This window comes from Physella acuta, unplaced genomic scaffold (genome assembly GCF_028476545.2).
Source record: "Physella acuta isolate Inbredline_101_S28 unplaced genomic scaffold, ASM2847654v3 ptg000115l, whole genome shotgun sequence".
NCBI classification, from domain to species: domain Eukaryota; kingdom Metazoa; phylum Mollusca; class Gastropoda; family Physidae; genus Physella; species Physella acuta.
Window position 1 is genome coordinate 1 of NW_026731635.1, and position 135000 is coordinate 135000.

Consider the following 135000-nt stretch of genomic DNA (forward strand, 5'->3'; position numbering starts at 1 on the left):
CCCCCACCCCATACAATGATTAACATAGGTTATTAAGATTCCCAACCAACCCGTTTTCCTCAGGCCAGAGGTGTAGCGACCCTTCCCGGCGCCCGGGGACAAACTTCCCCCCCCCTCAAACTTTCGATTTGCAACCCCCCCCCACCTCAAACTTTCAATTTGGCGCCCCCCCCCCCTAGGGTCGGCGCCCGGGGACATATGTCCCCCCACCCCCCCCTCGCTACGCCTCTGCCTCAGGCATTTATATTGCAATGTTGCATTGATGTAACCCCCCCCCCCCCCCCCCGTCACCCCCATGATGATTGCTTTAAACTGTACTCAGATAATACTAACGATTCGAATCTATATTCGGTTATAAATTCAGCTGGATGTTGCATGTTTTCTTTATCGTTAGCAGGTTTACATCACGTGTCACCCCCCCCCCCCCACCCCCCCCCCCTCCACCCGTGTCGGGATTTGTTCACTTTGCTCTTAAAAAACTATTTAATTCACTCCAATTAATCATTTAATTAAGTGAAATTATCACTTTTCTGTATATATTTTGCTATTTTTTGCCTTGGTGTCACCCGGTGCGCCCCCCCCCCTCGCTATGCCCCTGATCAGTTGAACGTCTGATGAAAATGTGGCTCGAAAACAGTGAATAAATCTGGCAGCTTGGATTTTAAATAAATCTAGGCAGGCCGTGCATGATTAAATATATTTTGCTATTTTTTGCCTTGGTGTCACCCGGTGCGGTCCCCCGCCCCCCCCCCCCCCTTCGCTATGCCCCTGATCTAGATCCAGGTCTGTTCAAAATAAAACAGTTTTAGGACTAATATAGTAAAACGTATCTAGAAGCATGAAGGATTGTGCTATATCTATAGTCACATAGTGACTACATTCAGGTCGAAGACACTCACCAATGTGTGTGTGGAGGGGGGGGGGGGGAATATCACATGACGTAATTTAAAAAGTAACGTCAGCTGACATTCTATGGCATGGCATCGATTAATGAATATTGATTGATTGCGGGGGAGGGGGGATCAACCATATCGAGTGACGTCAGAATTGGAAAACCTACGACTTGACAGAAAACAACAGCAAATGAACAAATTATCAATTTTTAAACATAATTGCTGTCATCGATCATTCTGATGTGCGTTTTGTTGTTATAAAACCGTAACAATGCTACTGTACTCTCCAATGCTCTTGTTATAAAACCGTAACAATGCTACTGTACTCTCCAATGCTCTTGTTATAAAACCGTAACAATGCTACTGTACTCTCCAAAGCTCTTGTTTGAATCTAAAGCTGGGAGTCCTGCTGACATTGCTCAAAATAAAAAAATATTTTCTTTATTACTTTCTCGTATATACGTAGTATAGAGAAAGTATTGTAATCGTGCAAAAAAAAAATCGAGATTTTTACAAATCTCGACGTTTTACACCTCACTGATACGGAAAAACATAATTTTGCAATCTTGTCCGTATGTCTGTGTGTGTGTGTGTCTGTCCGTGTGTGTGTCTGTGTGTAAACACGATAACTTGAGTACCGTTACAGCTAGGTTGATGAAATTTCATATATAAGTATTTTATCAAAATCGTAGATCCGTATCAACTTTTGAGCGATTTCCGATAACCGGAAGTGGTACTTTTCCTACTTTGAATTTTTCAAAAGCCTATAACTTGAGTACTATTTCAGATAGATAAATGAAATTTCACATGTAAGTAAAAGATCTAATTCTCTACCGTCTGTTAAATTTTGAGTAATTTCCGTTGACTGGAAGTAGTAATTTACGCTACTTCCGATTTCTCAAAAAACTAATGTAAATTTTTAAAGTACTAATAATATTGCGCACTATTATACGCGTTTTTATTCGGCGTTTGCTTGGTGCGCAATGTTTTTTTTATGAGATTCTATTCTATTTTTAAAAGTTTAAGTATTTAAAATGGATTAAAAATCATAACTATATCCCCAGTTACCATCCCCTGTTGTTTTATATAAGAATATTCGAGAAAGTTTAGGGGAGATCACTACCGGTTTATTTTTCATAACATAGTTTTACGCACTTTGACTTGTTTTCTTTACCCCTACCTGTGGGCTGCTATGTATCGCGTCACTCCTAGGGAAAGGGGGTTCGCACTGTTAGGCCGGTGTGCATGTATGTATGTATATATATATATATATATATATATATATATATATATATATATATATATATATATATATATATATATATATATATATACTGTTATTTAAAAAAAAATGAATTGTTGCAGTTATTTTTTATTAGACTTGTAATAAACTTGATCAATATACCTAACTTGTAACCCAGCTCTATCAACATTTTCGAAAGAAAAAAAATGATTGGGCTGTTTAGAAGGGATGGGATGTGGCTGAAGTATGACGTCATTTTAGGTTGGGGGGGGGGATCCCTGTGCCGATCTCAAAGACCCGTGCAGGAATAGATTAAGAGAAAGGTCTGGTCTTTATAACCTCAGCCGAAAATATTTTGTTTGTTGTAACTTTACTTTAGAAAGTAAAAAGCAAACAGAAAAACGTTGGTAGAAATGGTAATGATATCTTTTACTTAAGCAGTAAAAACTATTTCCTCTAAATATGCCTTTATTTAATAAAGCACCATTACAGGCCTATAAATATAAAGAAAGCATACGTCACCCCTCCCAGCCCCCCTCCCCCCGAAGTAAGTCTAACGAACGAAATGAAATGTATATAGAAAACATAATTTTACCAGTGTCCGCCCTGCCCCCCATGGTCACTGCTTAAATACATACAATACCCCCCCCCCCCCCCCAATTCAGCACAGAACAGTGGACAAAATGTATTTGAATAATGTTTTCAAATAATTATTTTAAGTGTTATTAATCAGAAAACGCTTAAAATATAAAACAGGCACACTTTTGAAATTGTTTGGAGTTTTTCTCAACAAATATAATATATATTTAATCGCCATTACCCGACCCATCCAAAATCATTGAAAATGCAATGGACCAATGGACCCCCCCCCCAACACACACACACACACTATATTGTCGGTAGCAGGAAGTTAAACATTTAAATGGTACAAGGGAAACTACTAGCAAATTCCCTTCGTGTAGCAACAGAACTGAGTATTATTTGTTTTTGTGTCTGTTCATAAATCATTTTCAGTAGATCTCTAGAATCTAGATCTAGATCTAACTCAACATTCTAGAAAATATTGGTAAGTTTTTGCCATTTTTTAAATTCTTGTTTCGTTTTGTTAGTATTCACTTTAAACTTTAAATCAAATAGAATCTAGATCTAGATCTAGATCTAGATTTCTAGTCTTTTGTTTTTGACAGCAGTAACTTGACTTGAGTTTGAGTAACAGTAACACTAACAGTCCTGGAGTCCATGGTACACTTAACACTTCACTAGTGTACAGGCCACACAATTATACCTAATGGCTAATACCTAATATATGTAGGCCTAGGCCTAATATTGCTTAATTAATATTAATATTACTTTATTAGGCCTATAGGCCTAGGCCTAGCCTATAGAATAATTGATAATTGTGTTGACAGTCAAATAAAAAAATCTATAAATTATAAATAAGGCTAACTTACTTAACTAAATCATGTAATTGACTAGATCTAGATCTATAATTATTAATTTAATACAATTTATTCTACTATCTACTTAGCCTATGGCCTCTACTCTAATCTAATAGGCTATAGGCTTAATTAATTATTATTTATTTAATAATCGAGTAGGCCTACTAATTCTAAATAGTAATAATAATAGGGTTGCCAGATACCTTTTCCGAAAATACTGGACACCTTTCCATCCTTCCCTTCTCAGGTATGCCGCAAAGCAGAAGAAGGGGGGTAACAGAGTATTATTCATATACTTGTCCAGTATTTATATTTATTTTATCCTGGACAGTCTGCTCAAATACTGGACTGTCCAGTTCAAAACTGGACACCTGGCAACCCTAAATAGTAATAGGCATAGGCCTAATTAAATAATTATTAGTCATTTAGTAATATTTAGGTAGGCATATAGGCTTATGTCTTATATGTTATAGTCAGTATAGTCTACACCAGGGGTTCCCAACCCCGTGCCCGCGCGCGCCATGGCGCCCGCCGAAGGATTTGTATGTGCCCGCCTCTCACTATTCGACAGAGACAGAATTTATTTCATAAACATTTTTGAAAGGTTGAAGGGGTTGGAAATTGAAAGTTTGAGGGGGGGGGGCTGCAAATCGAAAGAAAATTTGAGATTTGAGGGGGGGTGCAAATCGAAAGTTTGAGGGGGGGGGGGTGCAAATAGAAAGTTTTGTCCCCGGGTGACGGGAAAGGTCGCTACGCCTATGGAAGGAGTTTGTCGATTCAAAACAGGATGTGCCCGCCACCCTACCAATATTTTAGAATGTGCTCTAGAGTAAAAAAAAGGTTGGGAACCCCTGGTCTACACAGTAAATTTTATAATAATAATTATTTAGGCCTAGGCCTAAATAATATAATATAATTATAATATTTATTATTTAGGCTATATTCGACTATAGCTATGATAATGACTAGGCCTGTTGCCAAGTAATTGATCTTGGTAAATGTAATGTTTTGATCGAGAAAAACTGTGACATGTGATGGGTACGCTAGTTGTCAATTTTAAAAATAATATACTAGCAGTATCCAAAATATGTGACAGTTAAACATCCCCACCCTTAAACCTACAGTCCCAACATAAAACTGCTAGGCCTAGAGGTCCTGGGAGGGTATAATAATAAAGGACTGTTCCGCCAGAGGAAGATACTTTATACTTTTCTTCTTGGGGTTAGGTCTTAATATCCGAGTTTTGGTTAGTTCAGGATTTAAATCAGGGGCTATGGTGACATGTCAAATTTATATACCATTACCATTACTGCTACTTAAATGTATTTTTTTGACTAGTAGGCTCACTGAGACGAAATAAATGTGTTAATTATATTTAAAAACTAAAGGCCTTGAGCATTTACTAGAACTTTAACATTACTGGAAAACTGACCAAATCTTGTTTTGTTGTTGTAATCAGTATTGTTAAAGTAAAGTAAAAAGTAGATACCCAATCAATAAGGCAGATGAAGTTTGCCTGTTTTGGTGATCACAGCATTTCATCAGTTCCCTGACATTTTTACTTTCGCTAATAGGTGTCAGGCACCCATCAGAGCTGTGTGGACTATGTCCTATAACATTGAGCCCAGGATCTTAATAACAATACTAGCAGGGACAATTGTCTCAGGTTAAACAGTTTTAAGATGAAGGACTGAAGCTTAATTCTGCCAAGTGGGGTGTGGCTAACTGAAATCAAAATTAAACCTTTTGTGGTTACTTTAAACAAAATCATAGCTGCAGCATAAGCCAATTGTATGGTTAATTTGAACTAAATAAAAATGCAGCTTTGCTTTAATAGACTTGGGTTTTCACTGTAGAACAGGTTGGCCTGCTGTGGTTGGTCCACTATAGAATAGGTTGGCCTGCTGTAGTTGGTCTACTATAGAACAGGTTGGCCTGCTGTAGTTGGTCCACTATAGAACAGGTTGGCCTGCTGTGGTTGGTCCACTATAGAACAGGTTGGCCTGCTGTAGTTGGTCTACTATAGAACAGGTTGGCCTGCTGTAGAACAGGTTGGTCCACTATAGAACAGGTTGGCCTGCTGTAGAACAGGTTGGCCCGCTGTAGAACAGGTTGGCCTGCTGTGGTTGGTCTACTATAGAACAGGTTGGCCAGCTGTGGTTGGTCCACTATAGAACAGGTTGGCCTGTTGTAGTTGGTCCACTATAGAACAGGTTGGTCCACTATAGAACAGGTTGGCCTGCTGTAGTTGGCCCACTATAGAACAGGTTGGCCTGCTGTAGCTGATCCACTATATGAGCTGGCCAAGTTGATTGTATAACAGGTTGGCCTGCTTTAGGGGTTGGCCCATTACATCGACCTTTGACCTTTCCCTGTGATCACGAACCATCCTGTTCTGATAGCCCTGGGATATTTCCTTTCATTAGACTGAAAGGGTAGGAGCTGGGATCTTGAGATGCCAGCAGCCAGTGGCTGATTGAAACGTAAACATTGGCCCTACCCTGGGAGATCTCTGGTCGCTGCTCTCTCTCTCTCTCTCTCTCTCTCTCTCTCTCTCTCTCTCTCTCTCTCTCTCTCTCTCTCGCTGGCGTCCTGACAGGTTCACGGTATCCTTCTGAGGTATGTCGTATGTATTTGGTGTCAGTAAATCGTTCTGATGTATGTCATTGTTAGATAGCTCAATGGTCACATGGTGATGTATGTCGTCGGTTTTTAAAAGATTTCAATCAAGAAGAGTTTCTCACTTTTATTGTCCTAGTAGGATGTTACAAAGGCTTCTGTCGTAATTTGTGGCTGTATTAGACCGTACAATCGCATGTCACCGTATGATGTCATGGTAATAATAATGTCATGCCGCCTTCAAGGCTTAGTGTTGTCATGGGATACTCAATTTTCTCGTTGTTTTATGTAGGCCTATGCAGGAACTTTTGTGTCGTGTTACAATCCGTCTGAGACAAATTTGTCAACGTTTTGAAAATTGATATCGCAATAAGTTTTCCCGGAAATTACCAGGAACTGACGTGTAACTTACACGAAGAAACTAGTGCGTAACTAGATACAAATATTTCTTCTACAGCTGTGTTTGTGTGCTTGATCAGCGACCTTCTCACACTAGTGTTCTACATCTCGACTTGCATTCAGTGGCCCAGGTCTATGTCATGTCATTAGCTGAACAAGTCTAAACCACAGTCCAATGTTGTGCATGGGTTATCATTCTCGTGTGAAAAACAAATGATCGAAAAGAGCCCTACGCGCGGTGCACACAATTTGTTGCATAAAGAAGGAAGGTAAATTATTCGGTAGGGCTGGACGACGCAATGTTCAAACATTTATTGTGTGAAATAGGAAGGTAATTCGGTCGGAATAAATCTCTCGGGGTGTAAATGCCAATCATGATGTCAATTGGTGTCACGGTAAAACCGCTCAAGCAGGATGTCACTGTTCAAATCTGCCTCTCTCCAATTCCACTGAGGGTGTCTCCCCTTATTCGGTCGCTTATTTCCCCTTTCAGTGAGTTTATTAAAATGTCTGAGCGATTGTTGATTTAAATCCCAGAAGTTTGACGGTGCCAAGGTTGGGTTTGACCCGATATTTGCAGACCTGGCACCAAAGTTTAAACCAATCTCTCGCTCTAACAAGATACCGCTGGCCAAACCTGTAATCTATAAACTCAATTCCACTCTATCGATCGGGTACAAATCGATCATGTATTGGTTATTTTGACGGGTCATTGAACTCTTATCGAGCAAGTCTTTGATTTATTTACTTTGATTTATCTCTTATTAGTTTTTTGTGTGTATGTTAACTTTTTTTCTCTCTCTCTCTCTCATACCCCAGCGTTAGTTAAATAAACATGAGCTAAGTTGGATGTAAGGTCCGCTGTATATGGCCACTAAAATGTATCGGGCCTGCAAGTAGTCAGTGAGCATTTATTGAGTCGGGCAGTATCCGTCCAATTGCCACACACACCTACTGTATTTGTATTCGCAGTATTGCTGAAACGATATTTTAACAACTTAACCGTAGTCCTATTTTGGATCCTAGTCCTAACTGAAAGCACACCCCAGAGTTAAACTATCGATTTCTGTCTTACAACATCGTGGGTAAGGCTACTGGGTAAGTCTTGATGACTCAAGCACTGAATGTATGTAGGTGATGTTATTGAACCCTCCCCATCACTGTCTGTCTGACCTGGCATGCGTATTGTGTTCACGTATCAATGATGCATGCACGTGAAATATCATAAGCATAATTAGCACCTTTGTCCAGTGCTACAACACGTGCCTACTTAGTTAATTAGTTGTGTTACGTTCATCTATAGTGAATGGGAGATAGCTATCGATGAGCTTCTCAACAAGAATAATCTCTTTAGTCCAAGTCTTTAAATATAACTTTTCAAACAGATGATGTTATTGTGCAAAACATTCAAAACGTTTTTTCCCTTTCGCTGCTGCAAGTTTGGTTAGCTATAGCAACAGGCTGTAGACACGATAGACGGTCTGTTGACCCCCATCACGATAGACTAAGTGTAGACTCATCATCATAGATCGTCTCACTGTTGACTCATCAAGCTAAGTGTTGATACATGCCAGTAGACTGTATCAACCTCTCCATCTGTTGATACATGCCTGTAGACTGTAGACTATATCAACCTCTCAATCTGTTGATACATGCCTGTAGACTGTATCAACCTCTCCATCTGTTGATACATGCCTGTAGACTGTATCAACCTCTCCATCTGTTGATACATGCCTGTAGACTGTAGACTATATCAACCTCTCAATCTGTTGATACATGCCTGTAGACTGTATCAACCTCTCCATCTGTTGATACATGCCTGTAGACTATATCAACCTCTCCATCTGTTGATACATGCCTGTAGACTATATCAACCTCTCCATCTGTTGATACATGCCAGTAGACTTATCAACCTGTCCATCTGTTGATACATGCCTGTAGACTATATCAACCTGTCCATCTGTTGATACATGCCAGTAGACTATATCAACCTCTCCATATGTTGATACATGCCAGTAGACTATATCAACCTCTCCATCTGTTGATACATGCCAGTAGACTATATCAACCTGTCCATCTGTTGATACATGCCAGTAGACTATATCAACCTGTCCATCTGTTGATACATGCCAGTAGACTTATCAACCTGTCCATCTGTTGATACATGCCAGTAGACTATATCAACCTGTCCATCTGTTGATACATGCCAGTAGACTATATCAACCTGTCCATCTGTTGATACATGCCAGTAGACTATATCAACCTGTCCATCTGTTGATACATGCCAGTAGACTATATCAACCTGTCCATCTGTTGATACATGCCAGTAGACTTATCAACCTGTCCATCTGTTGATACATGCCTGTAGACTATATCAACCTCTCCATCTGTTGATACATGCCAGTAGACTTATCAACCTGTCCATCTGTTGATACATGCCAGTAGACTATATCAACCTGTCCATCTGTTGATACATGCCAGTAGACTTATCAACCTGTCCATCTGTTGATACATGCCCGTAGACTATATCAACCTGTCCATCCGTTGATACATGCCCGTAGACTGCATGAACTTTCTCTATCTGTTGCCACTGACCGCGCCCTAATGAAGATAGCCGTGCACTGACCCCGTGTCCCGACAGACCATCTGTGTTTGGGTGCGCGTGCTAGAGCGGCCATGACAAACACAACCTGTTGAGCAGTGGCAGGAGAAGAATGGAGCGCCTGATTGGATCAGGAACTGTTTGCGTTATGAACATTTGATCAGGCTCTGGACAGTTCAAGCCATGTCGGCTTTGAGGGCCAGCTAATGCGATCGTCGCCATTCATCTTTCAACACAGGCCAACAATAACACAATTAAGTTTTGTTCTTTTGTTTCATGCTGGAGGCCGAGGGTAATTTGTTTACATATGGTGTCGGGAGGAAGGGTGGGATGGGGGTGGGGAGGAAATTATTTTTCTTTTTTGTTTTAATAGAACAATCAGGTGGCTTTAATCTGTTTATCTTGAAGTGGATCCCCTTAGCCTAATGGCCGTTCTATTCAGTGTTTATCATCATTACTGCGCGGGATAAATAAAAGCTCTTCTCATTGGCAAGGCTGTAAGAACAAAAGAGTAGATTATTATGCCGCTTGAAGTGAGGCGGTCTCTAGACTATGTGTCAGGTAAACCATTATTAGGTGAAGTTGAATGTGAGGCTAAATCCGATTGTTCAAGGCCATCTATACAGCAGTTATACCAGCTGGAATTTAAGGCCAACTAAACATCATCTAAACCAGGTGAAGTTGAATGCGAGGCCAGCTATACATCAGCTAAACCAGATCAAGTTTGGACCCCCATCTATACATGAGTTATACCAGCTACATCAGCTAAACCAGGTGAAGTTGAATGCGAGGCCAGCTATACATCAGCTAAACCAGATCAAGTTTGGTGCCATCTATACATGAGTTATACCAGCTACATCAGCTAAACCAGGTGAAGTTGAGTGCGAGGCCAGCTATACATCAGCTAAACCAGATCAAGTTTGGTGCCATCTATACATGAGTTATACCAGCTACATCAGCTAAACCAGGTGAAGTTGAATGCGAGGCCAGCTATACATCAGCTAAACCAGATCAAGTTTGGTGCCATCTATACATGAGTTATACCAGCTACATCAGCTAAACCAGGTGAAGTTGAATGCGAGGCCAGCTATACATCAGCTAAACCAGATCAAGTTTGGTGCCATCTATACATCAGTTATACCAGCTACATCAGCTAAACCAGGTGAAGTTGAATGCGAGGCCAGCTATACATCAGCTAAACCAGATCAAGTTTGGTGCCATCTATACATCAGTTATACCAGCTACATCAGCTAAACCAGGTGAAGTTGAATGCGAGGCCAGCTATACATCAGCTAAACCAGATCAAGTTTGGTGCCATCTATACATCAGTTATACCAGCTACATCAGCTAAACCAGGTGAAGTTGAATGCGAGGCCAGCTATACATCAGCTAAACCAGATCAAGTTTGGTGCCATCTATACATCAGTTATACCAGCTACATCAGCTAAACCAGGTGAAGTTGAATGCGAGGCCAGCTATACATCAGCTAAACCAGATCAAGTTTGGTGCCATCTATACATCAGTTATACCAGCTACATCAGCTAAACCAGGTGAAGTTGAATGCGAGGCCAGCTATACATCAGCTAAACCAGATCAAGTTTGGTGCCATCTATACATCAGTTATACCAGCTACATCAGCTAAACCAGGTGAAGTTGAATGCGAGGCCAGCTATACATCAGCTAAACCAGATCAAGTTTGGGACTATCTATATATCACTTATACAAGGTGTAGTTTAAGACCAACTATACACCAGTTACTCTAAAGAAGATTCTTTACTTGAAACATGAACTCTACTTCATCTGCACAATGGATCTCTAGGTCTAAAGATGATTATTTATACATGACTTATACCTGGCCGTCTAAATAGCAGCTATAACCAGTTAAGTGTGAATGGAGTAAAGCGGCGTAATCAAATGTAAACAAAGGGAAGTAATAAACCCTATTCGTGACCACCACAGTGGCGATGACCTTATCCAGTAGTAGTGAAACATGTCACCTGCGGCACGTGCTTTATAAACCCTGTAAGTCGGCCTCTGTACATAGTCACACGTTGTTACATTTTTTACAACATGCCTCCACGCTATCCTCTCCCTCCCTCCCTCCCCTATGTAATAGTCACACGTAGTTACATTTTTACAACATGCCTCCACGCTATTTTCTCTCTCCCCCTCCCTCCCCTATGTCATAGTCACACGTTGTTACATTTTTTACAACATACCTCCACGCTATTCTCTCCCTCCCTCCCTCCCCTATGTAATAGTCACACGTAGTTACATTTTTACAACATGCCTCCACGCTATTTTCTCCCCCCCCCCCCCCCCATGTCAGTCATGGTTTGATTTCGATTACACACTTTAACAACACAATACCATTGCATTTGTCCTGATGGTATAGCCTATAAAATCAGCACCCCCCCCCCCTTCAACCCCTGCTCCCTGGTTACAAGTTAGCTGGTGGGATCTGAGAGTTGTTTAGCTGGCTATAAACAGGTTTGGTTATTGTAGGTCGTAACTGGTCGGCTGTTTAAAGATGCTAACCCTGATTGTATAGGCTATGTAAACACTACCGGCATATATCGGTCGTAACTGGTCGGCTGTTTATACATCTAGGTCTACTAGCCAATGTCGAGTCTCCCGTAGTGGTAAGTTATGGTTGTGTACGGTGACCACGCCTAGGCCGTAGGTCACCCAAACCATCGCTTAACTTGGAATTTGTGGAATTGTGTTTATGTATATATTTTTAAAGGGATTGGGGTGGGGTATGATAGTGTTTAGAAGTTTGAACTTGACATGTTGACTTTATGTCTCGGCACTATGGTCAGGGTGTCACTAGTACCATGAGTGGATGTGTGAACTAGTTGATCTACAAATGTGTTTTCTTCACATCTTTGACTGTCTCACATTATGGTGCCCAGTGTCTCACTAGAACCAGGAGTGGATGTGTGTACTAGTTGATCTACAAACGTGTTTTCTTCACATCTTTGTCTCTAATTATGATGTCCAGTGTCTCACTAGACAGGAGTTGATGTGTGAACTAGTTGATCTACACATGTATTTTCTTCACATCTTTGACTGTCTCACATTATGGTGCCCAGTGTCTCACTAGAACCAGGAGTGGATGTGTGTACTAGTTGATCTACAAATGTGATTTCTTCACATCTTTGACTGTCTCACATTATGATGCCCAGTGTCTCACTAGACAGGAGTGGATGTGTGTACTAGTTGATCTACCCATGTGTTTTCTTCACATCTTTGACTGTCTCACATTAGTGTGTCACTAGATATCTAACCCCTAGTCAGCCTTGACTGGTTGATGTGCCGGTGTGTTTTGTTCTAGTGTCACTCACTAGATATCTAGCCACTAGTCAGCCTTGACTGGTTGATGTGCCGGTGTGTTTTGTTCTAGTGTCACTCACTAGATATCTAGCCACTAGTCAGCCTTGACTAGTTGATGTGCCGGTGTGTTTTGTTCTAGTGTCACTCACTAGATATCTAACCACTAGTCAGCCTTGACTGGTTGATGTGCCGGTGTGTTTTGTTCTAGTGTCACTCACTAGATATCTAACCACTAGTCAGCCTTGACTAGTTGATGTGCCGGTGTGTTTTGTTCTAGTGTCACTCACTAGATATCTAGCCACTAGTCAGCCTTGACTAGTTGATGTGCCGGTGTGTTTTGTTCTAGTGTCACTCACTAGATATCTAACCCCTAGTCAGCCTTGACTAGTTGATGTGCCGGTGTGTTTTGTTCTAGTGTCACTCACTAGATATCTAACCCCTAGTCAGCCTTGACTAGTTGATGTGCCGGTGTGTTTTGTTCTAGTGTCACTCACTAGATATCTAACCCCTAGTCAGCCTTGACTAGTTGATGTGCCGGTGTGTTTTGTTCTAGTGTCACTCACTAGATATCTAACCCCTAGTCAGCCTTGACTGGTTGATGTGCCGGTGTGTTTTGTTCTAGTGTCACTCGATACATTTTTCCTCGTGCCTACACGCCTATTGACTCCACCCCTCCCCACTTTCCTACTACAATCTCAAGTCGTGGTGATAAGCCCTCTGACGTCACCTAAGGTATTCATGTCCCGAGCCCCATCTGTTGTATAAAAAATACCTCTACTGGTGTACATTCCTCCACTACCAGTGTGCATTCCTGCACCAGCAGTACACCAGCATTCATTCATTCAACGCATGTGTACTATTGTATAGACGGATGCGTAGATTTTGACGGGGCGTGTCTTGTCTGGGGACTCAGATAAAAAAAAAATAATTATATAGAAAATACAGACTTTATAAACTTCGACCAGTGTTCATCCCCCCCTCCAACTCCCTCTTCCCCCCCCCCCCCCCCGGTGCAAAATGTCTGGCAGAAACCCCTGACTGAGGTAACACCTTTGGTATATAACCCCCAGATTAATTTATATATGAATTATAATTATACTATTAGTTTTAATGTCTAATGCCATAAAATATAATTAACACCCCTATCTCTTTCTCTCTCTCTCACACACACTCCCTATAAAAGTGTGAGGAATGAAAAGAAATAGTCTTCCATGCTCAGTCTTCCATAGAGTGACTGTCGTAAGTCCGAGCCACTGGGAGCAAGGGCAGGCAATCTAAATGTTTATTTGAATCGATTGTTCGCCTTGGGTTCCCGGCGCTGTAGGGTGACAGTTCTCCCCCTTTGCCGACACACGACAGGTGAAGTGGCGGCGTTGTCCTGGTTTGTCTTACAACCAGCCAGAGTATAAACCAGCCCAGCTTCATTCCTCATTCACTCGCTCACATCCACCTAGTACCTCTGTCTATAGGAGCTCCATTTAGGACACAAACTAGATCTACTACAGTGTATTTTGTTTTCTGTCAAGGGATATTTAGCTGTGGTGTTGTCGAGTTGAGCAGCTTGTGGTTTTTAAAGGTAATGTTTGTTTTGTTTACCATGTGATAGTGTTCACGGTTCGTGTGTAGCAGTAAGTGTTACGCTCTAGTTGGTACACTACCAACACCGGGGTACACCTACCACAGTTAGATTAACGTTAATCACTCTGTGTGTGCTTAAAAAACTGATCGCATATTTTGCATTAGCTAGTAGATCTAGTGAAGTGAATGATTGGTTATTTATTCGATTATCTCTCCACATGCTACTATTTCTTGTGTCTAGGTGTTGTAAAGGGGGAGGAGGGGGGGGGGGGGGCTAAACTGAACTAATTACTAGCTTAACCCACCACCACGATAGCCTGGTCTACCCACATGACTTACGTCTCGTAAGTCCACCTTCCATCACCCAATTTGTGTCGTGGATTACTGTCCTAGTGTGAGGCAAGGAACTGAGCTGACATAGCACGAACTGACAAGTGGCTTGGGAATATTTCCGCTATTTATGGTCTTGGTTGATGTTTGTGGATTATCTCCCATCCTATGGCCCAGATAGCGCTATAAAAACCTACCATAAACACGTTGTTCGAATGTTCGTAAATGATCTTTGGGATGATCTTTGTAATGAGGAGGATGCCCATAAAAGACGAGACGATTTTTGACAAATTGCCCCTCCTCTCCGTCAGACATCGACACATTAAGCCAGAGCCCGTCCCTAATTTGACGTGACACCTCAGCGAACACTTTAAAAAAAATGTCAATAGAGTAACGTTCCAGTTTCTTCCCCCTTACGTAACTCATCGTTACACAAATCTTTAGTCCTGCAAGTGTTACATCATTCTTCACATTATATCCCACCCTTGTCCTGTGTTGCTAGTATAGACAATATACTAGGCCTACATATAGTCACGTGTCTCCACATCAACTAGTCACATTGTTGTTAGTGTTGCAATAATAGCACCGTCTCAACCAACATTCATCTAGGCCTATGGTCTATGCTGTTGGCATGTGATCATCACTCACAGAAAACTTCGGGGATCATTATTAAAGTAAAATGTAGTACCTAGGACAGGCTGAATGCCCTCATTAACTAGAATATGTACTCCACTAATGGGGCTGATCCGTGGTAGTTACCAGTGGCGGATTAAAGAGGGAGACACCGTCAGAAGCAGCCCCCCCCTTCCCCAAGACTGCCTTATAGCTAAAACAAGACTTATCCCTGTGACACCAGTGAGAACTACGGATAAAAACCCAACCAGGAGCCTAATACAAGTTAACCCGCCCCTAGTAGCTCTAGTTCATGTCCCTGACAACTCCCATTTATCCATTATAAAGACATCCATCACTGGCTACTAGTCCCGTTTTACCTGCTGAGGTCTATTATAGCCTATGACACTGGTCTACAGTTTGATGCCTCACGATTACAGAACACACTTGGTGCTTTCAAATGTGTCTGCAAGGTGTCCTATTACCTTTATCATCGTTAACTCCAGTAAAGCCAGAGTTGTTAAGCTCACACTTGACCTCCTGGCCGTGTTTTGTCGTTACATCCGTTGTCTAACCTGTGTTAACCCAACTTTAGTGCTGCGGGTTAACTCATCGCTAACCCAAGACTTTACTGACACAACTGAATTTGCTGACACAGCCCAACAATTTACTGACACTGACACAAACCAACAATTTACTGACACTGACACAACCCAACTATTTACTGACTCAACCCAACTATTTACTGACACAACCCAACAATTTACTGACACAACCCAACAATTTACTAACACTACTGAATTTGCTGATACAGCTCAACTATTTATTGACACAAATGAATTTACTGACACAACCCAACACTTTACTGACACAACCCAACTATTTACTGACACAACCCAACTATTTACTGACACAACCCAACAATTTACTGACACAACCCAACAATTTACTGAAACAACCCAACAATTTACTAGCACATTTCGCCCAAATGTAGTGCTACATAAATAGCAAAATTTATTTTAAGTCATCTTACAGCTGCTTAATTAGCTTATCTGTTGTCGTTGTCATTAGCAATTAACTGGTTCTAAAGACTTAAAACATCTTATCTACTCTAAGTGGAGCAGTGTCTAACATTAATATGATTGGTAGAATAGGGCGTGTAACGTGTGGGGTGTGTAGACTGTAGCACGTGGGGTGTGTTGTTTGCGTGTATTGTGTGGGTTGTGTTGTGTGTAACGTGTGGGGTGTGTTGTTTCTGTGTAACGTATGGGGTGTGTAGACTGTAGCACATGGGGTGTGTTGTTTGCGTGTAACGTGTGGGGTGTGTTGTTTCTGTGTAACGTGTGGGGTGTGTAGACTGTAGCACATGGGGTGTGTTGTTTGCCCGTGTTGACCCTTGTCCCTCACTGAAGTGGTGCTTTGAGTTGTCGCTGAGAGCATTTGACCACTTGACGGGATATAACAGCCGTGGCGCCCTCTAGCTGGACACGTGACCATATCAGCTGGTGTATCACATGGTATCTCACCCAAACCTCCACAGAGAAACTATTTTCTGCCAAGTATTCAAGGGACGTGACCGGTGTACTTGGTTAGACAGCCATTAAATGTGATCATTGTCTGGTTTCTGTTTTCTTGAATAATGAATGTACCCTGACATGCTAACCTAGATACAGTGAGTCGTCAGTGCCGGCTTGAGCTGAGCTTGCTCACCTAGTTGGGTGCAGGGAGTGGCCAATCTCATGGGCACTCAACCGTGCACCATTGATTACCGATAACATTGTTCGATAATTGGTGCTATAGATTTTTTAACCTCTGATTGTCGAGGTGAGATTTATAGATCTTAGAGCTGGGGTTTAGCCAGTGAAGGTTTAACCAGAAGGGGTTTAGCCAGTGGAGGTTTAACCAGAAGGGGTTTAGCCAGTGAAGGTTTAACCATAAAGGGTTTAGCCAGTGGAGGTTTAGCCAGTTTATCAACTGTTGAGGCTATGTAATCATGTACCTTGGTGTAGATCTCAATGATCTCACCTTGGATACTTTCCTGTTTCCATGCTTGCATATAGCTTGATAGACATACAGTTATGTCAGATATCTGGCAAATTCTGACAACATAGAGTTATGCCAGTTGTCTAGTACATCGTGACAGAAGAGGTTACGTTTGCGCATGTTTTGTATGACAAAGTATCGGCCGTGGCCCTGTAAACAGAGCTGCATCACCTTGGCCAGGTCAGGTTGGCCTAGCATACATTTGTTTAACGATCTAACTCCGTACTCGTTTGCTCACCGTCAACATAGTTTTAATTAGGTGTAGAACTGGAAGTCACGAGATAAAGGGGGGTGGAGAACATAATGTGGCTGGTGCTGTCGTCGTCAGTGGTGGTGCTGGTGGATGGTAGCTTTTTAGTTGAGGGGTGGTGCTGAGGGAGGGGGTACAACTACAAAGTCTAGACAGTTTAGCAGTCCAGGTTTGAATGACCTCACTGACTTCTCCTGTTGATGTGGAGGTTGTGAAGTTGATAATGGAGCGTACTCTCTGCAGGCTAGTCACAGTCCAATTATTTATTTAACTGTGAATCACAGGTGTACCCCAGACAGTCATGTGACTGTGGCCGACCTAGACGGGACGGATGGCAATATGATACATAATGTCCTGGTTGAATATCATACATTGTCTGCTGGTGGGAATATGATACATGGGCTTCTGATCGCAATATGATACATAATGTCCTGGTTGAATATCATACATTGTCTGCTGGTGGGAATATGATACATGGGCTTCTGATCGGAATATGATACATAATGTCCTGGTTGAATATCATACATTGTCTGCTGGTGGGAATATGATACATGGGCTTCTGATCGGAATATGATACATAATGTCCTGGTTGAATATCATACATTGTCTGCTGGTGGGAATATGATACATGGGCTTCTGATCGGAATATGATACATAATGTCCTGGTTGAATATGATACATTGTCTGCTGGTGGGAATATGATACATAATGTCCTGGTTGAATATGATACATAATGTCCTGGTTGAATATGATACATAATGTCCTGGTGGGAATATGATACATAATGTCCTGGTGGGAATATGATACATGTCCTGGTGGGAATATGATACATTGTGTCCTGCCTCTGTTTAAAGATAAGAAACACTACGTAAGTCAGGTGCCACCAACTTGCCGAGACCGTGCACGCGTGGATCAGCTTATAGATTAGAACACTTCCTTATGCGTTCTAGAACATAACACTCAGAACATTGACCCCATAGCCAGACGAGCTGCCTTGTTGTAGAGTCTGTAGAATCAATGTAAAGTGTGAAGAGATTGTTTGTGAAACTATGGCTGTTTTTATGCTAACAATCATGTTTGATTGTTGTATGTTCAGTTTGTTTTTCCACAGCATGCTTGACAGTAACGACATTGATTCAATAATAAAAACAAGCATAAAAATGCTTCCAAATGCAACATAACAGAAATAACGACATTTATGATTTTTACTGTTACACTCACAAGTAGGCCTATATTGAGACGAATTTTAGAGCGACAACGCTTTTATGTTATGGCTAGGGAAAATGGTTCTTATTTGTTTAGTTTTTATTTGTTTGTTTTTTCTATTAGTAAAAATTAAATATAAGTAAAATAGTAAATCGATATTTAAGCCAAAAGAACTAGATAATTGGTACTAAACTAGAGCTGTGTAAGTCAACCGTGTAACGTACATGACTAAACCAATTTGTATTGAACCCGTTGGGTATCCTTGTTTGCTATGTATGGTGTCGCCAATATTCCCTGTATTCACATGTGTATAGCTGATTAAATACCTATTTAAAATAAAAAAAAAAGATTCTATTATCCCATATATTAATATGTGAAATAAATAATTCAATATCTATTTATAATAAAAAGTAAGTTATTCTATTATTCCACTGAATTAATATGTGTAATGACTAATTTAGTATCTAATTAGAAAAAACATTGAGATATTCTTCTATTCTCATTGAAGACGTAGACTTACTAATCTTTTTGTGTGTATCTAAAAACAAGTCCTCAAACTATTTAAAGCATTACAGCCTCCATCAGCGTTTAGTTTGACAGAATTCATTAGTTCAGTTATGATTTACAGAAAATAACGCGCCGAGTTTTATTTTTTTCAACCACTGCTCTAAAATTACATTACAGGGAACAAACTCTCCCAGGCTATTAAAAGATCCAATTAATTTATGTTTTAAACAACAGAGACCAAGGTTCTCCCTCCCTCACCCTCTCTCTCTAAATATTTAAATAAAACTTTGTTCTTTGATGATCGATGAACGCCTTTTGATAGTAAATTACAGTACACGTTCGCTCATTTTCAAGGCGATTAGATTTGACTGTAGCCGCAAATATAGCTTAGGCTGTAATGTTTCAGACACGGCTGTAGCTGTGATGTTACTGACACGGCTGTAGCTGTAATATGACAGACACGGCTGTAGCTGTGATGTGACAGACACGGCTGTAGCTGTAATGTGACAGACACGGCTGTAGCTGTAATGTTACAGACACGACTGTAGCTGTAATGTGACAGACACGGCTGTAGCTGTGATGTTACAGACACGGCTGTAGCTGTAATGTGACAGGCACGGCTGTAGCTGTGATGTGACAGGCACGGCTGTAGCTGTAATGTGACAGGCACGGCTGTAGCTGTGATGTGACAGACACGGCTGTAGCTGTAATGTGACAGGCACGGCTGTAGCTGTGATGTGACAGGCACGGCTGTAGCTGTGATGTGACAGACACGGCTGTAGCCAGACACGGCTGTAGCTGTAATGTTACCGACACACACATAGCCCGACAATGTCAATTGTAGATCCGATGCATATCATACTGGAACAGATAGAGAAATCGTGACGCCGCCGCTTCCTCTAATTGTTTTTGTCTACCGTTCTGTTCGATCTGTGTAATGGCCACAAACATTTTTTTTTTTCTGTTCGTGATTTCCTGGAACTTCGTGTACAAACTGAAAGCGAATCGATGGTGAAACAAAAACCTTCAAGCACGAGCGTCAATATGAAGCAGCTGTTTACACCTAGTGTTTGTACCTACACACAACCACAGTACTCAGCCATGTAAACATCGCCACCAATCACAATAATCATCTAATTCGTCACGACAAATGTTCAATACTTTGAGTATCGATTCCGTGACAACATATAAAAAAACTTCAGTGCCTAAAATACAGTTACAAAATATCGATACGTTGATGACAAATACAAGTTTCAATACCTTGAGTGTATCAACACTAGACTACACATGAAATATTCACTAGCTAAAGTCCCACCAATCTAGGCTGAGGCCCGGCTGGCCCCGACATTCAGACCTGTGTTCATCAATAAGTGAACTAAATCTTGTCCACACGGGGCTTTACAGGCACACAACTTTGGAATGTTTGCCATCTAAATATAGTGGATGTCAAAAAGTTTTGATATCAATGGGCAACTTCTCCGTCGTCACGAATAACCCGATCTATGTGTCTACCCTGATTCATGTCGGATATGTGACGTCACGTTACATTGTGTAGACCCACTCCCATTCACGTCTGAAACGTGACTTGACTTGAGATCGTGAAGATCTGCCGTGATCCAGGGTCACGTCACTCAACACCCCAGCAATACGAGAATGCAACAAAGAACATACCGGCCTTTCTCTCGTCGGGGCGGGCCACATTTACTTGCTCCTGGGCTATGTAAGGAACAGAAGATTAGGGTCAAGATTAAAGGGATCTTACAGAACGCCGACACGACAATGCAGTAATCACATAGAAGCTTTATCGTGTCTCCGTTAGTCAATGTTAAAGTTTGTATTGGAGGTATGGTGCCGATACAAGCTAAAAATAGCCTCGAATACGACCTGCCGACGTTTTAATTAGTACCCTAAAACGTGTCACTATGGTGTAAGAACGTGTGTAATCTACAGATCAGAGAATGTCGCCCCAAGCGCACGCCTCTACTCACGTAACTAACTTGGGTTTGTTTCCTTTGTCTGCCCTCCCTTTCCTGTGTTATCTAGACCACTCGAGCACATCAGCTAAACAAAGTAGAGCTCACGTGTTTGTTTTGAACAAGCTCTATTTCGGTTCTTTCTGATGGCTGTTTTTGTACTTGGTTTTTACTCTTTATGATGTTTTATACTACTTTTTTTGTCTTTCTCATTTTTCTCGTATACAAAGTTTAGAGGAAGTATTGTAATCGTGCAAAAAAAAAAAAATCGAAATCGAGATTTTCATAAATCTTGACGTTTTACACCTCCTTGAGTCGGAAATTTGCAATTTTGTCTGTGTGTCAGTGTGTTTGTCTGTGTGTCTTATCTGTGAACACGATAACTTGAGTACCCTTACAGCTAGGTTGACGAAATTCCATATATGTATTCTATCAAATTTGTAGTTCTGTATCAACTTTTCAGCGATTTCCGGTTACCGGAAGTGGAACTAATTATATCTGCGGTTTTTCAAAAGCCTATAATTTACACTGTTACAGTTATATAGACAAAATTTCGCAAATATGTAGAAATTTTTAATAATTTCATGTCCCGATTAGTGATCTAAGAATAATCGAGAAAGTTTAGGGGAGTTCACTCCTGTTTTATTGCTCTTTGTGATGCATATCTTTAATACTAATTACCTGGTTCCATGTTAGAGTTTTAACCTTGTATTCTGTCCTTTGTGATGTAGATCCCTGTTTATTCCCTAACTGCCTGTTACATGCCACAATGTTTTCTGTCCTTTGTGATATAGATCCCTGTTTATTCCCTAACTGCCTGTTACATGCCCCCATGTTTGCTAACTGTTCCATGTTTGTTGTACCGATGTATCAGCTGGACACTCACCCTTTGCGCACTCGGAACACATGAGTGTTTTGTGAGCGTCAGTTTTGTGTTCGTAACTTTTGTGTGCGTCAATTTTGTGAGGGTCGGATTTTGTGTGGGTCGGATTTTGTGTGGGTCGGATTTTGCGCGTCACTGCTTTTCTCTGCATGTTCTCCCGACATATTTTTTTGGTGCTCAAATGCTACGAATTCATTAGAACGGTACAAAACCTAGCACGAATTACGCACCTCTGTACAAAACCTAGCACGAACTACGCACCTCTGTACAAATCCTAGTACAATCTACGCACCTCTGTACAAAACCTAGTACAATCTACGCACCTCTGTACAAAATCGAGTACAACCTACGCACCTCTGTACAAAACCTAGTACAATCTACGCACCTCTGTACAAAACCTAGTACAATCTACGCACCTCTGTACAAAACCTAGCACGAACTACGCACCTCTGTACAAAACCTAGCACGAACTACGCACCTCTGTACAAAACCTAGCACGAACTACGCACCCCAGTACAGTAAAACTGCTGGTGCGAACACTATCGTAATCCCTAAATCCCGCGCAGCTTGCACTAAAGCCCCCCACACTTCACCGACACAGTAAGCCCCATTGTGTCTACAGATTAAATCATTAGGCTAATACCTATTGATTTTGTATACTATTTCGCTTTATAGATTTCTAAGCAAAATTTCCGCTAAAAATAGTTTCTAATTTAATTTTTAACCTTATTTAATTTTGAAACTAATCTATTAAAACGTGATGTATATATGCTATTTTAAGTATAATCATCACGATTTATTTAACGCATTGAAGCTCACTTTGTTTTGGTCAGATGTTAGCACAAAATTAGTTAAAAATTAATGCTTCCATAAATATGTCAACACGTTATGTCAACACATACATCCATATTTTCACGTGGCTTTAGATTGTCACGTTGTAACATCACCTGATTTCAACACATACATTCATACACATGGACATATACACATACATATACACTTACACACGTACGTACACATACATACACACGTACATATAAATTCATATACATATACATATCCACTGAATGTGCGTGTGTCGCGTGTTTCCCTTGTTATCACACACATCAGCTGTCGCTCATAGAGTTGGTCCGAATATAGAAGCACTTCACTCACGTGAACATATATAGACATGGAACTACATCACCCCCCCCCCCCCCCCTCACAGTACGAGTAGAATCCGGATCTTTAATTCCCCGGTAACTCGGTGCACCAGGACCTGACGTAGCGGTGCTCATGGATTGCTGTGCTACCAATCGTCTACCGGTCTTCTACGGTGCTAACCACCAACTTGTTTACCAGTCTCCTACGGTGCTTACCACCAACTTGTTTACCAGTCTCCTACGGTGCTAACCACCAATTTGTTTACCGTCTACCAGTCTCCTACGGTGCTAACCACCAACTTGTTTACTCTACAGACCTCCAGTGTCGGACCTGGTACAAGCTAGTCCAGACCATCATGTAGGGGGCCCTTGTGGGTGTACGCCAGAAATAGAAACGGGATTATCCGAACAGTAGTAACCATGCAACGTGGGACAGTAATTCAAGGTATAAAGTCTCAAGGTAAGAAAAGTTACACATTTGTACATTGATGTTGTACCTGGTTTTTGTACATTGATGTTGTGCCTCCTTTAGTTCCTCTTGTTATTTAGTTGATTGTGCTAAGTATCCCGCCACCTCCCCTCCCTGCAAACATTTGTCTTGTTTTTGCCTTCTTTACTTGGCCCACCATATAAACATTTTTTTAAAATTTCTTGTGTTATGCATGCCTAATGTTCCTTTCGTTAACCTCAAATAGTAATACCATAGAGGCTGTTGCATGATAGCTTCTACTTAAAGAATTGACTTGGCTTCCCATGTAGCCTATGTATCGCATCAGTATGAACAAAAAAGTCGAGACTGTAGCTTACACATCCTTGACTGATGATAATCTCTGGGCTACGACTTGAATATGATAATTTTGTAGCCCGGAGTCACACAAATCACACAGCAGCTACAGATGGTGCATTTTGACACGGTTGTCATATTTCAGGGATACTCCCTTCCCCCCCCCCCCCTCCCAACATATGGTGCTACTGTTTGTATCCCCAGATATCTAGTGGCTACTTTAATCGTGTCTGACCCCCAGATATCTAGTGGCTAGTCGTGTCTGACCCCAGATATCTAGTGGCTACTTTAATCGTGTCTGACCCCAGATATCTAGTGGCTAGTCGTGTCTGACCCCAGATATCTAGTGGCTACTTTAATCGTGTCTGACCCCAGATATCTAGTGGCTACTTTTATCGTGTCTGACCCCAGATATCTAGTGGCTACTTTAATCGTGTCTGACCCCAGATATCTAGTGGCAAGTCGTGTCTGACCCCAGATATCTAGTGGCTACTTTAATCGTGTCTGACCCCAGATATCTAGTGGCTAGTCGTGTCTGACCCCAGATATCTAGTGGCTACTTTAATCGTGTCTGACCCCAGATATCTAGTGGCAAGTCGTGTCTGACCCCCAGATATCTAGTGGCAAGTCGTGTCTGACCCCCAGATATCTAGTGGCTACTTTAATCGTGTCTGAACCCCAGATATCTAGTGGCTAGTCGTGTCTGACCCCCAGATATCAAGTGGCTAGTCGTGTCTGACCCCCAGATATCTAGTGGCTACACGTAGTGCGTTAAACGACATTCCAATGAGCTGGAGTAGACAGGCATACATTGTGATTAGATTTAAATCTCTTCCTTGTTTTAACAGGGGCCACCATTACCTCTGTTTGCCAACAGATTGAATTAGACCGCAATCTTTAAATCACAGAGGCCCATGCTTTATATTTGCTTTGTATGTTTGGTATTGTCTTGCCTCTAAAGGGGATTTCCTTACATTTTATGGTTGGTGGTTTTTAAGGGGGATCGCCATAGGTTTGGTAGTGTGTTGGTTTAAGTGTTTGGTGGTGTGTCAGTTTTATTGTATGGTGGTGTGTCAGTTTTATTGTTTGGTTGTGTGTTGGTTTTAGTATAATTTGGTGTGTTGTTTTTAATGTTGGTGTGTTGCTATTCACGATTTGTTGTCTATTACTGCCAGAGGTTGTTTTTTCTTTGTGTGGTTTATTATTTCCGAGAAAAAAAAAATGAAATTCAATCTCTTTTGTGCCGATCTGTTGTTTGTGCATGGTTTCAGTATGGTCTTTATATTTTCTTTATGCGCCATTTTGAATTAGCGTTTTTTTTTTCGTTGTGCAATTTTTAATGTGCTCTGCTTTATTTTCTGTGTGCTATGTTCACCGTTGTCCTGAGTTTGACCACTGTTGTCCTGCTGAGTTTGACTACTGTTGTCCTGCTGAGTTTGACTACTGTTGTCCTGCTGAGTTTGACCACTGTTGTCCTGCTGAGTTTGACCACTGTTGTCCTGCTGAGTTTGACCAATGTTGTCCTGCTGAGTTTGACCACTGTTGTCCTGCTGAGTTTGACCACTGTTGTCCTGCTGAGTTTGACCACTGTTGTCCTGCTGAGTTTGACCATTGATGTCCTGCTGAGTTTGACCACTGTTGTCCTGTGTTTGACCACTGTTGTCCTGCTGAGTTTGACCACTGATGTCCTGCTGAGTTTGACCATTGATGTCCTGAGTTTGACCACTGTTGTCCTGCTGAGTTTGACCACTGTTGTCCTGCTGAGTTTGACCACTATTGTCCTGCTGAGTTTGACCACTGTTGTCCTGAGTTTGACCACTGTTGTCCTGAGTTTGACCACTGATGTCCTGCTGAGTTTGACCACTGATGTCCTGCTGAGTTTGACCACTGTTGTCCTGCTGAGTTTGACCACTGATGTCCTGCTGAGTTTGACCACGGTTGTCCTGCTGAGTTTGACCACTGTTGTTATGAGTTTGACCACTGATGTCCTGCTGAGTTTGACTACTGTTGTCCTGCTGAGTTTGACCACCGTTGACCTGAGTTTGACCACTGTTGTCCTGCTGATTTTGACCACTGATGTCCTGCTGAGTTTCTGCTGAGTTTGACCACCGTTGTCCTGAGTTTGACCACTGTTGTCCTGCTGAGTTTGACCACTGATGTCCTGCTGAGTTTGACCATTGATGTCCTGAGTTTGACCACTGTTGTCCTGCTGAGTTTGACCACTGTTGTTCTGCTGAGTTTGACCACTATTGTCCTGAGTTTGACCACTGTTGTCCTGCTGAGTTTGACCACTGTTGTCCTGAGTTTGACCACTGTTGTCCTGAGTTTGACCACTGATGTCCTGCTGAGTTTGACCACTGATGTCCTGCTGAGTTTGACCACTGTTGTCCTGCTGAGTTTGACCACTGATGTCCTGCTGAGTTTGACCACGGTTGTCCTGCTGAGTTTGACCACTGTTGTTATGAGTTTGACCACTGTTGTCCTGCTGAGTTTGACCACTGTTGTCCTGCTGAGTTTGACCGCCGTTGTCCTGCTGAGTTTGACCGCCGTGCGATATTTGATCTGTTAGTTGCGCACCGCGGGCATTGATTGTTGAACCAGCAAACAACACGAGTACCTGTATGCTTGTGTTTTCATTTTGCCACGAAGAATGTCCGCTATTTTTGTTACTTCGGTCAACACCCCCGGGTCGCTACACCCCCTCCCCCTCTTGTCACCCCCTTCTCCCTTGTGTCACCCCCCTTGTTTCGCCACCCCCCTCCCCCTTGTGTCGCCCCCCCCTCCTCCGTGTGTCGCCACTAGAGGCAGACCCAGGCTATTCCAGTCATGCTTGCTATGTTTTCACAAATATTTTCTTCCTCTCCCAATGACGGCAAACAATTATTGAGAGTGGTGTTTGTACTTTCGTGCCCGTTTTACCAGTCTAGTATCAACACAGGTTTCACCACTGTAGTATCAACACAGGTTTCACCACTGTAGTATCAGCACAGGTATCACCACTGTAGTATCAACACAGGTTTCCCAGCGTAGTACCAACACAGGTATCACCATTCTATAACCAACACAGGTATCACCACTGTAGTACCAACACACGTATCACCAGCGTATTACCATCGCATGATGCCAGTGAAATGAATGTATAGGACACGCAGGTTTTACCAGAAAACTATTTCTTTCATCTGTGTGTACACCCCCCCCCCCCACCCACTGAAAGATATCTGTAAGAAAATTTGAACGTCTGTGTTTTTAGTATGTGTGTGTGTGGGGGGGGGGGGGGTAGTGCAGGTGTGGGGGTGTTTTCGTTTAATAAACTTCAATCTTGGACAACCTCGTGCCGACTATTAACAGAGTTTTTTTTTTTTATCTGGCATCCAGCCCTTACTATTGTTTGTCTTTAACTGACTGGCACGCGTCAGTTTGTAGCCAAACTCCCCTCCTGTTTTCCCATCCATTCAGTATTGGGCCGCATGTATCGAGGCCAGACATCTTTAACCTTCCGTCTGGACCAAAGTACAGGGAAGTCAGTGGCCAGAAATAGATGCCTGGCATAATTAACAGCTTTTTGACTATCGATCTTTTTGTTTGCCGGTCAGGCACTGTTTTTTTTTAACTAGACTTACTGCTGACGTCATCTGTCGTGGCCCACCAACTGAGTGTGACAGTGTTGAACCATCTCATGACGTCACCTCATGTTGATACTGTGTGTGACAGTGTTGAACCATCTGGGTGCACGCCGTGTCTACACGTGTAGACCCACTAGGTAGATCTATGTCTATGGAGTCGTGCAGTCTCGTCCTTCTGTAAACTCGTGCTCGCTAATCTACCTCGATAAATATTAGATATCTCGGCTGTTTGTCATTATTGATTAGCTAATGGGGAACAAAAGAAAATTAATATTGCTGTCAGATGTAGGAATATATATATATATATATATATATATATATATATATATATATATATATATATATATATATATATAGCCTTAGAATATATACATACAAATATGTATGTATTTATGTATATGTATATAGACGTATACAATTACAAAGACAAAACACAGATTATTTATGCATTGTAGAATATGCCATGAATTCCCTCAATATTGTTAGGAGGGAAAATAAAGATCCTAAAAATAGACACAATCTGAATTGTAGAGGTGTCTCCGCAAATCTCTGTTTGTCGTCTGCTCGTCGGAAAATCTGGAAAACTCGCAGACAAGCCGTCTGCTTCCTAACAGGCGCATGTCCGGTATTACGTCACATTTATAATTTGTCACGGACCCGGATTGACGTCATCTTATTTCCTTTAATCAGCTGTAGGCCAACTTGGAGAGTAGATGTTTGTGTCACCCGGGCAGAGGGCCTACCCGGGGCATATAAATATAGAAAGGCGGGGTGAAAAACATCTTATGTAACAAACAAAAAACCTATGTTTGTGTGTATAGATGCATAGTAGGATCATGGCCGACTTAGTGGGTGGGCGTATCTATACAGGCCCTATGTATTGTATCACTGCCTGTGTTTATTGGGGGATGTTAAATAATGTTGTTGTTCATTTGAGCTCGTCTGTTTGTTAGCTAGTCAGAAAGTTTCATGTATATTTTGTTTGTCTGTTTGTTAGGTACTCAGCTTCATGTATTTTTGTTTGTCTGTTGGTTAGGTAGTAAGCTTCAAGTATATTTCTTGTCTCTTGTCGTTGGAAAATATCATGTCTGTCTGATAATGTCATCACCCTAACAAATGTCATGTTCATGTGGCCGTTGTAACACTGACAAATGCCATGTCTCTGTGATATTGCCATCAGTCGTGTAACACTGACAAATGCCATGTCTCTGTGATATTGCCATCAGTCGTGTAACACTGACAAATGCCATGTCTCTGTGATATTGCCATCAGTCGTGTAACACTGACAAATGCCATGTCTCTGTGATATTGCCATCAGTCGTGTAACACTGACAAATGCCATGTCTCTGTGATATTGCCATCAGTCGTGTAACACTGACAAATGCCATGTCTCTGTGATATTGCCATCAGTCGTGTAACACTGACAAATGCCATGTCTCTGTGATATTGCCATCAGTCGTGTAACACTGACAAATGCCATGTCTCTGTGATATTGCCATCAGTCGTGTAACACTGACAAATGCCATGTCTCTGTGATATTGCCATCAGTCGTGTAACACTGACAAATGCCATGTCTCTGTGATATTGCCATCAGTCATGTAACACTGACAAATGCCATGTCTCTGTGATATTGCCATCAGTCGTGTAACACTGACAAATGCCATGTCTCTGTGATATTGCCATCAGTCGTGTAACACTGACAAATGCCATGTCTCTGTGATATTGCCATCAGTCGTGTAACACTGACAAATGCCATGTCTCTGTGATATTGCCATCAGTCGTGTAACACTGACAAATGCCATGTCTCTGTGATATTGCCATCAGTCGTGTTAACTCCCCCAACTTGACAACTCTCTGTTTTGCTTTATTAGTAATATTTATTTTTAATATTATTTTTATCCCAACACTATTTGGCTGTTTTAAACCCTTGCAATATAGCTAGTTTCATGCATTTTATTCTCAATGCATTGTTCTGTGAATGATCTGCTTGTTGTGTTGTTCTATGACTGTTTGCAATTCTGTCCTGTGAATGCCATGCTTACCCCATGTTGAGTAAACTAAACAGCTTGCTATGTTGCTTATGCCAGCCAAGGATGCAGATGATGAAACTGTTACCATGCGCCCTAAAAAGGAGGACGCCCCAGCCCGTGACAAATCAGTTTTTAGCACCCCACAGCCGGACTACGAGGAGGAGGAGTCTGTCAACTACAACAGACGAAGCTCTCTGAAATTTGTCAACAATTTTAAAAATGTTATAACCCACATTCGAACCATAGGTACCACCCAGCTACTGGCTTAGTGATCTAACAATCTAGCTAACGCTTTACTGCTTGATGCACTCTGCCTTACGTAGAACTGAAAACATGAATTGTTTGTTTCCATCAGGATGTAATCCATCTAGTGGGTTGCCCATACATGACATCACACCCATAGGGTGGGGATACAATTTAGCTTAAATATCATTAGCTTGATATCATTGTGGATAATTCTTAATAGATAACTCAGTCGTAGGGCTCACTAGCTCCAATTCACTCAGTCGTAGGGCTCATTAGCTCCAATTCACTCAGTCGTAGGGCTCACTAGCTCCAATTCACTCAGTCGTAGGGCTCACTAGCTCCAATTCACTCAGTTGTAGGCTCATTAGCAGCCTAATTAACTGGTTGAACAATAATCTCTTATCTATTTGACACGTTGTAATCTGATCTAAGATGGGACCTGCTTCATGTATTAAAAATGTTAGTTTAATATCAGATTTCACCCATCAGCATATAATTTCTGGTCTTGTTATAATGTTCATATCCTATCATTAGCTAATCATGTTCCTGCCTATAAGAAAAGAATTTTTCCACCCTAGTGTTTAAAATATGAAAAACTTAAATCTAGGATACCCATGCTCATTAGCTTATTGTAAACAATTTTTTTTAAATTAATAAGTTTATTTTTAAAAACTTGAAATAACACTAAAAATTTTGATCTCTACACAAAGTTGTAAAATAGTTCTGGCTCAAACATCTATTTAACATAGAGCCCACTTCAAACATTGCATCCAGGAACAATATGAATGGGCTGTTGTCTAATAAACATCAGTCCCCATTATCCTTGGGCCCATCAGTTATTAGATTGAATGATTGTTTAGCTACTTTGTGATTGGTCTGGAGTGGGGTCTATGATAACTGGGAGTCTGAAGTGCTCTGTTGTGGAGATAAATTCAACTGATAGTCAGATGCAAGGCTGCTAGTCCAAGTGTTTCAAGGTTTCAAGTCAAGATGTAATACTGTAATGTCATGTTATCTTCCAGAAAAACATATTGGTTTCAGTTTATTGTAAAGTCAATTTAAAGTCTCTTCTTTATAAGCCTATGTTATTGAATTTTAGATATGTCTTTTTTTGTAATACATCATATTTGTTTACAACTAAATACTTCAGTTTTTGCTTTATTTCTGTTTGTAGCACTTAACTATAACAACTACACATTTCTAACAGCTTTCTTGCTAACATTTGCCTCAAGTTTTCCATTTAATATATAGATTTCATTCAATGTTTCTGAAAACTTTTTGCTTAGATCTGCAGTGCAGAATTTATTTGTCTACAAAGTTTACAGCTGTTTTCTTCACTGACCAACTGACCAGGTGTGCTGTGCACTGCTAGCTTTTAGCTAACTAAACATTCAATCTTTGTTTTTGTTTTATTTTGTAAAGGTTTGACTCAAATATTGGATCTGACTAAAAAAATTGTGTTAGAACTTCAGCTACTCAGCACTGAAATAAATGTGTTTAGTCCAGTGTAGCCATTGTGGTCAGCTAGCCACTAGAAATAAATTAGTCTAGTGTAGCTAGACAGGTCAACTTCTTACTAGAACTAAAACATTTTGTTACAATCTGTAGTTTGACTTAGGTTTTTAGTTTTATTTTATAAAGGTATGGCTCAAATATGACATCTGACTAGAAAGCCATACAGCACTGAAATAAATTAGTGTAGTGTAGCTAGACAGGTCAACTTGACACTAGAGATAGAACTTGGCACATTTTGTTTTAAAAATTGCTTACATTTTATTTTCAGTTTTTTATTTTAAGTATTGGAACTTTAGTTACAAGTAATCGATAGTAAATATAATTTGAACAGTTTAAAACGAATCATTTGTAAAATCCTCAAGTTTTCTACTTAGCAATTATCATGTTAATGTTGCACTGCTATTATTTATTAACTGTTACTATTGAGTATATAGTTGTCTGTAGTATTTATAAATAATGATTACATGTGAGTTGTTTGATAACTGATTGAGTTACTAGTTATTAATTGTCTTTAATTAATGATTACATTTGAGTTTGATACCCAAGTTGCTTTAACTATTTTATGTTTCCCCCTTCCACAGAAGAGCTCTACACATGTTTCCCTGAGCCTGACCCTGACTATCTTGTTGATGAAGACGAGGAGCGGGTGTTCCACCAGCCTGACTCAGCCTCTGAGTTCCCCCCTCCCCCTCCACCCTGTACGGCAGACGAGCTGTCAGCAGCAGTAGCTGAAGCCTATGACGCTCACCTGCAGAACGGAATCTCTCCCACCTCAGATGGCCCTGCAGGTGTTGGAGGTAAACAACCCCCGCTGGTCAAACCCAAACCCCTCCACAACCCGTGTGTAGAGTCTAAAGAACGCCAGGCGCTCCACAGGGAGCTGCTAATGAACTATAAGATGTAAGTAAACCACTGGAGATTTCTTTATGAAATGTATAATGTCATCAAGTCAAAGATTTTTTAAATTATAAATGTGATTATAGTTGTCAAAATGGGATGGCGTGGCCTAGTGGTAGAGAGCTAGACTTTTAACCAGAAAGTTTGAATCTGTGTTCAAGTCAGTCGAACTCCCACCCAGCTCTGAAAGTAAAAGTGGCCAGGCATAGTGCTGACTACACTATCACTTCATATACTGAGGTCTCTGAAACATGAACTCCACTTCATTGGCACCATGTGTCTTGGGCACACGCAGGAAAAGATGATGATAGTTGTTAAAAATTCTCTAGAACTTTTATTTATTTATAGATCTAGGTATTATAGATAAAATAATAATTGACATTTTTTGTCTTTCTGTTATTTTCTAGGATTTTTAAAAAAAAGAATTTGCAAAAAACCGACAATAGATTATTTATTGAACTTGTTAAAAAAAGTGTAGTGTTAAAAGCTGCTTTGTTTTTTCTAGAGGTAAAAATGTCTTGAAAAAACCAGAGCTAGACAAAGCTTTTCGTGACCGGCGAGAGATCCAGCGCAAGAAAGAATGGGAGGAACACAAGTCCTCTAAGGGGAGGACAAGTCTGGAGATCAAGCTGGAGGAGAGGGCTAACAGGATGAAGGAGGTAAGGGCTTTCATGTCTCGTTAAGTTCAATTATAAGCTCAATTATAAGCTCAATTTTATACCACTAGTAACGGAGTGGTCTAGCGGTAGAGAGCTGGACTGCTATCCTGTAAGTCTCGAGTTCGAATCCGGGTTCTAGTCAATAGACCGTCACTGAGTCCACCCAACTCTGATGGGTACCTATCTCACGTTGGGGAAAGTAAAGGCGGCTGGGCATAGTGCTGACCATACTATCTCTTCATATGCCGAGGTCATAGAAACAAGTGAACTCTACTTCACTTGCCCCATGGACCGTCAGGTTTGAAAGGGAAACTTACTTACTTACAGGCCAATACCTTGGTCGTGTTTACTTACTCTTATAATAGTTTATAATGGCCATACGTCCACTGTATTACAGGAGGAAGAGAAGAAAATGAAAGTCATAGAGGAAGAGGCACAGGCTCCGGAACTGCTACGGATACATCGTAAGATCACCCACAAATCCACTAGTGGGGAGCAGGCGGATTGACGCTACGGATAATTTGACTTGGATTGGATGTAAGACAACCCAAACAGTAGATGTCAACAGAAATGTTAAATGTCAACTTGTAAATGTCAACATGTAGATGTCAACTAGATACCTCTGTCTACCCTAGCAAGCCTACCCTGAGATTATCTGACATTAGTACAGACAGTTGGAAATGAGAAGATCTGTTTATATAGTGACTGTAGCATTACCAAAGTTGTTTTTTATTATGTGTACATATTTAACAAGATAAAGACTTCACATACAATATTTCTCATAGATCTAACACAACATCCAACATTTCTTGTGAATTCGACATCACCTCCAACTTTTCATGTGAAGCCAAGATCACATCCAACCTTGCCCAGATCTGTGTGCTTTAGCATTGTCTAACTGTTCATTGCCATCTCATGTAACATAAATTTTATTTGAGACCATAACAAGCATATTCCAAGCTCTATCCAGGTACAACTGTCAGTTTAAAGCATTTACCTCATATTAACTTGATGTATGTATGTGTGTATGTCTGGTATGCTGAGCCTCATGTACTGGCATCACAACATACCTCAGCATAAGTTTGTTTCATGTTTGTCTGCACTACTGTGTGCCCTAGTAGACAATGCCTTATGTTAGCTGTACTGTTTTTCTCAGCTCTTTGTATAACTGTTTCATATTCAGTGGTCTAGTGAATATATTTTCAATGTGCCTCAAAAAGACTATGTTTTTAGCAATCATTCATTTAAATTATTTGTGTTAAATATAGGGATCATTCATTTAAATTGTGTTAAAAAGGGATCATTCATTTAAATCATTTGTGTTAAATAAGGGATCATTCATTTAAATTATTTGTGTTAAAAAGGGATCATTCATTTAAATAATTTGTGTTAAATAAGGGATTATTCATTTAAATTATTTGTGTTTAATATAGGGATCATTCATTTAAATTATGTGTTAAAAAGGGATCATTCATTTAAATCATTTGTGTTAAATAAGGGATCATTCATTAATGAAAAGTGCTGATGCTGTGTGGGTGCATGGAGGGGGGTGGGGCGCATTCAAATAATTATATCAACATTGCTCAGTGTTGCACTGTTTAATATAAAGACATAAGGGGAGTGGGATGCTGATGCACATTTGTAATTTGTGGCAATCCACAAAGCTAATCTTTCCCCACCTCTCCCAACATTGGGTCACAAGAGAATGGTCCTAAAGGTTGGTTGCATGTTAGTGATGCAGCTCACTTGAGCTGCATACATTACTAATTCATGCTTCTTTCAACTTACAATGATGCCAGGGGAGATAATGTGATCTGACCTTCTGTACATTAGGACCCAAACATGGTTCTTTCAACTAACAATGGTGTGATGGGAGATAATCTGAGCTGACCTTCTGTACATTGGGATCCAGACATGCAGCACTACAACCATTTTTAATAATATATGGCAGCATTTCATTCCTTCTGATCACAACTGTTGCCTGGCTTATCTAGGTGTTTCTCAACTTAAACTGTTTAGCTAGCTCATTGTTTGTATGTGTTAGTGTTATTAAAAACATAGGCCTAAATTAGGGCCTAGTTTTTTTTGTTGTTGTAGGTTTAGCTAGCTCATTGTAGAATAGTTTGTACGTGTTAGTGTGATACATTTTAAAACGTACATTACTTTTTTTGTTATAGTTTAGCTAGGCCATTCTAGAATAGATTTACGTGTTAGTGTGATAATTTTAAAACGTACATTACTTTTTGTTATAGTTTGTTTAGCTAGGTCATTGTAGCATAGTTTGTACGTGTTAGTGTTATACATTTTTAAAACATACATTAGTTGTTTTTGTTATAGTTTGTTTTTAGATGAACCATCAAGTATAGGACAGTGCTAGCTTCAAAGCATAATTTTAGTCAGCGTTTGGTTTGCCAGGTTTGTTTCAGCTTATTGCCAGCGTGGCTGTTTGTTTACTTTATGTGTCGTGTCTACTATCTTGTACAAACTTGTAAAAAGTTCAATGATAATCCAACCTTACTTACAACTAGCTTAAATCAAATGTACTGAATATAGACTTACATGAAATGTTTGTGTATAATGTACATGTTCCTTGAACTGTTTGAATCATGAATACTTGTGGTTGTTACCCTGTTAATGAAATGAAACTATTTTTGTACACCTTGTTATGAAAAAAAATGGAGGTTTCTATTTTAAGACCAATCTTATCTTACTGTCAATGTGGCAGGTTGTGATTTACCTGATTTGTGTTGTGTCATCAAGGTCACCACCAACCCTGTCCTGTCCCCTCAAGGTCACTACTAGCCCTTGGTTGTTGATCTGTTCACTATTATCCTCAATAGGTATCAAAGAAACATTTTTAAACAAAAGAATGCTTTAATTACAATAATGACTTGCTAGTCCCACAGAGGGCTATTGTTTCCTAAGCTTTGGGGCTCGTCTATCTTGAGATTTATAGCTTTGGCTTTTCAGCTGTGTATTAGTATGTGGAAGAAAATTATCTGAGCATGTAAGCCATTGCCATGCTTAAAATTGTCTTAGTATGTAAGCTATTGATTACTTATGCAGGATTAAAATGATCTTAGTATGCTTACACAGGACAAAAATGTAGATGACAAGGGGAGTGAACAAGAGGTGTAATGTAGAGTTGTCTTTTTATGTTCCAAGCTTCTCAGCCTTACTGCTAAACATTTTTTTTAAAGCAAAGAAAGATTCTGTGTATATTTGTTCCCACTGGGTTGCAACAGTGGTCAGATAAATCTAGCTGGTCACCTCCAGATCTGATCCATACAATATTTTGTGTATATCTGATCCATGTTTTGTTTGATGTTTAATTGAATTCTACAGTTAACTGTTCACTGATTACTTTTTTTTAGAAAACTGTTACTATTATTATCTAGCACATAAATTTATGATATGTGTATACTTGTAATAAAGTTACCAATGCTTATAGTGGTTTGCAAGTTTTTCTGTTTGGTCGTCTGCCCTGGTAGAGCACACAGCTACTCATATCCTTCGTTTACCCAGCTCTGATGCATACTTGACTCATGTTATAAAAAGTAAAGGTGGTTGAACATAGTGCTGACTGCTATCCCTTCATATGCCAAAGTCAAATCTGTGACATGAACAGCCAGGTTAAAACATTCTTCTCACAGGCGTGACTAGGCATCCAACTAAACTGTTGGCAGCACACGCTGGTATTTGGAATACTATGGCAGACAGCAGAGTTATATGCTGGGGGTGGTAATCTATGGTTAGGATTGGTTTAAAGCCAGGGTTAGGTTTGACTATGTTCCACAGATTTTTTTTAGCAGTTACCCTCTGTATTAGGATTCTTCAAAAAGGTAATAAAATTAGTTTTGTAACTTAAATAAAAAAAAAGAATAAGTAACCAACAAATGGTACAACAGGTTTACTAGATAAAAAATTCTCTAATAAAACACAAGGCAAGTTCTAAAGGAAAATAAATTAAAATGATAAATATTCTATCACATGAACTGGAATTGTTAGGCAACAAAATTATAATTAACACAAACACAAATAAACCAGTGACATAACTGCATATATACTCTAGTGGTTTAGGACTAGTACGCATTCAGCTAGATGTTGAGTGTGAAATACTGTAGACCCTATCTTTAATGACTTGAAAGTAAAAAACAAAATGACAATAGGCTTCAAATGTTAACACAACTGAATGTACCAATGTACTCATGCAATGATATCTCCTCTAAATACAGTTGACTCCAAGTGTTAAGTCTAGTGCTAAGGTTAGTGATTGGGTGGAAATATATAGTTTTATCTGATTTAATAAGTATATCAATATGTATGTAAAACAATTAAGTGCTTCTGATAATTGACAGCAGACATCAAGTTTGAAAATAAACCACTGACTAGCTATAATCACCCGTGCTTTAATGCAATGACACTAGATGGAGCATATTAAAGTGATTGTAACACCAGATGGACAGTGGAGACATGGTCAGCCTCTACTTAAGCCAACACAACAACAGTTAACCCACTTAAGCAAACAATACATTGCTCATCCATGCCCCAGTAACATTGGTTGTAAAGTTAGCACAGAAGGTTTACAGTGATAAATCTTTTTTAACGAGACCAGCACTTTTTCATGGACGTACATCTACATTCCAAACTATACAAGAAAAAAAACCAAATTGACAATATTTATGAGCAAATTAGGAATGAATCTTGTAAAATCAGTGCATAAATTATCCATTATAACTTCATGATTTGTTCGCAGATTAAATGAAACAGCAGAGTAATTAAGTGACCAATTCAAATATTTAATTGGTTAACTTTGTTTTCTATTACAACTAGTATACATAGTGCATATAAAAATAATTATGTTTCTACTTAGAACAGTGATGTATTAAAAACTGAACTATAATTAATCAAGTTTACATCATTTATCAACAAGCTCGTTTATTGATCAGCAGGTAAATGACAAATTATTCTTTATCAACAGCTAGTTAGCAGCCAAAATCTTGAATTGTCAGCAGCTGAAATTTAGCCTTGACAATCAATTTTGTTTTTAAAAAGCTAAAAATACTGTACGAGGAAGCACTAAATGAAGGATTGTCAGTGAAAAGTATTTTTTTAAATACTTGCCAGTGCAAGATAGAAAACAAACAAAAAACTTTTTTTCCAATATACTGAACCATGTTTCTAGAAACACCATTTTTTAACAAATGGATTAAGTCAGATATTTGAAAAAACAAACTTCTTTTATCTTGTTTAAGGTTACATAACAAATCAAGTGTTTTAGTCTTGAATGTGTAAAAGAAAAAAATAGTTACAATTTCCAATTAGTACAAAAATTCTCCAAGTGAAATGAGCTAGTTAAATAAAAATTCTCTGTGTGAAATGAGTTAGTTAAACAAAAATTCTGTGTGAAATGAACTAGTTACACAAAAATTTTCCCAGAGAAATGAGCTAGTTACAATTACCCATTAGTACAAAAATTCTCTGTGTGAGATGAGCTAGTTACACAAAAATTCTCTGTGTGAGATGAACTCGTTACACAAAAATCCCTTCCAACTTCAGGGCATGAGGAAGTCCATTGAGGCACTTAACAGATCAGCTAGCTGGGAAAATACCAGCTGAGTAGGTCAGATCATTTGTTACAGTTTACACCTAACATGGTCATAGTAAAGCTTAGTATGGTCAGATTCAACCTAATATGGTCAGATTCAACCTAATATTGTCAGATTCAACCTAACATGGTCAGATTAAACCTAATATTGTCAGATTCAACCTAACATGGTCAGATTAAACCTACATGATGCTTTATCTTGTCTTTAGATATGTGTGATATAAATTAACTTTACCCTTTTATAAGAAAACAAAAAAATAATCTAGCATTAACCAGGATAGAGTGAAAAAATTCATTTAAAATAATACACAGTCTATGGTAATAATATAAGCAATTTGATATTTTGATATCAATCATACACAGTCTATGGTAATAATATAAGCAATTTGATATTTAGATATCAATCATACATGGTCTATGGTAATAATATAAGCAATTTGATATCAATCATACACAGTCTATGGTAATAATATAAGCAGTTTAATATTCAAATATTAACTGATGCATAAGGTACATGAGTATTTTCCATGAAACTGAGTCTAGTTTAAAATGCTTCAATATTAAGTTTCAAAATGGCATAAGCAAAAATTTGTATGGTGCCACAGAAGAAAAATGTAAAAATTGTTGTTTTAATTTGATTGGTAACAGTTTTCAAATAAGATGATTTTAAAATAATCACACAAGGGAAGCAATTAAAACACAGACACAATAATGTTTAAAACTACTCATAAATGAACCCAAAAGTGTGACACAAAAACTAAGTGGCACATCCATGGTGCTGTGCTAGGTGTGCAAACACTCAAGTCTTACTGGGTCATTCAATTATGCAAATAATTTGTAATAAATAGCTACATTTATATAAAGTTATTCTCCTTTTTTAAAAAAAAAGTTAAAAAAATCACAACCTCAGTGAGATGGTAAAGGACATGTAGATAGAAAAAAATCTTTAACCCTTATTGAGCAATGGACATTTTAAATAGATGTTAGCCACGATTTTATCATATGTATTAGGGTCACTGTTGACATTTAAAACATACCCTGGTAGGAAGATAGGTGATATTTGGTATACGGCCAAATAACGGATATAAAGGATAATTTTAAAATGTAACTAGTCACCTAGGTCATTTAATAAATACCCAAGACTTTTAATGTTCATATACCCAAATCAATGTCTCATTAAAATTGAACAAAATTTTCAACAACATTACAGTGATTAAAACAACAGTGTTACAAGGCATTTCAAAATGAATAATTAAAAAACCTAAATTTGATTCATTGTACATAAAACAAACAATGTAAACATTTTCTTACAGCATTATTGCACAAAAACACAGGTTAGTTATGCAGGCAAGCAAAAACAAGACTCTAACACTGCATAAATTACTCGCAACAGAAAACAACAGTTATGTATACCGACCAATGGCAGATGAAAAGTTGGATTAACAGAAAGGGATCACCAGTATAGGAATCAAATGCAGGATAATCTACTCAAAGAAAATCTATTATTGTCCATTATAAATGCAAGTCTCTGAGAGAGAATGTATAAAAGGTGGGAAAATTATGGTCGTATAATGCAAATGGTGGTAAAAAAATTGTAATAAAATTGTAGTATAATATCCATTACTGAGTAAGCGTATTTAAAAAGTAAGCTAATGTTTTAAGAAATATTAAGCAATGTAATAGAAAAATAAATAATCTATGATTTAAAATTCTAATTAATACTGAATTTAACATTTATAGTTGTAAAATTAAATGACAGAAATGATCAACATGCTGACATTGATGGTTATACAGAAGTTAAATTCCAGGGTAAAATTCTGGAATTTTCATATTTTTAAGTCTGTGTGCAGGTAAAAAGAGAGAAAAAAGTAGAAATCAAAACTAGCTACTTGATCAAAAATTTGATATCACTATCACAAGACTAAGAGAATGTAATTGAACAGCAGAGATAAATTAAACTACAGCGACTGGCATCAGGGTCAAATGTCATCAAATATAACACTGTTGTCTTCCAGGATTCTACCAGCTATTTCCCCGTAACTTCCTTTCTCTTCTTGAATATTTACTAACAGTCTGCCCAGACGCAAGCATAGCGCCCTTTTAAACGTCATTGTGTCTGGGTAATTACGCAGAAAATTTTCTAGTAGGTGCAGCATTTCCTTTCGCAGCTGTTGAAGATAAAAAAAGTCTCTTTTAAGTTTTCATTACCAATATTATTTTAGCTAACTTCAATTACAGTTAAACACAAGTACATTTATAAATTGAGATGATGTGAGAAATGATTACTAATTTACACATAGCCATCTCTAGAATTCCAAGGTGTTAAATGCAGCGTTTTAAACCAGCAATCAAAACCTTGAAAGACAGTATGGCATAAAATTCTGGTTATATTAATTTAACTGACTGGATTGTCCTAGCTCATCAAAACATTATAAGACTAGAGGTATGGCATATAATTCTGGTTATATTAATTTAACAAAATAACCAACTGACTGGATCATCCTGGCTGAGATCTCGTAAAAACTCCTCAAAGATGCCGATGAGGGCTTCAACATCGTTGGTGTACAGGAGGTCTGATGTGTCTGGGTTGTCAAATAAATTTGTTAACAGCAGGATGACGGAGTTGACCTTGGGCTCTATGCCAGACTCCAGCAGTCTTGTGGGGTCATCTGGTGCCAGAGAAAAACATCAGGTTATTAGGCTGACCCTCCCAGAGAAAGACATCAGGTTATTAGGCTGACCCTCCCAGAGAAAGACATCAGGTTATTAGGCTGACCCTCCCAGAGAAAAACATCAGGTTATTAGGCTGACCCTCCCAGAGAAAGACATCAGGTTATTAGGCTGACCCTCCCAGAGAAAAACATCAGGTTATTAGGCTGACCCTCCCAGAGAAAGACATCAGGTTATTAGGCTGACCCTCCCAGAGAAAAACATCAGGTTATTAGGCTGACCCTCCCAGAGAAAGACATCAGGTTATTAGGCTGACCCTCCCAGAGAAAGACATCAGGTTATTAGGCTGACCCTCCCAGAGAAAGACATCAGGTTATTAGGCTGACCCTCCCAGAGAAAGACATCAGGTTATTAGGCTGACCCTCCCAGAGAAAGACATCAGGTTATTAGGCTGACCCTCCCAGAGAAAGACATCAGGTTATTAGGCTGACCCTCCCAGAGAAAGACATCAGGTTATTAGGCTGACCCTCCCAGAGAAAGACATCAGGTTATTAGGCTGACCCTCGTGTACACAGCACATTGCTTACAAAAATTACACATTACATAAAAGACATTTTTGAAGAAAAAAATTTCTTTTTAAATCACAAATTTTTTCCATACTGTTAAATAAAGGAAAAAAAATGTAGTATGAAACTTCATAAGTTTCAGATTATTAAAATGTTTAGATGTCAGTACATTTTATGAGGTAACGAAAGTACCATATTTAAACATGAGTGAAGAAAGTACCATGTAGACATGAGTGAAGAAAGTACCATGTAGACACGAGTGAAGAAAGTACCATGTTTAGACAAGAGTGAAGAAAGTACCATGTAGACATGAATGAAGAAAGTACCATGTAGACATGAGTGAAGAAAGTACCATGTTTAGACATGAACAAAGAAAGTACCATGTTTAGACATGAATGAAGAAAGTACCATGTAGACATGAATGAAGAAAGTACCATGTAGACATGAATGAAGAAAGTACCATGTAGACATGAATGAAGAAAGTACCATGTAGACATGAATGAAGAAAGTACCATGTTTAGATATGAATGAAGAAAGTACCATGTTTAGACACCAGTGAAGAAAGTACCATGTAGACATGAGTGAAGATAGTACCATGTTTAGACATGAGTGAATAGAGTACCATGTCGATATGAATGAAGAAAGTACCATGTTTAGATATGAATGAAGAAAGTACCATGTAGACATGAATGAATAGAGTACCATGTAGATATGAATGAAGAAAGTACCAGGTAGACATGAATGAAGAAAGTACCATGTAGACATGAATGAAGAAAGTACCATGTTTAGACATGAATGAAGAAAGTACCATGTAGACATGAATGAAGAAAGTACCATGTAGACATGAATGAAGAAAGTACCATGTAGACATGAGTGAAGAAAGTACCATGTAGACATGAATGAAGAAAGTACCATGTAGACATGAGTGAAGAAAGTACCATGTAGACATGAGTGAAGAAAGTACCATGTTTAGACATGAATGAAGAAAGTACCATGTAGACATGAGTGAAGAAAGTACCATGTAGACATGAATGAAGAAAGTACCATGTAGACATGAGTGAAGAAAGTACCATGTTTAGACATTAGTGGAGAAGTACCATGTAGACATGAATGAAGAAAGTACCATGTTAAGACATGAGTGAATAGAGTACCATGTAGACATGAATGAAGAAAGTACCATGTAGACATGAATGAAGAAAGTACCATGTAGACATGAATGAAGAAAGTACCATGTAGACATAAGTGAAGAAAGTACCATGTAGACATGAATGAAGAAAGTACCATGTAAACATGAATGAAGAAAGTACCATGTTTAGACATGAGTGAATAGAGTACCATGTAGACATGAATGAAGAAAGTACCAGGTAGACATGAATGAAGAAAGTACCATGTAGACATGAATGAAGAAAGTACCATGTAGACAAGAATGAAGAAAGTACCATGTAGACATGAATGAAGAAAGTACCATGTAGACATGAATGAAGAAAGTACCATGTTTAGACATGAATGAAGAAAGTACCATGTAGACATGAATGAAGAAAGTACCATGTAGACATGAATGAAGAAAGTACCATGTTTAGATATGAATGAAGAAAGTACCATGTTTAGACACCAGTGAAGAAAGTACCATGTAGACATGAGTGAAGATAGTACCATGTTTAGACATGAGTGAATAGAGTACCATGTCGATATGAATGAAGAAAGTACCATGTTTAGATATGAATGAAGAAAGTACCATGTAGACATGAATGAATAGAGTACCATGTAGATATGAATGAAGAAAGTACCAGGTAGACATGAATGAAGAAAGTACCATGTAGACATGAATGAAGAAAGTACCATGTTTAGACATGAATGAAGAAAGTACCATGTAGACATGAATGAAGAAAGTACCATGTAGACATGAATGAAGAAAGTACCATGTAGACATGAGTGGAGAAAGTACAATGTTTAGACATGAGTGGAGAAAGTACCATGTTTAGACATGAATGAAGAAAGTACCATGTAGACATGAATGAAGAAAGTACCATGTAGACATGAATGAAGAAAGTACCATGTTTAGACATGAATGAAGAAGGTACCATGTAGACATGAATGAAGAAAGTACCATGTTAAGACAGTGAAGAAAGTACCATGTAGACATGAATGAAGAAAGTACCATGTTTAGACATGAATGAAGAAAGTACCATGTAGACATGAATGAAGAAAGTACCATGTTTAGACAAGAGTGAAGAAAGTACCATGTTTAGACAAGAGTGAAGAAAGTACCATGTTTAGACAAGAGTGAAGAAAGTACCATGTAGACATGAGTGAAGAAAGTACCATGTAGACATGAGTGAAGAAAGTACCATGTTTAGACATGAATGAAGAAAGTACCATGTAGACATGAGTGAAGAAAGTACCATGTAGACATGAGTGAAGAAAGTACCATGTAGACATGAATGAAGAAAGTACCATGTAGACATGAGTGAAGAAAGTACCATGTAGACATGAGTGAAGAAAGTACCATGTTTAGACATGAATGAAGAAAGTACCATGTAGACATGAGTGAAGAAAGTACCATGTAGACATGAATGAAGAAAGTACCATGTAGACATGAGTGAAGAAAGTACCATGTTTAGACATTAGTGGAGAAGTACCATGTAGACATGAATGAAGAAAGTACCATGTTAAGACATGAGTGAATAGAGTACCATGTAGACATGAATGAAGAAAGTACCATGTAGACATGAATGAAGAAAGTACCATGTAGACATGAATGAAGAAAGTACCATGTAGACATGAGTGAAGAAAGTACCATGTAGACATGAATGAAGAAAGTACCATGTAAACATGAATGAAGAAAGTACCATGTTTAGACATGAGTGAATAGAGTACCATGTAGACATGAATGAAGAAAGTACCAGGTAGACATGAATGAAGAAAGTACCATGTAGACATGAATGAAGAAAGTACCATGTAGACAAGAATGAAGAAAGTACCATGTAGACATGAATGAAGAAAGTACCATGTAGACATGAATGAAGAAAGTACCATGTTTAGACATGAATGAAGAAAGTACCATGTAGACATGAATGAAGAAAGTACCATGTTTAGACATGAGTGAATAGAGTACCATGTAGACATGAATGAAGAAAGTACCAGGTAGACATGAGTGAAGAAAGTACCATGTTTAGACATGAATGAAGAAAGTACCATGTAGACATGAATGAAGAAAGTACCATGTAGACATGAATGAAGAAAGTACCATGTAGACATGAATGAAGAAAGTACCATGTTTAGACATGAATGAAGAAAGTACCATGTTTAGACAAGAGTGAAGAAAGTACCATGTAGACATGAATGAAGAAAGTACCATGTAGACATGAATGAAGAAAGTACCATGTAGACATGAATGAAGAAAGTACCATGTAGACATGAATGAAGAAAGTACCATGTAAACATGAATGAAGAAAGTACCATGTAGACGTGAATGAAGAAAGTACCATGTTCAGACAAGAGGAAGAAAGTACCATGTAGACATGAATGAAGAAAGTACCATGTAGACATGAATGAAGAAAGTACCATGTTTAGACAAGAGTGAAGAAAGTACCATGTAGATATGAATGAAGAAAGTACCATGTTTAGACATGAATGAAGAAAGTACCAGGTAGACATGAATGAAGAAAGTACCATGTAGACATGAATGAAGAAAGTACCAGGTAGACATGAATGAAGAAAGTACCATGGAGACATGAGTGAAGAAAGTATCATGTTTAGACATGAATGAAGAAAGTACCATGTAGACATGAATGAAGAAAGTACCATGTAGACATGAATGAAGAAAGTACCATGTAGACATGAGTGAAGAAAGTACCATGTAGACATGAATGAAGAAAGTACCATGTTTAGACAAGAAGATGAGGGATGAAGCCAGGAGTGCGTGTGCCTGGGCCAACTTGAGCGCCTCAGTGACGGGGTTCTGGGAGCAGTCCTCATGCTGCAGGTGGTAGGCACAGACCAGCGCTAGCAGAGTGTCCACGTCGTTCAGGCGATTCAGCTCAGCCATTGTCTCAGACATGCCCAGGAGCCAGATGAAGAAATGAATGTCCATAGTTGCTGAAACAAAAACAACTGACTTAGTATCAAACAATTTTTTAAACACAGTATTTTTAATTTAATCTTTACTTAAAATAAAAAAAGATCACACTTAAAGCTTCAGCATTACATTTTTGCCAGGTAAACAGTCCCATTATCGAGAAAAAGATTTTTCCCAAAATTTTATATTATACTTTAATTTTCTGCCAACATTTAAATGAAATTATGAATTAAAATATTTTACATTACCAAAATAACAAAATAAATTTTCCTATCTGTACAGTAAGAATATTTATAAAAGAGATAGTTACAAGCAAGCTTGTGAGGGGAGGTCTGTCCTTTCATAAAAATGATCCCTAGAGTTTTTGCCACTTGCAGTACTCGTGTATCACCTGTAAAAATTATTTAACTTTACTAAAAACATTTACTACCCATTACAAAATCTCTTTAAAGCACTCTAATAATTAAATTTAAATGAATCTACTAAAATGGTTAACAATATGGTTATAATATAACCTACAGTTCTGGTGTTGCTGCATCTCTGCAACCATTTCCTGCGGCAGCTCTGAGTACAGAAACTCTTGGATGGCTAGAGAATTGAGTCGGCAGATGGTCTCAATCAACTGCAGCATGCACGATCTTATGACCCACCTCGTCTCCTGCACAACAAATACACAATTGTAGCTTACAAAATTATGGTTTGAAACTGTATACAAAAGCTGTAATGTAGATTACAACATTTTTAAAAATTACACTGAATTAAACAAAACAAAACTTTTATAAAACTCTCCAGTATGTAAAGTCTTCAAAAACAATGATAGAAATATTTTTACCATTTGGTAATACTTGGCAATGACTTCCACCATGTTGTAGTTGTCCTTCTGTATAGCTGCCACACTGACACAGTGCTTGGCATTACTCTGGGAGAAAAAAGGTGAAATTATAATTTAATAGACATGACAATTCTTTTTTCATAGATCATTGAGCTAAATAAACAGATAAAACAAATATGCGATGTGCTGAAAAAACTAAATCAAAAAAAGTTAAAGAAAATCTCCAAGTGGTACAAATGTCTCATACAGACCAGTTATAAATTATTAATGTCTCAGACAGTTATAAATTACCAATGTCTCACACAGGCCAGTTATAAATTACCAATGTCTCACACAGGCCAGTTATAAATTACCAATGTCTCAGACAGTTATAAATTACCAATGTCTCAGACAGGCCAGTTATAAATTACCAATGTCTCAGACAGGCCAGTTATAAATTACCAATGTCTCAGACAGGCCAGTTATAAATTACCAATGTCTCAGACAGTTATAAATTACCAATGTCTCAGACAGGCCAGTTATAAATTACCAATGTCTCAGACAGTTATAAATTACCAATGTCTCAGACAGTTATAAATTACCAATGTCTCAGACAGGCCAGTTATAAATTACCAATGTCTCAGTTATAAATTACCAATGTCTCAGACAGGTCAGTTATAAATTACCAATGTCTCAGACAGGCCAGTTATAAATTACCAATGTCTCAGACAACCCAGTTATAAATTACCAATGTCTCAGACAGTTATAAATTACCAATGTCTCAGACAGGCCAGTTATAAATTACCAATGTCTCAGACAGTTATAAATTACCAATGTCTCAGACAGGCCAGTTATAAATTACCAATGTCTCACACAGGCCAGTTATAAATTACCAATGTCTCAGACAGGCCAGTTATAAATTACCAATGTCTCAGACAACCCAGTTATAAATTACCAATGTCTCAGACAGTTATAAATTACCAATGTCTCAGACAGTTATAAATTACCAATGTCTCAGACAACCCAGTTATAAATTACCAATGTCTAAGACAGGCCAGTTATAAATTACCAATGTCTCAGACAGTTATATATTACCAATGTCTCAGACAGGCCAGTTATAAATTACCAATGTCTCAGACAGGCCAGTTATATATTACCAATGTCTCAGACAGGCCAGTTATAAATTACCAATGTCTCAGACAGTTATAAATTACCAATGTCTCAGACAGTTATAAATTACCAATGTCTCAGACAGGTCAGTTATAAATTACCAATGTCTCAGACAGTTATAAATTACCAATGTCTCAGACAGTTATAAATTACCAATGTCTCAGACAGTTATAAATTACCAATGTCTCAGACAGTTATAAATTACCAATGTCTCAGACAGGCCAGTTATAAATTACCAATGTCTCAGACAGGCCAGTTATAAATTACCAATGTCTCAGACAGGCCAGTTATAAATTACCAATGTCTCAGACAGTTATAAATTACCAATGTCTCAGACAGTTATAAATTACCAATGTCTCAGACAGGCCAGTTATAAATTACCAATGTCTCAGACAGGCCAGTTATAAATTACCAATGTCTCAGACAGTTATAAATTACCAATGTCTCAGACAGGCCAGTTATAAATTACCAATGTCTCAGACAGTTATATATTACCAATGTCTCAGACAGGCCAGTTATAAATTACCAATGTCTCAGACAGGCCAGTTATATATTACCAATGTCTCAGACAGGCCAGTTATAAATTACCAATGTCTCAGACAGTTATAAATTACCAATGTCTCAGACAGGCCAGTTATAAATTACCAATGTCTCAGACAGGCCAGTTATAAATTACCAATGTCTCAGACAACCCAGTTATAAATTACCAATGTCTCAGACAGTTATAAATTACCAATGTCTCAGACAGTTATAAATTACCAATGTCTCAGACAACCCAGTTATAAATTACCAATGTCTAAGACAGGCCAGTTATAAATTACCAATGTCTCAGACAGTTATATATTACCAATGTCTCAGACAGGCCAGTTATAAATTACCAATGTCTCAGACAGGCCAGTTATATATTACCAATGTCTCAGACAGGCCAGTTATAAATTACCAATGTCTCAGACAGTTATAAATTACCAATGTCTCAGACAGTTATAAATTACCAATGTCTCAGACAGGTCAGTTATAAATTACCAATGTCTCAGACAGTTATAAATTACCAATGTCTCAGACAGTTATAAATTACCAATGTCTCAGACAGTTATAAATTACCAATGTCTCAGACAGTTATAAATTACCAATGTCTCAGACAGGCCAGTTATAAATTACCAATGTCTCAGACAGGCCAGTTATAAATTACCAATGTCTCAGACAGGCCAGTTATAAATTACCAATGTCTCAGACAGTTATAAATTACCAATGTCTCAGACAGTTATAAATTACCAATGTCTCAGACAGGCCAGTTATAAATTACCAATGTCTCAGACAGGCCAGTTATAAATTACCAATGTCTCAGACAGTTATAAATTACCAATGTCTCAGACAGGCCAGTTATAAATTACCAATGTCTCAGACAGTTATATATTACCAATGTCTCAGACAGGCCAGTTATAAATTACCAATGTCTCAGACAGGCCAGTTATATATTACCAATGTCTCAGACAGGCCAGTTATAAATTACCAATGTCTCAGACAGTTATAAATTACCAATGTCTCAGACAGGCCAGTTATAAATTACCAATGTCTCAGACAGGCCAGTTATAAATTACCAATGTCTCAGACAACCCAGTTATAAATTACCAATGTCTCAGACAGTTATAAATTACCAATGTCTCAGACAGTTATAAATTACCAATGTCTCAGACAACCCAGTTATAAATTACCAATGTCTAAGACAGGCCAGTTATAAATTACCAATGTCTCAGACAGTTATATATTACCAATGTCTCAGACAGGCCAGTTATAAATTACCAATGTCTCAGACAGGCCAGTTATATATTACCAATGTCTCAGACAGGCCAGTTATAAATTACCAATGTCTCAGACAGTTATAAATTACCAATGTCTCAGACAGTTATAAATTACCAATGTCTCAGACAGGTCAGTTATAAATTACCAATGTCTCAGACAGTTATAAATTACCAATGTCTCAGACAGTTATAAATTACCAATGTCTCAGACAGTTATAAATTACCAATGTCTCAGACAGTTATAAATTACCAATGTCTCAGACAGGCCAGTTATAAATTACCAATGTCTCAGACAGGCCAGTTATAAATTACCAATGTCTCAGACAGGCCAGTTATAAATTACCAATGTCTCAGACAGTTATAAATTACCAATGTCTCAGACAGTTATAAATTACCAATGTCTCAGACAGGCCAGTTATAAATTACCAATGTCTCAGACAGGCCAGTTATAAATTACCAATGTCTCAGACAGTTATAAATTACCAATGTCTCAGACAGGCCAGTTATAAATTACCAATGTCTCAGACAGTTATATATTACCAATGTCTCAGACAGGCCAGTTATAAATTACCAATGTCTCAGACAGGCCAGTTATATATTACCAATGTCTCAGACAGGCCAGTTATAAATTACCAATGTCTCAGACAGTTATAAATTACCAATGTCTCAGACAGGCCAGTTATAAATTACCAATGTCTCAGACAGGCCAGTTATAAATTACCAATGTCTCAGACAACCCAGTTATAAATTACCAATGTCTCAGACAGGTCAGTTATAAATTACCAATGTCTCAGACAGTTATAAATTACCAATGTCTCAGACAGGCCAGTTATAAATTACCAATGTCTCAGACAGGCCAGTTATAAATTACCAATGTCTCAGCCAGTTATAAATTACCAATGTCTCAGACAACCCAGTTATAAATTACCAATGTCTCAGACAGGTCAGTTATAAATTACCAATGTCTCAGACAGTTATAAATTACCAATGTCTCAGACAACCCAGTTATAAATTACCAATGTCCCAGACAGGCCAGTTATAAATTACCAATGTCTCAGACAGGCCAGTTATAAATTACCAATGTCTCAGACAGTTATAAATTACCAATGTCTCAGACAGTTATAAATTACCAATGTCTCAGACAAGCCAGTGATGATGTCTATAATGCTGTCAAGGTCATCCCTGAGGTAGTGCCCGCGCTGCTGCGAGTCATTGGTTACAGCCGCCAGCTCTGATATCAAACGTTCTAGTGTCAACATGTCCTCACACTGGTAGTCTCGGCCTGTACTCCGGCACTGAAAACATGCACGTATTCTAGCCATCAATGGCATCATAGGAATGACAAGAGGTAATTTTAAATTAAGACATGGGCATTTTTTTTTAAAATGTATTTAAAAATTAAAACAACTAGCATGATTCTTTAATGATAAATTGGAAAATGGAGATTGGTCATGGAATAGATGAGTGAGGTTTAATGATTAATTCAAATATGGAGATTGATTATGTAATTAACAGATGAGTGAAGTGTCCTAACATACCTCATGAGCCAGACCAAAGCGCATCCCTACAACCTCCAGGGAAGGTTTGATGTGGGGCACTTTAGCAGACAGCAGGTTCATGACAGTCACAATGGCCCAGTGGCTCTCTTCGTGGCTCAGGTTTGTTACTCTGCGAAACTGACGAAATTTAAAAGACTAAAATAACAAAAGTAGAAAACATACAGATATATCTAAAACTGAAAATGTATAGAAGACATTAGCCAATGAACTGTTTAATAATACTCTAAGGCAATAAAAAATTACCATAAAGCCAAAAATTTGCTTTCCCTGTCTCCTTAGGTTTCTACATTGTATAAATATATAAAATGTGAGAGCCCTAAAATTGCACGCCTGAACATACCTCACCAATCATCTCCTCACAGTCAGCATGGGTCACCTGAACACAGTGGGCCTGGGCCAGTTCCAGCAGCTCCTGTTGTTTGTGTAAGGATTCCCTGCCACTTGCAGCATCTGCATGCTTCAACACAGACCCAAACACCCGGGACGCCAGTTTGGACTCGTGCCTCTCTTTCTTTTTTACCTTGACGTTTCTTGGGGGCAACAACTCCAAGGAATTGCTAAACAATGGGGTCAGTGAAATTAGTCTTGGGAAAAAGAATTTGTTTATTTATATGGCTAAAGTTTTAAAAATAATTTCTTTTGTTATTTACATTAAAAGCATGTTAACTGCTTACAATCTAAAACTGATCAACAGATTATAGTTATTTTGTAGCATGTCCAAAAAACTGTTTAGCACTTACTGAGCGAAGAATTTTCCTTTAGGATCAAACTTTGGCTGGAAATCATCACAGCAACATTCCTCTAGAGGCTTCCTGCCACATAGTTCTAAGATGTCTGAGTTGAGGCTGACATACATGTCGTCCACCTTCAACACTTCTTCCACTGGTGACAAGTCTGTGGGGGCAGGGGGGAGTCGGTCATCTTCAAATTCATCATAATCTTCTGGAGGAGGAGGGGGCAAGTCTTCTAATGGTAGTTCTACATCATTCATGTCGCTGATAGATGCCCTGTTGTCGTAGCTTTCATCTAAATCATATTGTATAGGTGGTGGCGGCATGACGCCAGGATATGTATCATCGCAAAAATCGACATCACTGTGTGTCGACTGGACCAAGCTCTGGTCACCTTTACATTGGGTTGCCTCTTCATCTGAATCAAAGCCATTGCCCTTCTCACTAGAATGAGCTTGACCAGCGTAACCTTGTCTGTTTGTTTCCTCATTAGCAGACAGCTTGAACCTGTGGCTCACATCATCAGACCCACTCCCATCTGATGCCCTGGAGTTATCATTGATTGAGTCGGTTGTGGTCACATCGCTAGAGAAAGATGAAACTAATGAGGGGGCTTGACCAATGCTGCTGGTCACACTTTTGCTTTTTTTGACGCCATCGTCATGGATGACGTCTCTGGCACAAATTTCAGAGTGAGCGGAGGTGCGGTGACTCTCACATTTCTTACTCTTGGAGCCAGTTTGCTTGACATTCTTCTTGGAACCACTTTCACTTGATTTTGTACTCTCTATGATAGAATTAGGTCTGTGGCCTTCAACAACAAGGTCAACATCTTTCCTTGTTGCAGAGCCTTCAGAGCTTGTTTTGTCAACAGGTGGCGCTGGTGCTGGTCGTCTTCGTCCTGAAGATTTAGTTTCTGCAGATGGTGCACTTTTGATCACATCACCACGATGTTTCACTAATTTCCTAAAAATTAAACAACACATAGGAAAAAAATAAGTTAAACAGAAATTAAACTTACATGGTATCATTAAATCTGCACCAATCTGCCAGTAATATATTAATTAGATTTAATGATAAAGCCAACATTTTTCATACAATGAATAGTTAACTAAAAATATAACCCCATGTTTTTTTTTAAATATTGAGAGAAAAAAAATCACTTCATAACAAGACGTTGTTCATGTGAATACTGTCCACCATTGTTTGTGGCCTGCAAATGAATGGCTTCCATAGCTCCATCAATAAATTTTACAAGCTGATCTGTGGATGCCTTAAATGAAATAGAAAAAAAAATTTATATAAATAAATAAGTGACAATTTTCATTTTGTTCTACTTCCTGCCTGCAGCTTATATATATATATATATATATATATATATATATATATATATATATATATATATGTATATATGTATATATGTATATATATATATATATATATATGTATGTATATATATATATGTATATATATGTTACCGAGTCTATTTACTTGTAGTGCCAAATGTTACCGAATGTGTTTACTCGTGCTATCTTTGACCAGCACACAACATCGACCACAATACAGATACTCAGAAGTGCAGGTTTACATTGATCTCTTTATTACATGAATCAATAGAAATGCTCCACATAACAATGCATCAATGTTCCACAAGAATACAATGAACCAACTGACCCCCACTGTCCTCACTAGTCCTCACATATCAGAATGCACGTGTCCATCGTTCCTATTCTCACAAATCACAACACATCCACACAGTTCAGTCTTCAACTCGGTTCTGCGCTTTCTACCAGTCGCCTTCCCAATATATCCCCTCGTATTCGTAATCCTTTCCATTCGTTGCATCAGACTATGAACTACGCAGTTCTGTCGTATCGCTTCCCAAACTACGCAATGGCTTTGTGTTCGTTATCAGTCCACACCCCCTGTATCAGTTGCATCAGCCCAGTTTGGCCTTGATCGTGTCTTTAGTTGACAGACTGTATTGCGTTCTTATCGTCTTTAGTAACTACACTAGTTACATATATATATATATATATATATATATATATATATATATATATATATATATATATATATATATATATACACATATATATATATATATACACATACATACGTGTGTGTGTGTGTGGGTAAAATACTTAAGTCCAGTAGTAGCTTAACGCCAACACTACTAGATCTACTAACAGTCTTAGTCTAACATATTAAGATGACAAGAAAAACCCTGTCATGTGTATTCACTGGTTTGTAAATATATGCATGCACAGTAGTTCATTTTCTTTCCTATGCACATGCATAGTTTCTTCTGACTAGAATCAGCCTTTTTAAGTACAGAAATGACAACAGTAATCAAATTGTAATTATTATATTTTTATAATAATTACTGCAAAGTTGAGTAATAGGTACTTTTAAATACTGAAAGGGTGTATCAAAGTTATTTATTGCTAATCAATAGCCCTGATGTTATAACAGTTTGAATCAGTAATACTACTATTATTAATTACACTCCCACACTCAACCCAACCGGCTTACTGGTGGTAAAAAAAAAAATTAAAACTACATTAGTCTGTTAGCTACTGTTAATAATAATAATAATAATAAGGGTAATCTATCTTTATAGGTACATAAAATCAGCTGAAGTTAATAATGTGACAGAAAGGTGACTAATTATATTTTAGTAGGGACCTAATTATTTCTTTATTTAACAAGGATTTATACTTTTAAAAGTTACAAAAATGTTTCTTGCACCTTTTTTTGAACAATTTTATTTAAAGTATTTAGGCTAGGGCCTAGATCTAGTAAATAAAGATTAGCAATGTTTTTACCAGATGCAACCAAGCTTGTTAACTTTGCAGCCATCTTTTAAAGTTATTTTGTTTGTTGTAAATTACAGTGTGAAATTAAGAGAAAACCATTCTAATTGACAGAAGGCCACTGTTTATATAGCAAATCTGATACATTTGAACGATGTGTTTATTATTCAATCATCTATTTTATTTGATACCCATATATCATAATGTACTTGTTTAGGTAAAGGGCCAAGGCATTTTACCTAAACCGATAGATTTTAGTATTTTTAGATTACCTCGTAAAAATAAACTTGATAAAATAATAAAAATAAAAGTGTAGGCCCCTCTAAGTTAATTTTTCCCATTCCATTATGATTCCTTGTTTTATTGCAGAGTGTGATTTAAACTAACCTACACTAGATCTAGTAAAAATGACAACACTTCTCACCTGTATTTTCTTAATGTAATTAAATGGAACGAAACCTATTTCTCCTAAACCATTTTGTGCTAGAAACCACTGATCAGAAACTGAGGTGTCCACCAATGTAAATTTATCACCAGCTTCAAAAGACAAATATTTAGGCAGTTTGCTTTTATGGGCATACAAAGCGCGATACATTTTTAAAATATATCTTTTCAAGAAATTTTAAAGTAGTAATCTTGACAATTAATGCAAAAAACTTGTAAAACATTAGTTATTTTAGATAGCAATGTTTGAACAGCTAATTTAGTCTGTCGGGAAGAATATAGGTCTACCCATCACTCAAGGGACACTACTAGATCTGTTTATTGACTATACAGAAAAACATTCGCATTATATTATTAATATTTTATAATTATTTTTACAAATTAAATATAAATATGGGCATAGGCCTATATGAGCTCGCATTTAAAACTGGAAATAATCATGTTGAATTGTTTTAATGTTCACTAGAATTCTATTAAGAAAATGTAAATTTAAAACTTAGTTTATGTTCTTTATTTACATAAACATTTTCTGGATTCTGTTATTTTTCTATATGATGCAACCAGGAATCAATGAGTTTGATAGGCTCATTGTGTATTATTAAAAGTAATTCACTCGCGCTTGTATTTTTCAGGAAAATATGTTTTATTTTAATAATTATTTTTGTTTCATGTTTTAAAATACCAGTAAGCTGAATTTTTTGCAATAACATTTAGATTTTTAGAATCGGGAATACTCGCAGTTGTTTGACAATGCATTCTCAATAAGGAAGTAAAGTGGGGGCATGCGTGCTTCCACGTTAGCCCTGAGATTACTGTAGTCTTAGTTGTATACTCGTCCAGGTACAGTAAGCCGGGTACCCAATTTGCAGTATAACGGACTTGTTTACCAAGTAGGGTAGATTTATAATTTGAAAATGGTATTGGATCTTGAGCTTTTTCGTGCCGACAAAGGTGGTAATCCAGGGAAAATAAGAGAAAATCAAGCTAAAAGATTCAAAGATGTGACTTTGGTTGACAAAGTAGTGGAACACGACACCAACTGGAGAAAGTGTAAGTTTTTCTTAGATTTCTTTTATTGTCAATTTACTGACTTTACTTTATCAACTCCCCTCCCCCCCCCCTAATAATTTATTATTTATGTCTAGATCTATATCTTGATCTAGGCCTATATTTTATAAGCCTACTAGTACTATTCTGCTATCTACTACTAGAAATCTAGATCTACAAGAGCAGCTCTCTTACTTAGAATCTAGATTCTAGTACTTAGAGGAGTTTACACTTTTCGGACACACACCAAAAATTACGTAGGACCGAACACTTCGTCGGTTTTTGGCTCATAGAAACTTTAATTAGCATGTCTCACGCGAAACCACGGCGCCTGCACGTAAACTGTTCATTTATGAACACTTCCGTGTCAAGTACTTCCGTTTCCTTTCTCAAGAATTATTTTTAGAAATTTTTTAACGTTGCATGGTACGCACATTTCTATTTTTACACCAGCCGGATGAAGTGACCTAGGGTTGGACTTAGGGGCAAAACTTGAACCAATCAATGCTTAGCTAAAAGGTTACACTATAAATAGCTTCTATATATGTATGGAACATCGTAAATGTCAAGGTTAATGGGTTTTTTCGTGCTTGAACAATAAAAAAGGGGTGTTCGCTAACTTATTTGGCCTTACATGGGAGCGGACAGCAACACAAAAATATTATTAAATAAGAATTTAGAGCATAAAAGGGGCTGGTTATTGAAGGGAAAGGGTCAAAATAAGGTCAAGAAGGCAGTGGAATGCGAAAGAGGAGGGGGAATCATGTGACCTGGCTGGCTTAGCAGCGTACTGCGCGAGCCGCAATGGCTGAATGGGATGAACTTTGGGAGTGTGGGAAAAAGGTTTTATACTATTAAAATTACCTCACAAACAATCAATAACACAATATAAATGCATATAATATATGTTTTTATTCATTAAATTGACTTTAAATTATTCTAAATGAACAAAAAGTGCTATGTCCGATGACGGGTAAAGGTGTCCGAACACATGTAAAACTGTATTACATGTGTTCGAACACACGTTAAGACCCCCCAGTCACTATAACAAGAATAGCTTAAGTTCTATGCGTATGAATACAAAATGACACACACATTATTAAAGTAGAATGGTTGCGGATAGATATGATACTTTTTTTTGTTTTCTATGTTAAGCGGTTACTGAATGAGACCGCATGGAATTTTTACGTTGCGTTTTTTCGCTATGTGTGTCCGAAAAGTGTAAGCTCCTCTAGTACTTTGACTTTACTAGAACTAGAATTCTAGAATTTCTAGAGTCAAGTTCCACCTGTGGTCACACATAGCGAAAAATTCCGAACTCCCGATTTTCATCGGGCGCTATTTTATAACCGTTTCACACAGAAACAAACCAAAAGTACTTTATTACTCCACTGCCATTCTACTCTAATATGCATGAGTTATTTTGTATTCATACGCATAGTATTTGAGATATTCATGTTTTAGTGACGAACCTCCTTGTGATCTATTTTTCCCCCTTTTTTATTTGCCTGTGGTCACCTGTCCCTGCTTGTGATCACTAGCGTATTTTTACATTTTGATCCAATTTTAATAATTGAAATAAACATTTTACTCATTTAAACATGTTGATGATTGTATAATTAATTAATAGATTTGCAAAACCAAATAATAACACGTAAATTAAATTTATTAACTACAAATTACGGATGACCCAGTGATGACTCAAGGGACGCAACCATAATAATCATATCAAAGGGACGTAACAATCCCTAACAAGACAAAACGTAACATTTGCTTCGATTAGATTGTATCTAGAGACACAAACTAGATTTAGAAGAAGTAGATGATTGAAATAATTTAAAACAACAGAAAAAATTAGAAATTATACAGGTTCTAGACTTAGCTTGAAATATAGAGCATCTAGATCTAGGCTAGTTTAGCTCAAGTCGTTGGTGACCACAGCGAGGGTAAAACAGAAAAATCGTTACCCCAGCTGTGGTCACCCCCATTTCACCACTAAGATTCTTTTAATAGCCTTAACTACAGTATTTTCAGTGTCCCGCACATAAATAAAAGCTATTTATAGTTAACCTAGTTATAAAAAGCTTTGATTGGTTGGTTTTATATATCTCATCCGGGACCTAGTGCTTTTCATAGGGGGAACTAGAGTTGCCTACGACGTCATACCTCGAAACTTGAAAATTTAAAAACTTGTCTTCCAGAAGGAGGGAAACAAAAGAATTTGACCTGGATATATTTAGAAATGGACATGTTTACAGCAGATATTGGTAGTTTCGTATAAAACATCCAAACAAATATTATATGAAGCCATAAGCAGGAATGTGACCACAGCGTGGTTTTGACAACACGAGGAACTTTACTCTAGTAGTAGTAGCAGTAGTAGATTAGCCTATCTAGATTCTAGATTGAGAATTAATGAATTAAGATTGTAGGTCCCCTACTTGTTGAAGCTAATTAACTCCAAAAATAATAATTGGCCCCTAACCTAAACCTCTCTAGATCTAAAATAAAAATTACTAAGCAGCTCTGAACTCTGGTTTTGCCTTTTGCCTCTACTCTAGCAAACTCTAGCTAGGCTAACACAACAGACCAGTAAAAGCATCATCATCTCTTTTTTAGGGGTGGGGGGTCATTGGGGCACCACAGTGGACTTCATAATTCTTCGCCATCCATCTCTGTCCTCTGCCACTTTGATTAATTCAGTGATGTGTAGCCCTGTTCAAGTCCAATCCTTGCTTGATGTCATCCATCCAATGTTGTCTTCGCCTTTCCCTTCTTCTTCCTCCTGCCACAGTGCTTTACAATATTGTTTTGGATAGTGATAGTATCAGACAGGCTGTTTGATCTTCTGACAGTAGACTCTCAACTGGACCAATTGCATTAGTAATGCTTATAGGCTTAGGCATACTCTGATAGGCTGGTGTTGCCTAACCCTCCTATCAGAAGTACTAACACTACTTGAAAACAGCAATTGATAGTGATACTGGCACAAAAGAAATTTGACTCGATTGCATTATTCTGTCCATGTTTCTTAAGTAAAGAACCAAAGAATACTCCTACACCATAGTGAAGATGACTAATGTGAAACCTAAAGTCAGTTATGTTATGACACAAACATGTGGTACTTGTGTATAAAAAACATCACACATTGAAGAATATTTATTTGTTAAATGTTAATCGCGCTACTCTTATCCTTGGATCTAACCGTAACCTAAAGTGACCCTAACAATGATACTCTGACAATAAATGAAAGCTTAATGCATTACTTTATAATTCTTAATGTGTAAGCAATAAATAAAGGTCTTGAGTTAGGATCATTGGCAGGCAAAAAGAAATCACTGTCTACCCAGTTTTTGTGGGTACCTGGCTCAAAACAGGGCAAGTTAAAGACTCCTGTAAAGATTCCTTCATACTCAGAGGTTAAAGATTCATCTCTACTACTTCTGCCATATGGACCACCATTTAAAACAGCTACCAATTGTATTTAACTTTTAAAAATGCGCTCTACATTTTTGGGTCTAATACACATCTTATATAAGTTCATATAGGCCTACCTAGTATCACCTCAAACGTCTTTAAGGTACCAATTGCAGATCAGAAAGCCTATATACACCTATACATCTCATAATCATGTATAATCACAAGTAACAACTAAACCGGTCAGTGTCTTGTTCAGACTGAAGCTGAATTGACAAAATGACTAGTTAAGGATTTAAAATTGTTAGGTTCTGAGTTAAGTTTGAGACTGGGGTTAGATTTAGTTTTGGTGTTCTTCTGTGATGCTAGTTCACATGATTAAGTCACAGAGTTTACAAGAAAATCCCCTTAGCTTATCCCTGACGATAAAGTATTGTTATCTCAATATCTGTTATGATAGCTACAGAAATATGTGCACAAAGCTAACTTGCTGACACAGATCTCCCACAAACTTGTTGAAACAAATCCCCATAGTAGGGTAACAGTGTGTCCATCCTTTAGTGTGATAATTCTAAGTTGGTGAAATTAATGATTTTAGTGTTTACATTTCAGTCTGTTAATCTGTTTTCATGCAATGTAGTTTTAGTTTTTATTATGTAGTGTGTGTGTTTGTGTGTGAAAGCTTTGAAGACATGTTAAAATCAGTTTTACAAATCTTAGTGACTGACTGTCCACTAAATGTCTGTATTTTCATTTCCATTGTAATTATCCTATAGTTAAACTTTTATAATAATGTAGGATTTCACACCAGATAAAACTTAAATCATTTATTATAATCTTTTTAAAATATGTATTTATTAAACAAATCTTTAACTGTCAACTGTATCTAAATGTTCTAGTCTCTTGCAAAAAAAATATTTATGTTGATGACTGAATTTTTGAAGCATGGGATTTTAAAAATAAACCCTACAGTAGTTATGTACTTTAGTGCTATCTTAGAATAACACTTTGTAAATATCTATTTTTAGCATTGGGTATTTCCAAAACAGTTTTTTTTTGTTAAGCCTAATAAAAGTATCAACGTTATTCCCATTGTTTAACATAAGTAATATATAGGTTCCCCAAAAATCTGTTTTCCTTGAATTAGAATATTTTGTAGAAAAAAATAAAAATAATCCTTACATTTATTACATTGTTTTCATTTAGCCATGAGTAACTTCTATTAATAGCACTACTTCATATGAACATTAACTTATTTAATTATTAAAATGATTTTTAACTGTTTTAAAAAAAATTACCAAACTTTATGAAATCAAGTATTGTGTTGTTGATATCTTATATTAACAACTGTTTACAACTCAAAGTAGATCTAGTGTGATTATTACAGTAACATCAGACAAATGTTAAAAGCTTTCCACATATCCACAAATTATCCAATATTACCAGTTTTGACAATGGACAAGACATACCTTGCTGGTCCACTAGGTGGAAAATGTTGCTATTTTGTTGATTATCATAATTGTCAAATATTTTACAATTGTCTGAGGATTGGAACTGATTCTTACAGACAATCACTAAGAAGCTGTAATTATGTAATCATACTACACAGAATAATTACATCTATATCTCTTGAAAGGTTACTCTTTGCTCTTTAACTTAGTGTCAATGTTGATTAGTTTTTCTAATACTTAACATTCAAGCATTACCTAATCCAAATATTGCCTAAATTGTGTTCTGAGGTGGTACTAGACATGGATAATGTAGGACAACTATGAATTTATCCAAATTAGATTGCCTGGCAGTGTACAGGACATGGGTCCTGTAGGACATATATTTAGGGCAATTGTCAAGAGAAAATTTGTTTGAGGGTGGGCAATAGAATCATTTAAGTTAAACATGTAAACAAAAGTCAGCATAGTATGTCTAATGCTCAATAAAAGCATTGAGAATACTCAGTAACCCAGCTGTGCTTATTGCTTGTGCTTCTATTGTTATCTTTTGTTGATCTATTGAGTTGTTTACATTTCTTGTTTACTTTCAGTGCGCTACAAGGCAGATTTACTGAACAAACTCAAGAATGTTTGCAGTAAGGAGATAGGAGACAAAATGAAGGTGTGTTCTGGTTGTTGGACTAGCTTTATTATTGATCAATTATTACAGCCAGCCCTTTGATTTTGTTGTGAACATGTAATGACTTATTTGATTTTGTTGTGAACATGTAATGACTTATTTGATTTTGTTCCAACATTCAACAGAATAAGCAGCCAGTAGGGGATGATGAGACTATACCAGCTGGTATCTTAGAAGACCTTGAAAACTTAACTGTGGAAAAGCTGCAGGTTTGATTTATGTGTTGGCATACATTGTTCTTGGCTTATAAACTAAACCACACACATTTTTGTTTTGGCTTATAACCTAAACCACATACATTTTTCTTGACTTACAACCTAAACCACATACATTTTTCTTGGCTTATAACCTAAACCACACACATTTTTTTTTTGGGCCTATAACCTAAGCAACACATTTTTTTTTTGGGCTTATAACCTATAAATCACATACATTTTTCTTGGCATATAACCTAAACCACACACATTTTTCTTGGTTATAACCTAAACCACAAACATTTTTCTTGGTTATAACCTAAACCACACACATTTTCCTTGGCATATAACCTAAACCACATACATTTTTCTTAACCTATAACCTAAATCACATGTTTTTCTTGACTTATAACCTAAACCACATATATTTTTCTTGACTTATAACCTAAACCACATACATTTTTCTTGGCATATAACCTAAACCACATACATTTTTCTTAACCTGTAACCTAAATCACATGTTTTTCTTGACTTAAAACCTACACATATATTTTTCTTGACTTATAACCTAAACCACATATATTTTTCCTCCCACAGCCCCTGACTGTGACACAGATTAAAAAAGTTCGTCTAACCATTGATAGTCAGATGAAAGAAAATGACGCCCAGCTTTTGGTAGAAGAAAAAGAAAGGAACGAGTCTCTGAAAGAAATTGGCAACCTGTTGCATGACTCATGCATCATCAGCAATAATGAGGTATCTATTTGCTTCTACCTTGGTTAAAGGTTTAGATATCTATTGGCTCCTACCTTGGTTAAAGGTTTAGATATCTATTGGCTCCTACCTTGGTTAAAGGTTTAGATATCTATTGGCTCCTACCAGGGTTAAAGATTTAGTTATCTATTGACTCCTACCTTGGTTAAAAGTTTAGATATCTATTGGCTCCTTCCTCATACCTAGTTAAAGATTTAGGTATCTATGTGCTCCCACCTGGGGTAGAGATTTTTTACACACATTTTGTGATCTGGATGTTGACTCATTCTTTGTTATGTAGTTGCTATGCAGTAATTCCTCTGTGTATTGAAGTCCATATACAAATTTCTGTCTACTTAACTGTATGTAATAATATCTCAGCTTACTTCCATTCTGTGTACTGTGTAGCAATATCTCTATGTAACCTTCCTGTAGGATGACAATGGTGTGGAGAGAACATTTGGTGATATAGAGACTAAGAAGAAATACTCCCATGTAGACTTGGTGGTGATGATTGATGGTGCAGACAATGAGAGGGGGGCTGTCACGGCAGGGGGCAGAGGCTACTTTCTCAAGGTAAGTTTTTTTTTTTTACTAAATGTTGTGCTGAAGGGGGAAATCTTTTTTAGTAGCTCTTGTACTGTAAGAGTACCTTTAAGTTCTTAATTTGTATTTAAATTGGCTAATTGTAATTACTGTACAGATATTGCTCAGCTAGTGCACACAAGTATTTAGATTTTTCTGCATTGAAGATTTTTTAAAGTTTACTAAGCTATCCCAACAGGTTACAAAAGCACTATTGATTTATGTATTCAATACAGTAGTTAGTGATATTAATGTTACTATGTAAAAAATGTCTGTGGTTTTTGTCAGGGACCTTTGGTGTTTATGGAGCAAGCTTTGATCAACCTAGCCATGTCCATGCTACACACTAAAGGCTACACACCACTGTACACACCTTTCTTTATGCGTAAAGAGGTGATGCAAGAGGTGGCCCAGCTGTCACAGTTTGATGAGGAACTGTACAAGGTATGCTGGCTATTGATTAGGTTTCAATCTCTCATGTGGCTAGATGCTGCAGTTTTCTCAATGTTTGTTTACATTGTTGTAATCTATGGCCAATTCATCAGCTGCTTAAGCCTCTTTAACTCTGTGTATGTGTGTTTACAGGTTGTTGTAAAAACCTCTTTGACTCTGTGTATGTGTGTTTACAGGTAGTTGGAAAAACCTCTTTGACTCTGTGTATGTGTGTTTACAGGTAGTTGGAAAAACCTCTTTAACTCTGTGTATGTGTGTTTACAGGTAGTTGGAAAAACCTCTTTAACTCTGTGTTTGTGTGTTTACAGGTAGTTGGAAAAACCTCTTTGACTCTGTGTATGTGTGTTTACAGGTAGTTGGAAAAGCCTCTGACAAAGAGAAAGAGAGTGATTTGGATGAGAAATACTTGATCGCCACATCAGAGCAGCCCATCGCATCATTCCACCGCGACGAATGGATCCCAACAGAGTCCCTACCTATCAAGTATATGGGCTACTCCACATGTTTCAGACAGGAGGCTGGGTCCCACGGACGAGACACTAGGGGGATCTTCCGTGTCCATCAGTTTGAAAAAGTAAGTTGATACGAACACAAGTTGTTTCCTATGTAAATTATGTACTGAATTTGATCAAAGGATGTGCTTTATTCTTATACATGAGGAGACACTGGTGTGCATTTGATGAAATGGTGTGCTCTAATAAATATTTTCAAATTGTGTGCCCTAACAAATATGGTCAAATGGTATGATCATGTATAATAATTTTAGTCAGTTGATGTGCTGTACGGTCCCATTTGTTGTCTAGGTTGAACAGTTCTGCATTACCTCCCCTGAAGATAACAAGTCATGGGAGATGTTTGAGGAGATGATTGGCAATGCTGAAGAGTTCACTAAAGCATTGGGCATCCCCTACAGGGTAGTCAACATTGTCTCAGGTTAGGTCAGCTACACTGTCTCAGGTTAGGTCAGCTACACATATAGGCTCAGGTTAGGTCAGCTACACTGTCTCAGGTTAGGTCAGCTACACATATAGGCTCAGGTTAGGTCAGCTACACTGTCTCAGGTTAGGTCAGCTACACTGTCTCAGGTTAGGTCAGCTACACTCTTGGCTTTTGTCTAATGCATGAGGCTTCAAGGGCTGTTAAGCTCAAACACAGTGTCCAGCAAAAATAAAGTTAGGTCTTCATTTTCCTAGTTATTTAAAACATTTATTTAAAATTCAACTAATTGCCCAGTTTGACCAAAGTTAATTTTTTAACCCAGGAGAGTTGAACAATGCAGCAGCCAAAAAGTTTGACCTGGAGGCCTGGTTTCCTGGGTCCGCAGCTTTCAGGGAGCTGGTGTCCTGCTCAAACTGTTTGGACTACCAGTCCAGGCGCTTGAGGATCAGATATGGGCAGACCAAGAAAATGGGGCAAGAGGTGAGGAACATTTTCAGTCAGGTTTTTATGTGAATAATATAAACACTAGCAGGGATGAACTTGCTGGTTAGTGCTTACTTATTTTCACTGAATGAGGCTAGGTACATACTCATGTCTAAATGCTTTTTGTCACGCCACATCCTACTTTACAGTTTTAATAGCTAAATCACATATTCCCATGATTTTAAATAACAACTTAATAGTATGAAACCCAGAAGTTTTTCTCTAGTTTGATTGATAATTGAGATATTTTGGTTGTTGCTAAAAACTCATTTTTTCATGGACAGTAATAATTATAAAAATTTAGCTACTAAAAATTGTATCTTCATGGCCAGTTTAAAAATAATTACATACACAAATCAGGGTTGCATCCCTTTTTTTTAGGGTCAACTGAAAAGTAAAGCCTCGGGCAGAAATGAACAGTTTTTAACTTTTTATCCATGAACACAATTTTACTCATTCACCTTGTACTTATTTAGTTGTCTCATGTCAATATGTTACCATTTGTATCATTCTAGACCAGCTTTGTCCACATGCTCAACGCCACCATGTGTGCCACCACTAGGGTTCTCTGTGCTATATTAGAGAACTATCAAACAGAAGACGGAGTTATAGTTCCTGAAGCTCTCAGGAAGTTTATGCCCCCTGGTAACTATGTTTGCCTTGTTACTTGAATGTTTATTAAAAAAAACTATTTTGTTACAACTTATGAACAGTAGTCAATCATGTTACTATTTAGTAAACTATAATAATAATTCTGTATCTATTGTAGGCTACAATGAAAAGATTCCATTTGTGAAGCCTGCCCCCATTGAGGAAGAAGCAAAGAAAAAGAAAGGAAAAAAAGAAAAACAGCCCCCTGCTGAACCACTAGAACAATAAACTTACCCACCCCTTTCACTCTCAGATATTTATTTGTTGTCAATAATTTTACCAGTTACTGTATACAAGCTTGTATAATTGTTTTCTTTTTGAACAAGATATTAATTTTGTTATCTCAAGTTATTTGCTGGATATATCACTTTCATTTATGGCCTTAACCCCAAATTTACTTTGCGCGTAGTTGTAATACAATAAGACATCTGTTTTGTTTGATCAGAGCTACTACCATAGACAGTAATCCACACCCTCTTCATTTGTCCATTTTTACAAGTCACATATTTTTCATTTGTAAACCTTGAAATGAAATGTTTATTTGTATTTCTCATTTACACTACAAGTATAGATTTTGAGGTACCAGAATTGGGTGATGCTGTATTTTTGTTGCTGGTTTAAAAAGTTCCAAGGCTTGTTAGTAGAACCAGTGGTTACATTAACAAATTAAAGTAATGGTGAGGAGAGATTTTAATCTGCCCTGTGATGTAGATGTTAGGTTTAACTGGTATCACAAATTTTAACATTGTGTTAATTTTGTCCTGTTGTTTTTGTGACAATGGTAAGAGGTAATGCTCTTTTAAGGTAAAATTTTAATTAGGATTTAAGTAATAGCTCAATTACATCGCAATGCAGACAGATTTTTATTTCTGACTAGTCTGTTTTGACCATGAGAAATTTGGGCTAGTATTGTCTTGTCAATCTGTTGCAGTACTTAAATGATTACACATAAAGTGGTTATGTATAAGATTTTTGGGTTGTGTGGTGATGTGTATTAACAAAGTGACTGTTTTAAAATTAAAGATTATTCAATTGATTTTTTTTATTGATTCAATTTGAGATAGTGTGAAAGTGTGTTTGATTTTTTAATTTAAAAAAGTTAGTTGCAAAAAACTAGTTGCTGTGGTTGCAATTCCTAGAGCTGGTTTTAAAGAAATTCTAAATTGTGTGCAAATATGTAATTCCTAGATTAACTAACAAGGTACTTGACTTAATGACTAACTTATGGGGGCAGCAGGTGTATAATTAGCTACATATCTGCTCTACAGAATGTCTCTGCTTAAGTTAAGCTATCAAAATATTGAGTTGGTATGAATAATTAACGGACAGAATTTTCAGTAGTGATGGCCATGGTCATTAAATATCACCACTGGAGCCCGCTCAGCTTAATAAAAGTGTTGTGTAAAAAGAATTAAAATAACAAAACATGTTGCACCCAGGGAATACAAAACATTTCCAGTGTTAAGTTTTGTACTCTATTGTGACACATCTCTCTTAAAATCACCTTTGTCACAATAAGCACGTGGTATGTTGTTTTAGCAAATGGCAAGGTGTCCCGGTAAATGACGTGTCAAAAAAATCTCTGTTGACACAACTTTCGATCAACCGTCTGAGAAATTGGAGAATTGTCCAAAAAAGCCACAAGAAGGCCCTTCAGCCGCCGATTTAAAGCTATTGCTACAAACATAGGGGTCGTCCATAAATGACATCACATTCATGAGAAGGGGGGTCCGTAATTTTCTGACGGTGTGTGATGGGGGGGGGGGGGGTGTTCAGATCATCAGATGGTGTGACGTCACACTTTTTCATTATAAAAAAGCAATATTAGAAAACGAATTTTAGCAGTTATTTCACATTTTAGAAAACTGATTTAATAAATTTGTAATAGGAATTGTTTTAAATTCTCTATGTTGACAGAGTTCAGACAAGATTTTGGAAAAATATCGTATTTTAAGAAAAACTGCAATTTTGTAGGCTGAGGTGTGACGTCATTTTAGGGGGGGGGGTCTAGCTTTTTGTGACAATGTGTGACTGAGGGAAGGGGGAGGTAAAAATCGCCCAAAAAAGCTGGAGGTCATTTACGGATGACCTCATAACCGTTAGTAGGACCCACCATTTCCAAAAAAAAAAAAAAAAAAAAAAAAAAAAGTTTCTAAAGGGAGACTACCAAATAAAATTTTAAAAGCTCGGTTACCTTTCTAATATAAATGCTGTTGCAAGGAAATGCATAACTCATTTTGTCTAGAACAGGCAATGATTTGTAGCCAGTGTTTCTTTCAGGAATCTCTTGGGGGGTGGGGATGATTATCGCCCCCACCCGAACGAAATACAATTTATATCGAAAATATGTACTTTTACCAGCGCGTGCCCCCCCCCCCCCCTCCGGAAAATTTAGTCCGCCCTCTCCCACTACAGCTTTGAGTATCCCACCCCCTCCCTTCGAGAAAAAAGCCTTCAAGAAACATTGTTGGTAACCCATTTCAGTGGCCATCTTAATTAATTATAATAATTATAATACGACCTGCCCTTTCAGTTGTATTGTTGAGATATTATCATTTTCCCGATCTCACGTACTTACTTTGTAGGCCTATTATTTTACATGCCTATTCATTTGGATCTATGTTTTTATTTAACATTCATCAGATTTTTTATACACGACACATCTATGTTAACCAACTCTCTGTTGTGTTGGTGAAAGTGAGAGGAGGGTGGGGAGAACCAAAACATTTTATGTTTATTAGCCTCGTGTGTCACAGATCGTAACGTTGACCTAATAATTTGATTTGTTGGTCAGTTTAAAAAAACAACCAATATTACCATTGAATTCACTGAATTGTTGTGTGTAGAAATACAGACCTAGATCTAGACTAGGTGAGTTGGTGTTCACATACCGCGCACATCGTATGGTCACTTGCATGGGTGAAGGCTTACTGCGCGGTCAGTTGGTAGACACAGACTACAGAAGCAGAGACGCTAAAAAGTGCAGAAAAAAATGATTGCCAAGATAAGTTCATTTATTAACATTTAGATCTAGATCTATAGTCTATATTATATTTTATAATATATATTTATTCCTAAATTTAAAATTAGAATAATATAGTTTCAAAGTCAATCAAGGTAGGCCACACATAGATCTAGATTCTAGAAGTTTTAAAAATTCATTTAAATTTAAAATGTAAAACTGACCTATTGATGAACTCCTGTCTAATGTCTTTTGTTTAACCTTATCTCCTGTTAATTTATCTTTTGTAATATTTCTGCATTTTTCGTATATTCATTCAATTAAAGTTTCAAGGCTCGCCTGTCTATATGTATTATCATTAAGTAATATGTAGACTACCATTTTAAATTTTGTAATTCACTAGAATACAGATCTAAATCTAGATCTCTGCTGCTTCACTTTTTCATTTTTATATAGACTCTCTACTAATCAATCATTGATTAATCATCACATTACTGAAGGACCTTAACTTAAATGTTTTAAAGTTATTATTACTTGATTATAGTTATAGTTAAACACTGCAGTGTTGCATATGGGTATTTGAATAAATAGTTTAAGATAAAAATATTTAGCCTACTATTAGGCCTATAATTTTTAGATTTTATATTTATTCTAAGTTTATTATGCAGTATTTTTTTTCCATCATAACTAAACTAATGATGTATCTTTATTATTTTGTTTTGATTAATTAAACAATTAATAATTATATATAGGCCTACTGTAGTATTTAATATTTATATCTTATCTATCTTTCATCTATTTGCCTACAGGCCTTTATATTAAGGGCTAGATCTATATAATTAAATTAGGCCTATAATTTTTAGTTTTTATATTTATTCTAAGTTTATTATGCAGTATTTTTTTCCCATCATAACTAAACTAATGATGTATCTTTATTATTTTGTTTTGATTAATTAAACAATTAATAATTATATATACTGTAGTATTGAATATTTATATCTTATCTATCTTCCATCTATTTGCCTACAGGCCTTTATATTAAGGCCTAGATCTATATAATTAATATAGGCCTACACTATATACAGGATGCTAAATGTTATAACCTAATCATGGATTACTTTCTTTAATTTGTTAACTATTTATTCTTTAAATTTCTATTTAAATTAAAAACGACAATGACTATCAGACACTATTTTTCTTGTTAAAAAATGCCTGTACAAATGTAATGTCAAATTTATATACTAGTTACATGTGTACTAACCATTGTAAATTTATTTTAGCAATTTTATGAATTGAACGATCACACACAACAGCAGGAGTATTTGAATTTAGGGCTACTATCTCTATAGAATAACATTACTGTCAACTTTTAAAATATTAAACTTTTTAGAAAACTGATAATAATTATCCAATTAGTAATTTAATTGATTTACTCTACTAACCAATGTGTTTTTAGGTCTATGAATTTAAAGTTTATCACTGTTTTACATATTTTTATATATATTCCATATTCCATTCCTATACATACATGATATATAATGTTTAACTCTGGTCTATAATAAATTTGTTTGAATATTTCAGATATAAAATTGGTCTCTAGTTACTAATTACTTAATTATAAAAATAATTTAATCTATTTTCAACTATTTTTTATATTTATTTATAGTGTTGGGTATAACTTTGCTTTGTCATAAATATAACAAAACACTTGACTTTGTTTCCTACATGAATATCTGACAAGTTTAGGTTTGATTCTTGTATGAGTATCCTAGAGCATTTTACTTATGTTTCCTACATCTATATGAATATCCCATAACTTTTTTTTTCAGCTTTTGTTATATAAATACAAGCACTCTTAAAAAGCCTCTTTGTATTCTTTGTTTTCCTTCATACATTTATATCCCAGTATGATTAGATGATTTTACAGCTCTTTAAAGCTTATGGCAGTTGTATTTATGACATTTTTGTGTTTCTAATTATTTTTCAGGAAATATTAAGATTATATTTGGTATTATGTTGGCTGCTTTTCTTTTTTTTCTCCAAAAGAATGTTTATTTAATATTTCTTCTCTATTGCTTGATAACATTTATTATTTTTGATGTCAAATATTATTTAATTTCTGTTTGACAAGACTCGATTAAGTTAAGTTTTGAGTTTAATATACATTTAATTTTGTTGGACCTTTTTATATTTAAGAATAAATATCTTTTACTCTTCCAGGTTTCTTTTTGCCAGACATTTTAAAAATCAAAAAGTAAAATTTTGTAGATTCCAGGTCATGGATTTAAGATCAGTGTATCTGTCTTAAGAAAGTGATCATTACTTCTCTGCAGGTATGAGCTGCTAGTCTGAGAGATCAGGCAGTTGGATCCAGGTAAAGACAAGCCTCAAGCAGATTGGTTAATCTTTGATGTGAAAACTTACAATGTTCTAATAGTTTAACATATTGATGTACTTTAGCATTTATTGTTTGTAAACCACAGGTACAGCAAAAATGGAGACCAACAGGACTTCAATCAAAGCAAGAGGAGACCATGAGAACTTTGTTGGACCAAGGGGAGACCACATGGACTACATTGGACCAAGGGGAGATCACAAGGACTCCATTGCACCAAGGGGAGATTAAAAGGACTTCATTGCACCAAGGGGAGATTACAAGGACTTCATTGCACCAAGGGGAGACCACAAGGACTTCAGTGGACCAAGGGGAGATTACAAGGACTGCAAGGGGAGAACATTCATTTGTTTTATACATTGTGTTTACAAGTAGTGCTGAGGATAAACTCTGCACTAAAATAAAATCTACAGCTTGGATGAAAACCTACAGCAAACCATCTTGTCTGTTTACAGTTTCAAGTAAATCATCTTGCCTTTTTACATAATCAAGCAAATCACCTTGCCTGTTCACAGCTTCAAGCAAACCATCTTGCCTGTTCACAGCTTCAAGCAAACCATCTTGCCTGTTCACAGCTTCAAGCAAACCATCTTGCCTGTTCACAGCTTCAAGCAAACCATCTTGCCTGTTCACAGCTTCAAGCAAACCATCTTGCCTGTTCACAGCTTCAAGCAAACCATCTTGCCTGTTCACAGCTTCAAGCAAACCATCTTGCCTGTTTACAGCTTCAAGCAAATTATCGTGCCTGCTTACAGCTTCAAGCAAACCATCTTGTCTGCTTACAGCTTCCAGCAAAACACCTTGTCTGCTTACAGCTTCAAGCAAATCTTCTTACCAGTTTACAGTTTCAAGCAAATCTTGTATGCTTCCAGCAATCCTGTCCAGATGCTAGATGACCTCAGATCTGTACACAAATAAGCTCAGAGCAGGCTAATCATAAAATAATCTCCAAGCAAACCATCTGTTGCCTACATCAACAGCTCAGAGCATACTCACTTTACAACAGTCATGTATTGTGTCAGCTAAATTAAGTTGTCATGAATTTTTCAACTAAACTGATGTCAGGCAATATTTCAACTGATTTCATTTTCAAGCTAATCAGTTTTTGTTAAAGCCTGTGATCTACTTCATATTTAAAGTGTGTTCTAGTAGAGCTTGTGTGTGTAAAAATAGACAAAAGTTTGCTAATTCAATGTATGGAACCAAGTGGATTAACAACTTTGGAGTTGTGTCCCTTACTCAAGAAACATTTTCTATTTAGCAACATGGATTCAAGTGCAAAGCTATAACATATTTTTGTTCAATAATGTCTGATCAATGCATTTTATGTATGGTCATTTACATGAATGTTTCTTCAACTCAAGTTAAGCATGCAAATCTGTTTTCAGATATAAAACGTGCCTAATGGTTTTTCTTATCTCCTCTGTGGCTTTTACTCCAGACAGGTGTTTGTGTTTGGCTGGAATAGTTTGCTGAATCTGGCATTCAGTTGGGTCTCTGGCATTCAGTGGGTCTCTGGCATTCAGTTGGGTCACGTCATTGAGTTGGGTCACGTCATTGAGTTGGGTCACGTCATTGAGTTGGGTCACGTCATTGAGTTGGGTCACGTCATTGAGTTGGGTCACGTCATTGAGTTGGGTCACGTCATTGAGTTGGGTCACGTCATTGAGTTGGGTCAGGTCATTGAGTTGGGTCAGGTCATTGAGTTGGGTCACGTCATTGAGTTGGGTCACGTCATTGAGTTGGGTCACGTCATTGAGTTGGGTCAGGTCATTGAGTTGGGTCACGTCATTGAGTTGGGTCACGTCATTGAGTTGGGTCACGTCATTGAGTTGGGTCACGTCATTGAGTTGGGTCACGTCATTGAGTTGGGTCACGTCATTGAGTTGGGTCAGGTCATTGAGTTGGGTCACGTCATTGAGTTGGGTCACGTCATTGAGTTGGGTCACGTCATTGAGTTGGGTCACGTCATTGAGTTGGGTCAGGTCATTGAGTTGGGTCAGGTCATTGAGTTGGGTCACGTCATTGAGTTGGGTCACGTCATTGAGTTGGGTCAGGTCATTGAGTTGGGTCACGTCATTGAGTTGGGTCACGTCATTGAGTTGGGTCACGTCATTGAGTTGGGTCACGTCATTGAGTTGGGTCACGTCATTGAGTTGGGTCACGTCATTGAGTTGGGTCACGTCATTGAGTTGGGTCACGTCATTGAGTTGGGTCACGTCATTGAGTTGGGTCACGTCATTGAGTTGGGTCACGTCATTGAGTTGGGTCACGTCATTGAGTTGGGTCACGTCATTGAGTTGGGTCACGTCATTGAGTTGGGTCACGTCATTGAGTTGGGTCACGTCATTGAGTTGGGTCACGTCATTGAGTTGGGTCACGTCTTTCAGCTGAGATGTTATTTGCTGTCATGTCATTTAATTGGGTTTTTGTGTCTGCATATTTTATATCTACCATTCTCATATCACTCTCTGAACAGATTCTGCCTACAAACTGTATTGCTAAACTATAAGAAATCTGTATGCTTAACTATAGTGTAATGTTGTTCAGTTGATGACTATGTACTGCTGTAACTTCACATTTGATTCTCCAAAACTGTAGTAAAAAACTATCCTATTTGTTTCACTATGGTGACTAGGGGTGACACAAGTATCCAATCATTTAAATGTATGCTTGATTTATTGCTAGTATGTTGCCGCTATACCTGTATTGTTAACACTATACATGTATGCTAGGGTTGCTACTTTGCCTTTATGCTAGTGTTGCCACTACCTGTATGTTAGTGTTGCCACTATTCCTGTATGTTGCCACTATACCTGAATACTAGTGAGTTGCCACTTTACCCGTATGCTAGTTTTGCCACTATAATTGTATGCTAGTGTTGCCACTATACCTGTATGTTAGCATGTGTTGCCACTGTACCTGTATGCTACTGTGTTGCCACTGTACCTGTATGTTAGAGTGTGTTGCCACTATACCTGTATGCAAGTGTTGCCACTATACCTGTATGCAAGTGTTGCCACTATACCTGTATGTCAGCGTTGCCACAATACCTGTATGCTAGTGTTGCCACTATACCTGTATGCTGTGTGTTGCCACTATACCTGTATGCTAGTGTTGCCACTATACCTGTATGCTAGTGTGTTGCTACTATACTCGTATGCTACTGTTGCCACTATACCTGTATGCTAGCGTTGCCACTATACCTGTATGCTAGCGTTGCCACTATACTCGTATGCTAGCATTGCCACTATACCTGAATGCTAGTGTTGCCACTATACCTGTATGCTATAACATTGCCACTATACCTGAATGCTAGTGTGTTGCTATTATACTCGTATGCTACTGTTGCCACTATACCTGTATGCTAGCGTTGCCACTATACCTGTATGCTAGTGTTGCCACTATACCTGTATGCTAGTGTTGCCACTATACATGTATGCTAGTGTTGCCACTATACCTGTATGCTAGTGTTGCCACTATACCTGTATGCTAGTGTTGTCACTATACCTGTATGCTGTGTGTTGCCACTATACCTGTATGCTAGTGTGTTGTCACTATACCTGTATGCTGTGTGTTGCCACTATACCTGTATGCTAGTGTTGCCACTATACCTGTATGCTAGTGTTGCCACTATACCTGAATGCTATAACATTGCCACTATACCTGAATGCTAGTGTGTTGCTACTATACTCGTATGCTACTGTTGCCACTATACCTGTATGCTAGCGTTGCCACTATACCTGTATGCTAGTGTTGCCACTATACCTGTATGCTGTGTTGCCACTATACATGTATGCTAGTTTCTTTTCCTCTATACCTGTATGCTAGTGTTGCCACTATATCTGTATGCTGTGTTGCCACTATACATGTATGCTAGTTTCTTTTCCTCTATACCTGTATGCTAGTGTTACAGATATACCTGTGTGTTGCCAGTATACCTGTATGCTAGTGTGTTGCCACTATACCTGTATGCTGTGTGTTGTCACTATACCTGTATGCTGTGTGTTGCCACTATACCTGTATGCTAGTGTTGCCACTATACCTGTATGCTAGTGTGTTGTCACTATACCTGTATGCTGTGTGTTGCCACTATACCTGTATGCTACTGTGTTGCCACTATACCTGTGTGCTAGTGTGTTGCCACTATACCTGTATGCTAGTGTTGCCACTATACCTGTATGCTAGTGTTGCCACTATACCTGTATGTCAGTGTTGCCACTATACCTGTATGTCAGCGTTGCCACTATACCTGTATGTCAGTGTTGCCACTATACCTGTATGCTAGTGTGTTGCCACTATACCTGTATGTCAGTGTTGCCACTATATCTGTATGCTAGTGTGTTGCCACTATACCTGTATGCTAGTGTGTTGCCACTATACCTGTATGCTAGTGTGTTGCCACTATACCTGTATGTCAGTGTTGCCACTATATCTGTATGCTAGTGTGTTGCCACTATACATGTATGCTAGTGTTGCCACTATACCTGTATGCTAGTGTTGCCACTATACATGTATGCTAGTGTTGTCACTATACCTGTATGCTAGTGTGTTGCCACTATACCTGTATGCTAGTGTGTTGCCACTATACCTGTATGCTGTGTGTTGCCACTATACCTGTATGCTAGTGTTGCCACTATACCTGTATGCTAGTGTGTTGCCACTATACCTGTATGCTGTGTGTTGCCACTATACCTGTATGCTAGTGTTGCCACTGTACCTGTATGCTAGTGTGTTGCCACTGTACCTGTATGCTAGTGTGTTGCCACTGTACCTGTATGCTAGTGCGTTGCCACTGTACCTGTATGCTAGTGCGTTGCCACTGTACCTGTATGCTAGTGTGTTGCCACTATACCTGTATGCTAGTGTGTTGCCACTGTACCTGTATGCTAGTGCGTTGCCACTGTACCTGTATGCTAGTGTGTTGCCACTATACCTGTATGCTTGTTTATTCTTACTACAACAATTGATAACAGATGTATTCAATATTTTCTGATCTATTTATATACCTGCACATCTTACCTGCCTGGCCTTGATTGGAATATGCCTGCTTGTGTTTCAGTGAACTTGACTTTTTACCCAACCACTTTATATCCAACCACTTTTACATTCAACCATATTCATATGCACCCAAGTTCATATCCAACTATTTAAAATATTAGACGACAATGTCACACCCAACCACTTTACTATCCAACCAACCTGAATTCTTACCGGATGTCCCAACCAACCAGATAAAACCCAAACTTTCCTGTAACTCATTTATTTTCTGGCACTCAGCCACTTTGACCAATTTTTAAAAAAAAAATGTTTAAAATAAAATTATTTCATTTGTTAAATTGCTTCTCAACTTATTTGGATTAATTAGGTTAATTTAGAATGGCACCTTATTAATCTAGTCAATGAGCAATTTAATTGATTCAGCTGGCCCCACCCACTATAACATTGATGTGCAACTTGCCCCACCCACTATAACATTGATGTGCAACTTGCCCCACCCACTATAACATTGATGTGCAACTTGCCCCACCCACTATAACATTGATGTGCAACTTGCCCCACCCACTATAACATTACAACTGGGTCACACTTTACCTGTCCTCTGAGTACAGACCACGATGTTTACAAAATGACGTAGTCAAAGCGTACCATCAGCGCTCGTCACATGGCATTTAAAGCTCCCTGATGTAATGTTTACCCTGAAAATATTCAACTTTAAATCTCTGTAATGTTTATCCTGGAAATATTAAACTTTAAAACTCTGATGTAATGCTTACCCTGGTAATATTAAACTTAAAATCTTTGATGCAATGACTGCAGTGATAGTGGCACTATTATGCTGAGATAAATTAACAAATGAAATATTTTGCTTTAAACATTATAATCCATTACTTCTCTTTTTGTGCTTTTAAGAAGCCCCTTTAACAGAACAAATTGTTTTCTTTGAACTGATTGGCTGCTCTCACACTTCAACTACTCAATGGGTTTCTGTCTCGTTCTGTTGAGTGCTGTTTTTTTTTGTGATTTTATATGCTGGTTACATGGTTATTCCTGCTGGGTTACATTGTTTTTTTTTGTACTGGTTACATGGTTATTCCTGCTGGTTACATGGTTATTCCTGCTTGTTTTGTGGATACTTATGTTGTTTACATGGTTTACCTGTTGGTTTGGTGGTTCTTTAAGCTGGTTACATGGTTCTTTGAGCTGGTTACATGGTTATTCCTGTTGCTTTAATCTTTTGGCCTCCATGACCTGGCTACATTTTATATCTGGAGATGAGATTATTTTAACAAGACATTGTACAGCATACAGCACACATTTGTTATTGTTGTACATTATTCTGATTAAACAAAGAATAATCTTCTAGCATGACTTCCTTCAATTTGTTCAGTTTGGGCCTATATTGGTTTATCTCTTTCAATGTTCTTATTTTAATGTTTTTTCAATTACAAATTTGCATTTGAAGACCCAATAATGTGATATAACCAATAAATTTCATTTTTAAAATTCAAAATCTGGCTGCTTCATTCTATTTAACTAGCAAGGGTGAATGTGCCATCCAAATAGCAAATTACCATTTCTTTAAGAAAAGTTGGTTACTTACATTTATAAATCAACAGTCACAAAATCGGACACATAGACTCTGCTATAATTCAGATAATTGATCTTCAATTATTATTGATCCTATGCAAGACTTTAAAAGCCACAAGGCGTACCTGAAATGGCAGAACGTTTTTTAACCAGTGGTGTGACACATGTAACCAAGCTGGTCAAAGTCCACTGCTCCCCCACCCCCAGGTCGTTTGTCCCGGGGCTTTTTGTGTAAATAACTCAATATTTCAATAAAGGCGGCGGGGCTTAGTGCTGACTACACTATCTCTTCTTATGCCGAGGTCACAGAAACGAGTGAACTCAACTTCACTTGCCCTATAGACCGTCAGGTTTGAAAAGGGAACTTTTTACTTTTTTTTTAACTCAATATTGCTGCATTATGTTCAGAAGAAAAAAAAAACTGTTCCTTAATGATGGGTGGTTCCAGTCCAATTCATCTTCTACCTTAAACTGTGATTTATTTAGCTTGCCCCACAGAACACCATTTTGTTTCTATGTCCCATCTCGCATGAATTTGATGTCAGGTACGGGCATCTTGTACAGAAGAACCAAGGGTTAGGTGGACTGTTTTAAAAACCGCATAGGGGAAATATCCGAAAGAACTTAAGGAAAAATAACAGTCTTCCACAACTTCAAGATGGTCAATGCTTGCATAGTTTAACTAGTTTTCCGCATCTTTACAACAAAAATCTCACTATATAATACTGGGTAATGACACACTGGGAAAACATATAGTTAAAGACTTGGGGAAATTTAATTAAAACAATAGACAACTTTTTTTGGGAGGGGGGGGGGGGGAGGAGAGAGGACATACAATTTCAAAATGTGAATCCTCATAATGCAAAAAAAAAAAAAAAAAAAAATCAGTTGACGCTCTCTGAAAATTAATTTTTAAATTACAAATATTGAAAATATGTTGTAAAACAATTGTTAAGAATATAACAAGCTGCTGTCAGTGCGAACGAAATCAACAGTTTCTAAAAGTCAGATGGTTTTTTTTTGTTTTTTTTCAAAAAGCCAGATGTTAGTAGATGATACATTTGGGACTTTCCTACAAACATACACCGAAAAAATTTAAAAGAAATCACTTCTAAATTAAAATATACTTATATGAATTTACTATACATAATTTTCCATCACGGCTTTTGTGTATAGTTTATATATATTTAAAAAATACATAAACTTTAAAAAGATTAAAAAAAAATATTTTACCTAAATTGAAAATATCTATATACAATATTTTAAAACGTAAATTAAGAAAAACAATTAGTTTTAAAAAGATGCAACGAATTATTTTTACGGAACTGTATTAATAGCGTTATTTCCCCTACTTATAATCTATAAATTTAATTTTTACTTTCTCGCATGCAAAGCATACAGAAAAGGTTGTAAACGTGCAAAAAAATCGAAATCAATATTTTGACAAAAGGTGGACGATGTTTCACATATTAATATTACAATCTTCCTAATAAAATAAAGCTATCTAGATCTGAAAATATATTCAAATCTAAACTAAAACTACAATTATTTAATGACCTCTCTAACTGACTTATTGTAACATTTCTCATTCATCTATTATATTCCTTTTTAATCTAATTTTGTATTATAACTATGTAACACTATTTCTTTATTCCACATTTTTAGTTCTATGTTACTGCTATGTGTTATTGAATTGTTTTATTTGTTTATACGGCCAATGTGAAAAAGGCCTTCGAAACAGTTTTTTGAATAAATTTTGAATTTGAAATTTGTATGCGCATGTTTCTTTAAAATTTTGAACCATTTTTGGAAAACGGAAGTGGTGCTTTACTCCATTTCAGCGTGAACACTAAAACTAGTAAAACTTGGGTACTGTTTCAGTTAGGGGGGGGGGGGGTGTCGGCGAAATTTTAAATATACGTATAAGATCTTATTCTCTATGCACTTTCAAATTTCGAGTAATTTCCGATGAATGGGAGTATTACTTTACGCTCTTTCTAAATTCTGAAAAAAATATCTCCTCTACGGGACCGATTTCTTCAAACTTATTCACTTAGGTCTAGACTCGATGAAAATGCATTTACATAAAATTTTATTGAATTAGACGTTTACTTGATTTTAAAAAATGAATCAATGTTTCCTTTATAAAGCACTAATTTTAAGCTCTATTATTCAAAAATTGTTTCTGCTCATTTGGTGGGTAGTTCTTTTTACTTTCTCGTATACGAAGTATAGAGGAAATAGTGTACACCTCTCTGAGTCGGAAAACATATTTTTGTTTTTTTCCGTATGTCTGTGTGTGTGTGTGTGTGTGTGTGTGTGTGTGTATGTCTTTGAACACGATAACTTGAGTACCGTTATAGCTAAGTTGATGAAATTTCATATATATATATATATATATATATATATATATATATATATATATATATATATATATATATATATGTATATATATATATATATGTATATATATGTAATATATCAAATTTGTAGTTCTGTATCAACTTTTCAGCTATTTCCGGTAACCGGAAGTGGAACATATTCTACTTTTGGGTTTTCTGTATATATCTGAGATTGATTCGCATAAAACTTAATTTGACATTTAAAAAATACTTAACTCCCTACAAATGGTGTTGTAAAATAAAAAAATAAAATTCCAACCAAACATCGTTTGCTTATGTCTATACTCCTACTGCTGTATTGTTTCACTTAACTAACTTAACCAACTTAACCAACTTAACCAACTTAACCAACTTAACCAACTTAACCAACTCAACCAACTTATCCAACTCCATAAGAATAAAAAAAAAAAACTAGAACAGTGTATATGCACCAAAGACATTTCCTCCCCCACTCCCCCCTTATAAACTCAGGTTTCGTCGCTGACTAAAGAAGTTCAAATATCCAGCCTTCTCATTACGCATGCGCGTAAGGGTCGATACAATGCAATTACGTGCGTCAAATTTAACTTTTGTGCGTGCCGCTCATTTGACCGTCCGGCGCTGTTTGATTAAAAAATGGCCAACAGTCTTTTCAAAGGCTGGCCTATTCTTTTTAGATTTGATGGCCCAGTAACTGGCTAGGCGTGCCCGCAGAAGTGAATCGATGTAATGAAACGAGGGGGCAGCGACCATAGGAGCGGCTTTCTTCTGTATTCAATCAAATCTTGGCGGACAACGCCGCTATAGACAGTATTATAGTCCATGCCATTTCGCTTTGATGAAAAAAATAAATTAAACTAAACGTCGGCAGCCATTATATTCTATTTATAGAAACTTAAATGACTGGTTGACTAAATTCATGACCTACGTACAGCTGGTCGTCAAGAGAAGCCTACAGATATTACGTCACTCGGTGGGGGGGGGGGGGGGGGATAGGTACCGATAATAGAAATTAGTGAGAGACTGACGTAAACTGAGGTAACTATGACATGAGATAAACAGTTTGGTTTTTATGAGGGGGAGCTTATACAAATATTATGAATTCCATTTAAGGATTGCCATTATCAACAAACAGAATATGCTTGTGCACTTTTCGGATCTCGCTATTTGAAAACAAATATGCTTTTAGAATTTGCATAGCGTTAAAGTAGGTAGTCCAAACTGGCGAAAAAGTGCGTTTTAGGGTCAGTTTTTGCGGTTTTCAAAAAAAAAATTTCACTACTTTTAGTTGTCCTATAAGAATAAAAATTATATGTCAATAAAGTTTAAGTCTTTATCTGTCGTAATCTGGTATTTTTATATCTGTAACACATGTCTGAATGTGTTTTATATTTGTTTGAAAAGTATCAGTTACGTCAACAAATTTCACCGTTTTGCGTGTACCGATCGACCCCACACTGTTTTATTTGGTCGCGGCTTCGCGACGAAGCATCGTAGAAGCATAATCTTAATGTCATTTTAAAGATCGAATTCTAGGCTGTCATTTGATGTATAAATTGAAAAAATAACTTGTTTATTTCATTTAAAAAATACAGATTTTAAACTTTAAATGACGATATATACACGGAAACAAACTAATTCTGTTTCAATTTTTACACCGATGTAAAGTTCAGTTTTATAACTACTTTGTGTTGTAAATTCAAGTATTTCTGATTTACGGTCGCGAAGCCGTACCCCCAATAAACATATAACCCTCGAGTCGACTTTCAGCCCCGAGTAAGTTGCTCGCCGAACGGTTTTAAAGGTTGACGACCGATGATGCTAAACGGATTTTACCCTTGCTAGAGCCTTCAAACAAGTTGTAAGTATCATTTTTAAAGTTTCATTTCCATTTTAATAAATGAATTTTAAGTTTGAATGTCAGTTTGGTTTAATTAGTACACGTTATTAATGTAAATTTGAACGCTTCAAGTCCACGGTTTTAGCGTGTGAACTACGCTTGTACACAGGGTGTGTTTAGACGTGAAGCTATTTAATTCAGGACATTCTAGGGACTTAAAATATGGATGCACTTAACTATTAGATGCTAGTGTTTACTAATTCTTTAAAATCTATTGACTGGGATCAATGATAGGGTCGTATTACTACAGTTTATCCGGACTCTCACGTCAAAATTATGAATCGACAAATTCAAAATGGCCACCAGACTATCTTGGTTACTATGTGGACGAACTCAATTATTTACAGGGAACGAAGGTTAAATACTTATAAAATATTAATGAAACACAAAAGAAATGTATAATTATAATAACTATACATTTTTATCGATTTATTTAAAACAAAAGACACTAAATTTTAAGGACTAATGTGATTAATTTTTTTATTTTCTGTTGTGCACTCTGATTCTGATTCCCCTGCTGAATAATGTGAAATGGTCTGCGCCAGTCTCCTTAATAAAATGTACCAGATCAATTTTTAGATGGTTGTGCAATTTATTAAGATTGTACATGTTGTGACTTAGTTTTAAATGTTATATTAGTTGTAAGTGTAAGTAGTACTAGTAGTATTTCTCATTATTTTTTTATTTTATATGCATATAATAGTAACAATGAAGGACAGTTAAGTTGTCCTATAGGATGTTGAGAACCACAGTATGGCATCTTCATCATTGGATATCTCAACCATTGTGGGACAAGCAACGATTATTTCAAATTTCATTCAGTAGAATTACTCTTAAAAATATATATAAAAAATATAAATTACTTTTAACAAAAAGGTGTTTTCAGGCTTTTTCATATGTTTCCAGTTATAGTCATAGGACAAATAGTAGGCCTACACAATAGGCTAGTAGTAAATTTAATTATATTTTATTAATCACTAAATCAATTGTTCGTTCCATAGCTGGAGACATTTACGGTGGCCTATCCAGAACTTTCCTTACAAGGGAAGGGAAGAAGGCCAAGACCCCACTCCCCCCTCCCCCCTACAATTCCTAAAACATATTACTTACTCTTGATGCTCCACAAGATCAAGGTTGAGGGAAACAAGACGTACAAAGATGTTCCCCCAAAACTGTTCCCCCAAAGCAGTTATCAGGTTTGAAAAGAAACCAAAGCATGTGGCATCAACTGCTGCATCACTTGTAGGCATCACGTCTTTATTAAACTACATTACATTACATTTACTCTACTAAATTTTGATTCTGTTTCTCCTGCACTAGATAACTGTGGTATTTTTTAAAATAATATTTTAACTCATGTGATTTTTGAAAATAATTAACACATTTTTCCACGTCGATGTTACCAACACAATAATTTTAGAGTTATTCCAAAGCAAAAAAAAAAAAAATTGAATTTTTTTTTTTTTTATGAAAATAAAAGTGACCAAAACGCATTTTTGTCATTTTCAATTATTTTTTTACCTTAGAAAGACTCATTTTAGATGACTGAAAAAAATTGGGCATATATATTACAAACTTTGCAGCAACTTTACCAATTTCCACACTTCTATGTTATTTAGTTTAAAAAATATGGGTTCTCAAAAATGGCACTTTTTGAAAATCAGTTTTTTACCAAATTTTGCTTTTTTAAAAATCGCATAACTTTTTTATTTATTGAGATATTTTTATAAAATTTGTGGCATAGACCTTACAATTAAAAGTTCTTTCATGACATACTCACTCCAGAAGTCTGCAATCAATAGTTAATTTCAGTTTGGACTACCTAGTTAAAGGCATATCAATCCATAACCAGAGTTAGAGGCATGTCAATCCCTAATCAGAGTTAGAGGCATGTCAATCCCTAATCAGAGTTAGAGGCATGTCAATCCCTAATCAGAGTTAGAGGCATGTCAATCCCTAATCAGAGTTAGAGGCATGTCAATCCCTAACCAGAGTTAGAGGCATATCAATCCCTAACCAGAGTTAGAGGCATGTCAATCCCTAACCAGAGTTAGAGGCATGTCAATCCCTAACCAGAGTTATAGGCATGTCAATCCCTAATCAGAGTTAGAGGCATTTCAATCCCTAACCAGAGATAGAGGCATGTCAATCCCTAACCAGGGTTGGAGGCTTATCAATCCCTAACCAGAGTTAGAGGCATGTCAATCCCTAACCAGAGTTAGAGGCATGTCAATCCCTAACCAGAGTTAGAGGCATGTCAATCCCTAACCAGAGTTAGAGGCATATCAATCCCTAACCAGAGTTAGAGGCATATCAATCCCTAACCAGAGTTAGAGGCATATCAATCCCTAACCGAGAGGAATGTCAATCCCTAACCGAGAGGCATGTCATTTTCTAACCAGAGTTAGAGGCATATCAACCCCTAACCTAGTTAGAGACATGTCAATCCCTAACCACAGTTAGAGGCATATCAATCCCTAACCAGAGTTAGAGGCATGTCAATCCCTAACCCAACCAAATTATAAAAGAAAATATAACCTATAGTTATTTTCTGCAATGTATGTTAAACCCGTTACGAACGCGTAATGCATTGTTTGCACTTAGGGCGAATAAACATCCCTGAGAAAGTTCAGCTGTGGTTATCGGCATTTGGTTCTACAACTGTCAACCTGCGGGCCGCATCCGGTCCTACAGGAATTGAATGCATGCAGATTGTAAACACGAGACAAGCCTTATCCACATTATCTTGTTGGATACATAACACATTGCCAGAAAACATGTGATATGTAGTATTATATCAATACAGTTTTTATAAGGTTTGGGCATGTCTCGTTTTCAAGGAAGTCAGTTGCATATTTACAACACATGCCATATTTGTACCAAAGGATCAGGCCTTGAGACGAGCTTATAGTCTCAACCTGCATAGATTATACCAGCTAGGGCTCTGATTGGTTCCAGGAAAGGACCGAGGATGTTGGGTTGGCTCGTGGGACAATCTGATAACAGCTGAATAACACAGCAAACAAGGTTTTGAATTGAGGTCACGTTTATGGTCTGGTTACCATTTGACATTTTGAGCCTGGGGCCTATCCCGTGGGGTAGTGGGCGGTGGAAGGGAGGTCAAAACACCACCATAACAAAAACATATCTACGCCATTTGACTCTAGTGCCTGGGGTTCGTCTGACCTCTAGTCTCAAGCCTAGAACCTAAGTGACCAATCTTTGAATACGTGCAAGCGGTAAGTGGATAACAAGCTACATTGAACCAACGAGCCGTTAAAGTCAAGAGCAAGCAATCGGGTGGTAAAATTCAGGCAACTGTGACTTATCTCCCCTAAAATTGTTGTGAACACCTTGAAACCTTGTGTTGATGTATCAAGTCAACAAGTGTTGATAAGATCAATAGCTGTAGAGAGTGCAGCGATTAAAGTGCCGTAGCACCGTACGTTCGGGGTAATAACTTTCACGGCTTTACACCGGATCTTTTTATGTGGACAATCCTATCATCATACACTGCTCGGTGTTGACAAAAATAGACAGGGTGGAATTTTCTAAAAATTTCTGGAAGGCCTGTTGGCATAACATTGATTTGGTGGGCGGGTGGACTGAAAGCTAAACCACAGACACATATAGAGATTTCAGTTAAACCATGTTTAACAGGAGACCAACGCATTTCCAGTTAAACCAAGTTTGTCAGTAGACCAAAGAGTTTATCGTTAAACCAGCTGTAATAGGCTTACATAGATTTAAAATGTAAATCACGATTGTCTGTCACGAAGAGAGTTAGCCAAAGACATTTCGTGTACAACTGAATTAAGTAGAAATACGGACATGGATCTACATTAAGCCACGTTTAGCAGGCCAGTAACGTTCCGAAAGCGATGATCAATATATTTTAACCCACATCGGATGAAAAATCTGGCAAATCAGAGCTCCATACTGTATTATGGAAGTTACAGTTTTGTTTTTTTTTTAATTTAATTTCTACATGACATTGTAGAAGAAGTTCTCGTATTTTGACTGCCTTGTGTTGCCAGATATGTATGGCTGGAGCAGTTTAAAGTTTTGAAAATGTCATTGTGATAAAGTGGACACACAGAGGCATATTTATTCTATCTATATATTTTGCAATTTATTATGTGTCACCCTTCTAAATGGTGTCACCCGGTCCACCCCCCCCCCCCCTGCCTCCGCCTCGCGACGCCTCTGCATCTGTCAGTGAAGTGGCTCCGTTAAACAAGGGCAGCCAAGTGTCCATCAAACTTAGAGTTTGGCACCAGCCACCCAAGAGAGAACGTTACTCTAATGGTTCTTAAAACTATGAGATAAAACAGTACTGTTATGATTGTCCAGAGTTGATTTAAAAAAAATAGTTAATAAGTATTAATAGATCATTTTAGTCACTTTCAACCCCCCCCCCGACCTTCTCAACAATTGTATATATTATATATACAAGCAGGTTTTGTTTTTGTTATTTATCACATGTTTCACGAATTCCCAACTAATTGTCGCTATTTTTAAAAACCCATTTTACCAAGTATGTAAAAGAAAAAGTTCCAGAATGATCTGTCCAATACCTGTTAGTTATTGAACCTGCTGTACACCACACTAGAAATCCTCATGCCCTCATATGCCCTCATATGCCCTCATATGCCCCACTTTCAGTTGATTGGACTTGGCTGCCATGTTACGTGTACACCTGGCCATTGGCTTGATGACGTAAACCCAATGACGTCACGACAACGCCAACCAATCAAGCAGTCCCCGCTAACTCTACAATCAACAAACGCAAGAGAAAACATTATCTTAAACAGCTGTCGACAGAGACCCTAGTTGGGGTATTTAAAGTTTTCTGATTAATGCCAAGTAGTGTATAAGCCAAAACAACTTGTCTTTCCTTCATGTTTACCAATCTCCCCCCTAGGTACCATCAATTAAATAATATTTAAAAAAAATTTAAACCTCTTCAAGAAAAAAAAATGAATTAAATGATATGGATATTTAAAAAAAAAAAGTTAAACACTGAGAAAAAGTAAATTTAATGATATTTTTGAAAAAAAAATTAACACTTCTTTAAGAAAAAAAAACATTAATGATAATTAGATACATGACAAGATTAAATTGTATAAATTCCCCTGCAAGAAACAATTTAAACTCACGAGCTACCAACTTGGACCAGTGCCAAACATAGGTACACTACGTAACACCTTGACGTTATTTTTTTTTTACCTATCCCTCAAGACTTTCAAGTGCCTTCCATTGAATCAACGCACCCTTTAAAACTCTTCATAAAACCCGCTAAGACGATTGAAATCAATCAATGTATTTCAAACTAAAATCAATCGGGCTCAAGTTCGCCGTGTCGCTGCCACTGTTCCTCCTAAACCTTTTCAAGGCCCGCCCCCTCCAGTAGAGAGCGGGTTGGAGATCGGCTCCCGGGGTGAATGGTTGTGATTGATCTCTTTGAGAAGTTTAATGTACTGCGTTTTTTTTTTGTGTGCGGGTGACGATCGCGTGAGGTGTGGTAGGTGCTTGGTGTCGTGGTGAAAACGGATTTTTTAAATTGTAAGGGTATCAGTTTTAATTAAAGCCAAACGCGGCTGTATTTCATGAGATTTGATGGGATATGTTATTGGGGTTTTTAAAAAGTTGGACCACATTTAGGCTATGGATTAATAAACTTAAATTTACGACATTGATCGGTCGTTGACCGCCAGGTTTACCTAAACCCACGGTTTGTTAAAGCCATACAATTAGGGAAATCAAACAAGAAATAATTCACCCCCACCCCCACAGCCCCTCTCCCCTGAGATAAAGTACTAATCAAAGCCCTGTACTAAATTGGGAAATCAAGCAAATAGTTAATTGGGGAGTGGGGGTGACTAATAAATTCTGTTATTGACCAGTTAGCTTTGGGGAATTTTTATTTGGATTAGAATCTCATATTACAAATTGTGATATCCGAGTCTAGCGCTACCAGTCCTAGCCTAGTGTAGGGCTACCAGTGCTAGCCTAGTGTAGGGCTACCAGTGCTAGCCTAGTGTAGGGCTACCAGTGCTAGTCTAGGATATGGCTACCAGTGCTAGCCTAGTGTAGGGCTACCAGTGCTAGCCTAGTGTAGGGCTACCAGTGCTAGCCTAGTGTAGGGCTACCAGTGCTAGCCTAGTTTAGGGCTACCAGTGCTAGCCTAGTGTAGGGCTACCAGTGCTAGCCTAGTATAGGGCTACCAGTGCTAGCCTAGTGTAGGGCTACCAGTGCTAGTCTAGGATATGGCTACCAGTGCTAGCCTAGTGTAGGGCTACCAGTGCTAGCCTAGTGTAGGGCTAGCAGTGCTAGCCTAGTGTAGGGCTACCAGTACTAGCCTAGTGTAGGGCTACAAGTGCTAGCCTAGTGTAGGGCTACCAGTGCTAGCCTAGTGTAGGGCTACCAGTGCTAGCCTAGTGTAGAGTAGGCTAGCCTAGTGTAAGGCTACCAGTGCTAGCCTAGTGTAGAGTAGTGCTAGCCTAGTTTAGGGCTACCAGTGTTAGCCTAGTGTAGGGCTACCAGTGCTAGCCTAGTATAAGGCTACCAGTGCTAGCCTAGAGCTACCAGAAGTACACCAGTAACATAGCCGGGACGGTCTACTACGTTAAACTACGTCACAAAACCCAGCAACGCCAATAACTGCTGGCATAAAAACATTGACAATGACATTCACTGTTTGTTTATAGCTGTTGTTAAAATATACGCGAGTTTAGATTTGAACTCAGTTTTTGATAAGTGACGTCACACTATACAACAACCCCACACCTTGCACATCACAAACTACACAAGTCACACACAACTGACCTCACACTCTAAACAAATAACTACATGATTCATCACACAAGACACACACCTCACTCCACATTTCACCACACACTACCAGTTAAGTGAAAATTACCTAAACTTCAATGTAGCCTACTCAATAAGAGGTAACTACTACAATGTACTCAGTACGAGGTAACTACTACGCTGTAATCAATACGAGGTAACTACTACAATGTAATCAATACGTGGTAACTACTACAATGTAATCAATACGTGGTAACTACTACAATGTAATCAATACGAGGTAACTACTACAATGTAATCAATACGAGGTAACTACTACAATGTAATCAATACGAGGTAACTACTACAATGTAATCAATACGTGGTAACTACTACAATGTAATCAATACGTGGTAACTACTACAATGTAATCAATACGAGGTAACTACTACAATGTAATCAATACGTGGTAACTACTACAATGTAATCAATACGTGGTAACTACTACAATGTAATCAATACGAGGTAACTACTACAATGTAATCAATACAAGGTAACTACTACAATGTAATCAATACGAGGTAACTACTACAATGTAATCAATACGTGGTAACTACTACAATGTAATCAATACGAGGTAACTACTACAATGTAATCAATACGTGGTAACTACTACAATGTAATCAATACGTGGTAACTACTACAATGTAATCAATACGTGGTAACTACTACAATGTAATCAATACGTGGTAACTACTACAATTTAATCAATATGTGGTAACTACTACAATATAATCAATACGTGGTAACTAGAGTCATCTCAGTCCTGAGTCACTATAAATCTGTGTCACCTCAACACAGTGTCACCTTAAATCTGTGTCACCTTAAATCTGTGTCACTAGAACACCGAATCACCTTAGCGCGATGTCACATTACCCCCCCCCCCCCCCCCCTCCCCCCCATAGTTATGTGCCCCTTAAAGCTGTCTTACATTAAACCAAGGATAAAACTTATTTTTCACCTCAATACTCGACCACTTTCTTTCTACCGAGTTAAATGGTGTCATCAATACAACGGTAAATCTATCAATAGACAAGCGCGCTATTTTTAGAGCATGAGTTAGTTTACGTTGCGAATCACGCACCAGCTATTCAAGGACCATAACTCCCGTTTTCATAGAGAATGTAAGATTTAAATTGGATTCAGTAAACTGTTTTATGGTTTGCTGTCTATTCTACATTCTACTGATAACCGATTATTTACAAGTTCTTGACCTAGCTATGTTTTAAAAAAAAGTTAATACTTCAAATTTAATATAATTTTTTATATTTGTTAGACGTGTTTAATTTTAAAAAATTAAGACCTATGCCTAATGGTCCCGAAAGGTGTCTTGTTACATTGAAGTTTAAATATTTAAATATTTTCAAAATCTTGACAAAAATTCTACTACTTAAAATCAATTATCATAATTTATAAACACATAACAAGGCATTTCTTAATTGCGAAATTCTGAAATCATTTGCCAAAATCTCACCAAATGTAAAACTTTGAGTAGGGCCATAAATAACGAGACAAATCTACGTGTTACAGATCAGCAGTCCTACAAAAACATCTCCTTCTATAGAAGTGGATTATAAATAACTGGCCAAGTTTTCAATATGTCTGGCTATAGAAGGTACACAAATCCTTCTCAACAAGGTGTGGGAAAAGTTGTATATAAAAGTCTTTGGGTTGTCGCCCCTGTCTTACGTCTATCCACTTCATCTTATCTTTTGTTTACTGTTACTAAGGAGCAGGGGAAGCCACTCTGGTGATAACAACCTCGATTTTGATGGTCCCAGTTGATAGCAATTATCATTCAATGTTTGTACTGCAAGATATAAATAAAAAGCAATACAGTTACTGTGTTATGTGAATGTTATGTGAATGTTATGTCCCCTTGAAGAATATATGACGTAGCACATAGTTTTTTTCACTGAATATCTAGAATTATGGCTAGTCAAATATTTGTGCGTCTTGAATAGCGTATTCGATTCTTCTTTGTGATCTCGAATGTTTGTTTATCGGTGGCCTTTGATCTCTAGTCTACAGTCTAGTCTAGTCTAGTCCTAGTCCTAGTCCTAGTTTAGTCTAGTCTAGTCTAGTCTAGTCTAGTCTAGTCTAGTCTAGTCTAGTCTAGTCTAGTCTAGTCTAGTCTAGTCTAGTCTAGTCTAGTCTAGTCTAGTCTAGTCTAGTCTAGTCTAGTCTAGTCTAGTCTAGTCTAGTCTAGTCTAGTCTAGTCTAGTCTAGTCTAGTCTAGTCTAGTCTAGTCTAGTCTAGTCTAGTCCCAGTCTAGTCCTAGTCCAAGACATTGTCTAATCTTTGTCAAGTCCTTGTCTAGTCCCAGCCCGGCTTTTCTTTTTAGATTTGCTTCCACAGCCTTTGTCCATCCAAGAATAAACAATAAGGCAGCAGTTGTTTGACTATGGTGTTGTCTCTGCTAGAAAGGTTGCTGTCCCCAGCTATACAACCCCATCTCGGAATGTGTTGAGCTTTACCAACTCGACAACGCCGACTTTGTATTCTAATTATGGGTTGTTTCAATTAAGCAAAACTATTTAAAATGTGTTGTTAAATAATAAATAACAAAAATTATCTAAAAATGTATGCCAAGTTTTTTATACTGCTGTCTACTACACGTAGTCAGTCAGTATTGACCCACACGATTTGCATATTTTCGGATCACGTGGTCAACACCAGGGGGTCCAGCTAGAGACATAAAAAAAACTTCAAAACTTCCCACCGCTGAAGGATTACTTCAACAAAGTATGCGATTCAGGAATTCTGTATTCATACTCTGCGACTCAGGAATTCTGTATTCATAATCATACTCTGCGACTCAGGGACTAGTTTTTTTATGGTAGCAGACAAGGCATAAAGCGTCTGGAAGAATTTCTAAGCACGAATTTCACGGGACACCGGCTATGGCGTTAGGCGTGTTTGATTTCACGTGTACGCTTCTTTTCACTTTCACTGTTCGCCTAGTTAGATCCAATTTTTATAGGGAAAGTGACGAACGGGGCAAAAATAAAATGTATAAATAATAGTTTCATTGTTGGTCTGATTTTTAAAAAAAATATGCTCGAGAATTTGGACATGCTTCATGTGAGTATGTGTGTCTGATTGTGTGTGTGTGTGAGTGTATGTGTGAGTGTGTGATTGTGTGTATGAGAGTGTGTGAGTGTGTGTGTGTGCTTGAGTGTGTGCTTGTGTGCGTGCGTGTGTATGTGTGTGTGCTTGTGTTTGTGTGATGGTGAGTACGTGTGTGTGTGTAAACACACAGAGCTGTGTAGGTCTATAAAAAAACATGAAGTAAATGTAACAGATATATTAACAATTTTATTTCTTATCACATCGTGCATGTCTGGCCACTCAATTAAATACATTTTGATTGTAAAAAGTGCATTAAGATAACAAGTTGTATAACATTCACATTAATTTAACAAATTGTATAACATTCACAATAAGATAACAAGTTGTATAACATTCACAATAAGATAACAAGTTGTATAACATTCACATTAAGATAACAAGTTGTATAACAAACATACACATTAAGTTAACAAATTGTATAACAAACATACACATCAAGTTAACAAATTGTATAACAAACATACACATCAAGTTAACAAACTGTATAACAAACATACACATCAAGTTAACAAATTGTATAACAAACATACACATCAAGTTAACAAATTGTATAACAAACATACACATCAAGTTAACAAACTGTATAACAAACATACACATTAAGTTAACAAATTGTATAACAAACATACACATCAAGTTAACAAATTGTATAACAAACATACACATCAAGTTAACAAACTGTATAACAAACATACACATTAAGTTAACAAATTGTATAACAAACATACACATCAAGTTAACAAACTGTATAACAAACATACACATCAAGTTAACAAATTGTATAACAAACATACACATCAAGTTAACAAATTGTATAACAAACATACACATCAAGTTAACAAACTGTATAACAAACATACACATTAAGTTAACAAATTGTATAACAAACATACACATCAAGTTAACAAATTGTATAACAAACATACACATCAAGTTAACAAACTGTATAACAAACATACACATTAAGTTAACAAATTGTATAACAAACATACACTGACTGCCACAATGTGAGCAGGGGTTGCTCAAGGTGGACACTTGGATAACAGGAAACATGACGTAATCTAGACAGGTGATTACAGGAAACATGACGTAATCTAGACAGTTGAGTAAAGAACATATGACGTAATCTAGACAGTTGAGTAAAGAACATATGACATAATCTAGACAGGTGATTACAAGAAACATGACGTATTCTAGACAGTTAAGTAAAGAACATATGACGTAATCTAGACAGTTGAGTAAAGAACATATGACGTAATCTAGACAGGTGATTACAGGAAACATGATGTAATCTGGACAACTAATTACAAGAAACATGACATATTCTAGACAGTTGAGTAAAGAACATATGACGTAATCTAGACAGGTGATTACAAGAAACATGACGTATTCTAGACAGTTGAGTAAAGAACATATGACGTAATCTAGACAGGTGATTACAAGAAACATGACGTAATCTAGACAGGTGATTACAGGAACAGAGGCGTAGCGACCCTTCCCGGCGCCCGGGGACATACTTTCAATTTGGCGCCCCCCTCGGGAGCAAATTTTCGATTTGCACCCCCCCCCTCGAACTTTTCATTTGCACCCCCCCCCTCAAACTTTCGATTTGCACCCCCCCTCGAACTTTTCATTTGCACCCCCCCCCCCCTCAAACTTTCAATTTGGCGCCCCCCCCTAAGGTCGGCGCCCGGGGACATATGTCCCCCCCGCCCCCCCCCTCGCTACGCCTCTGTACAGGAAACATGACGTAATCTGGACAACTGATTACATAAAATGACGTTTAACAACCATTTAAGGATGTAATCATTATAATATTTTTTTAACATAGTGAGGTGCAGATATCTATATAAAAAAATATAAATATCACATTTAATTTGTATAAATATATCACACATTTAATACGTTTTAAAAAATAACATTATATCATGATTAAATATATCACATTTTGCTTAAATATTTCAATTTTCTCACTGCTCAATAGACCATATTTACATTTAAAAAACTGCCATTTGTAAATCCATTCATCTTTATAAATACAAACGTCTACATCAAGTTACGCAGGTTCACTATTATTGTAAAACCATAGATGTTTGACGGGAAAAATGTATTGATGTCAAACCGACTCACATAAGCTGCAGTTGATCCTTCGTACATGACAACATTTATCTATCAAATCCTTAAGAGGTTGGGGAAAAATAAATGGGTAGCTATGACAGGACAACAACGTGGGTAGCTATGACAGGACAGCAACGTGGGTAGCTATGACAGGACAACAACAACGTGGGTAGCTATGACAGGACAACAACAATGGGTAGCTATGACAGGACAGCAACAATGGGTAGCTATGACAGGACAACAACGTGGGTAGCTATGACAGGACAACAACGTGGGTAGCTATGACAGGACAACAACAATGGGTAGCTATAACAGGACAGCAACAATTGTAGCTATGACAGGACAGCAATGTGGGTAGCTATGACAGGACAACAACAATGGGTAGCTATAACAGGACAGCAACAATTGTAGCTATGACAGGACAGCAATGTGGGTAGCTATGACAAGACAACAACGTTGGTAGCAATGACAGGACAACAACAATGGGTAGCTATGACAGGACAGCAACAATGGGTAGCTATGACAGGACAACAACAATGGGTAGCTATGACAGGACAACAATGTGGGTAGCTATGACAGGACAGCAACAGGTGTAGCTATGACAGGACAGCAACGTTGGTAGCTATGACAGGACAGCAACGTGGGTAGCTATAACAGGACAACAACAATGGGTAGCTATAACAGGACAGCAACAATTGTAGCTATGACAGGACAGCAATGTGGGTAGCTATGACAGGACAACAACGTTGGTAGCAATGACAGGACAACAACAATGGGTAGCTATGACAGGACAGCAACAATGGGTAGCTATGACAGGACAGCAACAATGGGTAGCTATGACAGGACAGAAACAATGGGTAGCTATGACAGGACAACAACGTGGGTAGCTATGACAAGACAACAACGTTGGTAGCAATGACAGGACAACAACAATGGGTAGCTATGACAGGACAACAACGTGGGTAGCTATGACAAGACAACAACGTTGGTAGCAATGACAGGACAACAACAATGTGGGTAGCTATGACAGGACAGCAACAGGTGTAGCTATGACAGGACAGCAACGTTGGTAGCTATGACAGGACAGCAACGTGGGTAGCTATAACAGGACAACAACAATGGGTAGCTATAACAGGACAGCAACAATTGTAGCTATGACAGGACAGCAATGTGGGTAGCTATGACAGGACAACAACAATGGGTAGCTATGACAGGACAGCAACAATGGGTAGCTATGACAGGACAGCAACAGGTGTAGCTATGACAGGACAACAGTGTGGGTAGCTACACCGCTGGTGGACAGATTGAAAAAGTCATGTTATCAGATATTTTCTTGTAACAAAAACAGGCTACGACGAGGTCAACAACAGCTTGATTAAACAGTGGCTTGTTTGATGCCCATCTGTGCTGGTTATAAACAATGGCATCGATTAGTATCCCTACCGACGATTGGCTAGAAATTAGGTCAAGGTCCAGGTGAGGTTGTTGGAAACTCTGGGCAGGTGTTTGGCCACTGGTTAGTTTGTTTGTCAGAAATGGTTTTCTGACCATTGTTCAAAGTTCACATGAATAAATTAATGTCGAAAGCTGATAGCAGATTCAGGAGCTGTGTAATTAACTCAGGAAATATCTGAGCCAGAACCATTACAATAGGTTGGGGGGTGTACGCTCCCACGCACCCCTTGGTTTCGCCTTTACAGAACATTACACTAGTACAGATGTACGGCGTCACAATATTATTCTAAACCATTCATCAGTCATAAACACATGTTTTAATTAAAGAATCTCTTTATCCTAGCTGTTGATAAGCTGTTTATCTAGTTTTTGTAATGCGTGATAGGAGATGTTTGAAACAGGATTTAGTCGTAACCGTTGAGTGACCGCGGCCTGACGAAGGTCATGGACGACCGGCTGCTGCCCTGGTTCTCGATGACGTCACTGTCGTACCGGTAGTGGCCCAGCTCCGAGGTGGAGTACGGCTCCACGTCCGCCGAGCCGAAGTTGGCGTAGGTGTCTAACGGTTTGGGCTGCGTCTGGTCCAAACTCCGCTGGTTGGTGTGGTGTTGCCAGGGAGGGTGAGCGGCCCACGAGGCGCTGTAGCCCTGCTTGGTTTTATCTCTGGCCACACGGTTGGGGTCGTACAGCTTCGACCCGGGCGGGGCGCCTTTGTTTTTAGGCTGGGCGGATGTTTGGCTCGACTTCTCCGGGATGGTGACGACTTCTTCTAGATAGGGCGTGACGGGGGCGGGCGGCTGGGCGGGCCGGATCATGGTGGGTTGGTTCCCCGGGGTCTGAGTAGACTTCTCGCCCGTGTTGGACGGTAGACGGCGTCGGTGGATCTGGTTCTTCTTGAGCTTCCAGCGGTTGGAGCGGCCGAAGAAAACTTTCTCTCGGTAGGGGGGAGTCGGCTCCCCTGTCTGGGTGTATTTGGTCGTCTCGTAGAAGTCGCTTTTGATTGCCGCCACTTTTGCCGTCTTTCTGGTCGGCATGTCTGTGGGCAGAGGAGGAAATACAACAGTTAGCGCGTACGGTCACGTGGTATGATGTTGAAATAAGTTCAACAAAACAACAGAGAGGAAATACAACAGTTAGCACATACGGTCACGTGGGATGATGTTGAGATAAGTTCAACAAAACAACAGAGAGGAAATACAACAGTTAGCACATACGGTCACGTGGGATGATGTTGAGATAAGTTCAACAAAACAACAGAGAAGGAAATACAACAGTTAGCGCATACGGTCACGTGGTATGATGTTGAGATAAGTTCAACAAAACAACAGAGAGGAAATACAACAGTTAGCGCATACGGTCACGTGGTATGATGTTGAGATAAGTTCAACAAAACAACAGAGAAGGAAATACAACAGTTAGCGCATACGGTCACGTGGTATGATGTTGAAATAAGTTCAACAAAACAACAGAGAGGAAATACAACAGTTAGCACATACGGTCACGTGGGATGATGTTGAGATAAGTTCAACAAAACAACAGAGAGGAAATACAACAGTTAGCACATACGGTCACGTGGGATGATGTTGAGATAAGTTCAACAAAACAACAGAGAGGAAATACAACAGTTAGCACATACGGTCACGTGGGATGATGTTGAGATAAGTTCAACAAGACAACAGAGAGGAAATACAACAGTTAGCGCGTACGGTCACGTGGGATGATGTTGAGATAAGTTCAACAAAACAACAGAGAGGAAATACAACAGTTAGCGCATACGGTCACGTGGAATGATGTTGAAATAAGCTCAACAAACCACCTTATTGCTAGTATTGAATATCGCGATCAATAAAACAACTTGTTGCTAGTATTGAATATCATATTATAAAAAAGTTTAACTTAATATTTTTTTTGTCATTGATAATAATGTGAAGAGTTTTATTTTCTAGAGACATGTTGAATATAGGCCCACATTTTTGACGATATAAAAGTATCTTGACATTATTATTAATCAAGACACGACTTACTAAAGAGCACGACCAGCGAGCTACCTAATGACTTACTATAGAGCACGACGGTGTTGTCGTTTGTCGTCGTACTATTCTCATCCCAATCTTTCTTCTTGTTCTTCCTCTTCTTGTAGCAGTAGACAATAAGTATGATGAGCAGAATGAGGAGGAGAAGGGCTAGGGCGACCGACACTCCGATGGCCACCGCGTCAGTACTGTAGACATTAAAAAATTTCTATTTAAACCAAGAATTTAATCAAAGCGCCAGTACTGTAGACATTAAACATTTTCTATTTAAATCAATAATTTAATCAAAGTGTCAGTACTGTAGACATAAAGGATTTTCTATTTAAACCAAGAATTTAATCAAAGCGTCAGTACTGTGGACATAAAGGATTTACTCTTTAAACCAAGAATTTAATCAAAGTGTCAGTACTGTAGACAGAAGATTTACACTTTAAACCAAGAATTTAATCAAAGCGTCAGTACTGTAGACATAAAGGATTTTCTATTTAAACCAGTAATTTAATCAAAGCGCCAGTAGACATAGAAGATTTACTACAAAAAATTTAATCAGTGTCAAAAACAGAACAATTACAGCACACAAGCCTCTCCGCCCTCTCCCCAACAAGAAACGCGAGGACGTGTAAAATGAAAGGTTTACTGTATTCATTTGAACATGCAAAGACTTAACAATTACAGTTGGCACCCCCCCCCCCCCCAAAAAAAAAAAGAAATAAAAAATAAAATAAAATAAAATAAATAAACACGAAAAAACACGAGGACGTATAAAATGAAAGGTTTACTGTACTCTATTAAAAGACATAACAATTACAAAAGACACCCGCCCCGCCCCCCTCTAAAAATTGAAATAAAAAACACGATGAGATGTAAAATGGAAGGTTTACAGTACTCACTCGACCGTGCTGGTCTTACAACAGGCATTGCTGCAGCAGCCGTTCTCGCAGAAGACCGAGTAGGTTGTCGAACTTTGAGTGAAGGAACACGTCTGCCCGCACAAGATGGCGGGAACTGTGGAGAAACAAAGTCTGGTCAAGTCTTCTGATGGCTGGTTGTGTTGTACAAAATTGTTTGCCTTGTCTGGTGTTAGCCGTTATGTGATTATGTGACAGTATGTGATTGGGATATGTATGGTGGTTTAGTTTGTTTTTTGTTGGTTTTGTGTGCTCTCGTTTTCTTCTGTTTCAGTTAAATTCAAATAGACAATAAAACATTAAATACTATAATAAACAAGAGAAATATTACATTTGTGCCACCACGCCTACTTCTAGCCCCTCCGCCCTTATCTTCATATTCATAAATAAGAGAATTCTCGACTAGTTATTGTTTATTTTCCTAAAGTGTTTTACACCAGGACATTTCGGTAAAACTTTCTCAAAGCAACCACGATTTCGTTCCACAGTTTAAAGCCTTTTAAACGTCATATCACGGAGACAAAAACAAACAAACAAACAAACAAACAAACAAACAAACAAAAAACGACTGGAATTAAAAATAACAAATCATTTAAATAATACTAGATCTAAAGTACGGGACAGCGAGCTGGAATTTCAATTAACTTCAATCACTAAAGGAAATAAAAAGCTGTTGTTGTTTGAATGCACTGGTCATATGACGTAAGTTTACCCGTGATTCCCTCCCCTTATTGTTGATTCTTTCATACACGCAAAAACTGTTTGACTCAAAACGGCATAAAAACCTGACCAACGCACCCACCAGGATAATAGAACAGTCAAATTTCTCGTGACGCCAGTTAACCGCAGAAATAAACGCCGTTACCGTGTGTTTATTTATAGATTTAGCGTGCGGTTGCTACGGGCAGCGGAAATGTAAACAATCGTAATCAGGGTTTAAGAATCCTGTATCAGTTTATCATTCAGACATGCGAGTTTGTGTTTCTGTTGGGCGGAAGCTGTTTTCGGTTGCTGTAGCTCTGCTGGTTTTCCCTTTTACTGTATGTAGGTGTCAAGGTAGTAAGTGACTGGCTACCCCCCCCCCCCCTTTTTGGGGTCGCAGGGGTTATCGCATTGATCTAAGAATGTTTAGTTTTGAATGAACGATACAGACGAACGTCTTAGACGCGTATCTTTCACGTCAAAATTTTGATTTGACGTTCGCGGTCACGGTCTGACACCAGGGTGGTTCCAGAGTTATCTCGGTCACGCTGACCTTTCACTGGGTTAAATAAGACAGTCTCAAAAGAACCTCTGACAGGGTTGTGTGACCAGGATTAGCATTTAAAAGACGATTGTCCGTGAGCGTGGATATACAAAAAATGATTGACCGGAGTTCGTGACCCTTAAAATTTGTTCGATCAAGCCATTGAGTGCAAGTCTAACTGACACCGCGGACAATGCTAACTATGGCAAGCTTCATCAAACCTTGCCAGTGACGCTAACGGCTAAATTTAGCCGGCTATGGTTGTCTTTTCAAACCCATTTTAATGGCTTAATATAACCGGCTAAATTGATCGCTTCATAACTATTCAGACTGCTTAACACATCAGGCTAGATTAAGCGGGGTATGTCCGAGTTTAGACAACTAACCAATTAGATGTAGGCCTATAGCCAGGACCGAAGTCCGAAATCTCCACAAACTGGTACAACACATTTATGCCAGATTTTTCACGTGGTTTATTCCCATTGGCACGTTGATACTCTATCTAGACGTGGTTTATATATTATACTAGCGTACCCGTCCCCCGCGCGTTGCCGCGGGGATAGAATAAAGTCTGACGAAATATATTAGAAGGATATCACCAATGCATTACCAATCATATGTTCTTAGACGCATCACCTTGTTTTCTAAAACTGTGTTATTTAAATGTCAACATTGCCTGCGCTTGGATAATAATTATCGGGACACGGGTTTTCCTACACTACCGCATGAAAATCTTGAGTGTATATTAATCACTCACCGAAATAATTAGGTAGAACACACTTCAGTGACCACCCATATGTCAGGAACGTAGAGGGGCGCTCTCAGGAGCCCCCACCTCCCCACCCCCCGATTACACTACCGCGGAGGCGCAGCGTAAGGCCCCTGGCTCCTTAAAACTAACAGGCGCCATCGTGCTCATAGGATAACCCAGCGTGCCAAATAGCATCCTGTAAACAATGATGCAGATTTCGTCATTCGCTAAAGTGACACAAATGAACAGGATTTTTTTCTTTAACACATAAAAAAATTATTTGACGTGTTTTAAACATCAGTTCGACTGATGCAATATGCTAGCGTTACTAGTGGTCTATTATTAGATGCTCGGTCTCAATTTCGGCCTGGATCGTCTAATAATAGATGCTTATTGCATCATTCGCAAAGTGACGAAACTCTACAGTAGGTTCCTCATATTCAAACATTTATTTTTTCATCTTTCGCAAGGTGACGAAACTGTACAGGATTTCCTCGCGTTACAAAGTTATTTTTAGAAGCCTGTTATAGTTTTACCGCTGAATATAGTAGTACCCCTTACTCGCTATACAGGACCTCTAAAACTCTGGGCGCCAAACCGTGTATTGACGAAAGTTGTACCCTATATGGTGCCGCCCGTAAGAAACTTTAGTTTTCTTTTTCGCAGAAATATTCTCGGGAGTATTCTCATCTACTTCCTAAAGTTTCATGGTACTCGGATGAACCGCATCCGAGTTTTATTTTTTATAAACCGTATATAGAGAAAAAAAATCGCTCCCCCCCCCGGTGGTGCGCCGCCCTTGCAATATTAAACAATATTTTTTACAGAACCCTACCATTGAGTGATCTAATAATCTCCCCAAAGTTTCATGGTACACGGATGAACGGTGTGAAAACGAAAAAAACAACGAAATTTTATAAACCGTATATAGAGAAAAATCGCAGCCGCCCGTGGCGCCGCCCTTGCGAAATTAATAAAGGATTTTTTTTACAGAACCCTTCCCTGAATTGTTCTAATCAACTCCCCCAAAGTCTCATGGCTATCGGATAACGGTGTCACACCAAAATCGACTTGTTTTATAAACCAAATATAGAGAAAAATCGCACCCTCCCGTGGCGCCGCCCTTGCGAAATTAAAAATTATTGTTTACAGAACCCTTCCCTGGAGTTTTATAATGAACTCCCCAAAGTCTCATGCCTATCGGATAAACGGTGTCACTGCAATTCACTTTTATTCTTTTTATATACCGTAAATAGAGAAAAATCGGACCCTCCCGTGGCGCCGCCCTTGCGAAATAAAAAAATATTTTTTTTACAGAACCCTTCCCTAGAGTGGTATAATGAATTCCCCAAAGTCTCATGGCTATCGGATGAACAGTGGGAAATCAAAATAGACTTTTATTTTTATATACCGTATATTGAGAAAAATCGCACCCTACTGTGGCGCCGCCCTTGCGAAATTAAATATGATTTTTTTACAGAACCCTTCCCCAGAGTGTCATAATCAACACCCCCAAAGTTTCATGCCTATAGGATGAATGGTGTCACTGCAATTCACTTTTATTATTTTTATATACCGTATATAGAGAAAAATCGGACCCTCCCGTGGCGCCGCCCTTGCGAAATTAAAAATTATTTTTTTACAGAACCCTTCCCTAGAGTGGTATAATGAACTCCCCAAAGTCTCATGGCTATTGGATGAATGATGCCAAACCAAAATCGACTTTTAGTTTTATATACCGTAAATAGAAAAAAACAAATCGCGCCCTCTCGGGGCGCCACCCCTGCGAATTTAAAAAAAAAAATTCTCAGAAACCTCCCCAGGAATATTTTCAACAACTTCCTAAAGTTTCATGGCGATCGTGTGAACAGTGTCACTGCAATTCACTTTTATTATTTTTATATACGGTATATAGAGAAAAACAAATCGCGCCCTACCGGGGCGCCACCACTGAGAATTTGAAATATTTTTTTTCGCAGAAACCTCCCCAGGAATATTCTCAACAACTTCCCAAAGTTTCACGGCGATGTGATGAGAGGTGTAGTAATGCATAAAGGACACACAAACACACAGACATACATTGCTTTATATATATATAGATTGTATGGCAGAAGGAAGATTAACGATGGAGGAAGTAAGATTAACATTACAAGTAACATAAACCACAGTCAAATATTATACAATATTTTTTTTTGAAAATTAAAAACCAACGAAACAAATCCAGCTAAGAATGTAACATACTATGTAGATCTAGCCTTAACGTTAGCAAGCGCTAGGTGGTTTCTGGCTCTGCTGGTGTACAATGTTAATTAAGGGTTGGTCACTACTGTGTGGGGTGGGTGGGGGTGGGGGAGCGGAGCGGCCGTTGACGTCTAGTTTTCTACAACACCTCTCTAATTACTACTTTTATACCCTTATCTGCTGATTCACTGATAACATTTTTTTTCTTCCATAAATCGATTCCTTGTTTATAATCGACTAACAAATAACCGATTTCCGTTAATCAAATAAAGAATCGGTTCCGTTCTGTCAGTAATCGACTTAAACACGACTTCTTCAGTCTCTGAGATGTCCTACAAATGTCTTCGAGATGTCCTAAAAATGTCCTTGTTTTAGCTAAGTTGACCTAACCAGACCTCTGTAGAGTGGGTTTGAACTATGGAGAGTTGCATTGTGGGGCGTCTTGTGTTGATGGACGCTGTAGCCTAGCAACCATATAGTCGAGAGAGCACGACGGTATGCCAATAATCTGGGTACCCTCGGGCCGTTTCTTCATAAAAGATTTCCATATTTGTTCGGTGCCTGGCGGGGGTGGGTTGGGGTGAAGGTTGACAACACAAAACTTTGTGTTTGTGTAAAGGTTGGGGGCGATGTAAAAGATGGAATTGTGAGCGAGGGCTATATATATATATATATATATATATATATATATATATATATATATATATATATATATATATATATATATATATATATATATATATATACATATATATATATATATATGCTGACTATAGGCTACACATGTCTAGCATCATACAAGGGAAGTAGTTATTATTGCTAACTCCAAAGTCCTGAGTTGGAAACTCCTGGCATACGAGGCTCTTTAGACTGGTACAATAACCCCTCTAGCAGAGAAAACTCAAAAATCAAACAGCTACTGCCTTGTAGTTTGTTCTTGGGTGGGTAAAGGCTATGGATGCAAATCTAGAAAGAAAAGCGGGCAGTATGACAAGTAATGCTTGATTGTGTTGGATGATAGCTCCTTCAATAGTAAAATCGAGAACGAAGAAAAATAAGCATTTCTTACACAATGATAAATTAAAGAAATATCCAAAGGCCCACGGGAAGATAAAGACCTACCTACAAGTAAAGACCTAAGAACAGCCTATGAACAGCAGATAAGAGATAGCTAGACACATATGAGGGAACAGTTTAAACAAATGAACAGATGAAGGCTTAAAAAAACAGTGTTGGAGCTATGAATGGACTAAGATAAAATAAACGTAAAAATGTGTATGACATTCTCGGCGATAGATCGCCACTAGTAAACATAAAATGATTGATTGTTTGTATTGATGGCTTAAGAGATCATCAATGTCTATCGATCACCATATCTTGTTAGATCAATATTGACCAAATACTTTCGCGTTGGTCGTATATCATTGTTATCTGTATAGTGTATAGCATTGCTGGGCAGATAGTCATATAGACACCGGATATTATCTTAGTTACAGATAGTTGGATGGGTTACCTAATTTTGTTGCTGTCACAGATACTGACAGTGGGTACATAATATTATTGTTGCTACAGATATTGACAGTGGGTACATAATATTATTGTTGTTACAGATAGTGACAGTGGGTACATAATATTATTGTTGTTACAGATAGTGACAGTGGGTACATAATATTATTGTTGTTACCATGTTCTACGGTAACACGATATGAAGTTTTTTTCATGCCAGTATCGATGTCAGAATTTTGAGTTAGAACTTGTATCAAGGTCAGAGTTAAGATTAAGTCATGGTTTTAGCATGGGTTAAAGTTAAGAATACGCCTAGATCTTTAGTTATATAAGTAAAGCTAAAAGCGTTGGTCGTTTAGTATATCTACACAGCGACCTACGCTTTCTACCATGATAGCTAGAAAATGTACATTTAATGTCTTATTTTAGTGCGTCTTTTTTTTTTATTTTAAAGATTTTTTTAATACTTGTTTTATCAAAGATTGCATACATACTACGTGTGTGAAATCTTTCAAAGATCGATTCATTCACACACTGCATCTTTATTCTTGGAGATTATTATTTGAACAGTCCATTAACATAAGCCTTCATACAAATATCCCACTGGCTCAAGGGCTTAGTCTATTCAATTTTTTTTTTTACTCCCAATCATGAGAGCTAGACTCTGTCTATTCAATAACTTCCAATCACGAGAGTTAGACTTTCAATCTATGCAAATATTTAACAGCTACAAGCAACCACATATCCATTAACATGTATTGAGAAAACCGAAAATTTTTCTAAGGCCGTGACAAGCCTGCTGTTTCGATTCGATCGAAATAAAAACAAGAAAATTGTCGCTATTGGTGTTACAATATTGTCGCAATAAATAGAGCAAAATATATGTATATATTTTATTACTATATTTTGGGTAACTAAAGTGTATATCACAACCAACACTTACCTAATCCAAGTAGAAAAACCAGCAACAATTCCATTGCGTGTGTTATTCCCATTGTTTTTCTGATGAAATTATCTGAAAAATAAAATTTGTATATTAGTTTCTTTAATTATCATTAATTAATTTTTTAAAAATCATTACCAAGTTATTAAAAAGTTTTTAGGCTCTGTTTAAAATGGCGGTAAAGATTTTGAAGCTGATATTTTTATTTGAAGATATATATATATATATATATATATATATATATATATATATATATATATGCGCGCGTAGTTGTAGGTATTCATGTAGTAGAAGCCATCGATCTTCGATGTCAATGTACGATTTCCGATCTACGGGCCAGATTCTAGTACGAATGGGTAAACCTTTGTGCTTGTACTACAATAGAAATGTTAAATGAAATATATGGACGAAGAATAAGTTTGTAAGAATTTGTGCAATGAGATTCTGTAATGTGATTCTGTCATGAGATTCTGTCATGAGATTCTGTCATGAGATTGTAACATGATATTCTGTGATGAGATTCAGAGCTTATAGTTTCTTGACAGAGTACGAAATACGGCCTTAACTGATTTGTATACAGAAATTGACAAAATGACTGACGATAGCATAAAGAACAAAATAACTGACTGAAGAATATACCATGTTGAACATCTCTTAATGATATAAAACCATTTTCCTAAGTCCAAACTAGTAGTTTTTTTTACAAGCATGTTAGATTTGAAATCGTTGATCTTTAATTCAACCAGTTTATATTTCTATATATACACGTGTTTAATTTATTTTAAATAGACAAATGAGTTCACTATAGGTGCCACTATTAATAATATTAATAATAATAATAACAATAACAATACTACTGCTACTATCACACCCTATTACTAATTGTAATAAATTAATAAACAACTGTGATCCCGTACATACCGCTTTGATAGTACAGCCTAATTCGTGTTAGTAACTAACCAATAAAAATGTTATATTTTATCAGAGTAAAGTAAAAGCCTTTATTAAAAAACGAAGCAACAAAATTCAAGTAAAAAAGTATCTACGGAAGAGGACTATTAGAGCTATGAAAAAAACAGTGAGTGTAACAGTTATATGACCTCTCAATTAATCAATGAAAATCATTATTGACCATGAGACCTAAAACTCAATTAAAGAGTATTGACCAATAGGAAACAATAAAATATAAAATGTCAATAAAATTCGATACGAAAAAAAAGGGAAAGTAGGCCACTATATAATGATGAGTAATTTAAGAAACTATTGGATACCCTAAAGATAATGTTGCTAGTGGATGAAATTTTATTTATAAACCTACAAGACCAAATAAAACTTGGCATAATTCTTACAAAAGAACAGCGTTGATCACAAAGAAACGGTTCTAGAACTAACAAAAACATGACAAGAAATGGTTCCAGAACTAACAACATGAAAAGAAATGGTTCCAGAACTAACAACATCATGACAAGAAATGGTTCCAGAACTAACAACAACATGACAAGAAATGGTTCTAGAACTAACAACAACATGACAAGGAATGGTTCCAGAACTAACAACAACATGACAAGAAATGGTTCCAGAACTAGCAACATCATGACAAGAAATGGTTCCAGAACTTACAACAACATGACAAGAAATGGTTCCAGAACTAACAACAACATGACAAGAGTTTACATTGAGACAGCCGTGAACACCATCTTTACCACATTATCTTGGTGTGTTTCTTTTGTTCGTCATGGCTTTATCTTGGGTTTCATTGACAAAGTTTAAACTTAAATGTGTATATTACATTTGTAGCCTACTACTTCCGTTTTGTGCATTTGTGTAGCTATATAGGTTGTAGTTGTATACTTGTGTAGTTGTGTTGTTGTATGATTGTGTTGTTGTATACTTGTGGATTTATTGTGTTGCTGTATAAGTGTGAAGTTGTTGTGTTGTTGTATAATTGTGGAGTTGTGTTGTTGTATAATTGTGGAGTTGTGTTGTTGTGTAATATTATTGTGGATCTGTTTTGCAGTTGTATAATTGTGTGATTGTTGTGGTGTTTTATAATTGCGTAGTCGTGGTGTAGTTATATATAGCAGGATTTGAGTTTGAGTACTCTGTTGTGGCTCATGCAGTAATTCGTCATGTGGGAGGGGGGGGGGGAAAGGGGGGTTGGTTAAAAATTGTTCCCCGTACACACGCACACAAACACACGTACGTCACAAACACGGTTATAAACCTATATAAAGCGCTTTATGAGCTTAAAACTGTTCATTTTATGACAACCAACATTCTAAAATGGTAAAGGCGAAGCGACCCAGCGCACTTGAGATATCAGTTACGTACTGACATACGTCCAACATAATGTGTTCAGAAAATATATTGTAAAGTGTTTTTAAATTGTTCTCCCGTGTTTTATACATTTGAATTTTTTAAAATGTGTGCTGTAAATTTGTGGTTTTTAAATGTGTGTATTTTAAATTTGTGGTTAATAATGTTGTGAGCTTAATGTTGTGTCTTTTATTTTGGTCCTGTAAGTATGTGTCTTGTAGATTTGTTTTGTAATTTATTCTGTAAAATTGTATTTTTATATTTGTGACCTGTTAATTTGTGTTGTGTAAATTATTGTTGTGTAAATTACTTTTAGTGTAAATTAATGCTGTGTAAATTATTTTTGTGCAAATTAATTTTGTGTTAATTAATGGTGTGTAAATTAGTGTTGTGTAAATGAGTTTTGAGTAACTCTTAGTTTTGTAAAGTTGTGTATTGGAAACTTGCATCTTCTAAAGTTTTCTGTAAATTTCCATCATGTAAATATGTGTCAAATTTTACGTTTTGTAAATGTGTCTTCTAAGTGTGTCCTCTATCTTTAATTTTACCGTACAATTTAAATAAAAAATTTAAAAATATTATGGTATTTCATCGACAATTTAAACTGTCGTTTTTTTTTTTAAAACAAAAACAGAATTTTTTTCGAACTTACAACTAAAAAATAATATTTCCATTATTTTTAAGATCCCGAAAGAAAAGAACTGAACATCGTTGAAGTTAAATAATATTGTCTAATTATTTACTCAATCGTTGAACTTAAATATTGTCTATTTATTTACTCAATAGTTTAACTATTTCTTTACTCATTTAATAAGATTTGACTTCAGCATGTCCGCATGCAGGTTACTGAGTTGAAGTTAAAAAAAAATATTATTTCAAAATTTAATTACCAGAATCTGACCAGAGAGTATGAACTGGATGTGAATTTCAGTTGAAAACTACAACTTCACATTTACAACATTTACAACATTTACAACTTCACATGGCAACCAGCAACAACCCGGTCCGTTTCACACCCCCCCCCCCCCCCCCCCCTCAACCACGTATAACCGGCGAAATAAAATTAGTTAGATAAAGAACAGAAAACTAACAACAGCAACCACCACAGCTAATAGAACAACAGCAACCACCACAGCTGATAGAACAACAGCAACCACCACAGCTGATAGAACAACAGCAACCACCACAGCTGATAGAACAACAGCAACCACCACAGCTGATACAACAACAGCAACCACCACAGCTGATAGAACAACAGCAACCACCACAGCTGATAGAACAACAGCAACCACCACAGCTGATAGAACAACAGCAACCACCACAGCTGATAGAACAACAGCAACCACCACAGCTAATAGAACAACAGCAACCACCACAGCCAATAGAACAACAGCAACCACCACAGCTAATAGAACAACAGCAACCACCACAGCTAATAGAACAACAGCAACCACCACAGCTGATAGAACAACAGCAACCACCACAGCTAATAGAACAACAGCAACCACCACAGCCAATAGAACAACAGCAACCACCACAGCTAATAGAACAACAGCAACCACCACAGCTAATAGAACAACAGCAACCACCACAGCTAATAGAACAACAGCAACCACCACAGCTGATAGAACAACAGCAACCACCACAGCTGATAGAACAACAGCAACCACCACAGCTGACAGAACAACAGCAACCACCACAGCTGATAGAACAACAGCAACCACCACAGCTGATAGAACAACAGCAACCACCACAGCTGATAGAACAACAGCAACCACCACAGCTGATAGAACAACAGCAACCACCACAGCTGATAGAACAACAGCAACCACCACAGCTAACAGAACAACAGCAACCACCACAGCTGACAGAACAACAGCAACCACCACAGCTAATAGAACAACAGCAACCACCACAGCTGACAGAACAACAGCAACCACCACAGCTGATAGAACAACAGCAACCACCACAGCTGATAGAACAACAGCAACCACCACAGCTGATAGAACAACAGCAACCACCACAGCTGATAGAACAACAGCAACCACCACAGCTGATAGAACAACAGCAACCACCACAGCTAACAGAACAACAGCAACCACCACAGCTGACAGAACAACAGCAACCACCACAGCTAATAGAACAACAGCAACCACCACAGCTGATAGAACAACAGCAACCACCACAGCTGATAGAACAACAGCAGCCACCACAGCTAATAGAACAACAGCAACCACCACAGCTAATAGAACAACAGCAACCACCACAGCTGATAGAACAACAGCAACCACCACAGCTGATAGAACAACAGCAACCACCACAGCTGATAGAACAACAGCAACCACCACAGCTGTTAGAACAACAGCAACCACCACAGCTGATAGAACAACAGCAACCACCACAGCTGATAGAACAACAGCAACCACGACAGCTGACAGCTTACCTGATGTTGTGATATCCTATGTACACACAGCGACTCAACCAACACCAACTGGTCAACTGCCGGTACTGTGACGTGACTTAATCCCGACCACTCGCTGACTGGCTCCAGTTGTCGAAACAGGCCAGGCGACGCCGTGGGTAGGAGAAATACTTCCCCGGGTCACGTGATACGGTTAGTTGACTGTTTCCCTCAGTACGTCACTCGATGTGAATAGGCAGACGATATACCCCCCTCCTCCCTCCCTCTCTCAACCGGCCGTTAGCCGTGTACGTCATTAGAGAGTTGGAGAAAGTAGGAGTGACTTGACGCAAGCAGGCGCTGAATGGTGCCAGAGCCCCCCCCCCCACCTGAATGGCGCGACGCTGTGGGGGTGGGGGGGAGTTGAATGGTGCCAGAGCCCCCCCCCCCACCTGAATGGCGCGACGCTGTGGGGGTGGGGGGGGGAGTTGAATGGTGCCAGAGGTCTCTCCCCCCCCCCACCTGAATAGCGCGACGCTGTGGGGGGTGGGGGGGGGGGGGGGTTGAATGGTGCCAGAGGTCTCTCCCCCCCCCCCCACCTGAATGGCGGTACGTTGTGCGGGTGGAGGGAAAAGGTAGCGTTGGAGACCTTGGCATTCCAAATGTGTTGACGGAGTTGGCAAGGTAAACAAAGTCGTGGGAAGGGGGGGGGGGGCAAGGAGATCAGGTACACCCAGGTGTAATTGACACTTCCACCTGAGGAATTGATGACGAGCTGACGGCAAATTACAGGAATGTACTAAATAGGCATTTCAATATACACACTGACACTGGAAGTAAGAAGATTGAATACATTGATATCTGTCACAACACACCAACCAGTGTTTCTTCCAGACTTTTTTTCTCCGGGGGGGGGGGGGGGGGCACTTGAAATTTTCGGGGGGGAGGGGCGGTAAAACTTTTTCGGGGGGGCTTAGCCCCCCCCCCCCCCCCGAAGAGATGCCTGGAAGAAACTCTGACACCAACTGATGGTACGATAGAGTGAGACGTGTATACACAAAGATATTCAACACTTTCGATTTACGAACAGTTTCTATTGGCTGTTCCTACCCCTCGTCAAAAATATAAAAAAAATAATTACATTGGGACTGTTTGATACTTCAGGCCTTGTACATGGGGTTCACGACAAATTCCCGAAAGACACTTGCCCAAATGCCGTTTGCCCGAATGCCGTTTGCTCAAATGCCGTTTGCCCGAAGGCCGTTAGTCCGAATGGGCAAGTGTCCATTCAGGCATTTGTCGCATTTGGGCAAGTGTCTACTGGGAAAACGTCTGCCCCCCCCCCCCCCCCCCCCCTGAACAGGCGTGTCCCATTGGAGAAACCATATGAGCCGTGGTTATGTCTTCAGTTCTCTCGAATAAATAGATAGCTACACAAACCAAGGGACGGCGAACTCTACTTCACCTGCCCCATGGATAGCAAATGTTAGTCATAAAACTTACGGGTTGGGATTAATTTAAAATACACTTTGATAATAGCGGATTAACACATGGGTTGAGAGAAACTGCGGCTAGAGTAGGATCATGAACTGGACCCAGGCTTTAGGGGGCCCTGTCAGATTAGGGCCATAGCTGTAAGGGCCCCCTTAATCCTGGCTCCAGATAGCGTTACTACAACGCAGCACCCACACGAGAAAGCAAGAAGTTAAAAACACCCACGCTATTCATTCGGACAAAATCAGAGAATTAGGTTCGTTAACAACCTATAACTTGATCAGTAAATAAAAAAGTGTATTGTTTATAAGGGAATACTGTATAGCCCATAGCTTCATAATAGACAGTTTCCCATTATAGTCAGCCATAATCAGCCAATGTAAGAATCACCACAATACCAGCACCAGCCATCATGAGAATGAGTCGATCATTTGTGTTGAGTTGGACAAAAACCTGTGATTTTAAAATATATTTCATCGTCTGAACAACCTTACACTTATAAAAATATTGGAATTGTAGCTTTCAAATTTTATACAGTTATTTTTTTAAAATGTAAATAATAAAAAAAATAAAACACAAAGAGCAAGAGAAATAAATAATTTTACTTTGAAATTACACTTCTGCTTACTTTTAAACACCACACCTTGACATTTATAGCTTAAATCACCTTTGATTGGCAATTATTTAATTGGGACAATGAACTAAATGTCACACCGCTATGCCGGGAAATATTTATACATACTATGAACGTTATTATGACGAAATTGGTGTGGCTTTTTGCCCAAAGATTTGATTAGTTATCTACATTAATTAGAAAATTATAACCGTATGTGTATACAATTGGTACCATCACAGCACACATGGTTCAATAACATTGCACACAATTAAAAACATTTCTACGTCCGTTTTATGCCATCGATTACAAAAATTTCAGATTTGTTTTCGTTTGTGAATACTTTCAGCGCGAGTGACTGTTGCCCCTTCTAGGTTGTTCTGGGTGCCGCCCCTGAGATCTTGATGGCCTTGAACGAGTTGTTTACGCTGATGATTTTATTAGTACCACATCAAAACTTTTAAGCCTGCAAACTTCAGAACGTCGGGAGTTCACAAAACATCAAAGATGGCGAGATGGTGACAGCTTCCGGTTCAAGCTCCGCCCTTTCAAGGTCTCGCGGATGGGTATGCAGTAGGTCATTAAGTGACGGAGGGGAGGGGGATGAAAGGGGGAGTTAAAAGTGCGGCACAACTTCAGATGTCTGATGTTCATTGTGTGTGTGTCTATAGGGTACCTTGTGAACTCATGTCTACATTAGCTTTCAGAACAACAGTCACGGTTGACTGACTTCAAGACAATAGTGGGTCATGCTTGATTGACCCCTTGATGTTGCTGACCTAATACCGTTACCCAAGTGAACTTACTCTCAAACAAAGGTCAGTCTTAGAAGACCAGATGCCCTCTAGAAAAGCGACGTGCTTTATACGCAAGTCAATCTAACGGTTTTAACCAGTTTCAGAATGGAACGGAGAGTACTGTGATGGAAAATTGTTTCACCTTATAAACACATATCTTTTTTATACTTGTGTGGCACTAGTTTCAAGACAAGCTTTGGTGACCTGTACTGAAAGGCTAATGTGAGACAAGTTTTGGTGACCTGTACTGAAAGGCTAATGTGAGACAAGATTTGGTGACCTGTACTGAAAGGCTAATGTGAGACAAGTTTTGGTGACCTGTACTGAAAGGCTAATGTGAGACAAGTTTTGGTGACCTGTACTGAAAGGCTAATGTGAGACAAGTTTTGGTGACCTGTACTGAAAGGCTAATGTGAGACAAGTTTTGGTGACCTGTGGTCAGCGCTCTATTTTCTCGTGTCCTTTATCTCGCCCGCTGCAATACAATCATGCAGGAAAACAACTTGGCGCCAAAAAAATGTATTATCATTTCTAAAAAAAATCATAATTTTGATTAGCAGCATTTTAAAGGCAACTTATCCGCCCTTGAACTTGACTCAAGTACCCACTCGATAGCTTGATTGAATCAATAAGCCAATCAAAAAGTCATCCGTTAAATTACATCACGCTACACTTGGTTTGCCATGTGGGCAGTTCCCCTGGGGTCAGGCGTTTGTGTGTCTTTGGGTGTAGGGAAGTGTGTGTGTGTATGTGTGTGCATGTAAATGTGTGTGTCTATCTGTGCGTGTGTGTGGTTTTTTTTTTGCTTGTGTGTCTATCTGTGCGTGTGTGTGGTTTTTTTTGCTTGTGTTTCTATGTGTTTCTGAGTTTGTATGTTTGCGGGTACTATTTCTAAAAATGTGCCCGACTACTTTTTATTTCATGTACACATTGTTTTCAAAAACTTGTAACATCCGTATTCTGGATCTTGGACAACCAGTCTATCCTAATTGAGGTTGTAACAATCATCAAAGGATTAACAGAGTTAAAAAGTCTTCCGTTTACTATCTGTTTATGTGACATGCGATCATAATTTAGTTCAACACATTTTTTTTTCGTATACCCAAAAACACGAAGACATTTTTCTACACCCAAAAACATGAAGATTTTTTTATACACCCAAAAACATGAAGACTTTTTTATACACCCAAAAACATTAAGACTTTTTTATACACCCAAAAACACGAAGACTTTTTTATACACCCAAAAACACGTCAGACTTTTTTATACACCCAAAAACACGAAGACTTTTTATACACCCAAAAACATGAAGACTTTTTTATACACCCAAAAACATGAAGACTTTTTTATACACCCAAAAACATGAAGACTTTTTTATACACCCAAAAACATGAGGACTTTTTTATACACCCAAAAACATGAAGACTTTTTTATACACCCAAAAACACGAAGTCTTTTTTATACACCCAATAACATGAAGACTTTTTTATACACCCAAAAACATGAAGTCTTTTTTATACACCCAAAAACACGAAGTCTTTTTTATACACCCAATAACATGAAGACTTTTTTATACACCCAAAAACATGAAGACTTTTTTATACACCCAAAAACATGAAGACTTTTTTATACACCCAATAACATGAAGACTTTTTTATACACCCAAAAACATGAAGACTTTTTTATACACCCAATAACATGAAGACTTTTTTATACACCCAAAAACATGAAGACTTTTTTATTCACCCAAAAACATGAAGACTTTTTTTATACACTATACACCCTAAAAACGAAAACTTCTCCTATACATCCAAAAACTTTTCTTATACACCCAAAAACATGAAGACTTTTCTTATACACTATACACCCTAAAAACGAAAACTTCTCCTATACATCCAAAAACTTTTCTTATACACCCAAAAACATGAAGACTTTTCTTATACACTATACACCCTAAAAACGAAAACTTCTCCTATACATCCAAAAACTTTTCTTATACACCCAAAAACATGAAGACTTTTCATATACACTATACACCATAAAAATGAAAACTTCTCCTATACATCCAAAAACTTTTCTTATACACCCAAAAAAACGCAATGTTTTTTCTACCAGCCCTAGCGCTGACGTCAAACTTACGTGTCGATTACCTCTCCCGCTGCGGGTCGACACGTTTTTGCCCGAGCGGACATAATCGAAGACTTTTTCAATCAAATTCGATCTCATTACCTGTTACAAATCCCAATTCCCTGTACCTTCCCACCCCACCCCCTACATTATAACAAGAAGGGTAGTGTCAATGCGAGAATCTATTATACGCTAACACGGAATCGTTCAAATGATTTGTACTCGATATCGTCCACGACTAACGTGCAATGAATCTGACGAGGTTACTAAATTAGCCCGCTATGATTGATGTGTCGATACCTACCGGAAGTGATAAGTCGATACCTACCGGAAGTGGTTGCCGTGCGGATGGTGAAATTAGCTCGCGCTTGTTCAGTTCTGCTCAAAAACTGCAGTGTCCTACCTATAGGACTGATGTAGGACTCTTGGGTCCTGCTGGTGTACATTTACTGAAGGACTGTACTACTTGTTTAGATCTACTGAAGGACTGTTCTACTAGTTTAGATCTACTGAAGGACTGTCCTACTTACTACTGGGTCTGTCCTACTTGTTTACTGAAGGACTGTCCTACTTGTTTACTGAAGGACTGACCTACTTATTTAGACCTACTGGGACTGTCCTACTTGTTTAGATCTACTGAAGGACTGTCCTACTTGTTTTCTGAAGGACTGTCCTACTTGTTTTCTGAAGGACTGTCCTACTTGTTTACGGAAGGACTGATCTACTTGTTTAGACCTACTGAAGGACCGTCCTACTTGTTTAGATCTACTGAAGGACTGCCTACTTGTTCAGATCTACTGAAGGACTGTCCTACTTGTTAGTGAAGGACTGACGTACTTGTTTAGATCTACTGAAGGACTGTCCTACTTGTTTACTGAAGGACTGTCCTACTTGTTTAGATCTACGGAAGGACTGCCTACTTGTTTACTGAAGGACTGTCCTACTTGTTTACTGAAGGACTGTCCTACTTGTTTAGATCTACTAAAGGACCTTGTACAATAGGATTTACAGACATTGTAACGGTTTTTTTTTTAAAATCATCGATTTCGACTATTGTTAACCATTCTCTTTCAATGGATGTGGGTGAGTGGTGGAAGGGGGGGATGAAGTTATTTAGATTTCATACACTTTTTGTGACCCGACTACCCATTGCTAGGTTTAAAATTATAAACACATCATATCCCCCCAACGCCCCCAAAGATCGTCTCCATAGACATGCTCCTCTCCGCTTATCTGGGACTCAGGTACCAAATCCAGGTAAATCTCTCACCTTATCTCACCTGCATGTCCACTTAGTGAACTCTCTACATAATACACAGGTAAACACGGCACTTAGGCTACCTGGGCGTGGTTGACAGGTAGCACTTGATGTAGTGGATGACACAGGTAGCACTTGATGTAGTGGATGACACAGGTAGCACTTGATGTAGTGGATGACACAGGTAGCACTTGATGCAATGGCTTACACAGGTAGCACTTGATGTAGTGGATGACACAGGTAGCACTTGATGTAGTGGATGACACAGGTAGCACTTGATGTAGTGGATGACACAGGTAGCACTTGATGTAGTGGATGACACAGGTAGCACTTGATGTAGTGGATGACAGGTAGCACTTGATGCAATGGCTTACACAGGTAGCAATTGATGTAGTGGATGACACAGGTAGCACTTGATGTAGTGGATGACACAGGTAGCAATTGATGTAGTGGATGACACAGGTAGCACTTGATGTAGTGGATGACACAGGTAGCACTTGATGTAGTGGATGACACAGGTAGCACTTGATGTAGTGGATGACACAGGTAGCACTTGATGTAGTGGATGACACAAATAGCACTTGATACACTGACAGATAGCACAAAAAGCCTGACCCCCCCCCCCCTCTAAAATGGCGTCATACCTCAGCCTACAACCCCCCTCACAATTCCAGTTGAATTTTTTTTTTAAACATCGATTTTTTCCAAAAACTTGTGTGAACTCATCATAAAGTATCTTAATCAGTTCCTATTATTATTTATTAAAACAGTTTTCTAAAACGCTAAATAACGGCTAAAACTCGTTTTCTAACATTGCAAAAGTGTGACGTCACACCATCTGACCCCCCCCCCCCCTCATCAAACACCGTCCTGAAATTTCGGACCACCCCTCCCCCTACGGGAGTGACGTCATATATGGACGACCCCCTTATTAGTAGTGAGAACGAGGCAGCTTACGCGGAAGTCACATGACCTACATGACGTGTGTCCCAAACAAAAGAAATCATGAACGATGATAGACTGCATTGACAAGTAGATTGTTATCATGCTCGTCGACCATTGGTCGTCAGAATCACATTTCATCTAGTTGATTAAATTCTTTAAACTGATATCTGTCTCTGTGGCGCAATCGGTTAGCGCGTTCGGCTGTTAACCGAAAGGTTGGTGGTTCAAGCCCACCCAGGGACGATATTTTTTCCTCGTAGTTATCAGTAAAATTCTTGACCTCGATCGCACCATTAATTTAACATTTTGATGGTTTCTTTTACTGTAAGTTTTAATGAAATATTTTTGTTAACCTAATAGAAATTCATTATAGCATATTACAACTTAAGAAAGCTTTGAAAGATGCCAACGTTAAAAAATAAGTAAGCTAATACCCCCCCACCCCCCGCTACTAATATCTTCTCCTTTCTTACATTCTCTCTCCTCCCCTCCCCCCTATATTTAGAGCGGCCTACATCTGCTGCTGTTATACTTATACCGATTTATAAATAGCAATATTTCCAATATTTCTTGTGTCCTTAGTCTTACTTATGTGACTCATGAGCTAGACCAGTATTGTTAGAGCGGATTTAGGCTCAAAATTATTGGGTTAATCTACTGTCCAAGTAACTCCCATGTGGTCTAGTGGTTAGGATTCCTGGCTTTCACCCAGGCGGCCCGGGTTAGATTCCCGGCATGGGAAATTTTTTTTTTCTCACGCATCCATCACAGATGATCAAAACAACACATAACTAGAGCAGAAAATGTTGGCTAAATACGAAAGTAAAACAGAACCTCTTTAAAGAGAAACCATGATTTCAGAATCTCAAATTTAATACAGAATTCACAACGTTAAAATGCACTCACATGTCATAAAAATAAAATCTTAATAGATTAACCCAAAATAAAAGTTACAAAAAAATGTCTTTCAATTCATGTTTGAGTACAACTAGGGTCAGCCAAAAACACAACATCACGTGCAGTGAGTAATTGACGAGAGCTTGATCAGGTTGTCGAGATTCATGTCCGTCACGTCGGATTGAAAACCTTTGTTTTTTATTAATTGCAACAATAATTAATTACAAGAGTCTTTGAGACACAATCAACGGGTAGTGGTTCAAAACCATCCAGGGACGTTCACATTGAAGGTGTCGGTATTGTGTTATTTGACACAAGGTAACAATCTTACAAGTTCTGAAATCACATATACACTTACACACACACACAACACACACACACATATATATGTATACATATATCGATAAGATGTAGTTTTCTTCTTAAATCACACCATTTGCATATATCTATATTTGCGAACACATACGGTTATTGTTTAATAAATGTAAATAAACCATTGGCTAAGTACTACATAAAAGAAAAGCTTGCACCATATTAAAATGTACACAAAGCACAGACACGCTCAAAAATAGAATAGCTGACTCATGGACTCGAACCTCACACATCAAAAGTCTGACTTTGACAGGCTACATTAGATTTGTTGATTCGTTTTTTTTTTTTTGTTTTTTTTTTTTAATTCTGTATCAGTTTTTTTTAATTGTCTCAGACAAAAAATATAACAAAGTAAACCAAAAAAAAAACATTTTGTCACAACACCGCGTCAGTAGTATTCTCAGCATCCCCCCTCCGCTCCCTTCCCAATAGGGCACCCACTGGTGTATTTTATTATACGCCCCCACTCCCCCTCCCCCCACCCACACGCCGTATGATGAGTCATACAACCTTAGTGGGGTTCAATTAAAATCACTAATGGATTGACATAATAAAGCAAATAAATAACAGCTTATAAACTGGTTACTCTTTCAGAAATTGCATATTAAAGGGAAATAACAAGATGTATAACCTACATGAAATACGGAACCATTACCTCCCCTATCATCGGAATGTGTTACTAAAAGTGGTGTGTGTAGATTTTGCTGTAGCGAAAAAAAACAAAATTTATGATATAATATAGGGATGAAGTTGATTGAAATATAAGCTTAAATATAGAAAACGATTAATCAATTTAGGGTCTCCGAGCAGTTGAAAGTTGACAAAATTTGACGAATTTAATATCATTTTTTTCGTCTCCTAGATGAATGTAACTTCAACTGGTTTTTTGTTGTTGTTGTTGTTGTTTCGTTGCTTTTTTGTAACTGCGTTTTTTTCTCCGTATAGTGTGGCCTATTTTAACTGCTGTATCGGCTATCATTGAAAGTATCGTATATATAAACCAATCTATCAAAAACAAACAGACACACACACACATATACCAGACCTACAACGCTTTTAATATTAGCCCTAAAGATAAAAGCAGTTGCCACAAATGGGCCCATGTTGTGTGTAAACCAACAGCTGTGTTGCCTGACTTCTTCTTGGCGATCACGTGTGTCTTGCGCGATGGCTGGGTCAGTGTGTCAGACGTCTGGGGCGTGCTGCCGGATGTGACGTCAGCGTGTGTAGTGGTGGCTGTGACGTCGCTACCGGTGTCGTTGCTGGGTGGCGCCGTTTTATTTTTAGCCGACGGGGGATAACTCTGAGCACACGAGCTGGGGATGAACGAGAGCAGGAACTGGGCGTGGAGTTCCCCCAGACCGTGGCCACAAGATTCGGACAGGGCGTCCCTCTGACAGGCCGCCAGCGAGTTGAAGAAGCTGGGAAGGGGGAAAAAAAGCAATTAAAGTTAAAACATAAAAAGTAAAGTTATCAATTCAGTCTGACGGTCCATTGGGCAGATGAAGTAATAATCATCTCTGTCTTGAAGGAATTTGATCAACGCAATGCCCAGACGCAGGGGCGTAGCGAGGGGGGTGGGCGGGGGGGGGGGGGGGGCGGAACGCACCGGGTGACACCATTTAGGGGGGTGACACCAAGGCAAAAAAATTGCAAAATATATAGAGGAAAACTTGAAAAGGGGGGGGGGGGTGCAAATCGAAAGTTTGAGGGGGCGCGGGGGGGGGGGGGGGGTGATACCATTAAGTGCCGCACCGGGTGACACCCGACCTCGCTACGCCACTGCCCAGACGCCTTTATTTTTCCTAATATAAATCAGGCACCCAACAGAGCTAGGTGATATCAGGAATGTAAAACAAACTCGAGTCCGTTCGGGTTAGCAGCAGTGCCGGCGCCACGTTATTTAGCGCCCTAGGCAAAACTTATTAAGACGCCCCCTTTCACACAAATTAATTACTAAAACATATGTATAAGAAAACAATTAATTAAAAGTGACGTATTAATTTATTATCAATTGCATGCACGTTATACGTAGACATCAAAATCAAATTGTACTTGCCTCCTTCGTCTCAAAAGTTTGTACTAATTCCTTCAATTCCAGTTTGCAAGCGTAATTACATTTTATTGAAATTGTTGCTAAGTCCCCCCCCCCCCCCGCCCCCAGAAAATTTTAAGTGCTTCCCCCCCCCCTCCCGGGAGAAAAAAGTCTGGAAAAAAAACGTTGAAAAAAAAAAGTTCTTGTATTGTTGGGCTCTCTGCAGTCCTTTACAAGGTGAGTTCCAAAACGGAACTTACCTCTTTGAAGGTTGACTGTCTTTAGTTATAATTGTAAAAAGTCTATATTGTGTGATTATGTAACGATTTTTTAGTTTTTGAAAAATAAAAGATTATAAATGTTATAGATTCCAGCCTAAAATTGTTATATATAAATCCTTTAGGTGAGGGTGAAAAATATGAAAAGACAATTAATTAGATGTTTAATTTATGACTAAGACTGTTTGTCTAATAACATTAAGTATTGCAATCTACAACGGCTACTGATATATTTGTTTTTCAACTTGATAATGCTAAAAATAACTACCAAACTATTTTGTTTAAAACTTAAGCTCTATATAATTTTTACAATAGCAAATAATAACTTAAAGTTGTATTTATATGTAAGCGGTCAACCTGAGGTGCAGGAATTTGAAAGGAATGTAAAGTTAAGCAACGAATTATCTCCCATTTGAAAATCCTAATAACAAAATTTTATTCAAGGGAATGAACTTTCATAAAGAATAGCTAAATTAATTAAGTGTAACTAAGACATGTTTGAAAAACACCATAATACGCTTTAAATTTTATTACGTAATAATTATAACACACGTTTTACATTAGCTATGTAATCTTGTTAAAAACACTACATTTTACCTATTGAATGCTTAACTCTAGGTTATATTTGAAAGTCTAAAAACGGTAGCTTTATTACAACATACTTCTATTCAATTTTGATGACATGTACATTTAATGCTAAATTTATACATCGATAATAGAAAATTTTGGATCCCCTAATTAAGGGACGTCTTTTAGAAAATCTAACGCGGGCAACTGTATTAGACCAGGGGTCGGCAACCTTTTGAAGCGGAAGAGCCATAAGTTACAATTTTCAAAATTTCCCTGGTTTTAAAGAGCCACTAATATTTTTTTATTTCATATATTTTATTTTTTTATTAAGATTATTAGTATTTGTTCAAGGAGCTGGAGAGCCGCATCTTGATATCAAAAGAGCCGCATGCGGCTCGCGAGCCGCAGGTTGCCGACCCCTGTATTAGACCAAGGGTCGGCAACCTGCGGCTCTTTTGGTGTCCAGTTGCGGCTCTTTAGCTCCATGTACAAATATTAATAATTATTTTATTTTATTTTTAAAAACTCATAAAAATATTAGTCTACAACACTCGGTAATAAACGATATAACAATAGATATAAACAATAAACATTCACTATTATATTAGAATATTTAGTTTCTCCCTATCTCAATCTACTTCCTATTACGTTGTCCATTCCGAATTGAAACATTCAACTTCATACTGGATATCACAAAGAAACTAAACCAGCCAAGTGTAAAACTGAAAGGAAAAACCCAGCCTATGTATTTCTTGAAGAAGTGGTTTGTTTAGAAAAAAAAATACTTTTTTGTTAAATACATGATGAGCGGTAAATTATTTAATAACGGAAAATCTGAAAAACAATATCGTTATGAAACCAATGCTACTATTCAATCACTTCAACATTAATATAAACAAAATGAAGGATGTTTTCGCTGAGAGATTTGAGCTATTCAAAACAAATGCAAGTACCCTGACTTACATAGTAGATCCTCATCACAGCACAAATTCAAATGAGATTATTACATATATATTTAAATTATATATATATATATGTATATATATATATATATATATATATATATATATATATATATATATATATATATATATATATATATATATATATATATATATATATAATCGTAAACAAATATACTATTGACATAAAGATGTTAGTGGCTCTTTAAAAACCGGGTAAGGTTGTAAATTGGAACTTTTGGCTCTTTCGTCTCAAAAGGTTGCCGACCGCTGTTTTAGACAATGCTAGAATTACTGATTAAATATAAAAAAAAATTATAATTTGACAAAACAAAGTTTACAGTTAGTTATAAATTCCATCCTATTTAATAGTATATATTAGTGCTTTAAGAGTGGTAATATAGATTCCTAAAAAACTAAAGATTTTTCAACTAGAGAACGCCCACCTTTCGTTGTAGTGTGTTCCGTACTAAATTGAAATAATCTAACTTACGATAAACTCGGCTACTCAATATACTCTACTACATTCACAACACATATCAAACTTCGATACCTAAACATAACTAGACTCAATGCTCCAGAACTACGACACCAACTCGCTTAACTTTACCAAGCTCTACAAACGATACTCCAAATCAACAACGATTTCACTCAGAGTTTTTTCCAGGCATCTCTTCGGGGGGGGGGGGGGGGGGGACGAGACTTACAAGCCCTTAGATAACCTTTTGAAATGTTCGAAATTTAAACTACGAATTTATTTAATCGTTTTCTTCATCAATTATGTGACACCAAATTAAAAAGGCAAAATGACTGGTAAAAAGCACCCCGACCTTTCCAGTATTAGGGAGGTGGGGTTGCATTTTCACCATCGCGAATAAATATACGCCTATATAGACCTAATTTTGGAGTGGGGGTGCAAAATTAATAGTTCGTCCTGGGAGTAGATCGCTACTCCTTTATAAAAGTTATTAATTATTAGGGACTTTTTTTATAGTAGCGATCAAACATTTTACGCCCCCCCCCCCCCTAGGGATGGTGCCCTAGGCGACCGCCTAGTTCGCCCTATAGGTAGGGCCTGCCCTGTTTAGCAGTTGATCGCTCTACCGCCCGGCTTGAAGGAATTATACTTATCCATTATGTAATTACACTTAAAAAGTGCAAACGTAAAGGAAGAAACATTTTTTTTCTAAATACCTGTTCGGCAATACAGTGTCATTGATACATTGAACGGTGTCAAATTGGTGCTTTTGGCAGTGTTAAATAGATGCTTTTAAAAATACTTTTAAAAGAAAGTCTTCCATTTACTACCTGTTTATGTGACATGCGACCATAATTTAGTTCCACACATTTCCATACTTGAGACAGATCACTAATTTTAAAACGACTTGGGTTATTTTAAAGGTTGATTGAGTTTTGTGATGGTTTAATCTTACCTGCACTGAATGTAAAAAGTCGCCGTGACATTTCTCATCGATTTGGACATTTCCGTTTTGATCTTCTCGTAGGCCTGGTTCTTGCACTCGGAGTCTTGTCCCATGACTTTGTTCATACACTCACCCGAGGCAAGGATATCTGGACATGGAGAGGTCAGGCAGGGGTCAGCACATGCGAGAATAACTGGGTAGTCAATGGTCAAGAATAACTGGCAAGTCAATGGTCAAGAATAACTGGTAAGTCAATGGTCAAGAATAACTGGCAAGTCAATGGTCAAGAATAACTGGGTAGTCGATGGTCAAGAATAACTGGCTATTCAATGGTCAAGAATAACTGGCTATTCAATGGTCAAGAATAACTGGCAAGTCGATGGTCAAGAATAACTGGCTATTCGATGGTCAAGAATAACTGGCAAGTCGATGGTCCATAATAACTGGCAAGTCGATGGTCAAGAATAACTGGCTATTCAATGGTCAAGAATAACTGGTTAGTCAATGGTCAAGAATAACTGGCAAGTCGATGGTCCATAATAACTGGCTTGTCGATGGTCAAGAATAACTGGCAAGTCAATGGTCAAGAATAACTGGCAAGTCAATGGTCAAGAATAACTGGTTAGTCAATGGTCAAGAATAACTGGCTAGTCAATGGTCAAGAATAACTGGGTAGTCAATGGTCAAGAATAACTGGCTAGTCGATGGTCAAGAATAACTGGCAAGTCAATGGTCCATAATAACTGGCTTGTCGATGGTCAAGAATAACTGGCAAGTCAATGGTCCATAATAACTGGCTTGTCGATGGTCAAGAATAACTGGCAAGTCGATGGTCCATAATAACTGGTTTGTCGATGCAGTAGCGTAGCGAGGGGGGGGGGCGGGGGGGGGGGGACATATGTTCCGGGCGCCGACCTTAGGGGTCGCCAAAATGGGTTGGAAAAGTAAATAGAAAGGTTGAGGGGGGTGCAAATCGAAAGTTTGAGGGGGGGGGGGGGTGCAAATGGAAATCTCGAGGGGGGGGGGGTGCAAATCGAAAAGTTTGTCCCCGGGCGCCGGGAAGGGTCGCTACGCCTCTGTGTCGATGGTCAAGAATAACAGGCTAGTCAATGGTCAAGAATAACAGGCTAGTCAATGGTCAACACATGCGAAAATAACTTAGTGGTCAATGTTCAATGCATGCAAGAGCTGTTTGACTGAGGGACGTTCTATATGCTCGAGCCAGTGATGCGACTTACAAGCAAGCAGCCGTAAGCGCTACCATCTGACCACGCCGTCCCTATGAGTAGTTCTTTAGTAAAGCAGACAGAATTTTTCAGTTTGCACAACGGAAAATAGTTAGTATAACAATACAGATTATTTAGTTCGTACAACGAAACATATTATTTAGTTCGTACAACGAAACAGATTATTTAGTTCATACAACAAAACATTATTTAGTTCGTACAACGAAACATATTAATTAGTTCATACACCGAAACAGATTATTTAGTTCGTACAACGAAACAGATTATATAGTTCGTACAACGAAACATATTATTTAGTTCATAAAACGAAACAGATTATTTAGTTCGTACAACGAAACAGATTATTTAGTTCGTATAACGAAACATATTAATTAGTTCATACAGCGAAACAGTTTATTTAGTTCGTACAACGAAACAGATTATTTAGTTCGTACAACGAAACAGGCTATTTAGTTCATACAACGAAACAGACCACAGATACAACATTGAGGACCTACCGTCTTGTCGCTCACACAGGATGGGGAGAGCGGCCTTGACCCTGTTTGGGTTGACCAGTCTGTCCAGCACGAGCGCCTGGCTCGTGTTCCGGCACTGGGCCACGAGATTCTCAACGCACGTGACGAACTGGGTCATGTGACCGTCCCTGAAACACACAGACACGGAGCTTGACCAATCAACAACAGGTGGGGCTGTCCACGTGACCCTCAGGCTGACCCTTACCAGACCAGCGGCTACCATGCTGCCAGTGGTCATACTCAGTGGCGTAGCTACCGTAAAGCTGGCGTAAGCAAGGCATATGGGCCCAAGGCAAAAACGGGCCCTTTTTCGAAAGTTTGAAGGCGGGGTGGGGGGGGGGGGTGCAAATCGAAGGTCTGAGGGGGAGGGGGTGCAAATCGAAAGTTTGAGGGGGGGTTGCAAATCGAAAGTCTGAGGGAGGGAGGTGCAAATCGGAAGTTTGACCCCGGTCGCCGGGAAGGGTCGCTACGCATCTGAAGGGCCCACTAACACTTTTTGCATAGGGCCCAAAAATCCTAGCTACGCCACTGGTCATACCATATACGTTTAGGGGGCGGGCTAATACTATAATCATATATTAGATTCTATTCAGACTTCCTCCATATTATGTTGTATAACATGTACATAGATCAACACCTATTAAGTAGCAAAAATAGGACCCCCCCCCCCCCCCCCCAAGATACCATGTGATAGGGCTATTAAAAGATGAGAATTACAATCTCGTAATTTTAGAAAAAAAATTGCTCGTTATATCTTAGAAAAATTGGAGCGCCTTAAACGTACTAAAATGTGTTCAAAGTAAAGGATGCTATAGAACTAAACCAATTGTATGAAAATATTCATCCAATCGGATCAAATCAGAGGCGTAGCGACCCTTCCCGGCGCCCGGGGACAAACTTTCGATTTGCACCCCCCCTCGAACTTTTCATTTGCACCCCCCTCAAACTTTCGATTTGCACCCCCCCCCTCGAACTTTTCCTTTGCACCCCCCCTCAAACCTTCAATTTGGCACCCCCCCCCTGAGGTTGGCGCCCGGGTGCATATGTCCCCCCCGCCCCCCCCCCCCCACCCTCGCTACGCCTCTGGATAAAATTACAAAACGCATAGTAAATCAATATTTCACATAGGCTACGTCCGCCTCTCCTTATCCGTTTTGTACTATTTAATATCTGTAGGCTTCGATCCTTTAGGAGAAGTACATTTCTTATTAGATTTGAGATAAAATTGTAATCGGTAAGATAAAAGTGTAATATAAAAAATGATAAAGTACATGCTTTAAAACGCGTTTCTTTTTAAAATATGACGTAACGAGCCGACCCACGGCGTATCATACGCCTCTATTTAGTTGTTGTTTTTTCTACTTTTCAGTAATTCATAATTTGTGAATTCGACAGTAACAACGCTGCCACTGAAAATATTTGCTTTAAAACACTATCAGAAGCTCGTTAAGGACGATAAACCCCCCTTCTTTCCCCCTTCCGTTAAAGTAAACTCCACTTAGTTACCACCCCCCCCCCCCCCCACGTTTAAAATCGTTTCAAACTAAATTATCTGCCCCTAATAGTCGTCACTAAGCCCGGCTCTGTTTGTAAACATTTAGAGTGAACCACAGCTCACCAGACCATTTAGGAGTGGGGCTGGTAGGGAGCGCGTTTACAGCTTGTTTTCTAGCGTCTCCCAGAAGAGAATTATATATATAGATTTATACTCGAGTGACGTCTGCTTTCCTTGTTTGTAAAGGACGAGTGACCTCCCCCGAAAAAAAAACCTTCTTTTGGTGGGTTTTTGTGTACACAGCATAGACTGACGATAAAAACATCTTGATGATAATTTCCCTTTGTTGACTGAAGACTAATCACTGAGTTCACAGCCCACAAAGTGCTCCACGCTAATCCAGCACAAGCAGACCTTCCCCCCCCCCCCCCCTCCCCCCTTTACTGCCTCCTCTCCCCACCCACCTTTCCACGGACATCACGGACATCACCGACGTAACCTTCTTTCTCCAACATAAAACGATTTGGAAAAAATGGAGAGTAGGGACACCAGTCTCTGTGGCGCAATCGGTTAGCGCGTTCGGCTGTTAACCGAAAGGTTGGTGGTTCAAGCCCACCCAGGGACGGACTTTTATTTTTTTTTTCGTATTTTAAAAAATTACAATTTTAAAAAAAATATGATTAAGAAAATGAAAAATTAATTTGGAAACAATTCTGCAAAGAAAAATGGGGAAAATAATGATACGAATTAAAAAAATTATCTCGCCCGATAAGGGACTTGAACCCTTGACCCTCAGATTAAAAGTCTGATGCTCTACCGACTGAGCTAACCGGGCTCTTACTTACACATCAGATATAATAATGAAGTACTATGGGTAATCTGAGAGGTTCCCAGAAAAATGTAAAAATCATATTTATTATAGGCCTAGCAATGCACTTTAATTTTGCCATTATAGGTGGAAAATTGTCTTATTATGCAACAGTGCATATCTGGTGATTTTTTTTTATTTTTTTTTTTTGCTGTCATTAAAAGCTCGATTAAAAATAAATTTTCTAAGCGCATTTTTGTTTTTGTGCTGTTTTCCGTTGCGTATTTTCCAATCTGAGAATTCTAATTCATTTGTATCAAGTTAAGAACTGATAACGTCAAATTTTTAAACTGCTAGGCTAGGGTAACGGACAACGGGTCGTCTATTCATTATGTCCACACGAGGAGAGAGGGGATTGTATTCTGCTCGTCAGAGCATTAAAATAAAATTCCTTTAAAATTCTTTCTTCTGTTGTAAGTAAACCAATTAGGGTAATGAACTTGATGTGGTGTAATGATTTTATGGGTCACTGCGTCCAACCACATGAAATAATAATTTGAAATCTTCTTTTCATGTCTGACATTTTTTTTTTTGAATACCCTCAATCAGTCGTTGGTTTAAATATGGAAAAAATCCATTAAAAAAAAACAAGCGCTCATTATAAAAAAATGCATAACGCTTTTTTTTAATTAAAAAAAAGAGAAATATAGTGAAAAAAATCAATCACTTTAGGACCACAGGTGGAAAAAAAAAGGGGGGGGGAAGGGTGTTGTGTCTAAAATCAAGATTTTTATTCATCATCAGAAATAGATGACCCACTAGCAGAATGGTTCAATTTCAGGAACCTCCTACCTACTGCTCCAGGATTTAAACCCTCAACCACAGTGTAGGTGTTTGAACCTTCAACCTACTCCGCCCTTGATTTGAACACCTTCTCACAGTGTATGTGTTTGAAACTAATACCTGTTGTGCCAGGATTTGAACCCCTACCCACAGTACAGTTGTTTGAACCTCCTACCTACTGCGCCAGGATCTGAACCCCTACCCCCAGCGCCCGTGTGTGTACTCACTGCGTGCTGCGCCAGGATTCGAACCCCCACCCCCAGTGTGTGTACTCACTGCGTGCAGTACTTCCTGATCTGTGTGTGCCAGGATTCGAACCCCTACCCCCTGTGTGTGTACTCACTGCGTGCAGTACTTCCTGATCTGTGTGTGCCAGGATTCGAACCCCTACCACCTGTGTGTGTACTCACTGCGTGCAGTACTTCCTGATCTGTGTGTGCCAGGATTCGAACCCCTACCACCTGTGTGTGTACTCACTGCGTGCAGTACTTCCTGATCTGTGTGTGCCAGGATTTGAACCCCTACCCACAGCGCCCATGTGTGTACTCACTGCGTGCAGTACTTCCTGATCTGTGTGTAGTCCAGCGTCATGGTGCCAGACTGGGTCACGTGACCGTCCACCGCCCCCGCGTGCACGGACTGCGAGAGCTCCGTGAAACAGCCCTGGGTCACTTTCACCAAATCCTCAGGACATTTGTCCTCTGGGCAGTCCCCACCCGGACATTTGTCCTCTGCACTTTGCGCTGCTTCAATTTGAAAAAAAAAAAAAACATTGTCTGATAGTTGCTTTAACATTGTTATACAGATTAGACATTCAGGATTTATTTTAAAAGGTATTCTTCTAAACTGAATTTTAAAGGTTATTTCACATTATTAAAGATGAGTGTCAATTTTAATTAATTAAAATTGACCAAAATGTATAATAATGGCCAATGTCAGTTAAAATTCTTGGAGAGAAATTGTTGCTTTAAAATAATTCCTATTTGACAAGGGGGAGGGGATGTTTTCTTAAGTATGACGTCATTTAGGAGTGTGTGTTACTTTTAATGATGATGGGAAAGGGGAGGGTAGGTGAAAATAATTTTAAAATTGTCGTCATTTGTTTTCGATCATTGATAAAGATTCATCACGTGTTTTCTCTAAAATGATGTAGTTCCCATATTCCATTTTTAAAATCTCATCCTTGAAGTTTCGAATTGTGTGATGGTTTTTGGGAAGGGATCCTGGAAATGTTATTGGCTAAAACTTTGTGGAGAAGTTAATTGGATGTCACGTGATACGACAGTACAATTTTTGTGTTTGTGTCATTTTGTAATATGTGCACAATCACACAGTAGTAAAGTTAAAGTATTTCACATAACCAATAAAACAGTAATCACATTTTTAATTTTTAAGAAAGTATTTAAAAGATGTAATAAAAAATCTATTTTTACCTAACACCCCAAGAAACAGAAGGTGGAGAAATATCCGGTAGAAATCACGCAATAACATTTGTATCGGGAATATCACGTTCTAAATATAGCACTGACTTACAAACACTTTATACGGCTATACAAATTACTTATTGGGAATTCCCACAAACTCGATTACGCCAAGTCCAATATTCCATGAAATCAGAAGGCTCGCACTTAAAAAAGAACACGTAATTTTACTATTGTAAGCTACACTTTATAAAAAAAAACTAATTATATGTTGGTATAGATTTCCAGTGAAATCCGTTTTCCACAAAATTTGATGTTGCTATAGTAGCATCCTTCAAGTGAGTAAAATATCAAGAAAACCAAAGGCTAAAATGTGTTACGAATAAAATACTTTTGCTTGGTAATTATAATACCAACACGCATGAGTAAACAATATCTGACCCCTGTTTGTTATGGACTGACCATACCGCAGGCTAAGACATGACCGGGACTAGATATAAATGGCCGGTGTCTTTTTACTGTCTCATCACCATGGCCAAAAACTCTGACCACGTGACGTCATTTGTTGACCCAAGGTCGTGAATGTCAACCCAAGGCTGGACATTGCCAGGGTTGAAGAATCCGCGGTTTGGCCGCGAGGTGGCTAAAATGTTTCACGTCTGCTTGTGACTTCATCGTTACTTCTGCTCGTCACTGCGTAGTTACGTCTGCTAGTCATTCAAGGTGACGTCTGCTAGTCAGTTTTGGTGACGTCTGCTGGTATTTTTGGTGACGTCTGCTAGTCATTCAAGGTGGCGTTTGCTAGTCATTCAAGGTGACGTCGGCTAGTCAGTTTTGGTGACGTCTGCTAGTCAGTTTTGGTGACGTCTGCTAGTCAGTTTTGGGGACGTCTACTGGTTTGTGTGATAGAGATGAATACAAAGACATATTTTGGTGTTAGACAAGTGTACCACTGAACTGTGTATAAGGGGCTATATATAAAAACATCACCTTAAACAACATCACCATAAACAACATCACCATAAACAGCATCACCATAAACAACATCACCATAAACAACATCACCATAAAGAACATCACCATAAAGAACATCATCATAAACAACATCACCATAAGCAACATCACCATAAACAACATCACAATAAACAACATCACCATAAACAACATCACCATAAACAACATCACAATAAACAAAATCACCATAAACAAAATCATCATAAACCACATCACCATAAACAACATCACCATAAACAACATCATCATAAACAACATCACCATAAACAACATCATCATAAACAACATCACCATAAACAACATCACCATAAACAACATCACCATAAACAACATCACAATAAACAAAATCACCATAAACAAAATCATCATAAACCACATCACCATAAACAACATCACCATAAACAACATCATCATAAACAACATCACCATAAACAACATCATCATAAACAACATCACCATAAACAACATCGCCATAAACAACGTCACATAAACAACGTCACATAAACAACATCACCATAAACAACATCATCATAAACAACATCACCATAAACCACATCACCATAAACAACATCACAATAAACAAAGTCACCGTAAACAACATCACCATAAACAACATCACAATAAACAAAGTCACAATAAACAACATCACAATAAACAAAGTCACCATAAACAACATCGCCATAAACAACATCACATAAACAGCATCACATAAATAACATCACCGTAAACAACATCACCATAAACAACATCACAATGAACAAAATCACCATAAACAACATCACCATAAACAACATCACAATAAACAACATCACCATAAACAACATCACAATAAACAAAGTCACCATAAACAACATCACCATAAACAACATAAACCATAAACAACATCACCATAAACAACATCACCATAAACAACATCACCATAAACAAAGTCACCATAAACAACATCACCATAAACAACATAAACCATAAACAACATCACCATAAACAACATAAACCATAAACAACATCACTCATCTTAAAAGAATTTCACCCCATCCCTCCCCATCGTAACACAAAACCAGATCCCATAAAATGACGTCACATATCGTCCTACAACCGCCTTTAAAATTACAACCTTTGTTTGTTTTTAATTTCTGAAAAAATAAACTGATATCGGTCAATAGTAAGTATATAAATCAAATGGGTTTTTTTTTTGCAATTTATGGGGGAAAAAAGTAATTTTATTACGCAAAATTTCGGCTTAATTCAATTTCCAATATTTTTTTTTAAAAGTGTAGAAGTATGAAATCACAGTATGAAACCTCCCCTCGTTTCATATCAGAGGTCCACCCCCTCCCCCTGGCCCCTCCCACTCAGAGGCGTAGCGACCCTTCCCGGCGCCCGGGGACAAACTTTCAATTTCAATCAAACTATTTATAATGCAAAAATGGAGCTAAAATGACATTTTTATTTGTTTTTACAACCCATTTTGGCGCCCCCTACGGTCGGCGCCCGGGGACATATGTGCCCCCCTGCCCCCCATTGCTACGCCTCTGCTCCCACTACCAATTTGACATCAAATATGGACGACCCCTGAGGAAAAAATTAAACGAAAAATCAAATTTGAAAAAATTTGAGCGATTTTCCACTTTTAAATCTGAAGTTTAAAAACTGCATACGATATCGTGTATCGTGTATTTTCTGGTTAACTTTTAACCCCATTGCGTGTGTTTTATCAGAGATAACTCTCAGAGATAATTCTCGAACTGTGTTTAAAGTTATCTCCCCTGAATTGACCACCACGACGGGATTACGCAACCATTGGCTTTATCGAATATTTAACCCCCGTGAAATTCTTGCCCAAAATCAACCAATGAAAATGCGTGTTACAGCGGCGCACGGATGTCTGGCATAGCCTAGCCCGCCGGTCAGGGGAGGCAAACATTCTCGGACGCCGAAAGCAAACCTCGAGGCGGATGTTCTCGCGAGAACTCACGGGTTTGAAACAACACCGGACCTTGTCACATGACCCCTCTGTTGACCCCCCTTAATCCTATTTGGAGCGATCCACAAGGTCGATATTTTTATTTTATTTTGAATATTTTTTTACATTGTAGCAAAAAGACGGTAAGCAGCCATTGAGAAACATTATAACAAAAAATGTTTGCGTCTTTGCACGGTGGAGGGAAACAGGGGAGGGGGGGTACGGATAATCTTTGACATAAAAGATTAATAATCCCGGAGTTTAAAAAGTTGGCACCTGCAGTTATGAGGTATTTGAATGTGGTGGTGTGTGTATGCCTTTGTGTGTTTGTGTGTGTAGGTCTCTATGGGGTTGTGTGTGGTGGTGTGTGGAGGCATATGTGTGGTGGTGTGTGGAGTCATATGTGTGGTGGTGTGTGGAGGCATATGTGTGGTGGTGTGTGGAGACATATGTGTGGTGGTGTGTGTAGGCATATGTGTGGTGGTGTGTGGAGGCATATGTGTGGTGGTGTGTGTAGGCATATGTGTGGTGGTGTGTGGAGGCATATATGTGGTGGTGTGTGGAGGCATATGTGTGGTGGTGTGTGGAGGCATATGTGTGGTGGTGTGTGGAGGCATATGTGTGGTGGTGTGTGGAGGCATATGTGTGGTGGTGGGTGAAGATCTATGTGTGGTGGTGGGTGAAGGTCTATGTGTGGTGGTGTGTGTAGGTCTATGTGAGGTGGTGGGTGTAGGTCTATGTGTGGTGGTGGGTGAAGGTCTATGTGTGGTGGTGGGTGTAGATCTATGTGTGGTGGTGGGTGAAGGTCTATGTGTGGTGGTGTGTGTAGGTCTATGTGTGGTGGTGTGTGTATGTCTATGTGAGGTGGTGGGTGTAGGTCTATGTGTGGTGGTGGGTGTAGGTCTATGTGTGGTGGTGTGTGTATGTCTATGTGAGGTGGTGGGTGTAGGTCTATGTGAGGTGGTGGTTGTAGATCTATGTGTGGTGGTGGGTGTAGGTCTATGTGTGGTGGTGGGTGTATGTCTATGTGAGGTGGTGGTTGTAGATCTATGTGTGGTGGTGGGTGTAGATCTATGTGTGGTGGTGTGTGTATGTCTATTTGACGTGTTGTGATTTGTGTAGGCATATGTGTGTAGGGGTCTGTGTGGTGTGTGATAGTCTATGTGTGGTGTGTGTGTAGATCTATGTGTGGTGTGTGTGTAGATCTATGGGTGGTGGTGGGTGTAGGTCTATGTGTGGTGGTTTGTGTAATGGATCAGGTGAGTGTATGCACTGGGTTTGGTAATGGATTAAATGAGTGTATGGATTGGGTGAGATAATGGATTAGTTGAGTTAATGGATTAGTTGAGGGAAGGGACTAGTTGAGGGAATGTATTAGGTGAGGGAATGGACTAGTTGAGGGAATGTATTAGGTGAGGGAATGGACTAGTTGAGGGAATGTATTAGGTGAGGGAATGGACTAGTTGAGGGAATGTATTAGGTGAGGGAATGGACTAGTTGAGGGAATGTATTAGGTGAGGGAATGGACTAGTTGATGGAATGTATTAGGTGAGGGAATGGACTAGTTGAGGGAATAGAATTAGATGCGGTTGCTGAGACTGTAGGGTATGAATTAGAAAAGAGTGTGGATTGAAACAAGGTCTGGGCTAAATTCGGAGGGGGGGGGTGGGGGGTGGAGGGGAGAGTGGCTGAAGGTACAGTATTTGGATTTTATGTGGAGGGAATGGATTAATGATGAGACCGTGGATTAAAGGACTTAAAGTCTCATCGAGATATACAGATTAGCAAACACATGTTACTAAATATAGACATCAACTGACGTGATGAATACGCCCTCTACCGGTCCACATAGTAAAACAGACGTTAAGGTTTGGGTTAGGTCTAATGACACTAGCTTAGACATAGATGTGTCAGGAAATCATTGGCTTGTGGAGATGATTCAATGATAGGAGATGGGAAGATACATAATTTACTGGGTCTAAGGCTAGGGGGCAGATATGTGTGGGGAGGGGAGGAGTCGGGGGTGGATAGGGAGAGGGGGTGGGGGTTGATGGAGATTAATTGAAAAGCTCAATCTA

General features: G+C 38.2%; 5 protein-coding genes and 4 non-coding genes across 12 annotated transcripts; 5 read left to right on the forward strand and 4 right to left on the reverse strand.

Moving 5' to 3' along the window:
* Window positions 1–3086: 3086 nt before the first annotated feature.
* On the forward strand, window positions 3087–36259 carry LOC131934665 (protein FAM107B). Of its 3 annotated transcripts, none has more exons than XM_059290746.1 (6): window positions 3087–3202; window positions 23371–23515; window positions 29550–29738; window positions 31835–32153; window positions 32656–32809; window positions 33207–36259. In XM_059290746.1, exons 2-6 carry the CDS (start codon window positions 23476–23478, stop codon window positions 33315–33317), a joined length of 813 nt encoding a protein of 270 aa, XP_059146729.1. In that variant the 5' UTR covers window positions 3087–3202; window positions 23371–23475; the 3' UTR covers window positions 33318–36259. The 3 variants fall into 3 exon arrangements, with proteins under 3 accessions (XP_059146729.1, XP_059146728.1, XP_059146730.1); XM_059290745.1 differs by lacking the exon at window positions 3087–3202 and adding an exon at window positions 13887–14107; XM_059290747.1 differs by lacking the exons at window positions 3087–3202; window positions 29550–29738 and adding an exon at window positions 13890–14107.
* Window positions 36260–36710: 451 nt separating this feature from the next.
* Window positions 36711–55336, reverse strand: LOC131934677 (uncharacterized). Its single transcript, XM_059290759.1, has 12 exons — window positions 55042–55336; window positions 52965–53074; window positions 51811–52767; window positions 51411–51627; window positions 51050–51187; window positions 50642–50806; window positions 46564–46650; window positions 46251–46389; window positions 46042–46122; window positions 45536–45751; window positions 40911–41086; window positions 36711–40585 (listed from the first exon to the last, which is right to left on the reverse strand). Exons 1-12 carry the CDS (start codon window positions 55210–55212, stop codon window positions 40397–40399), a joined length of 2646 nt encoding a protein of 881 aa, XP_059146742.1. The 5' UTR covers window positions 55213–55336; the 3' UTR covers window positions 36711–40396.
* A 473-nt stretch (window positions 55337–55809) lies between these two features.
* LOC131934662 (serine--tRNA ligase, cytoplasmic) lies at window positions 55810–66749 on the forward strand. The gene is made up of 11 exons (XM_059290740.1): window positions 55810–56111; window positions 61567–61637; window positions 61781–61864; window positions 62447–62605; window positions 63038–63178; window positions 63476–63631; window positions 63993–64214; window positions 64444–64573; window positions 64902–65059; window positions 65578–65707; window positions 65832–66749. The coding sequence occupies exons 1-11, from the start codon at window positions 55976–55978 to the stop codon at window positions 65939–65941; spliced, it is 1497 nt and encodes a 498-aa protein (XP_059146723.1). The 5' UTR covers window positions 55810–55975; the 3' UTR covers window positions 65942–66749.
* Window positions 66750–93659: 26910 nt separating this feature from the next.
* LOC131934647 (uncharacterized) lies at window positions 93660–110004 on the reverse strand. 2 transcript variants are annotated; one of them, XM_059290716.1, is made up of 5 exons: window positions 109887–110004; window positions 105128–105199; window positions 98423–98537; window positions 97560–97720; window positions 93660–96535 (listed from the first exon to the last, which is right to left on the reverse strand). In XM_059290716.1, the coding sequence occupies exons 2-5, from the start codon at window positions 105177–105179 to the stop codon at window positions 95904–95906; spliced, it is 960 nt and encodes a 319-aa protein (XP_059146699.1). In that variant the 5' UTR covers window positions 105180–105199; window positions 109887–110004; the 3' UTR covers window positions 93660–95903. The 2 variants fall into 2 exon arrangements, with proteins under 2 accessions (XP_059146699.1, XP_059146700.1); XM_059290717.1 differs by lacking the exon at window positions 109887–110004 and adding an exon at window positions 108334–108438.
* Window positions 110005–117247: 7243 nt separating this feature from the next.
* Trnan-guu (transfer RNA asparagine (anticodon GUU)) lies at window positions 117248–117321 on the forward strand. The gene has a single exon. It is a non-coding gene; the product is annotated as a tRNA-Asn (tRNA).
* A 427-nt stretch (window positions 117322–117748) lies between these two features.
* Trnae-uuc (transfer RNA glutamic acid (anticodon UUC)) lies at window positions 117749–117820 on the forward strand. The gene has a single exon. It is a non-coding gene; the product is annotated as a tRNA-Glu (tRNA).
* Window positions 117821–119373: 1553 nt separating this feature from the next.
* Window positions 119374–125497, reverse strand: LOC131934689 (uncharacterized). Its single transcript, XM_059290775.1, has 3 exons — window positions 125361–125497; window positions 123626–123764; window positions 119374–119768 (listed from the first exon to the last, which is right to left on the reverse strand). The coding sequence occupies exons 1-3, from the start codon at window positions 125494–125496 to the stop codon at window positions 119393–119395; spliced, it is 651 nt and encodes a 216-aa protein (XP_059146758.1). The 5' UTR covers window position 125497; the 3' UTR covers window positions 119374–119392.
* A 1927-nt stretch (window positions 125498–127424) lies between these two features.
* Trnan-guu (transfer RNA asparagine (anticodon GUU)) lies at window positions 127425–127498 on the forward strand. Its single transcript has one exon. It is a non-coding gene; the product is annotated as a tRNA-Asn (tRNA).
* Window positions 127499–127635: 137 nt separating this feature from the next.
* Window positions 127636–127708, reverse strand: Trnak-uuu (transfer RNA lysine (anticodon UUU)). The gene has a single exon. It is a non-coding gene; the product is annotated as a tRNA-Lys (tRNA).
* Between the last annotated feature and the right edge of the window lie 7292 nt (window positions 127709–135000).

Bases quoted from the DNA above. Each gene is read 5' to 3' on its own strand.
- LOC131934665 (XM_059290746.1), top strand. From the start codon at position 23,476: ATGCAACGTGGGACAGTAATTCAAGGTATAAAGTCTCAAG. The intron at 23,516-29,549 runs GTAAGAAAAGTT...TGCTTATGCCAG, and splicing joins TCAAGGTATAAAGTCTCAAG to CCAAGGATGCAGATGATGAA. The intron at 29,739-31,834 runs GTACCACCCAGC...CCCCTTCCACAG, and splicing joins AACCCACATTCGAACCATAG to AAGAGCTCTACACATGTTTC.
- LOC131934677 (XM_059290759.1), bottom strand. From the start codon at position 55,212: ATGTATCGCGCTTTGTATGCCCATAAAAGCAAACTGCCTAAATATTTG. The intron at 46,123-46,250 runs GTAGGTTATATT...TAATTTTTACAG, and splicing joins GATGCAGCAACACCAGAACT to GTGATACACGAGTACTGCAA. The intron at 45,752-46,041 runs GTAACTATCTCT...TTTTTGTTTCAG, and splicing joins CTCCCCTCACAAGCTTGCTT to CAACTATGGACATTCATTTC.
- LOC131934662 (XM_059290740.1), top strand. From the start codon at position 55,976: ATGGTATTGGATCTTGAGCTTTTTCGTGCCGACAAAGGTGGTAATCCA. The intron at 64,215-64,443 runs GTAAGTTGATAC...TTTGTTGTCTAG, and splicing joins GTGTCCATCAGTTTGAAAAA to GTTGAACAGTTCTGCATTAC. The intron at 65,060-65,577 runs GTGAGGAACATT...GTATCATTCTAG, and splicing joins CCAAGAAAATGGGGCAAGAG to ACCAGCTTTGTCCACATGCT.
- LOC131934647 (XM_059290716.1), bottom strand. From the start codon at position 105,179: ATGGGAATAACACACGCAATGGAATTGTTGCTGGTTTTTCTACTTGGA. The intron at 97,721-98,422 runs GTGAGTACTGTA...TAATGTCTACAG, and splicing joins TGTAAGACCAGCACGGTCGA to TACTGACGCGGTGGCCATCG. The intron at 96,536-97,559 runs GTAAGTCATTAG...CTCTGCCCACAG, and splicing joins CAACACCGTCGTGCTCTATA to ACATGCCGACCAGAAAGACG.
- LOC131934689 (XM_059290775.1), bottom strand. From the start codon at position 125,496: ATGACCCAGTTCGTCACGTGCGTTGAGAATCTCGTGGCCCAGTGCCGG. The intron at 123,765-125,360 runs GTAGGTCCTCAA...CTCCATGTCCAG, and splicing joins CCTGTGTGAGCGACAAGACG to ATATCCTTGCCTCGGGTGAG. The intron at 119,769-123,625 runs GTAAGATTAAAC...CCCCCTTCCCAG, and splicing joins ACTTTTTACATTCAGTGCAG to CTTCTTCAACTCGCTGGCGG.